Genomic DNA, 144,179 nt, shown 5'->3' on the forward strand with positions numbered 1-144,179 from the left:
CCAGACGTTTCAGGAGTGTGTCAGCGATCGAGCAGGGTGTGCAAGATATGGACATTGACGAAGAGAGAAAGATGAAGAGGAGGTCTTCTTCATCTCAAGTATTGCCACAGGAGCGAAGCAGAGCAGGCAACCGACATACACAGTGAACATTGGTGATGTACCAACTCCTGTCTTGATCGACACGGGAGCGTCGGTCTGTGTCCTGGCAGTTGAACACTATGAGGCCCTCCCAGGTCCTCCCAAGTTGGAAGAGTCCAAGGCCCGGATATACTCTTTTGGGGGGGGGTACACGCCGCTGCCAATTCAGGGAGTCTTCTTGGCCCCAGTATCCCACGGCTGAATAAGATCAAGGCCAGGTTTTTTGTGACTCATGTAAGCCCGCATTCCCTGTTGAGTTGAGCTGCCTCCGAGGCCTTGGACATCGTACACTTTACCTTGGCAGTGTACCACACAGACATTGACCGCCTGCTGAATCGGTTCGAAAGCGTCTTTCAGGGTGTGGCCAAGTTGAAAGGTGACCCTATAAGACTTCACATTGATGGGTCCGTGAGGCCGACAGTGTAACTGTTATGCTCATCTGGCTCCCACAGGGGCATCAATCCGAACTGGACAGCTGTGGTCTCCACCCATGTGACGTGTAGTGCCGAGATGACAGACTGGACTGGCCCACCCAGCTTGGTTTGCTTGGCCCGTAGGAGTATTCTTCTGTAAATGGAGAAAGGAAATTAACCACCCGTGGAGTTGAGAGTTAACCCCCACCTCCCCCTGCTGTTCTCCCCACTGGTCGCCTCTAATGTCCCTTCTTAAAGTCTCACCTGATGGTTTGGAAGGATGATCTCTCCATCCTGCATCGAGCGCAGGGGCGCGTAGATAACCAGTTGCTTCACTGGTTAGAAGAAATTGGTGAGTTTCAGAACATTGTAGTTCGTAAGAGTTCAAATGTCTGACTTTCACTCTTGTCCGATTCCTTGCAGTTTGCGGCTTGACCCCAGCGAAGAGTTCCTTGTGGTAGCTGACGAAGTTCAGGTAAGGATTTGTCTTATCCAACACAGTTCAATAAAATAAGGCCAGAATGTAACCTGTTGCTTTCTCCCTTATTCAGGTGCGGAGAGAAAAAATGTAGTTCGGGGAATAATGCCTTCGGCGGTAAAATTAGGTAAGTTTATTGTGGTGAGAAGGATTCCCCTTGTTTGTCCCTTTGTCTCACCTTGTTGTCCTTTTGTTCCCCTTAGGGGCCGGGGTACGGCGAGGATGCTATGGGGACTACGCTGACCCGTGAAGAGGAATAGTACCCCCAGCGGTAAATCAGGTAAGCCTATGGGGGTAGTTACTATTGCTTCTGTTTATTCCCTTGGCTCACCTTTGCTGTTCTTGTGTTCCCCTTAGGTGCCGGAGTGCAGCGGGAACGTGCAGAAGGATGCAGTGGATCGAGAGAATGCTGCAAATGCCGTTGAGTTCAGCGCGGCGCTGCAGCAGGCGAGGCGGCGCGTGTGAAATACTTCTTTCTTCCAGCTCGAAGGCGCGGTGGATCCGGAATTCAGGTAAGGATCGAAGATATTGCTCTTGTTCTAACCTTTTCTCCTTCTGTTTCCCCCTTTTTCTAGGAGCTGCAGACTCGAGGCGGGCGTGGCAGAAGACTGGATGCAGGCTTGCAGACACGGTGAGCGTTACGCTGCTGGATGCAGAATAACGCAAAGCATGTGCTGCTCTTCGGGCGTAGTTTAAATAGCCTCCAAAGTAGTCCCAGGTAAGTATTCCTCCCCATCCCCACCCGAGTAAAAAAATAGTCCCAAGGTAAAATAGTCCCTTCCAAGCCTCATTTGGCTTGGAGCTCTTGCAGCATGGTCTGCATCAGGTAGGTTTGCAGCATGGTCTGCATCAGGTAATATCTACTCTATGAGCCTGGCGCCTATGGCGCCAGGACTGACTCTCCATATAAGCCTGGCGCCATAGGCGCTGCACCCAAACAGCCCCTAGCAGGGGTTTTTGGGCTTGCTCAAAATAACTTGATGCCTGCTTCCGGGGTTGCTGGACCTGGTCTGGGCTCCCGGGGGTAGGCATCATGACAGCAGCGCTCACCTGGTATCCACGGGGACGTCACTCAGCCTGTTCTGACCTCTTACGACCTCGAACCCTTCCCTGGAGTCTACTCGGCTGGAGACTGAGCCTGAAACACAGGATTGGTAGAGTTTAACTCCCTATTGTCTCTGTGTGCTTGAACCCCTTCTTCCCCGGGGTCCAACCCTTCCCTTTGATCCACAGCTCACCTTGTGTTCTTGGAAAGCGTGCTCTCTGTCCTGCTTTCAGCGCAGGGGTGCGTTGATTGATGCGGGCTTGTTGCTGCCTAGTTACTTCACTGGCAAGAGTCCGACAGGTAAGTATAATGAGTCTTTTGAACAGTTCTCTAACTTCGTTCCTTTTCTTCCTTAGATGATGGCCGGCATCCGGGGATGGCGACGTGCTGCTGAGATGAGTAGCGCTGAAGGTGAGTGAGAGCGCGATGCGACCCTTTTGTATTTGTATTGAACTGAGTTATTTTTCTGTGTCTTTTAGGTGCCGTGACGTTTTCAGCGTGGATGCCGGTTATGAAGAAGAAATGCGGTGAGTAAGCGCGGTATGCGGCGTCTCTAGATGTTTCCACGCTAACCTGGAGTGTCTTTTCCCTCTTGTAGATGGATGAGAAGTGCAGGAGACAGAGTTCCCTCAGAGCGGCTGGAATTCAGGTAAGCGTTTGAAGCTCGTACAGTCTTTAAAAATAAGCGAAGATTTGCTGAATGCTTACTAATGCCTTTTTTCTGTTCTTTTCCCTTTTCCTTAGGAAGCGGCGTGCCGGGATGAGAATGACACCGCCGAAGATGCCCGCAGAACAGAAGAAGCGATGAATGATGGGCAGAAGCGCTGCAAGGTAAGGCTGTTCCTAACCTTGGGCAATGGTAACACGAGTAGACTGAAACAAGCGGTCATTGAGCTTTCCGCACCTGCGAGGCATTTTGAGAACTGTATTTGGCATTGTCCTACTCTAAATGTGGAGTTTTTATTGCTGCAACCTAAGCCTCTGATGAAAAGCTGTACACAGCTTGAAACACGTGTCAGGCTTCACTTCGCACAAACAATAAAGGCTTTTCTTTGCACAAACAATTAATTATAATTTCTTGGCGCAGTGAGACTGGGAACATCTTTGTTTTTCTGTTCCTAACGGTGTTCTTGTTCTTGCAGGAGCTGAGCTCAGAAGAAAGATGCAGGCCTACTGGAGACCGATCCGAACACGGTGAGTGTCACGCTGCAGGTGCAGAAAACACAAAGCATGTTTCTCAGCCTGGGCGCGGCTTAAATAGTCTCTGGGTATCCCAGGTGTCTCTGGGCTGAACCACACCCAAAAGACTAGACTGCACATGCAGTTCTGGGAACCGAAATATGTGGGGCATCCATCTTGTCCCCATCAATGCACTACAAGTCCAATCCCCAATGTTATCCTATGGGAGTGAGTGAGTCTGGTGCCACAAGCGCCAAGTCTGACTCCAAGTGGGTCTTTGGAGGGATGGAGAGGCCCTTGAGGGCCATGTAGGTGATCGTGGCCTGGCTCCAGCCTGACATCTTGGAGGGCTGGGGACATGAGGGGCAGGAATCATGACAAACAGCTCTCAAGCACCGAAGAATTCCATTCCATCTTAGGGCGCAGGTGAAGAAGGAACTCCAATCACTCATTGACTTGGGCATCATTGAGAGGGTGGAGGGCCCAACACCGTGGGTCTCCCCCATAGTGGTGGCCCCCAAGCCCAAACAACCAGGGGCTGTCTGCTTCTGTGTGGACATGAGAATGCCGAATGCCGCCTTAAAGAGGGAACGTCACCTCACGCCCATGATGGACGATATAGTGGGTGAGCTGCATGGGGCGAAAGTCTTTTACAAACTCGACTTAAGATCTGGGTATCACCAGCTGCAACTCCACCTGGAGTCACGTTACATAACAACATTTACCACCCATGAGGGGTTATATCAATTTAAAAGACTCAGGGCCTCATTACGAATCAGGCGTTAAGGGGTTAACGGCGCCGTAAACGGCGCCGACCCTTAACGCCTGATTACAAGGTCCGTTAGCGCCATGGTGATATTAACGCCTGCTTTTTGCAGGCGTTAAAATCCATGGCGCTAAGGGACCATGGTGCTAATTACGCCACCGTAATTTACGGTGGTGTAATTAGCGCCTTCCCCACTCCCATTATGCCCTATGGGGCAAAAATGGGAATGGGGAAGGGTAAAATGGGAAATGGGGATTTACCGCCCCACTCACCTTGGAATGGGGCGGTAAATCCGCCATCCACCATGGTGTAAACGTAGTTTACACCATGGTGGTAAGGGTACGACCCAGGCGGTAACTTACCGCCTGGGTCGTAATGAGGCCCTCAGTTTTGGTGTCTCGTCAGCAGTGGAAGTTTTCCAGAACATCATCCGTGGAGCCCTGGCGGGACTAAAAGGTGTAATTAATATGTCGGATGACATCCTGGTCTTCGCCCAGTCGGAATCTGAACACTTGAAAAGGCTGGAACAAGCTTTGGAAAGACTCCAGAGTCTAGGGCTGACACTACACCGGAAGAAGTGTGAGTTCCTCAAGGACCATATAGAGTTCTTCGGTTCGTATTCCATGCAGGAGGCATCTCGCCCAACCCAGAGAAGGTGAGAGACATACGCAAGACGGCCGCCCCCCAGAGTCACCGGCTGAGATAAGACGTTTTTTTGGGATGGTCAACTACTGTGGGAGGTTCATTCGCGATCTGGCATCGCTATCAGAACCCTTATGAGCATTGACGAGGAACGACGTTGCAAGGGCATGGACATCCAAGGAACAAAGGGCTTTCGCCGAAATAAAGAACGCACTGTCAGGCCAGGAAACCATGGCATACTTTAGCCCAGACAGGGAGTCAGAGATAGTCGTGGATGCCAGCCCGGTGGGGCTGGGTGCAGTTCTGATGCAAGCAGACTCACATGGACTCATGCGCCCGATAGCGGATGCCTGCAAGGCACTTACGGAAACCGCGAAAAGGTACTCGCAGATTGAGCAGGAGGCCCTGGCCATTCTGTGGGGCTGTAAGCACTTTAGGCTTTGGGCCTCATTACCCGGTAGGCGGTGAGCCATGGCGCTATTAGCGCCATGGCTCATGCCGGTAAAATACCGGCACCGCCTTGGCGGAAAGGGGATTTACCGCCCCATTCCAAGGTTGGAGGGGCGGTAAATCCCCCTACCGCCATTGCCCTTCCCCATTCCCATTTCTGCCCCATAGGGCTCTATGGGAATGGGGAAGGCGCTAATTACGGCACCGCAATTTTGCGGTGCCGTAATTAGCTCTGAGGTCCCTTAGCGGGTCGGATTTTAACGCCTGCAAAAAGCAGGCGTTAAATCCCCCAACCCGCAAAGGGACCTCGTAGTAAGGCGGTAGGGATTTACCGGTATTTTACCGGTTACGGTAAATCCCTACCGCCATCCGTGTATATTTTAGGGAAGCCTGTTGTCATCACCGATCACAAGCCACTCATTCCGATCATGGTGGGCGCCTCCTCCAAACCACCTCCACGGATCGAACAGTGGATGCTGTCGCTGATAGAATATGGCGTCAAATTGCAATATCGCTAGGGCACCCATAGCCCAGCAGACTACCTGTCCAGGCATTCAGGGGCTGGGCACGCCCGAGACACTGCAGAGGTGGTGGATTGCATTGAAATGGTACACAATGTCGTGGAGGCGGCCCTGCCGGTGGCCCTGTCACGCCAGGAAATAGCTGATGCTTCTGAGGAAGACGAGATATTTCTGGTCATCAAGGGTGCAACGGACAACAGGGAGTGGAGAGAAGTCCTCACCAACAATGCCAGGCGAGAGGCCGGCGCTCAAAAGGACCTCCAAGCAATTTGGAAGGTGCGCAATGAGCTCTCTGTGACGGAGGACGGCCTTCTGTTACAAGGCCGTCAGATTGTCATCCCGTGATCCTTAGTGACCAAGGTGCTACATCTGGCGCACAAGGGACATCAAGGAGCCGCCAAGACGAAGGCACGCTTTAGACTGAAAGTCTGGTTCCCTGACCTGGAGCAAAGGGTGGACGAGTTTGTGCGTGCCTGCATTCCTTGCCAGGCAGCCAGTCCGGTGGAGAGAGGACCACCGATCAGAGCCATGGAGAGGAGTGAGCAGCCGTGGGGCATGGTGCACGCCGACATTGGCTCCACGGGTCGAGGCATGTAGTTTCTGGCGGTGGTGGACCAATGGTCGCGGTACCCAGAGGTGGAACTGGTAGAGTCTACGGCCATTGACCACACCATCTTGGCACTGGAGAAGATGTTTGCCACCCACGGCTTCCCCACGGAACTATGCAGCGACAATGGCCCGCCGTTCCAGGGCCAGCAATTCGCCAGATATTTAGAGGAGAGGGATATCAAACACCCCGCTCTGGCCGAGAGCAAACGGAGAAGCTGAGCGGTTCATGAGAACGCTCAACAAGGTCTTCAGAATCTCGTTGGATGGAGGAGGGGAACTGCGTCAGAACCTCTTCGAATTCCTCCGGGAGTATCAGACAACCCCCCATCAGTCCACTGGGGTTGTGCCAGCCGAGGCACTATTCAACCGCTGCCCCAGAGGACTGCTGCCAGAGGTGGAGGGGCGCCGTCCAGGGGTGATCGACAACAACCGCGTCCGCCTCGAGCGAATGATCAAGAACGAGCGGGAAAGTGTACGCCGGAACCTCCAGGACAAGACTATTGGAGTAGGGGACACTGTACTAGTCCAAAACAGGCGTCCGGAAGGAAAGCTATGCCTCACGTATGAGGCCCAACCACTAGGGGTGACCCATGTAAAGGGGTCCATGGTCACGACGGCCAATGAGAGAGGAACAATCACGAGAAATATATTCTACTTCAAGAGGATCGAGGCTGGCCTGCCGGAAGCACCACTGAGGGCGCCAGAAGAGGCGTCGTCCCCAGGACCCGTCCGCAGCACCACCGGAAGATGAAGGGCCCCCAGATGGTCCCGGGACACCGAGACCACCTCGAGAGGAGGGCAGAAGGTACCCGAGCAGGGAGCAGTGCCAACGCCTGTCGAGGTTCCAAGACTTTATTATGGACCCGGTCTCCTAGGAGGACGAGAACTGTTCCTGTGCACTCAGGTTCTGTTTTGTTATAGTTAATGTTTATTTATGTTTGGAAAAAAAGGAGGGATGTTGTGTAGTACGCAAGGTTTGTGAGCATGCGCGAGCCTCGTTCCGGCTCGCGCATGCGCTTTGTTATTAAAGGAGGTCCCAGCAGGGCAGTTGCCGCTGGGACCCTGTACCAGCAACACGCGTCCCGTGTCTCTCTTCGGAGTGTGCGTGTGTAGGCGTGTGGGGGACTGGGGGTCTCACTGGACATCTAACAGCAGCGTCGTCACATTGGTTATGGTGTAGTGGCGGCACATGAGCAGGTAACCAGTCTTAGAGCCCCTGGCCCGTGGTTTTCTGAGGGCAGGACCCCTCTTTCCAGTCAACTGACCTAATGAGTACTACTGCAGAGCTCCACACCTCAAATGGGCCGGGTGCCCTATCTCCCCACAGCCCACCACCGCAGGGAGTCTCCTCGCCGCTTTGTGGGTTTCCGGGCTGGCCCCCCTCCAGTGCCGCAGACGGCCGCCAGGTCACACATGGCTCTGTTTTATCTCCTGCAGCCCGGGACTGCTTCCATGCTGCGGCTGCCGAACTGGACTTTGTTTGTGGGATTCTGTGGTCGTACAGGAGCGGTTGTTGGACACAGGTGGTCAGCAGCTCCTCTGCTCACAAAACCTGTCGTTTATAAGGCTGTATACGTAGATGGGCTTGGCAAGTGTCCAAGCTGCCACCCGCTCCGTACTGAGCTTAGATGAAAGCCGCCTCGTTAGATGGCTGCTAAACAGCACCCCCGAGGATAGCTACTTACTGTCCTACACGCACATTGTGATCCATGGGAAAAGGCCTGTTGGCAGTTCCCCCATCGAGAACCACTACTTGGGGAGATAGATGTTTTTCCTCAGTGGGTCCCCGTGCTTGATCCTCAGTTGCGGCAAATTAACTTTTTAGGCTTTTAGTTGTTTCCTAAAGAGGCTATCTGTTTAGATAATCTTTTCAGCTTTTCTGAAGCAAGCAGTCCGTGTTGATTTCATTTAACTTCCATCTGCGCCTAGATGCAGTCTCCGCTAGGTTCCCCCCTTCGGTAGATGCGCATATCCTAAATGCAATACACTTCCTGGATTCAAGGATTATTTGTTTATATTTGATTTGTACACACTTTTGCTAAATCAAAACAGAAGCACTTACTGTAGACATTTGATTGTTCATTTTTAGTGTGGGGTCAGATATGTATTGGACACAAGGACAGTTTGGTTAATTTTGACGACAAGACAGACAGCTTTATTTTTAGGGTTATCTAACCCCTTTATTTTAATAAAGAGGGCTGATGTTGAAAACATTGCAACGTTGTGTCCATCTCTCATTTCTGACCCCTCACAATCTCTGCACACAAATGTTGTGGGGGGTGTTTGCAGAGTGTTTGGCGCAATAGAGGAATCCCGTTTTGCTGCTGCTGTTCAAGGAAAGTCTCTCTACACGTTCCACTAATCTTGCAAATCTACAAAACCTCCAGTCCGGATGCAGAGCGTCACAGTGTTTGCCGAGTGTTGGCTGCGGGAGAGTCGGGAGCCGAGCATCGTGTTCATGGATCATCAGTTTGAAGCGAGATGTCATCAACGTACAAGATGGCAGGTACGTCTTAACTTGCTGAGTGAAGCGGGGGAAGTGTAAGGAAATCATGGTGGCAACAGCAAAGACAGACGCAAGTGATCACAGTTCAAGGGTGTTTATTGAACTGGAAATGCAGGGTGGAAAAACGCCTGATCTAAATCTAACATGGGAGCAAGCTTCGATCATCAAATGAAAATTAAGGCAGTCCTAGTGGCGTTGTGTCACTATAATAGGCAGATACTAAGAAAAACATATTGCCAATCCTTACTCTGAATACAAAAAGAAGTGTGGGATAATGTTCTCAAGAAAGAAAGAAGTGTTCACAAATAATAAGTCAGGATTCAGGATTTGACGTCTCCCCTCCCCACATTTTCAGCACGGGACAAGGTGGGACTTTGGAGCACAACACACGCTCGAGCTTTCCCAGCACGAGCCAACAGTTCTGTACCAGCTATCAGGTTCTTCGATGGTTAAGTCTCTTTTAACAAAAGTCTCTTGCCTTCGAGGGCCTGATGTTTTCAACAAACAAACACAAAGTTCTATTCCACGTATACTGTGGGTGATGGCTTCACCCCTCGGTCCCTCGCTTCTGGGCTCAGACTACTCATGAGTCGTATTCAACAGATTAAATGAATAGTTCCTTTCTCAGTGAACTTTGGGTGATGACTTTTCACAACTGGATCTCCCTTGGCCGGGCTGGAACCCCAAATGACAAGGAAGACAATTCACTTTGCCTGGTTTTCCAATACTACTTGTATTCACAAATCTTAATATCTTTTTAAACAGTTCTTCAGGCTTTACCCCTTTTTTCGGCTTCCCTCTGCCAGGCTCTCTCTTGCCAACTTTTCTAATACATTGTTCATTTGCTAACTTCACCAAGCAGGATTCATTTCCTTTTGATTCACAATCATCTGTCGGTCAAAGACTTTCGACTGTAAAGAGGATTTTGCAAGACCCCTCCTGTATGACCACTTTGACCAGTTTTTTGCTTTCTTGCAAGGCCTTCTGGTTATCGTAGTTTCAACAATCAGGTAATCGACAGAGATTCCTACGTGAGCACCCTCATGGTGCCAGACGTCTCTGTTGCTGGTATACCCCCTCTAGCTTCAATAGCTCTTTGTTTTCACAGTTCCATTAGCTGCTTGCTACTTTTTCGTTCAACACAGTTCAGTTTCTTATTGACTCGTCCCTTGACTCGCCGGCTGTGCTGAACCGCTTGGCTTTCTTCTCCTTCGAGTCAAGGTTGGTCCCACGGTGACCAGCGTCTCTCCCGGCTTGGTTATCAGCAGAGGATGGTCTCATGTACCGGTGGCATCTGTTGCAACACACGCTGGTTATTGTTGGTGATCTTACGATTCTTTCTGCAGAGGTTTCACGGGTCTTGAACGGAAAGGGCACGGTCGTTTCTCTCCTTGTCATCCTCTCGGTATGTGCCGTCTTTCACCTCCTCTTGAACTGCTGTGAAGAGTTAGCTCTCACGTTGCGCGCTTTGCCTTTCTCGTCTTGTGCTCTTGTCCTCCAACTTTTATTCCTGTGGGGAAGGGAAAAGGCTGTCAGGTGTTATGTTGTTATGTAATTTGGCATTTATATAGTGCTCTATATATCATTGGTAGGACTTTAAATCGCTGGTAGGTTGTATACCCTCGGGGACCGTAGTCCAGGTCAGTTGAGAGAATAAGGTGTTACAGGGTACTTGGGAGCACCAGTTATGTGTGCAGCCGATGTAATTGCCTGATGATAGCTGCATCCTAACATTAGGTGTGGTGGTATTGATATCAGTTGAATGTGTGCAGTCTGGCGGGTGGACACCAAGACTGGGTTCTGGCTGTGTTGGGCCTGTAGGACGCTTATGTGTGCAGCTAGGCCAGTTTGTCATGGGGTATAGCTGCATTTTATAGAATGATGAGGTGTTTATGTGTTAATGTTTGTATGTGAGCAGCTATGCTGAAATTGATCGATGAGTATAGCTGCACTCTAATTGTGTGATGGTGTAGAGAAGAGAGTAAGCGTAGTGATATGGGAGGTTAGAGTGTGGGTTGAGTTATGATCTAAAACATAGGTAGGTAACTTACAGAACTATCTCGGGTGGTATTTTCTAATTGTGAGTCGAGCGGGTGAGAGCAGTTCTAATTGTGCAGCGCATGCAGCTGAGTCATAGTGCTATCAGAGGGGGTACTTTCAAGATGTCAGATAAAGTAGCTTACTAGATGTGAATCAATCTTGCAAGAACGTGTAATCTTGTAAGTGTGTAAATAAATCACAGTATCATAGCATGAACTCTCTAGGTTTGAGTCAATCGTAGTAGGACCAGTTCCAGGAGAACAGCACAGGCAGGTGATGCAGACTAGTAGATTCAAAGTACTATCACAGTGGTCACTTTCTAGGTTTGGTTCAGTGCAATGCTAATAGTTCCTAACAATTTTCTAAGTGTGAGTCAATGTAATGCTAATAATTTCTAGCAATTTTCTGACTGTGAAGAAGACTAGTAAATTTACAGTACTATTACAGGTTTTGAGAATTCTGTATGGGGGAGAGAGGTCCAAGTCCCACAATACACCACGTTTCACCATACAGTAGACAAAGATGTAGGCCATACCTAGACTTGAGTGTCCTGCGAAGCCGTGAAGAGGCCCAGGTTTCATAATACACCATGTTTCACCATATAGCAAAGATGGAGGCTATAGCTAGATATGAGAGTCTTATACAGTGAGAGAAAGGTCTAGGTTCCACACTAGGTGGGTCTCAACACATAACAGCCAGAGACGGAGGTCACACCTAGATTCAAGAGCCCTGAAGAGCGGGAGAGAGGCCCAGGTATCCCAATGCATTACGTTTCACCTTACAGTAGACAAAGGTGAGGCTGTACCTAGATTTGAGAGTCCATGTTTGCTTAACATTCACAATTCTATCTAAGTGCGGAAACTGCCAACACCCACACTGTAATCAAGTATGAGATCTGGCAACATTCAAAATCCTGTCTAGATGCGGCACAGGCTAGTTTCCACAGTTCTATCTGAGTGTTGCTAAGGTTCACATTTCTATCTAGGTGTGGCGCGTGCTAACATTCCCAATTCTATCCAAGTGTGGCATTTACTTAGCATTGACAATTCCATCTAAGTGTGGCATTTACTTAAGATTCATAATTCTATTTAAGTGAGGCAATTGCTAACATTCACAATTCTATCCAAGTGCGGCATTTACTTAACAATCACAATTTCCATCTAAGTGAGTCAATTGCAAACATTCACAATTCTAACCATGTGCGGCACTGCCAACGTTCACAATTCTATCCAAGCGTGGCATCTACTTAACATTCACTCATTTCCATCTAAGTGAGTCAACTGCTAACATTCACAATTCTATCTAAGTGAGGCAATTGCTAACGTTCACAACTCTATCCAAGTGTGGTATTTGCTAACATTCACAATTTCCATCTAAGTGAGGTAATTGCTAACGTTCACAATTCTATCCAAGTGTGGCATTTACTTAACATTCACAATTCTATCTAAGTGAGGTAATTGCTAACGTTCACAATTCTATCCAAGTGTGGCATTTGCTAACATTCACAGTTCTATCCAAGTGTGGTATTTGCTAACATTCACAATTCTATCCAGCGAGCCCAAAAACCAACATCACATTCATCCTGGTATACAGACTACCAACATATGATGCAACATTTGTCGATAACTTCATAGAAGCCATCACCAACTTAGCCATCAACCATGAACACCTAATCATCCTGGGGGACTTCAACATCTGGTTTGAAGACAGCCACACCAACTCCCAAAACTCACTAATTGAACAACTCAGCACCATGAAACTACGACAACTAGTCAAAGGGGCAACGCACTCGGCAGGACACACCCTAGACGCTACGGCACATCCGGTACAAATACTATGGAGTGACCATCTCATCATCCCATTCATGATCACTCTGCTTACCCAAGCCTACATCCAACATCTGAAAATCAAAAACACCACCAAAAGAAACTGGAAACACGTCAAAGAAAGCAACCTATTCGAACAACTGGAATTAACGAAACTCTCAACTACAGAACTGGAGCTAGCTGACCTAGACGGGAAAGCAGAGATACTGCACAAATGGATCGCAGATACAATAGACAAGATCGCCCCAGAAAAACCGTTCACCCCATCAAAAAAAAGAGCAATGGCAAAATAGTTCACCCCACTATTAAAAGACATGAAAAAGGAAAACAAAAAGATGGAATTGGAATGGAGGAAAGAATACAACACTGGGAAAAAAACACTGTATCAGAAACAAATCTGTGCATACAAGAAGGAAATTCAAAAGGCAAAGAGAAGACATTACGACGACAGAATCAACAATGCCACCAACACACAAAAATAAATGTTTAGCATCATTGAAGAAATGAGAAACCCACCAGGCTGCGATAACACCCCAAACCCTTCAGAAAAACTATACAACAACCTGGCAGATCACTTCAAAAAATAAATCAACGACATCCGTCAAACCATACAAAAGCGACCAACCAACCACAACATACAACCCAACGAACCAAACAAGGAACCATTACACAAACTCTGAAGCTTTCCTGAAATAGCAGTGGCATTCGCAACGCTGGTAAAACGAAGCAAGAAAGCGGGATCACCCATGGACCTATGTCCCCCAGACATCTACAAATCAATCCTCACGCAAGGATCGCCAGCAGAACACTATAGAAACCTTCTAAATCTATCACTATCAACAGGGAATGTAACGAAGATCTTCAAATCAGCATACATCAAGGCACTCTTGAAAAACACAAGTGGTGACGTAGATGACCTTTCCAACTACAGACCGATCTCTAACATCCCCTACCCAGCAAAACTTCTAGAAACCTACGTATATAAACTAAGCCAAGAACACGTGGAAAAACACCACCTGCTGGACCAAGCTCAAATCGGTTTCAGATCAGTGAGAGGAACAGAAACAGCACTACTATCATCTGGGATGACCTCAAAACCAACGCAGACCCAAACACTACCTCAGCCCTTACTCTGCACGACCTCTCCACAGCCTTTGATACAGTTAGCCACGACACCCTGACCAAAAGACTAGAAGACATAGGCATAACAGACACAGCACTGCGCTGGACCATCATTCCTAGCAGACAGAACAGAAACGGTATGGATAAAACCTTTTAAATCCACCCCACGAGTTAACGACTGTGGAGTACCACAAGGATCCCCAATATCTCCACTAGATTTCAACATCTATCAGACTCCGGTCATCAGAATCTTCAAAAAATACAACATCACATGTTACAACTACGCAGATGACACTCAGATCATCTACAAAATCAAAGACACCGATGCCGACCATTCAACCCTAACCGACTGTCTTAAAGACGTCTTCAACTGGATGGATGCCAACAACCTGAAAATCAACCCAGGAAAGACAGAAATCATGATCGTATCCAAAGACCAAGAGAACGAAACCACCATCCCATGGCCTACGGAAATGGGAAACGCACCAACACCATCGAAGATAGTAAAAAATCTGGGATTCCTAATGGACAACAACCTAACCCTGGAACCACAAATAAATGCAACAGTGAAGAAATGCTTTTTCCTCCTCCACACGGCAAGAAGAATTCTACCTTTCCTCTCCTTCACGCACAAAACACTCACTATCGTCGCCCTAATCATGTCAAAAATCGACTATGCAAACAGCCTCTACCTCGGAATACCAGAATACCTCCTGAAGAAACTGCAACGGATCCAAACTGCAGTAGCAAGACTACTCCTCAAACTATCCAGAAGAGACCACATCACTCCAGCCCTAAAAACACTACACTGGCTCCCGGTAAAACATCGCATCACCTTCAAAACAATGTGCATAACGCACTGGGCAATCAGCGGACAAGGAGCAGAATTCCTACAAAAGAAAATAACAGTCTACAAACCAACGAGACCCCTCCGATCAAGCAACGAAATCCGCCTGGAACTCAAACCATACATTAAGAAAAAACTTGGAGGCACCTCCGTCTACCACTTAGCTGCAAAAACCTGGAACAACATCCCAAAAGAAATAAGAAACACTGAAGATCACCTAAAATTCAGGCAATCACTAAAAACCTGGCTCTACAACACCACAGACTAAACCTGGAAACCAAAACTGGAAAAAGGATGACTAAACCGGAAAGACAGGGACATCCCCGACCCGAGAGAGTAACTCCCACGGCACCTGGACGGGTGACACCGAATAGACATGGAAGACAGGCGGCACGCACGGAGACTGAGTCAATTACCCCAGACAATCCCACAACACTTTCGCCCGCCCCTTAATTACCGCCAGGTACCACAGTGGTGTGGAATTATCGAGATATTGGCAATCACCCCACTACCTGAGAGGTTGTCATTGGCAGATGTACTGGCCAAAGGAGTCTGAAGGGAGGATAAGGGGAGCTATGAGAGAGCATGTTAGAGGTGGGGGCCAGAGGAGTAAGGAACCTGTATGCCAGTCGGACCCAGATCAGGACAGAACCGCATCAGGGGAGACTACGCAAGCCGAGCGCATCAATTCAGGATAGAGACGCAAACTAACCAACTCTACTAACAATTTCCCTTTCTGCATACACCTCTCAAACTCCAAACCAAACACAACCAAAACCTACAGCACAACAAACCGCACAAACTTCACTACATCGCAACAACAAAACAAAAACACACATAGCCTTGCACAACAGTACACGACGACTACCGGCCGCAAACACCCCAGGCCCAGCCAACAGACCCACCGGGCTGAGGCCACCAACAGCACATCACCGCTCTCTCACACTTTTCCTGCTTCCTCCCACCAACTCAACCTCCCCTCCTCTTTCAGAGCCGCCAGAGCGCCAGGGGACCATTCCGGTGGTGATAGTGCACGGTACAAATGTCCTTTAACATTAACATCTTCCTTTCAAACAATATTGACTGCCACAGGGAGGGTGAAGTTCACGGTGAGGTGCGTTGCTGTTCCTTCTCTTTCCATAACGTCAGCCTGGGTTATATTCTCCAAGAGCCTCTCCTCAGTATTCTTCTCCGCGCCTTGGGCTGCAAAGAATTGGTTGCAGCCTTGGAGATTCTTCCTGGGTGGTAGAAGGCAAGCTATTCACTGGAGATCTAACACTAGAAGAGGGTAAGGGACACATATGAGCGATAACCACCTTTGTTGGACGGTACAGCCAGGCCTTGAGGCAATTGGGTATCCATAAGACCAGGTACACATGACATGAGCGATAACCACCTTTGTTGGACAGTACAGCCACACATTGAGGCAATTGGTGATCACTGAGCCCATGTGCACATGACATGAACGATAACAAATTTTGTTGGATGGCAGAGCCGCGGCATGAGACGATTGGTCATCCATGAGTCCAGATACACATGACATGAGCGATAACCACCTTTGTTGGACAGTACAGCCACGCCCTGGGGCAATTGGTGATCAATGAGTCCGGGTACACATGGCATGAGCGATAACCACCATTCTTGGACGGCAGAGCTAGGCCCAGAGGCAATTGGTGATCCATGAGGCCGGTACCAGACCTGCAGATACCACTGCCACCAGTGACGCCTGATACTAGTTAGCTGTGGTAAATCGGGGGTGCTTCTTCCAAAGGTGGCAATTCCAGCATCAAACATGCACTACTCTCCTCAGGGGGCCTGTTCTCAGCAGCCTGGCCTTTCCTCCTGGCCATGAAACTTTAGGCAATTCATGTAAGAATGAACATGGCAGAGTGTTCTATCGAAAATATAATCGGATTATAAATAAAGCAATAGTAATACACTGCGTTACAGAGTAACCAACCAATGATATCTTCCTGAATTATCTCATGCATGTGAATTATTTAGCCAAAAGTACCATAGCAAAGCTTAATACACTTCCGTTCTTTGCACACCTCTGAGAGGGCTTACATCATTAAACAGGCACAGCAAAGGAGATACAGCATAGTCTCCCCTAAATGGCAGTTTAAGGTCATAGAGGAATCCTCGGACTAGAGCTAGTTTGGGGAAGATAAGTGGTAACATTTCTACATTCTAGACTGGGCACACATCCGAGGTTCACCACTTAACCAAAGTGTTTGCTTTAAAGACAGTGATAATTCTACAGTATTACAATCTAAAGTACAACAGAAATACTGCCAAAAACAGGTGGCAATTCCTCCAAACAGACAGTGCAGGTACCACCACCTTCACAGATGGAGGAAAAAGCATCTAGGTGGGGGAAACTGAATCCACAGGTGCCAACAAAGGGTACCAAAAGGGTATATGAGGCCCACACCTTCCTCAACCACACCTCCAAGCAACATGCATCCACAAGCAGACATGATCTATGGCATCCACGGACGACAGCCACCCCAACCTGCTACTGTTCACTGAGCTCCAGCAGCATGCAGGTGCTGCAGCAGAGAAGGATGCAGGCACCACATAGGGTAGTCTGAGAAGACGTGCTTTTCCAGGGCTACCCACACCTTGTGGCTGTCCTTCCCCTAGTTCCTGACTGATAAGTCACACTGGGCCTCAACACGAGTTGGGTGGTAGCCCTTAAATGCGGCAGTAACACTGTTACCGCCGCATTTAAGGGCTGGCCCGATCACGAGTTGGGTGCTAAATGGGCTGTTTTACCTCCAGCTTTTTGCTGGAGGTGAAAATCCCATTTAGCACCTTGTTTTCAGTGCAATTTCCGCTGGCTGTATTAGCGCGTGGTATTTGTGCCGAAAATGCCCATTGAGTCCAGCGAGAATGGGGATTTACTGTTAACGCCCAACCCGTGATCCAGCGCTAATAACGCCAGACTGGGTGGCACTAACGCAATTACAGTACCGCCCAACTTGTGATGAGGCCCACTGTACCGCTCGAACCACGACACCATCCCAGACTTACTGACCCTCATTGAGGCAGGCCTTCTGAGCGGGATCACCATCAGGACTGCCACCCCACCACTGCTGAACTGGGTCTGTCCTGCACTTCTGTGCGGCAGCCCATTCCAACACTGTTGGAATACTGCACGGCATGTCCCAGACAATCTTCTCAAAAGTGCTGTTCCAAGTGGTGGATGTGCTCATGAGAAATACACACCAGCATTACCTTATTGCCCATTTCCCAGGCCCAGGTGCCTGCAGGAAAGGCACGGTTCTACACCATGCCCAATTCCCCAATGTGATAGTAGCTGTGGACTGTACACTTACGACGTACGTGCCCTCTCACACTGTAGACAGTGGGTCTGTGTAGCGGAACAGTGTCATTTTATGAACATTTAGATGGATTGTGATAATTATAATGATGCCAATCTGACCATCAGCCAGTGTGGTGCCCATTTTCTGGGTTCCACCCATGATGCCATGGTCATAAACTTTGCCTGTATACATTAACATCTGAAGCGAACAGCGTGCCTCGATTTTGGATAAGCAGTCAAACTGCCAAGTTGACGAGAAGCGAAAAAGGTAAACAAATGTGACTGAACTGCAAGTCCCATGGCCTGTTACCTTCCTCTGGGCACAGTGTGACCATAACGAACAACATACTAGGGTTGCCAGCTATGTATGAAAGTAGTGTTCACTTATGAAGATCCCTGTCACATCCTGAAAGCCATTCACAGCCAATGCACCCCACCAAATCACAGTGGAGGCGGTGGCATCATTCTGGTGCCGTGCAGCTTGACATCGGGTAGGGTAGGGCCTTTCCTCTAAGCTTTCTTGCAGTGCTGGCATGTGGGCTGGTTGCTGGGGCTCCGTGTCGGGAGCAGCCGCGCTCTCTGCCCGCCGTTAGGAAAGTCCTCAGCTGCCCCATGGCTTGGCCGGGTGGACGCTGTTTATGAGGTAAGGCACTGGGCTGAAAGCTTGTGTCGCTCGTGCACGCTATGCTTTTCTAGCAAAATTGCGGAAGCCCTGTGTGGCGTCACGTGCCCAGGTAGTTCCGGGTCACGTGACACGTCGGAAATAAAGGTACCACCGGAACTGGCGTTAGAACGCCAGTCCGGGTTAATGCATTCAACCAAGTGTTCGTGTTTTCCTTTGCCTGCGACCACATCGCGCAGTGCGCCTACGCTGGTCTGCCTAGGCCTGCGTATGACGGTCGGTCCCGCACATATCCAGCGGCCCGACTCCACACTGGCGACGAGGCCGTGAAGGATCCACGTGGGGCTGCGCTCCCCTTCTTCAGTGAGCGGAGGCTGACTGCCTCCGGAAAGCCGCACGATCAGACGCGCACCCTGCATTACACGCGGCTGCAGAGCGGAGCGCTCTGTGAGGCCACGTGTCGGCCACAACAGTAACGAGAGCCGCGTATCATACGCGCACCGGAAAGAAAAAAAACTCCATCCCTCGCCGCGTGTCAGCTGCAACTATGCCGGCACTCAAATCACATCTCGAACATTCCAGGAAGCAGCGTGTTGACACACACATCCGTGAGGCCATCACTGTCTTCCCTCAACATTCCAACATTGTCACTGGGATCAACAGGGGTAAAGTCATTTACACGCCCAACGCTTTGCTGCCACCATCTCTGAAAGAGGAGGAGAAGTCACTTTTAAGCCAAAATCTCTCGTGTTCTAGAGTAAACTGGAGCAGCCTGGAAACTCTGTCTCCCACACTACAGGTAAGACCTAAGATATCCCGTGGAAATGCAGGATGCAGGATTAACACCGGTGAGTATACCAAACAACCGCCCTCACTGAAAGCGTCCTTCCGTCATTAACCCCTTAGCAACATGTCCAGCTCTGAAACCAGCCCGCGAGGGCCAGCACGAGCTCGTCCAACAGAAAGAGCCTTACCACTGACCACCCTGACCCAGCGCTGTCCACACTCATGCCGCCGTTTGACCCTTTCACCACGGGAGCAGCCATCAGATGGGAAATCTGGCTGCAACAATTTGAAATGCACCTTGATGCCAGGCCACACCCTGGGCTTTTACCTTGGCCTCCGGCGCTGAAGGCACTTTGCTCCCATGGGTGGAAGAGTTGGTCGTGTTCTGCTCTGTGCTTGATTTTGTGCCTGCTCTGCCTTGTGACAGCGAATTTCCTCCTCCATTGGAGGACTGCAGCCATGGCGCTTGCTGTGCAGGGTTGTGGTGGGAGCAGCCCATTACTGAATACTGGTGCGATCCGACCTTTACCCTTGGATACTAACGTTAAATCTGATATTTTGGAACCAACAGATGTAACTTCTTTGTCAGTTTCGTCCTCACAGTCAGTGTGTACTGCTTATCCGCAATGGCCTATCCTTATGGCCAGTATTGCCAAAGAGCTTGATTTATTTACCAGCCCTTTTGATTTGGGTATACTGGTTGATGCATTTAATGATTGGGTAGCAGCCCTACGTCAATCTGGTATGAATATTGATTCTCAGACGAACATGCATTGCAGTCCTGCCGCCTTGCCACATGTATAACTCCTGTCATGTCTGCTTGAAAAGGGAACTGAGAGACCAAGCGTCACAAACTGTACATCTTATTGAGGAGTCTCCTGTATCCAAGGGGTTAACTTTGGTATCTAATGAGAGGGTGAAAACAACCACTACTGTAATTAAAGATTGAAGACTAGAAAATCCCCTCGCTTTATCGGCTATCCTTTTTGATGACAAAGCAGTTAATCCTCCAACTTTAATGCCAACTTTAAAAGGGTAGCTCTGCGAAGCCTGCATCTAAGGAAATCCTTTCTATTTTAATAAATATGTCAAAAGTTGAGAAAACTACAACTTTGTGTCTGTCTCCCATACCCCTCACAGTACTCTGGAGATGGTGACAGGTGTAGGCAGAGGAAATGATGAGGTGGCAATGTCCTCAATGGCGGTGGGAGCTGCCTCCACATGACTGCCAGCAGTAGTGGTGGTAGTGGTCAGTGCTGCTTCCACATGACTGCCACTAGTAGCAGAGATAGTAGTGATGGTGGGAAATGCAGCCTCCGTGTCCCTGATGCATATGGTGGGGATGGTGGGTGGTCATAATTTCGAAAAAAAAATGTCGACAAAAAAAATGTCGACTTTCGTTTTTTTTAATTATATATTTATTTTAGGGGTTCAGGAGTTAAAAAAAGGGAAAAATTAAAAAAAAAATTAAAAAAGGGGGTTGGGGGGGAACCCCCCCATTTAAAAAAAAAATGCATTGAAAAAAAAAGTCGACATTTTTTTTTTCGACATTTTTTTTTCGATATTTTGACTTTCGACATTTTTGTTGTCGAAATTATCACTATAAACCGGTGGGGATGGTGCAGTGATTGGTGTGGGCACAAGCTCTGTGGTGGCTGATCTAGTGGCCACAAGCAAGAAGGTGCCAGTAGTTGACTTGATTGTTTTTTTTTTTCAAGCTACTGGTGGAACTGCACTATGCATCCCTGGAGGTTTGGGCAGTGTTGGAGGTGGCAGTCATTGATGTGGTGAATGTGCTGGCAACGTCTTCGCCTACTTGTGCTCCTATTGGGAGAGTTTAAAATGCTGTCACTTGTAGTGTTCTTATGTGTCTGATTGTACATTTCAGTCATGCTCATTGTATGCGGCTTGCTGCTCGTGTAAGGAAGAGCCTGGCCAGCCTACATAGGACATCTGGCACTTCCATCACGGCCTGCATGCACCCAATGTAGTCTCTTTCCCTTTCTTGGGCTGCCAGTACTTTGCATGTATTGCGTTTATGGGTAAGTTGCCTTGGGGACATCTCTGCTCGGACGTGTTCATGGTGCGTGATGTTGTGGCCTGTGTGGTGACACTTGTCATGTTGTGCCCACTGTTGATGAGGGATCCATCTTATGCAGGCCTTGTTGCTAGTGTGTATTTATAGCTGGAGCCTGTATGTCTGACAGGAATGTGTTTGTGGCATGAGATGATAACAATTTCCCAGCATAAGGCTAGCAGACACAATTTATTTCAGACTTGAAAGTCAGTATTCTCCATGTTTTAGGCATGTGTGTGGGGGTGACATGCAATGGTGGTACTGTAGGTACCAGGGAACTATCAGATGCTCCAGGGAAATGGCGCTCCTTGTCAATCTCAGGTGACTGATGTTTCATGTATGTTATTTCCTAGTGCAGGTCCTCTTCTCGGGGTGTGACTGCCTTGGGCCCTGATGGATGGAATGACTGCATTGGTTGTCTACATTGGGTATTTGCATCAATTAATTCATTTTTTTATAACATGCTTAATACTGGAGACCAGTATCTAAGCGCAGGACCAGGATTGAAACCTTTTTTGCTATGCATTGTCTTGCTTCCAAAACAAATGCGTTGCCTCTGAGCTATCCTGCAGGCATTTCCTGCCACAGGGTTAGCAGGATTTCATGCAGTGCATGGTTTTCCATTCATATGACATGAGCAATTGCCAAATGGACATTCATCTACTCCCCAGGTCTGTTAGGGTGGCAGCTCCAACCTCAGCCATGTTCAGGATGGTCTGGACAGTCTCCTTCTCTGGGGATAAGCTCTGAGGTAGGGGGTGGGGCGGCGGAGGAGGTTGTGTTGTGCCTCCTCCTGTGGCTGCTGTGTTCTCGTGGTGAATTGCAGAAGTGAGTGGACCTTGTACTTTAGATTATAATAACACTTTCTAAAGTCCTCATTGTTTTGAGGCACTGTCCCAACAGCTGCAACCTTTTCCTGCACAACCTTCCAGATGGCTTTTTTTCTTTGGCCAACAAAACACAAATTTCTCCCAAGAGCTCAGCAGCATGTGCCACGACTTGGTCTGCAGACAGGGATGGTTAGCTAAGTTTATGGGGATTTTGACTTTCTGAGCCTCATTTCTGTTACCACACTTTTTGTTTTGTCCCCAGACATGATTTTTGCCTCCTCACCCAGTGGATGACAACAGGAAATGGGTGATATAAACTGGATTTCAAAGATAGCAGCCACTCAGCTTCCTATTTTGGTTATGATGCTATTTCTGCTTGGCGCTAATACTATTTGGTCGTTACTCCAATTTTTGGGTGGTAACGCTAATGGACGATTTACCGATCAGTGTTTGTTTTTGGTACTAATTCCACTGAACAGAATAATCGTTACCACCGATGGCTGGGATGCACACATGTGCACTCATAATTTGGTGCTAATTCCATCAGATGTCATGGTAACGGTAATCCTGTCCGGCAGAATTAGCACTGTCTTTATTTTCGATCTTGTAATGAGGCATATACTACTGACCATCGTTATTTTGATCACAAAAACGTTATTTGCCTGGCTATTTTCCTGGCCTTCTCATGCCACCAGGGAGCTATAGGTGTGGGGGGAGGGAGAGCAGGTCTTTGAATGGCAGCGTGGGGGAAAATGAAAGAAATCGGGAGAAGCCACTCAGAGCGATATTGTACAATCGGACCGAAAATAAAAGGTCCGACCGTCCAAAAAGACTGAAAAATACTACAACCAAAGGTTTGAACAACAAAAGTTCGAACCTTTGGTGGTAGCATTGTAGGTAAGTATAGAAAATAAAAAAAGACTGCTGGGGATGCGGGGGTGTCCCCCGCAACACCCCGCCCACTATACTGTGTGGTACAATGAGCGGGGTGTTGTGGGGGACATCTGAGAAAAAAAAAAACAGGGGCTGCGAGGGTGTCCCCTGCAACACCCCGCTCACTATACTTTACGGTATAGTGCGCGGGGTTTGCAGGGGAATCGCCTGCAGCCACCGTGAAAAAAAAGAAAATTTAAAAAAAAGAAAAGGACCCTGCGGCACCGGTTCCCGATCACGGAAGTGAAAGGGAACTGGCGCCGCAGGGAGACAGCATGAAGAGAAGGTAAGTAGGGTTTGTTTATGTTGGGGGTGTGGGTGGGGGGGGGGGGGTGTTGAGGGTGTGGGGTGTGTGTCATGGGTGTGTTGTGGGTGGGTTTTGTTTATGTTGGAGGTGTGGGTGGGGGGTGTGTTGAGGGTGTGGGTCTGGGTGGGGGTGTGGGGTTTATGTTGGGGGTGTGGGTGGGGGGGTGTGTTGAGGGTGTGGGTGTGGGTGGGGGTGTGGGGTTTATTTATGTTGGGGGTGTGGGTGGGGGGTGTGTTGAGGGTGTGGGGTGTGTGTCATGGGTGTGTTGTGGGTGGGTTTTGTTTATGTTGGGGGTGTGGGTGGGGGGTGTGTTGAGGGTGTGGGTGTGGGTGGGGGTGTGGGGTTTATGTTGAGGGTGTGGGTGGGGGGGTGTGTTGAGGGTGTGGGTGTGGGTGTGAGGTTTATTTATGTTGGGGGTGTGGGTGGGGGGTGTGTTGAGGGTGTGGGGTGTGTTGAGGGTGTGGGGTGTGTGTCATGGGTGTGTTGTGGGTGGGTTTTGTTTATGTTGGGGGTGTGGGTGGGGGGTGTGTTGAGGGTGTGGGTGGGGGTGTGGGGTTTATTTATGTTGGGGGTGTGGGTGGGGGTGTGTGTTGAGGGTGTGGGTGTGGGTGTGGGGTGTGTGTCATGGGTGTGTTGTGGGTGTGGGTATGTCGGGGTTTTGTATGTGTGTTTGCATGGGAAATGCACAAACCTTTTGTGGTTCGTACATTTCACATGCAAACCTTTCAGCTGCTGTAAAATCAGTCGCAGTCGAATCACGTAGATCCATGAGAGCAGGTGACAGTGCCAGATGTTGATGTTGGGGATGGGGCAAGGGCCTAGAAATAGGTATCGACTGTAAAGGTACCAGTGCTGGTTTTCAGATAGTGGTGCGGGGAGAGGAAGGTGGTGCGTAAGAGAAACAGAAATTGTACTCAGGAACCGTGGACGATGGTAGAATGCAGATAGGCTAGAGCATGAATCTACGCCCAAACACGATTAAGTTCGTCTGGTGCGCTGTATAAATGACTCAAAATTCAAATTCAAATTCATGAATGGAACACTGTGAAGAGCCCGCATCGACAGCACATCTGCACAGTTACCTGTACAAATGGTTCCCAAGTCGCCAGTACTCTCGCCAGTCCTCTCTGCGCCACACTATGCCTCGTTGTTCACTCTCTGTCATGGGAGGCACAGGGGCTGGTCAGAAAGTCAGGTAGCAGGTGACTCTGTATGTCTATGTGGGTCATGGTCACGTAAGGCAACTTCCATTCTCCTTTTGTTTTAAACTTTACCCACAAGTACTTTTTATGGCAGAGGTAGGGCTTGTGGGTCATTCCCGCCCCCCGCCCCCTGATTGGGCAGGCACTGGTGTGAAACGATGGTCGAGCTGAGACAGGGCCATGCATCTTAAACACTTTTGGGGCCTGGGCAGACACACGTTTGGGGAACCACTCCACAGAAACAAAGACATTAAGGGATACAGAATATTGTAAAGCTCAAAATGACCTGCAAAGTACATGCTTACGTTGCTATTTATGTCAATGATATGAGATGATGTGATCAGGATCACGTTATCGTCTGCTGTCAAAGACAGGATACGAGCATGAACGTTTTGGTTTCACAGTCTTGAATTTGTGTACCTAATCACCTCTTAGGGCATACACTTTATTCTCATCATTTGGGGTGGCTTCGTAGGTTTTTATAATCCCCCCCACCCTGAAGGAACCCATTTCTAGACCTTCACCATACTGAGGCTATGTTAGTTTGTATAGCAACCACCATCTGGTGCAAGTTTATTGGTGTACATTTACACCCAGGTTTATCAGCTTCAGGAAAATGCTGAGTGGGCCATGCTGGGATGTTCTCGGCAATGAGTGCTTAACACACTGAGCTATCTGCGGAACCATCACAGCACTCAAAAGTATCAAAATGCATTTATTTAATACATTTTCTCCATTTGTAAAGCGCCCAAGCCCTCCGGCATCAGGGTGCTATTGCAAACCAGTTACACATTTTTTTACAGAGCTTCAAATCAATTTACATTTAGGTATAGCTTCAGAGAAGGTAAACATATTGGTGAAGGGGGTAGTCAGACGTCTTGCAGTGATTAGGCAAAGAGCCAGGTTTTCAGGGCTTTGCGGAATGGCCAGTAGGATTCCAATGTTCTGAGGTCCGTTGGCATGGCATTCCATTGGTGTGCTGCGACTGAGGGGAAGCTTACTCCTCCCCCTTTAGCCCTTTTCACTCTGGGTGTGAGTAATTTGCCAGCGTAGAGGGGTCTGGTAGGCCTGTTTGGCTTTGCTCTCAGTATTTTTTTGTGGCAGGTACTGAGGGGCTGTTTTGCTTAAGCATTTGAGAGTGATTGTCAGGGTTTTGAAAATAATTCCTTGTCTAATAGGTAGCCAGTGTGCTTGTTTTCTAGCCTCTGAGATGTGTTCTCTCTTCAGGATGTTGAGTGCTGCTCTTAAGCCTTTGTTTTGTATTATTTTAACCTTATTTAGGTTCCATGTGGAGGTTCCTACAAAGAGGGCATTGCAGTGGTCTTTGGCTATTTAAACTTTGGCTATTGTACACGATCAATATATTTCTCTCAGAAAGGTAAGCATGCTACAAGAGTTGTGCTGTAGTAAACCGACAAACTATGTATGCCACAGCCAACAACAGCAAAGGAAGCATTACCGTATTATTTGATCAGAACAGGCTGTTCTTGTCAACAACAGACAAGCAATAGAGACTCCTGAGCACGCCATAAAATATCCTGATGTATCCTATGAACAATGGCATTGACTTCTTTAGATCAGAGAGGCATGTGGGCTTCCTCCAAGATGGGGGCCTGGGGCATGTGCCCCTTTTTCCCTGCCATAAAGATGCTTCTGGCTTGAGACCCCATATTGGCTTGGGCCTGCCCAGGCCTCACAAGGCTCACCCAGTTCTACATTATGAATGCAGCCATGGCTTGAGACATAAATTAACAAACAGTGAAAGTATTGAGTTACAAATTGGTGTCACTTATAGCAGAACAGCAACCTGATTGTTAGGGAGATTTATCATTTTTATCCTCCATCCCCTCTCCTAGTGAGACCCCGAGCACTTTTTTCTGGACCTCTGGACTTTTTTCTGAAATCCTGAATGAGGGGAGCCTTTTTCCACTCATTCATTCTTAGGGGCACTGTCTTTTGGAACACTATTCCCTTTGTATTTTACCTATCCTATGGAGTTTATTTTCCCCCATAACTATTAAAGGCATTTGTATTTTACTATTGGAGCACACAGCTCCTTATGGGCAGTTTTGCATAGGGTCCTTCTTTGAGATTAGTTTCTTTATCCTAGTGCAACTACAGTTATTAAGTATAGATAGATACATATAGGGCCCGATTCATGGAATGGGGTGCAGAAATGCGCAAAGTCCGCACACCAAGAAGGAACCTGCACTGGCTGTGGCGCAGAAAAAACATTGCACGCTGCGTCTATTCATGGATTTAAAGACGCATTACTAGTCGTCGTGCAAGTAATAACAAGCTGCGCAAGGAACGCCCACCACATGCCCCCAAGCACAGCAAAGAGCAAACAAAAGGACTAACACGGCGCAAGCCTCCGTGCCATCCCTGGCTCACCATCCATTACCCCTGTGAGGAGGCGCGCCTCACCTCGCAAGCCCATGTTCCACACCCCAGAGAAAACGTGTGCCCTCCCTCGCAAGGCCAGACTGCCCCCAGCAAAATTGCATGCGTCAACTCGCAAGGCCAGCCCGCACCCCAGAGAAAACGCGTGCCCTCCCTCGCAAGCCCAGTCCGCAACCTAGAGAAAATGCGTGCCTTCCCTCGTAAGGCCAGGCTGCATCCCATCGAAATTGCATGCCTTAATAAGGAATCCAAGGCCACAACCCAAGACTGGACATCCCCTCCAAACTGGCCCCCCCAGGCCCTCCACACTAACCCCCCCCCCCCAGGCATCCCACTCCAGACTGGACACCCCCCTGGCAGCCTGGACACCAACCAGGCAGCCTCCTCCAGACTGGACATCCCCCCCAAGCATCCCACTCCAGACTGGACACCCCCTCAAGACTGGACACCCCCCAGGCATCCGACTCCAGACTGCACACCCCCTCCAGGCTGGATACCCCCACAGGCATCCCACTCCAGACTGGACACCCCCTCCAGACTGGACACCCCGCCAGGCATCCCACTCCAGAGTGGACACCCACCCAGGCATCCCACTCCAGACTGGACACCCCCTCCAGCGCGGACACCCCCCATGCATTCCCACTCCCCTGACAGACTTCCACAATACCAGTGCAATGCATGTCTTCATCTTAACTAACGCTCTGTGGTCTACCAGCTACATGAAGTGTAACACCAATATGTCAGCCGCAAACCTGATCAACTGGAAGCACTGTAGATCCATACAGGACTGGAGCATCTGCTAAAACACCCATCAAGACTTTCACCAGACCACCCCATACACATGTGACAAGTGAATGCAATGGCAAGTGACATGTGCATGTTGGCCATGGCACATTGCCAAGGCATCAAAGCACACTAACTGAATGTGTGCCCACGACATAAGTAAACATACTAATAAAAATGAAAAATACACAAACAATGCCATGTGCGTCGGCTCCTGAGCATCAGTGACCTGGGCGGAAGGTGCTTCAAATTACCCGACAGGGAACAATAACATGACAGGGTCATGCATGGGTAATGGGAGGGCAGTCAGAGAGTGCATGAGTCACAGAGACTAGAGAATCGTGCCACCACTCCGAAATAGCAAACATGGCTCTGTACTGCATTCCAGTGTCCGAGGTCGAGCAACACATGAGAGAAGGCAGTGTGTATGCATGACATGGGTTTAACACAGCAATGACAAACAAAAGGGCCATTAACTGGACCATGGAACACCTCCACAGTGAGCCCACCTACCTCCACCCCAACCACATCGATGGCAAACACACAGTGATGCTGCACAGCTAAAAGCAAATTAAAACATACAGTGCAGACACAGCCGTCTGATGGACCCACCCCCACATGTCATGCACATGTGCATCCTTCCAGCTGCAACCATCACTGCATGCCTCAAGACACGTGACTTGCAATGGCAAGATGCACTGGCTGAAAAGTAAAGTATCAAAGTTGCACACACACAAATGAACTGCATGAAGCGTGGAATGTAACAAAATCAAATATGTATGGCATAGAAATATTTATAATAAAAACAGGGAAGGAAGTTGAAAACAGTCCAGTTGAAAAAAATCCGATGTCTAACATTAAAAACTGAGAAGGAAAGTCTGGCAAGTTCTGGGAAAATAATAAATAAAAAAGGAAGCCTACATCTAAATGACTATTTACATAGGAGCGGCTAGTCCTCCTTCCAGATCTTAATCAGTCTATCCCCCAGGGCTGGGTCCCATGCCACATTACCCCTCACCCCCTCAAGCGGGCCTCCGTTCTTGCCTGGAGGGCTTGCAGGTCTTCCAGCATCCATGCCTCTATATCCTCTGCCTCCCTGCCAGTTGCCTCCAGCTTGGCAGCCTGCCTCCTTGCACGACGCAACACAATATCAGAACTGGCTATCACCACTCCAGCTTCCTGTTCCCGATGCCTCTCTGCCACGATCTGCCTGTCATAATGTCTGAACATGGAAGACAATCTGTGCCTGAGGCCCCTGCCTCACTCTTGCCTCCTGCCTCCTCTGGGTGGTCTGCCCTGTGAAAAATGGCCTCCTCCTTATTTCCAGCTGCTGCTCCAGTGCCTGCTATCTTGGTACGCCCTCCGATTTGATGATGGTACTCGGGGGCGTACGGCACCTGCACTGTTCATGGGTGCCTGCTGTCCCTCCATTGCCTATACCCCAGTCGGTGCCTGGGTAGGCACATTGGCCACCTCAGCTGCTGTGCCTTGGACTCCCAATGTGGGCACGAAGTTGCTCTCCACCAGACGGGGCGTTGGGGGTGGGACTCATTTACCAGGGAGCCCTACTGGTACCTGGGCCGGAAGGCACCCTGGAGGATGACTGGCATGCAGAGGAGGACGTTGAGGAGGTAGTTCTTCTGCTTTCGACACGGTCAACCACACCATCCTGCTCAACCGTCTCTGTGATAATCTGGGTATCACTGATCAGGCTCTGGCCTGGCTGACCTCTTTCCTCTGTGATCGACCCTCCCAGGTCCAACTGGGGTCTTTCCTATCATCTATCTTCCTCTCCATCTGTGGGGTTCCCCAGGGGTCTAACCTCTCACCCTGGCTTTTCAACCAATACCTGGCAACTCTCGCTCACTGCATTGCCATTTTCTGCTCAAATTTCCAGTGCTACGCTGATGACACTCAACTCATTTTCCAGCTGCCCTCGGCCACCTCCTCTCCCTCTCTCATCTCCGATTGCTTAACTGCCATTCAAAATTGGTGTGCCGCCAATGATCTTTGGCTGAATGCCAGCAAGACGGAGATCCTCCTCATCGGCACACCATCTCCATCCTTTCCCCTTACTCTCTGGCCGGCCTCCCTTGGCCCTCCTCCTACCCCTACCTGCGAGGCTAAGAACCTTGGCGTCATCTTTGACTCCACACTTTCCTTCTCGGCCCATATCTCTGATGTCTCTAAAAAGTCAAACTTCCGACTGCACCTCCTCAGAGGTATTCTGCCTTTGCTTCCCCCAGAAGCTCATGGTATCCCAAGCTCTGGTTCTCTCTAGCTTGGACTATTGTAACAGCCTCTTTCTAAATCTACCTGCCTCTACTCTCCGCCCTCTACAACTTATCCAGAACAGGACTGCGAGACTTGTCCTTGGCCTCAAGCCCTGGGATCGTATCTATCCAGCTTTGAAATCTCTCCATTGGCTCCCAGTGGATGCAAGGATTCAATTCAAAACCCTCTGCATTGTCCACAAGGCTTTCTGGGGTCTGGGTACAAAATACCTTCAGCTATCCCTCCGCAAATACCTCCCCTCTCGAGGTCTTCGCTCCTCTACCTCTAACTCCCTCAGGGTCAGTCGTTTTTCAAAGAAACGAGCTGGGGGTAGATCTCTATCTTCGGCTGGGGCCTCCCTCTGGAACAACCTCCCTGCCACTCTAAAACTTGAGGAGAACCATCTCCAGTTCCAGGAGCACCTCAAAACCTTCCTCTTTGCTTCTGCCTTCGCTCCCCTTCTCCCCTTCTGATCTGCACTCTTGGCACTGTGCACCTGACCACCCTCTGTCCCCTGGGCCCAGGTACCTGCTCACCCTGCCACCTTCCTGCACTGCCTCCTGGCCACCCCTTGCACTGGGGACTGTATTTGTACCTATACAGCCCCCCCCCATTTTTCTTTTTTTCTGCACTTATTCAGACTTACCCAGTCTGCTGCCTTAAACACAGCACTTGCCACTTACTGGCTGCACTACCACAGTTTGCTTCAAATTTCTATTTATTTTATTTATCTGCGCTCCTCGGCTTCTGCACTTTCCACTCTCCCCCTTCCATGAACTTTTTCCCCTTTCCCATGCACTTGCGCGTTCTCAATGTCACTGGGCCTAGTAAGATCGTTTTTATGTTATGCTGTGTTCTCCCTTGTTCCCTCCCTTGCCTAGTCGCTCTCTGAAACACTTGTGTACAAGCGCGATACAAATAAAATATCATATCATATCATATCATCAGGGAACATCCCACGGAGTACAACAAGGAACAGGTATGTTGCGATCCATGACACGTGGCAGTATAGCTCACCGTAATGATGTGCAAGTAGACTACAAGTAGCCTGCAGATCATCACAAATGACACCTGTCCGCCTCATCAATCTGGCCAGCAGGGGTAGCACATAATCCCAGATGAGCGCATCACATTGGTAATGGGGTGTCCTTCTGGGTGCACACACCAGCCGATAATGGGGGATGGGTCCGGGTGGAGGCATCCCAGCAGGCGCACACTGCTGCATTCAATGACCCAGGGACCGGATTTTACACAAGCACCTCCACAGTGGCCTGCACATCCTCGTTCCCCCGGGCCAGACTGCAGTATGCATGCCCACATCAGCACCCCCCACCTGACCCCATGGGCTGTGCTTTAACGGCCACCTCCTCCACCTCCCCCTTTGCCAACCTGGATGACTCCAGGGCGTCTTTCGCCATGCTGAGGAGTCTAATCCCACCCTCACCTTCTTTGACTTACCTGCAGCAGCCAAGCCTGGTGTCACCGGCGCTGCCCCAGCCACATCACTCCCTCGATTCCAAATCCCCTGCTGTCCTCATCCTCTCTTCTGAATGTGACACAGTGAACCATTCCCTCTTTATAAAAAGGCTCCATGATACCCTTGGTGTCTCAGAGCGGGCACTGGACTGGCTTAGCTCGTTCCTAACCGACCGTTCCTCCAAAACCATCCTGGGCCCTTTCTCCTCCCCTACTTCCTCCTCCACCTGTGGCAGCCCCCAAAGCTGCTTTCTTTCACCCTGCCTCTTTAACATACATTTCCCTGCTGGAACGACTCATTGCTTCCTTCTCCCCCAACTTCCAGTGCTACGCTGACAACACACAACTCTTCTTCAAACTTTCTACTGACGCCCTTGTATCTTCCTTCATCCACGACTGCCTCTCCACCATCCAGGCCTAGTGCACTGCTAATGACCTCTGCCTCAATGCCAGCAAAACAGAGATTCTTCTTATTGGATACCCTGCACCTTACTTCTTCCCTTCACTCTGGCCTTCCTCCATGGGCTCCCCCCTACCCCTCCTCTGAAGCCAGGAATCTTGGAGTCATCTTCGACTCCTCCCTTTCCTTCATCTCGCATAGTCAGGGTGTTGTCAAGAAGTCCCACCTTCTTCTCTTCCTTCTCAAAGTAACTGTACCCATCATCACCTTCCCCCAGAGACTCAATGTTACCCCTGCTCTTGCTCTGGTTCTCTCCAGGCTAGACTACTGCAACAGTCTCCTCCTTAATCTTCCTTCATCCACCCTGCAACCCCTCCAGCTTACCCAGTATAGGGCAGCAAGACTTATCCTTGGTCTCAAGTCCACGGACTGCATCTCTCCTGCCCTACAAAGCCTTCACTGGCTCACAGTCTCAGCACAGATTAAATTAAAATCCCTCTGTATCATCCACAATGCCATCTGGGGCCGGGGACCACTCTATCTTCAACGCTTCCTGACCAAACCCTGCCCTTCTAGATGCCTGCGTTCCTCTGGCACCAACTCCCTGCGTGTGAAGCGGTTTGCTAAATAGAGAGCTGGTGCACAATCAGTTTCCTCGGCGGGCTGCCTTCTGTGTAATAGCCTCCCCCTCTCTTAATTTCCAAAAAAGCCTCAAGATTTTCTCTTTTCCTTCTCGTCCTCTCTTCCCTGCTAGTCATACAGTAGCATGACTGATGTGCAGGGCCCTTATGTATCCCCGGGGCCCTGATCCCCCACATCTCTCATCCAAGCCGATGTCTATATACTACACTTGCTCAGGCTCACCACGGGAGGTTGCACTTACGTTTTTCTTTTTTTTTTCTTAGCTTTTCACCCAGAGCACTTCTCCATGAGCACCTTTTTTGCTACTCCCCTCCCCTCTGCACTTGCATGTTCTGAACACTCACAAGGCATAGTAGGTTTGTCTCCCCTCCCAGTTATTGTCATGATTTGTTTGTACTATTCATTCAATTATTTATCTCTGTTGTAATTCATTGTCTGCCTTCTCCTGTCCCCACCCTGTTGCCCTGTGGGCGCTTTGAAACAGTTTTGCTAATTGTATAAGCGCCTAACAAGTGACCAATAAATAAATGAATAAATAAATGTGCTCCCATGACTGTGCTCAATGCACTGTCCAAATACTACGCAGGTGATGGCATGCCTTGTCATGTCATTTGTAGTCTTCCAGGGGTGTCCCGCTTTTTTGTGGGCTCAATTATCTGCATATTTGATGTCTTCTCATTTTCATGCAGCTTGTTGACTGGTGCGTGCGTTGTGTATGTGTCATGGTCTAGTGAATGGGGATATGTGACATGCATATTTGCTGCATGTCATTGAGGGGGACAGGCAGTGTGGGGGATGTTTGTCAGTATGTGTGTTTTGTGCATTTAATTTGCATGCAGTGTGCAGGTGTTGCTGCATGTGTGCTGGGACACATGTTGATGGTTGACTTGTGAGTGGTTGTTTGCATGTGTTGTTTGTCACTGAGGGGTGCCCATGGGTCTTGTGTTTTTGGGTGCACGGATGTGTTAGCTGCACTCTGTTTCATTTTGTTTATTTTGCAGATCCTTCCATCAGGGAATCATGGCTATTTCATGGGATGAAATTTGACTGTCGACTGCATGCCAAGGAGACGGGTAAGATGTGCATTTATCATGAACCTTATGGAATGGCTACCTTAGTTGCTGCATGTCTGGATGTGGTAATTCTGGTGGGTCGCCCTCTTTGTCAAAATTGACTAGTACCTCTTTTTAATAGTTATTTTGGGGATGGGGTTTATTGTGGTCATGTTGCCATGTTGAGTAACATGTGGGCCGATACTGCACTACTTTTGTACACCCCAAAAGAGGGACATTTGTGTGCACATCATGCACATTCTAGAACATGTGTGCAGCTATATGCCATTGTGCTTGTTGTATTTTGTGTCCATGTAAATTGTTGAGGCCATGTATGGCTTGCAGCTCAGACATGATGTTTCAGGTTTTATCACTGCTTAGACATTTGACAGGTATGTTAGTTAGTCAGATCCGCCAGAGCGCCAGAGGACCACTACGGTTGGGCTAGTGCGCAGTATAAATATCCTTTAACGTTATATATGGGATGTTTTGGTGCCAAAGAGTTGCCTCAATGCCTACGGGTTGTATGCGCGCTTTATAATTGAAAAAATAAATAAAAATACATTTAATTAAATGGTTGGCATGGTTGTTCCCTCTCAATTTGTTTCTTTTGGAGACACAAAATGAAATGTCTTTTAGTTCTAAGGGTTGCACACACATTTTCACTTCAAAGGTCACTTTCTCAGTGTGGTTTTGTGGGCACAGTGGATTGGCCCATTGTCATCATTAAATAGCACGTGGGAATTTTACGGGATTGTGTGCACTCCACAGGGGAGGGATTTTAGGTGAAATAAGATTGCACAAGCTGGGTACGTGCAGCCTCTCCACGTGCCCTTTGCCCAGCCACACGCAAGCGGTGTGCCTGTGGGTGTGGATGGGTTGCTACTACCATGTCCACCGGGATGCCACGCTGTGTTGCAACATTGTGTCAGACACATGCTGCTACAATGATCCTGCAGACTACCAATGGTGCATATAGCAACACACCACCATAGTGGTCAATGGAGTAGAAACGGTGACTTTAGCACTCCGAATGTGCGCTCCACTATGCCCCGAGTTACAATATGGGCAGTGTTGTACCTTACCTCGGCAGGTTTGTTGGGGTTGCGTATGGGCGTCATCATGTATGTGCTCAGAGGGTAGGCACTGTACCCTGTAGAGGTGAGAATGGTTGTCATTGTTATTTGTTGACAGTGTTTATTGATCTGTGTGCAACATGCATGCATGTGCATGGCCATTCTTACTCACCAAGGAGTCATGTGTTGCCAGGCTTCCCAGCTTCCAGGGCCCGGTGTAGCAGGGACATTCTGAAGATGTAACTATCATGTGTGCTGCCATTATAGTTGGCAAACGCTTCGGTAATGATGCCCTTGGCATCACACACAACCTGAACATTGATGGAGTGCCAATGTTTCCGGTTGCGGTAGATGTGCTCTGTTGCTTGAGGTGGACATAGAGCAACATGTGTGCAATCAATGGCGCCTAGCACTTTTGGGAAGTGTGCCACCCCATAAAAATCATGGACCACTGCTTGCCTTTCTGCCGGTGTTCTGGGCATATAGATATGCCGGAGGACAGAAGGATGTGCAGTTATGATTGCCAACACCTGGTGTAAGCAGCGTGACTGTGTGGCCTGGGAGATGCCACCTACTATGGCGGTGGTACGCTGGAATGAGCCAGTGGCCAAAAAATTCAGAACAGTGAGGGGCTCAGTGCTTGGGAGCGTGGTGGGTGATGTGAGGTCATCTTCCCACTCTGTGACCAGGTCGAGGATTATATGGGGGGGAACCTATACCTGCCATAGACCTGGTTGTCGGGCATTCCAAAAAAGCTGATCCTTGGGTGGAAGATCCTGGCCATCCTCTTCCTACTGCAGCGTCCCAGGATCACTGCTGCAACAAATGGTGCATTTGTCGTGGCTGTATCTGTGCGTTTGTTGACCGTGCATGCTTTTTATGCATTTGTTAGTGTGCACATTGACGTTTACGCCTGCTAACGCGTGGCGTAGGTGTTTCTGGATTTGCGTGTGTTTTCTTGTGCACTGGCGTTCACTGTTCAATTCCACTAATACATTTGTTTTGCGCGCGTATGTGTGGTGTGATTGTTTGACGGTGCAATGCCCCTCGTAACGCCCACATTTTCGCTTAGTCTTCTTCATTCCATGTGTTCCGCCCCCTTTTTAGGTGACTGCGCAGGCCCAGCCGGCCCTTCTCTTGGAGACTTGTGCAAGGCGTTCGTCGGCTCGCAGTGATGTGGTGGACCAGCGTGGATTCCTCGCAAGTTCCTGGTAAGTCCCACGCATTGTGTTACATGAATCGACGAATGGGGACTTGCGCGCAATTTCGCATGCAAGTCCTGTTTCTTCCACACAGATTATTCCATAAATCGGGCCCTTAGTATATCTCATTAAAAAATGTATAGTCTGAGAGATTGGCACACACCACCCGATGTGCCAAAGGGATACCTAGGAACCCCCTTCTCTCTGCTCCTGTGTCTTTTTAGTCACATAGACAATCTCCTAGTTATGGCGTGTGGCAGTGGACGTGTCCTACCTACTATTGTGTGATTTTCCTGCTGCAGGCTATGTCCATAGCCACGGTAGTGCACAATAGGGGCACCCAAGTACTAACTTGGGGCATTCCTTCTTTTTTCACCATTACTAGCATGGCTGTTCTTTGTCAGCCCTTCTTCTACCATGCTGGGAGGTGGAGGCCTGTAATGTGTTTTGCCTTTAGCAGAAACCCTTGGGTGTCCCCGCCTAGGCTCCAGAGTCTCTGGGCAGGCAGGAAGTGGGGGAGGAGTTTTACACCCCCCCTGTCCTTTGCCTGCCAGAGTGCCAGGAGCACAATCCAACTTATCCAGACCCCATCATCAGAGTGTGGGACTGCAGGAACCAAAGACGATTGACCAGGTGTATCGCGTCCTCTGTTTGTGCTGCAGAAAAGGCGCCAAAATTGCACAGTCACCAGAGAAGTTGATGAAAGCAGTGCCAGAGATCATCCCTCGAGACTGCTGCTAAGAGATCCCGTCCATTGCACTTGCGTAATGGGGGTCTCCGCAGCCCCTGCGGTGTGGGGGGTCCATGCTACCCATGCCCAGCGTCATTTGCATATCGGTCTTTGTCCCGCCCACAAGTGCAGTCCAGCACCGAAATGCCAGGCAAACCTCCTTTGAACAAGAGTACCAACAGCAACCCCAGACACTTGTTTCAGCCTTGTTGGGCCTCATCAGTGAGGTGGGGCTGTGCCTATCTGAGCACAGTGAGCAAGGGGTCAGCGTCTGGGTTCGCCCAGGTAACTTAGCGTGACCAACCACAAGTTCCTTGCAAACATATTTTTTAAAAATCAGATGCCCCTCTCTAGAAAGAACATGGCATGATAACCTGTTCTGTGGTTTTTTCCCACTTTGAGAGTCCGCAGCCATTGCTTTTTGCTCACTGTACGTACTTTTTACAAAGGAGGAATATTAATTTGCATATCAGTCTTTGTTCCGCCTACAAGGGCAGTCCACCACCAAAATGCCAGACAAACCTCCTTTGAACAAGAGTACCAACAGCAACCCCAGACACGTGTTTCAGCCTTGTTGGGCCTCATCAGTGAGGTGGATCTGTGCCTCTCTGAAATTACAGAAAAAAACACAGAAATGTACTAGTCTCCCAGAAACTCAGTTTTGCCAGTGCCCAACTCAGCGTTTGTGTGCAGTGAAACTAAATCCCTCGGCTTCAGACCAACTCAGAAAAAAATGCCACCCTCTCGTCTGGTCTCTTCTAGAAGGCCCGTTGCCAAGTGGCTCGGGCTGGACTGCCCCTTTTAGGGTGGGAACGGTGGTCTGGTAGGTTGCCAAGAGCTGTGCCAGAGAGTTTAAGATGAATTCTAAAACTTCCAGCCATCACCGCTTTTGTTTTACTGCCTTCACTAGACAAGAACGGGTTTTATTTTCTGCTGTATCATGCAGCCATACCAGCTCGTGCATAGACAACGTGACTCTTAATAAGTAGCACTTCACATTCTTATCTTTAACATAATAGCATATTTTAACCTAGCCTGAAATAACATATATAGAAGCGTTTATTATTGTAAACGACTGCATTAAAGTAAATTACATTTCGAAATACTTATCGACAGGCTTTGAGCAACAAGAATAGAGGACTTGCCAGCACGAGGCGGTGGCATAGTGCCATTATGGACATTAGAGGTGGAGCACCTTGAACACGAAGAGTTCAGTGCATTGGTTAATTGGAGATTTCCTAGATTTGTAATTGCTGCTAAAAATAAACAAGGTAAGCAGAGTGCACAGTAGAACTTTCCATTGTGTGCCATAGTATATTGCTAGAGGTCACATGGGTAAAGGGCACTGTGCGGGGGTCAATAGGGCTTCTCTTTCCAATAAAACTCATAGCAGCTGACACCAATAAAGTGCACAGTGCAAAACGTCAAGTTGCCTTCCCTTTATTCTAAACAATATTGGTTGCAACCACAAGGGTGAAGTAAACTGGCGTTCCTTCTGTTTCCATAACTTCACCCCAGGATACATTGTCCAAGTGCCTCTCCTCAGCATTCTTTCACTCACTGGGGAACTAGGTGCAGCCTTGGGTCCGTGCCCTGAGGTGATTGGCCATCCATGAGTCTGTTGCCAGACCCGCGGGGTCTACTGCCTCCAGTGGCTCCTTGTTCCCTGGCAATGAGAGACTGCACTGATTAGTGTAACATGAAGCCTTTAGCACCATATAGCATATATACAAGAAGAGACAGTTCTCTTCACTGCCTTCTAATATGAAGTCTCTAAAGGCAGCTTGGGCCTCAGCCAGTTCATATCTGTTAATCCTGAACTGGCGGAGCGCCACACATGAGACTGCTCACTGCTCGGTGAGCTCCTCTCTCCCTTTCTCTCCTTTCTCGGCCCGCTCGTGCCACCTGAAGTCTTGCGAGACTAGCCCTTCACATACCTCCTTTTCTCGACAGACAAGATGTCCTTATTCCATCACATAATGCTCATACCTCAACGGCGTCCTTCTCCCCTGCTGTGGACGGCCACCCTGACTCACTTCAGCGGGTGTGCGTTCTTCGTCGCCCCTTTCACTGCCTTCTGTGTGTATCATGTTACTAGGCTCCACCTAATCTTCCCTGAGACCCCTCACTTCAACTTCTATATCCATCAGTTCAGCACCCAGTTTTGGTTCACATCTCTCACTGCTCTCTTCTTTTGTCTGGTTGGGTGCGAGGCAGTGCACTGCTTATTCCCACAGTAACTTTTGCAAACAATGCCACTCTCTCTAAATTCCACCTTTTGCCATCTTGTGTGCACATATGATTTTGTGCCCCTCGTCATAAGCTTGATGGGTTTGCTTTACCAGGACCCTGCAACCTTATCCTTGTGAGGTAGTCTGATCTTTACCACATCTCCTTCTTTTACCCCTGTTCTTTGAACCCCCCTGCAGTTGGCATGCCACTTCTTCAAGTGGTCCTTACTTTTCTTAATCCTCCACACCGCTTCTCCCATGTTTAGGATGTCATCCTATCTTACTCTGGACAGCCATTGGGGCACTAACATAGATGCAGCTCTCCTGCCTCTCAAACGTGGAAGGATGACACCATGGTGGTACCATTGGCAGTGAGCCTGTGAGCATCCGCTGCTTCTTTCACTGTTTTATGCAGGTCCATACCTGATGCCATGGCTAACTGCATTGCTCTCTCCATGAAACAATGTGCTCTTTCCACCAGCCCATTGGCTTGAGGGTGATATAGGGCTGCCTTCATCTGCCATATGTTTTTGTTGCGCATGAATTTGGCCATCTCATTCTGTGTGAATTGAACTCCATTATAGGTCACTATCTGTTTGGGTAGCCCTTCTGTTTGAAACAGTGACTTGAGGACATTAATCACTGTCCTTGTGGTGATATCAAGTACAAATTCCGTCTTCTACTTTGATAGACTACGATTACTATTCCGTACCTGTGCTCGGCCTTCATGGCGTCCAAAGGTCCTATGAAGTCCAACCCAAACTACTACCACACTCATTGCAGGATTTAAGTGGGGAAAAGAAGTTGCTTGTGATCAGTGACCAGATAAAACTTGGTTCCCCACACATAAGTCTGGAAATACTCCACTGCCTACGCATACGTGAGCATCTCTTTCTCTATAATTGAATCGTTTTTTCAGCCTCAACTTGCTCAACATCCCCTCTTCTGTGTGAGAGTGACTCCCAGCCCATAGGCACTCTCATGGTAGTGATGTATGTCTTCCACATCAGGTTGAAAGATCGAAGGCATGGGCTTCCACTATCATTTGTTGTACATCTTCAAATGCACCTTCTGCTCCGTTCCCCACGAGAACTCCACCCCATTCCTCAGCAGTTCCCTCACAGGCGTGGTCATTTCAGAGAATCTTTGTACGCATTTTGCATAGTATTCCGCCAGACTTAAGAACAACCTCAACTTGAAGCTGATTTTTCTTGTGGCTAATGCTCTCACGTGCTATCTTGTACCCCAGATAGTCTGCCTCCTTCACCTTAATCATGCACTTCCGATACTGCAACTTCACTCTGACATCCTACAGTTTAGTTTATTCAACACATTCCTCAGTACTGCATCATGGGTCTTTTCATCTTCCGCATAAATGATGATGTCATTCTGGAAGTATGGCACATTTCCTATATTACGTAGTAAAGAGTCCATCGTCCTCTGAAACACTGAAGCGGCCGATGATATGCCGAATGGCATTCTGATATAGTGGTACTTGCCAAATTGAGTGATAAACGCTGTAAGTGACCTCAACTCTTTATGCAGACTTATTTGATTATATGCATCACAAATGTCCAATTTAAAAAATACTTTGCCCCCATCACCAATATCAATTCATTGATGCTCGGCAATAGGTAGCTGTCTGTGATTATCTCCAAATTGAGGCTGCACAGTTCTATGCAGATCCTGATGTCATTGGATTGCTGTTTTTGTATCAGAACAACATGATGCCGTCATTCTGATGATCCTACCTCTTAAATCGTATCCTCTTGAGGAGCTGACTCTGTAATGCCACCCTCGCAGTATTTGGGACTGGTCTAACTTGACATTCAATTTCATCTGGTCATCCCACCCAAGCACTGCCGGTCCCTCCTCCGAGAAATATACTCATGTTAATGTCTGTCTGCCTTTAAACTTTATGTTTCCTTTTATCTACTCCAGCAGGCATTCTTTGGCACCTTCAAACACTTTGGGTCGGTGTTTGGTCTTACTAACTCCTACTTCTTGTTTTCCCACCATTTCTTTTTAGGTGCAAATGGGCATTATGACCGAATCCACCATAACTCTGGTTTCATTTTCATTAACTTTGATCCGGCAGCAAGGTTTTTTTTCCCTTCTGGCTTTTGTGCTGTTCATCATGATAATTTTGGGTTGATCATCTTCAGATAACTCTTCTTCCACCATCTCTTCCTGTGCTTCTACCAAGGTTACTTGGCCGTCGACACACCTTAAATTGGCAAGCGCCCCATTTTCTTGCAGTTGGTGCATCCTTTGCCCCTGGCCAGACATGCCGTATCATTCGTGAGACGGCGAGTGATTGCACACCTGTGGCATCTCAGAGGTTCTCTCGGTTTGTCTCTTCCATCACTGACATCATTCACAAGCCTTCCTCCTTACTCTCGATACTGAAGGACCTGCACCTCCGTACTCTGCAAGCTTCCTGCCATTTCTTTGCATCTGAGTGTAGTCTCTTCCGCAGCTCTGGTGTCTGAATGGCTTTGTCCAACTGTAGTTCTTTTTCTAGTATTTACTTGTCTTGCACCTTCCTGCTGTTGGTGTGCACCACCAGCATATCTTATATCATATTCTCTTTGCGTCCCCAAACTCACAAAATGCCACCATTTCTTGCACTCTTGTGACATAGGCATCTACAGGTTCCACATTCTCCTGCTTCCTGGTGTAAAATCATATTCTGTTTAGCACAGTGTTCTCCTTGTTGGAGAATCTCTTGACTATCCTCCTGATGGCTGCCTTATATACATCATCTTCCTCATCCTCGACTGGCTCAGGCTTCAGTCTGGCAAATATTCTCTGCCCTTCCACCCCCATAGCATTCAGCAGCATAGCCTTCTTCCTTCTTGGGGCGTAATCTGCCCATTCAAGGCATCAACATACGTAATGAATAGTGGTTCCCACTGGAGCCATGAAATCACTGTCATACCTGGTGTCTGCAAGAATGCTGCTGATGGTATTGCTCCTTGAATGGTCCTTCAGCAGCTATCAGTGTGGAGACTGGACGTATTCCATCCTCATCACCAAATATGGTGTGCACTGAGATTGAAAGACTGCACCGAGTACTGTAGTATGAAGCCTTTAATACCATACAACTTATATACTGCTGTAGTTTGAACCACCTACGGCAATCTTTTTAAAGAAAATATAGTAATAAAGGTTTGAGTTTGGATATGCAATTACTTTGGGTGGAGTTTTTAAAAGGTCACGGTTTTAACTTAATTTATTATATTGTAAAACTTTGTGATGTGGTTTTTGATATCTTGAAGGATTTACATGATATGTGATGTGCTTTTGATACCTGAAAGATTTACATTATGTTTTATTTCAGTTAGATGTTGTTGATTTCTTTGAAATGTGTATAAGGCCTTTTATAAGGCTATAGGCATACTGAAATTAAAATAAATTACAATAACATATATACAAGTAGAGGGAGCTATCTTCACTGCCTTGTAATATAAAAGGCCTCATTACCATCCTGGCTGAATGGGTTTAACGGCACCGGTAAACCCATTCCGCCCTATTATGAGGTCCCCTAGCGGGACCCGCTCTAGACGTCTGGTTTTACCAGACGTTCTTTGCGGGTCCCTCGAGGGGTCGAGCATGCTAACAACGGGCCTGTCATTAATGGGCCCGTTGTTAGCATGCCCCCCATTCCCATTGAGCCCTATGGCGGCTCAAATGGGAATGGGGATGGTCCGGGTTCCCTGAATGGGGAAATACCGGGCCCTCGAAGTCAGAATGGCCCGGTATTTCCCCATTCATGGACCACGGACCCGGACCCGAGTTTGGTGGCAGCCATGCCCTTATTAAGTGCCTCTCCTTCTCATGCCACCTGAAGTCTTGCAAGTTTACGGCCGGAGCTGCTCTCGCAAGATCAACACTCCACACTACTCTCCTAACTCAGTCAGTCGTGGTAGAGGGCACCCACATCCAAAGGTGGTCTTTCCAGCACCAAGAAGGCATGACTCTCCTCAGGGGCTCCCCATTATCCTGCTGACCCGGAAGCTTTAGGCGACTTACCAAAGAATGAACACGGTGGTGTTCTATAAAAATATAATATATATTATGAATTAAGCAATATTTACATACAGAAAAAAGTTACTAACTGACGATGCCTTCCTGAATAACTTCACCCACACGAGTTTGAAATCCCAAAATAAAATAGCAAAGCTTAATAGATCCCAGTCCTTTTTAGCCCTCAGAGAGGGCTTACATCACTAAGCAAGCAAAGCACAGCAGCTGGAGAATATTCTGATCTAAAGGCCAGTGGAGTGACAGAGAGGAACACGGGCACCATTGGCCACACCTCTCCCCTTTCCCCACTACCGACTAATTCCTGATCCCACTTAACCTTCCAGGCTAATTATGCCGCAGACCAAGTATGGCACATTATGACCCCACCCACCTCTAAGTTTATGAGATTACGCAACCAAGCTTAATCAAGAATTGAGAAGCAGAACCTCTATTATTTATTAAGAAGTGTCATCTTAAGTATCTGGGCAAAAGTTAATGCAATTAAAATGATGCTGCTTCCTAAGGTTTTGTATCTCTTACAATCCATTCCTCTACAGTTCACGAAGAAAGTACTAGGGTGTATTGATAAAGTTTTTCAAGAATTTTTGTGGGGTGTTGGAAAAAGTGCTAGGATCCCACGTTATATTATGGCTCGAAAGGTTTGTGATGGTGTGTTTGGTTATCCTGTTTTGAGGAACTATTGTAAAGGCTTCTTACTTAAAAGATTGCTTATTTTCTCGACTGGTGATTAAGACTCGGCGCCTTGGTGGGTGAGAATTGAGACAGAAATGTTAAAACCGTACAATGCGAGGAGTCTATATTCACTTGGGAACTTACCTCGAAAGGCTATGAATCTGAAATCAATTGCTGTTACTAAGGATACATTGGTCTCGTTGATAACAGATAATGGTCAGGGGTTACATATGTATAAAGAAGCTTCTTTATGGTGTAATCCTGGATTGCAGGTTAAAAATAAAATGTTGCATTGGAAGAGTTGGAGTAATAGAGGTGTTCTAGAAATTGGAGATGTTTGGAATGAAGATGATGGAATGGTTTCCGTTGATGAGCTGAGTATTAAGTATGGACTAAGTAGGCGGGAACTAGGAAGGTATATAATTCTGAAGGATTTGCTTTCTGAACGGCGACAGAAGTTGGACTCTAGATTTATGGAGAAGCCAGAGATATGTGGGTTGTTTACTGTGATACAGCAGAAAGTGTCAGATATCATGACCTTTACACCTTTAGAGAGTGCTTGGTTGGCCTCGTGGGAGAAGCTAAGAATAAAATGGTCTGAAGAGTTGGGCAATGACATTTCGGTAGAGGAGTGGGAGCAAATCTGGAAGGTCCCGGTTAAAACGAAAATTGACTTAAACTTGCGTTATATTCATCAAAGAGTGTGGGGTAAAATTTATTGGACTCTGCTTCGTATGTATGAACTTGGATTGATGGATAATGATGTTTGCTGGGGGTGTCGGAAGGAGAAAGGTTCTCTGTTGCACATGTTGTGGTACTGTAATAGAGTGATGGACTATTGGAAAGATGTGTTGAACAGGATTGATGCAATTTGGACCATCAATTTCCTGCAGAGCCCCTTATCTGTACATCTGCTATCGCCAAGATGCGGGCGCAATATTGCTTATCTGATTAGAATTTGGATTAATAAATGCTTACTAGTAGCTATTAAACAGGTGTTAAAGGTGTGGAAAATGAGGAAGAAACCTCTTATGGAGGGATTGATAAGCGATATGAAGATTCTTTCAAGGTATGAGAAATGCTTATTATGTAGACAGCAAAAAAACAGTATATGAGGAACTTTGGGGACCTTTCAATTAATTTTATGGAAGTGAATGATTGTACATCAAGGTGTGAGTTTTTTAGACTTTGGGGGGTTGGGATGTGGGAGTGTGTTTTATGTATTGTCCTTTGTCTTGATTTGTCTTGTTGTATTGTTGCTCTGTGGTGTTTCATGATACTTTAAAGAATCTGAGTTGGTATTTAGATTTAGTAATGATTGGGTGATTCTTTGCTTTTATTTGCTATTGCATGTATTTTATTTTTTCTTTATATTCTTTTACTGTAACCATTTATTTTTCGGAATCAATGCTTGGTTGTACTATATATTATATGAAAATAATAAATAAAGTGTTTAAAAAAAAGTATTGAGAAGCAGCCATTTTGAAGGTGATACTATCTAATCACTTAACTTTCATTAAGTATTTCTAATGACAGAAATGTATCATTTCCAAGTCCCTTTGTGTAGATTATAAGTGTGGCAAAAAATTCATGAAGTACATGAAATTGATGAACTTTACGCTCCTGAAGAAGGGCTTTGAATCCCGAAACGCGTCAAGCACAATTTTTATTTTATTTTCTAAAAATCATTATGTACGATGTATGGATTTAATACCTCATATGTATAGCACAAACATTAAATTGTATTTGTTTTTTTCAAAGGGTTATCATAAATCTGAACGAATGAACTGTGATCTATGATCTGTTCCAAAAACTTGGAACACTAAGAGTAATTCAATTAATGTATTCTTTGACCTGTCTATATAGAAATTATACCTGAATGATATATATTAGTATATACAGTGTGCAGGGGACACAAATGTCCACTAGTCTAGGACACTTATTTTTCATGTTATGACCCTCCACAACCACCCTTGGAAGCTGTTCCTGCAGGGTAGGAGGCTAACGTTAGTGCAACCCAGCTTTAAGATGAAGGTGAATAGAATGGGCCTCATTACAAGTTTGCCGGTATCCCACAAACTGACCTACCCGTTTCCACTGCCTGATATCCCAGAATTTCTGGAATATTACAGGTTGCGGAAAGGGCGGTCTTTGACTCCATGGAGGGGAATGGCAGTATTGCCGGTGGGGGCCTGATTTACCTCCAGCTCTTGGCTGGAGAAAAATCTGGTAACCCCCAACGGCAAGCCTCTAGTTTGGTGGTGCGGTAAAAGTGTAGGCAATGGATTTACCAGCATTTTTACCAGCACTTTTACCGCACCACCAAAGTTGTAATGAGGCCCGTACAGTTCTAAGAAAGAACTAGAGTGCTAACATTGTGTACCTGATTACATCACATAGTAAGGGGCCATGCTGGTGGAATAGAAGCTATAGAATACCCAGCAATTCCTAAGAATTAGTTTGTGCAAAATGTGTGTTTACTATTCAGAGCTTTTCGATAATGTCGACTTTTATATAAATTAAGAGTCCAAGTGTGTTTTTTGGGTCAATGGTAGCTTTATATAATTATAAAGGCAACAAAATAGAACTAATAGTGAAAAACAGACCTAGGCTCAATAGCCTTCGGTGTGGGTTGCACACCGTAACTACCACTCAAGTGGTTTACTTAAGCTTCAATACATAAGTTGATCATTAGTTACTAATCAATTGTGGTCATCAGTAATGCTTGGTGAGTAAAATAAGAGTAGTTCTTTTTGTTATAGGTTCAAAAAAAGAATTGATAATTTATTTGTAGATGCTGAGAAACTGCCAATGCATTTCGGTCCTTCATCAGGGCCTTACTGTTTCATTTGATCAACACATATAGTCAAACTACAATCACCATTCAGTATGCCAATATGGGGTGAGCTTACCACATCAATAGAACAATCCTATAGATGTTAAAGTGAAAAACATGCAAATCAATTGAAACAAAAAATATTCCAAACAAAGAATATTTCGGCATAAAGTGCATACAGGCCACATGACAATGACGCAGGACAGTAGACCAACATTGAAGAAAACATTCAAGAAAAGAGAAGAAACAAAAACTAAAACAGCGATTTAAAAAAAGACGATTTAGAAGGACCGCTCTGTAACCGCACAGAGTGTTTTTTCTAAAACGAACTGTCAGCCCCTGCAATGGCACATGAGTTCGCGCAGGGGCTGACAGGCACGCCCGGACCCAGAAGCAGCCTCGACATAGAACGGGTACGTTTATGTATACATGTGTGTTTGTGTGTGTGTTGGGTGTTCGTGTTTCTGCGTGTGTTAGCAGAGTTCTGTGGAGGGGAGGGAGGCGGCAGGGGCTGAGGGTGGGGTAGTTTGGTGGGTGAAACTCCCCGATTTCGAGTAAATGCCGTAAGAGAGGGTGGGGGGTTGGGGCTGAGGGGTGAAGACATTTCCTTTTTCAGATTTATGTAGGCCAAAAAATCGGTCTTTTTACATAGAACACATCTCACGTGCATCTCTTCACTTGTGCCAAGAAATGTGGCAACCAAAGTTACAAGGGACATCTGAATGAGCATGCTGGATGAGATGCGGTTGTGCTCGGAGACTGTGATATAGGGGCTGGGCAGCACATCCTGACATGCTCAGATCTCCTTTCTGAATAAGGTGCCCTGAGTATTTCTGAAAGTAGTACAAATGAAAGGAGAACATTTTCTGCACTCCTTTCATTTCCGCTACTTTATGAGAATCTGGCCTTACTCGCCATAGATTTCAATCGGCTGACCCACTCATGAACACACTATTACCAGTCAAAAGAGTATTAATTTCCAGAGATGCCAATGGGAATATCCACCACAGACATCAGACTTCGCCTGCCTTAGAGGTTGATAGACACGCGATGTTAATATGCTTTTCTATTGCACCAAAGCACAAATGATGAACTGAATCCATTGAAGTAATGTCGATAGCACTTTAAAAATCAAACTCTTCAGTTTATAGTGATTCTGAGATCACAACAACAACTGCAAAATCAGATATTTCTTTTAATTCAGCAAAAACAGCCTGCAAATATGGGTGTCAAATACAAAAAACCTTGAACAAATAGAGGGGGATGATCAAGGACTGAGTGATGGAGCACAATATTCGAGATGGAGATCTAATATATTCTAGAATCCTACTAAACGATTTAGAACATTTGGCCATCCTCCAGAAGGGGGTCCTGGACAAATTACAAACAGGTTTTAAAAAAGGAGTGGGAACAGCGAAAAATAGTTTTATTCTACAACTTTCAATTTCCCAGGCCAGAGCACAGAATAAACTTCTCTTCCTTGATTTTTTAGACTTATCTCAGGCATCTGAATGTGTTAATAGAACGAAACTTTGGGCTAATCTGAAATAAAAAAAACACCCTCTTTGTTTGCTGACTATTTTAATCGCCCTTCATAGTGAGACAAGGATCTGTATTAGACTTAATAACAAAGGCTTATTCAGTGACTGGATTGAGACAAATTGTGGTCAGAGAAAGGGATGTGTATAGGCCCTTTTGTTTTTAATTTTTATGTTCATGATCTACAGGTAGCTTTTAAAAATCTTAGTTTGTACCCTCCCCGACAAGGACTATTTCCTATACAATGTGCTTCATTATAAGTATGCCGGTCTGGAAACAATGGTGCCGGTAAACTTAACGGCACTGCTGTTTCCGGACCGGCATACTATAGGTCTGCCTGCCGGAGCCGCTGTGCCCGACAGGTCTGACCCTGCCGGGCACAGCGGCAACGATATGCAAACCGTCACAGAAGCACCGGCACCGTTAAAAACGGTGCCGGTGCTTCCGTGTTCCCCATTCCCATAGAATCCTGTGGGACTCTATGGCAATGGGGAATTACAATTTACCTGCGCCTGACTTTCCGGGCCGCCGGGGTTGTAATCTCCCGATGGCACTGGGAAGTCAGGCACCAGTAAATTCTTCAGAGGCCAGCGGCAACCTACCGGTAGTACCGGCATGGTTACTGCCGGACTCGGAATGAGGCCCAATATCTTATTTATGCAGACAATATAGTCATTTTTGATCAAACAGGCATAGGTCTTCAAAGAAGCCTAGTGGCAGGTAATTCATATTTGAAGGACCTGGATTTAACATTCAATTCTGTGAAAACGAAAGTTCTGCAGAATGTCCGGTGTGGGAGTGGCTACAGCGTTTTCCTTGGCTTTACCTTGGATACTTGGAAACCTTTATTTTGGATACCTTTGAACAGTTGAACTTTTGAAAATGTTGCTTGTGAAGGGCGAACGTGAAGAGAACGAGTCTCTTTCTGCTTTCCACCAGGAAAACGCTCTGCCTCTGTCTACGCTCGTGTACAAGGTCTGCCCCCCCCTTGCAAAACATAGCGGATTGCCTGCAGGGTGTCCGGTGTGGTGGGAGTGGCTACAGCGTTTTCCCTGGCTTTACCTTGGATACTTGGAAACCTTTATTTTGGATACCTTTGAACATTTGAACTTTTGAAACTTTTGCTCGTGAAGGGCAAACGTGAAGAGAATGAGTCTCTTTTCGCTTTCCACCAGGAAAACGCTCCGCCTCTGTCTACGCTTGCATACAAGATCTGCCCCCCTAGCGAAGCGTAGCAGAGTACTTGCAGAGTGTCCGGAGTCAGGTGGAAGGTGGACTGTGGACGGGGGTCAGACTCAGGATCCGCCCCCCCCCTAATAAAGATGGGAAGCGGGAGGTGGGGAACACTGATCACAGCCACAAAGGGACATGATGTCGAACTCTTCCAGCCCTATGAAAAGCCAAACCCACGAGACAGACCAGACGGAGAAACCTCTTCCATCCGAATTTCATGATAATTAATGTCGGCTGCCTGTTCAGTATTGAAGTCCAGATTGGGGCTAGCACGGCTCAGTACATTGACAACCTGTACGCCCGTAAAATCAGCGAGCTAAGTGTTGTGGAGGCCACCTCGAAGGAGGTAGAGCTTCCGGGGAGAAGCAGAAACAAACCATTGTGTGGCCCACAACACCCCGAAAGAGATAACATATTGGAAGAAGGGATCTATGGCACTGAGAACAAATCTCTCAAAGAGGTGGAGAAGGAGGAGAGACCGGCACCTCGGCTACAACTGCAATTAGAGAGCAGTTAGACAAACCGGGTTCACTGTGATCCGGAGAAAAACTCCCATGAGATCAATTTCCCGGGGTGGAATATGAGGTCGCCCAAATTAGAAATGATGAAGACTGGAATAATTACTAAAAGAAATAATTCATTGATGTTGAAGTTGGCATCAAGGTTAGTGCGCCCACCGCCCTGGAACAGGTGGTAAACACTGCAGCTGCGGATCCAACTAATCCACAGAAAGGTCATAATGAAAAAAGAATTAAGTTGAGTAATGAAGCTGATGTAATAGATGTTACAGGCAAAAGATTGGGGGAGGAGGAGCTACCAAGCTAAAACGGAACACGTATAGCTATCCAATACAAGAAAAGAAACACGTGGAAGCCCTCAAGACTAACGCTGGTGGGAGACATGAAGGGGAGAAGGTTCTTTTTCAATTAGGGGTGAATTTGCAAATTATGAGCCTCAATTCCAAGGTCAGAATATAACGGCCAACGTGGTTGGGCTAGAAATATCTGACCAGATTTTACTGGAAAGCTCAATAAGTATAGAAAGAGCAAACCAGGATCACAACGAAGATAATTTGAATAACCTCGAAAACCACCTTCAACCAAAGAGAAATAATTCAAGTGAAACAAAAAGAAGTCAAGCTACACAAACTATGACTGAAAGAGATGAAAGTAAAGATGATAGTTGGAGGCCCAAGTTAGGAAACTTCAACAACGACCATAGCGATCCGAGATGGAGCAGAGCTTGTATTGAAAGTACTGCATGAACAGCCCCAATCTAGTGAAAATTACTTTCTTTTGGTATCAACCTTGACAACAATATTAGCACCCTTCATGAAATTACACAAGGCCATGGACGAGACATTAAAAGACTACACTACTATGATAGCGATGGTTCATACAAAAATGGTCTTCGTGGAAGGCTTTATCACTGCCATTCAGGACAACATGGAAAACAGCTCAGCAAGGGTTGCGCAATTACTTCCCAATATATTGGTGCCCATCATCAAAGAAAAAAGGAATAGGAGAACATTGCGAAGGTCGGAAGGGTTGGGCGTTATGCCCTTAGAAACAGGTGGGAACACGGACTGCTTCAAAACAATTGAGGCAACGAACAGTTTCAATGGAACAGAAAACTGGGTGACACTGCAGTTAAATGCGAGGACGCAAGGGGGTAATCCACAAACACAAGAAGAAAAATCAATTTTAATTGACAAAATGTATAAACCACTGAATCCTAGAAAGGAAAATGAACAACGACCCCAGCATCCACCGGCAATAAACATGGAACAGCGGTCACAAGAAATACCACAAACAAAAGATGAAGGGGCTGAAAAGAACAATGGTATTGAACAAGAACATCGAATAGAAAACAAAACAGCTGACAAAGATAAATCTGACTGAAAAATATGTCAAATTTTCACCAAAAAGAAGAAAGTATGAACTTGGCGGGGGCAACATTAACCTCAGAAAAATCGGAGGCAAACCAAGCCAGAAAAGCAACAATTAAGAACACAGCTGCTAAAAAACTGAAGAACCAAGCAAGTCTTCCAAAACAGAAATCCAACAGCAGCCATACCTGCATCAAAAACCTGACTCTTTCACAGTCAAGAGTAAGTGTTAGAGAAAGGGTAAAGAAACCAGATCTAGAGAAAAACTGACGAAAACTGGGTAAAGAGAAGGAAATTAAAGAACCAGAGATCCGTGAACTGAGAGAAGAGGAGTCGATAGAAATCGACTTAATGGACTTATCCACCTATACACCTAAACCACTACAGGTGATGAAAATGCTATCAACGCCCAGTTTGTTATACTATCCCATTTGGGGAGCTCAATTTGGATAATGTCTCTGCTTCTAATCATAGAGAGCCTAGTGATGTTCGACCACATGTGTAGTAGCAAAGAGTGATTAATAAAGGGGCTATTTTCCATAGGATACAATTCTTCTAACTTCACCAGGTTCCCTAAATTTCGCATCTCGGAAGAGGCATTGGGCATTGGACAATCAAGAGGGAACCTCTCTCCTGGCCATAAGGAAGAGAAATTAGCCCGGGCAGCAGTATTACCCCCCATTCCCACTATTAGGACAGTAAAAATTGGCCATTGAAGGGTCAGAGGCTTCATGCTTCAGAGCTTCTCTAAGGCATTTGACAGGCAGGGGGTTCGAATCGGTTATTTACAGGTCTAGATATACCGTGATTTTTAAGCTGGGCACCACACCAATGGCTGGACACAGCCTGTTTTGGCCCAGCCTTAAGGGATACCGACTCCGGAGGAAGAAACACCTTAGGGCTGGGATGGGTCCACTTGTGCATTGGGCCTCGTAAAGTTACCTGCCTCATAGAGACGTCTCCATGTGTCTTAGTTACTATTCTTTGGTGTGGAGTGGTGGACTCTCCGCTCCCAGTGCAACGGTTAACCAATGGGGCAGTGGGATGGGTTGAAAAAGAGACCTTCTTAGATGTTTTAAGAGAGGCCTGAGTAACCACAACATGTTGGTCATTGATTTTGTCTAACAAGGGCAGGCTTTTCATTATGGAGAGTTCATTGCACAATGATATGATATTTGATATGATATTTTATTTAAATCGCGCTCATACACAAGTGTTTCAGAGCGCGACAAGGTAAGGGAGGGGACAATGCTTCCAGAGTGTCATCTTCATTGCAGGTGGTTATATTTACATAGTCTTGTATTATTAGGGATGAGCATGAGGAAGTCGAGCTCTCCACCTGTTGATCCAGTATCACCATGTGGCGGTCCGTCTGTGTTTTGCTTCTTAATAAGTTTAGAGGTATACTGGCCGGGTCTGTATTGGGCCCCTCAGGTAGCTTTTCCCCCTATCATATCTCCATTCACATGAGTAATAGACTCAGGGTGGATAGACAAGAGAGTATCAACCACTTTAGCTATGCTTGACTTTAAATGGTATTGCACGGCAGCCATGTCCAGACAAAGGGCAAATAATACTTCAATCTTAGCTAGTATATTATTGATCTCTGAGTTCAAAGGTGTTATAGTAGGTCCTAGGTAATTTCTCGGTGAATTAGTCAGCGCCTCTTCACAGTAGCTTTCATCTGCCGATGATTCTGAGCTAGAAGCCAGCTCTTCCAGATAAGGGCTGCTAGACAAGTTACCCCTTATAATGTTGTCATAGCACACAGTATGAGGACCGAGAGAATTACGTTTTAAATTAGTGCACATATTTAATAATGAAATATTGTTATCTATTGACAGTTTGGGGGCCAAGTATGTTTTTATTAAAATCTTCAGCGAGAGCCACTGGGTCATCATGAATAGGGTTTATGTACTGTAAGTCCTCAGACCTCGCGGCCGGATCTGGGACGGAGCCCAGTAAATCAGCTCTGCCTTGATCTGCCGGCAGCGAAACAGGCGATGTTGAAGCCAGCTTTGTACCAATGGTGGAAAAATAGCCTGTGATCGTGGACTGGGTAGTTGCAAAGAGGTTAGCTTCCGATGCACTCAGTTTTTTGTCTTTTTTATCCTTCTTTGTGTAGGGGGCATTGACAGTGGAGTTGGGGCAGTTTATGGGACTCTGCTGGCGTTTCCCCGCACTTACCGTGGCGCTGTGTAAACCAGGCCTACTTGGGTTTGTATTTCGTATGTTATCAGCACAGAATTGCAATGAGTAACAGATATGGCAATTATGATATGATATGATAGGTTATTTATAACACGCTTAATACCCAGAGGTTTTTAAGTGCGGACCCGAGGATCGAACCTGTGTTGCTCCACGTAGTCTTGCTTCCAAGGCGAGCACATTGCCGCTGAGCTATCCTCCCAATACTTATGTGGCCAGGCCACTGGGCTGGCTGCGTCAAGTACAGAGAGACACTTATCGCGTGTCCCAGCTAGAAAGATAATATCAATTTGCAACCCCCCTCCACCCCACCCCCCCTGTGGCACTGTCGCACTATTTAGGGGAAAAAACAAAATAAACCAATATCATAATATTGACTGATTTGATTCTAGCTGTAGCGCTGCTTAGTGAATTCACAGGAAGTAGGGGGTAATTCAGAGCGTCTATATCTGTCGAGGGAGCTAAAAGACTGTGGGCCACAGTCGCTCCTTCGCAAGCGAGAAGATAATAGAGTCAGAGAGGCAAGATAATCAAGTAATTTGAAGTTCGGGTACCATGTCTGATCCCAGTCGTTCGTCTCAGCTTCCCAGCATTCCACAGAACACGTTGCCCAAAACACTTCACGCAAGCGCTTCACGCTGGGCACCAGGATATGTAGCAATGCCCCCAGAGTTTGTTAAACGAGCCGGGTACTGTATTCTCAGAGGAAGAGTGCCTGTAGCTGATTGCTCGCTCAAAGATATTTCTGAGATTTTGTGGCTAATTTTCACCGTATTTGGGTTCCATCAAACTTTTAAGGCATTCAAGTAAATGGGTTCGGGCATGTAGATTCACATGGCATCTTCAGCAGTCACTGGGAATCTTCGAGGGAGGGAGGTGGGTGGTGTGGACTGGTGTCTGTTGCTGTTTGAGAGCTGGAGCATTTTCCTTTCTTTTCTCTGTAGGACCTTTTGGGCTTTTAATGGATTTACAAGAAAAGACACAAAGAAGGAACATTTAAAAAGAGGGAAAGCGGAATCTACCCACGATCCAGAGACAAAGCCAAAGCCAAAGCCAAGTTACTATCTCAATGCCTCCTAGCGGGTAGAATAGTGGTCGCCCGCACATGGAAATCCGTGGATGGCCCTTTTATGTCCCTTTGGTGGGTAACAATATGGGACGTGCTGATAGCAGAGAGAGTAACGACGGCCAGAGCGGGTCTGCTCCACCGCTTCCGGAACATTTGGGGACCAATAATTGACTATGACCAGGAATTTCCGGCCTTGACCTACAAACCACAACTGGCCAGGAGGATCCTTGAGGACGGACTTACATCCTATGCGCTAGAGGAATGAACGGAGACTTTCGACACCTACCTGGGATAAACAACTGGGGGGAGAGGGGACAGAGGGAAAATGAGATGCAATTTCATTATGATGTATAACATGCCTTGATTTGAATATGTATTGTTACCACCCTGCCTTGTTCTAAAAATAAACATATTTAAAAAAAAAAAGAGGGAAAGCTTTTGTCTGTTGCTGTTTAATAATCCCCTTAAGTGCTCCGGGCGTGTATGTTCGTCCTGAATTCCCAAAAGGAACCATTGCAGGCTCCGCCCACTCTCGTAGTTGAGTGGTTAAGAGCTGAAGCCTTTTACTTTCATTTTTAGGAAGGGCTTTTTGAACTTTAAAACAAAACATCATTGGATGTTTTGTGTTTAATACTATAGGAGAGACTTTTGGTAGAGTGATTTTAGGCAGTGCTCAACATACTATCATGTTAATGTTTTATCATTTAAAAGCAATTTACAGTTCACAGAAAGGCATGCTAGCCTTTAGGATTTTTTTGATAGATTTTACTTTCTCTGCCTGGCACCTTTACGATTTACCTATCCACTGGGTATGCTTGATTGGGAATGGGCTCACACACACGCAGTTACATTACATTTATTTTCCACAACTTGGGGGAACAGAAAGAAATACATAGCTCTCAACTCACACGCTTTTGGCCGGTGTCACCCGCCTTGTACAGAGCTGACTCACCCGCCAAGCCTCCTACACGCCCCCATTCATTTCAATGGGCTCTCACCCGCCAAAAACAAAATCGGTTGTTTTCACCTGCCTTTGCGACAGAAATGGTTGAGAGCTATGGAAATGTGGGGGTACTACAAAGTAGTTGTGGTTAATGCAGAGATGTAAGCTCAATCTATCTCTCAACTCTTCCTGTTTTTGTCCACATTCTTTATTGGAGCTTGTAGCTAGTCAAAGCGAACAAACTTGTCTGTCTGTATCCCTTTTTTGGACGGACTACGTGTGACCGCTTGTAATCACTTGACACAAATCGGTATCACTTTTGGCAAATTAATCGAATCTCCTAATGTGTACATCCTATTAAAAATGAAGACTAGAGATATGGTGAATAACATTGCAGCACTCTCTGGGAAAAAGATGTACCAGAGCTACAGCTCCCAGAGTTTCAGGCAAACGACCCTGAGCTCTTATCTCACAAAGTTGTGCTCTTTACAAACCCGTATAGTCATTATTTATCTACGTTTTCACATCTTACCTACGCGTGAGCACACAGGAAGATGGATTGGTCTCCAATACAAAGACAGGACTTGTGGTCTTTGTAATTCAACTGTGGAAGCGACTCGTCGTGTCTTAACAGCTTGTACACAATTGAGAAACCGATATGTAGAAGGTTATTTGCACCTGGCAGTCAATGCACGATTTATTGAATCTGACCAATTCTGGAGCAGTATTTATAGCGCTGAATCCCTAGTCATCACTACTGCCACTCTTCAAGTTTGGAAGGAGACCTTAGCCCTCCTTCACCACTTTAAAAACTTGTGAGCTCCACCTGGTTCCTCATTCTATCATTGCACGCGCCTCTTTAGTCTACCACTTTTATTTATATGCATGTTAGGATTTGGTACACTCTTTGATAAAGACTTAATTAACATGAATCATCTTACATTTTTGTATGTTGTTTTAATGTCTTATCTTTACACTATGTCCATGCGTTGATGAATTGTTAAATCAATCATTTATTATATTTTATTCTTGATGGAAAAGTGTTTTCACATTGTATTAAATAATTGTATGTAGTTGATAATTGTTATTAAATTGGTGCTTAAGGTTTATTTTTAACCAAATGCACAATACAAAATAAATAAATAAATAAAAATAGTTTGAGGTGGTGATCACAGGCAGTGGGCATTAGTTGCAGGTCGGTTGGCTGTGTGATGCAACACACAACCTGATTGAGCACTGAGAAGTATAGGACGGAAGAGATATCTGCCGTGGGCCAGCTTGCTTGAACTGGCAGAACCCCGCCACACAACATAAGCCGCTGAATTATTTTTGGGGAACAGAACAATATTTAGGGAGCTGGAAAACAATTGTTGAAGGTGGTGATGACCACAGACAATGGACATTTGTGGCAGGTTAATTGGCTGTGTGATGCAACATATCACCTGCCTCAGCATACTTAGCAGCAGTATGGAGGAGGAATTTGCGCTAGATCAGGTCGTTTGAACAGGTGCACTCACAGACAAAACAGGTAGTTTGATTGTTTGAGCGAACAATTGTTTGGGGGTGCTGGAAACAAGGCATTGAGCATTTGTGACAGGTTGATTGGCATTGTGATGCAAGCAGTAAGATTCAAGAGAAACTTGATATCACTGGTGTAACCAATCCAGCTACTTTCTGTAGTTCGGTTGTTGCCAGATGGAAGAGCATGCAACACTACCTCCTTTTGAAATGGGGCTGCCAGTGTATGTGGTGTCTGAGGCAGAAAAGCAACTCCAATTATGATTAGGGCTCTCTGGTTTCCATTTTTACAGATTGTTACTCATAAATACGGATCTATGTGATCACTGCGCTGCGAGGCAGTGTGTTGAGGTACCAGATGAAGAGCCTGCCCCATAATCTGCAGCAGAAGGATATGTTCTTGAGGTCGGGATGGATTTGCAGATCTCTGCAGGTGGTCAGCGGCAGCAGAGCAATGCCCAAGTGTCAATGATAGATGAGGAGACTGTTTCCCCTGACCACTCCTTTGGCCTCTGATTTTGATGATGGCAATGGTAATGGTAGTGATGATGATGGCCAGGTTTTTCTTATGGTCACGAGTACTGACACTGAGTCCAACCCCAGCAGTGGTCAATAGAGAGCGTCGGAGGAACAAACACAGCCTGGAAGGGCACATACTACCAGTGCATCCCCCATAGGGGTTCAGAATGAAGAAATGCCACCACAAAGCAATAATTGTGTACACTCTTAGCAACACCTCAGGGACCGGAGGTGGCAGTGGTGTACCTCAATCACTGACAGAAGCTACCAGACATCACAGCAACCATTACCAACCATCATGTTCCCGCTTCTGCCTCTGCTCAGCAGCCTATGACAGTGCATGTCTATATTATGGAATTTCTCTGTGCAGGTTCTAGAGAAGCATCTTGCTACCTGCACCAGTAAAGCAACATTGTGTCCTGTGGGAAGGCAGGGACAAATCTGGGCAGGCCATCATTGCTGGGCCATATGAAGTGACATCATGTACAACATATTCACAGCATATCCCAAGGAGCCAGCAAATGCTCAGTAGCATGCTGGCACTGTCCCATGCTGTGAACACAGAACTGGGCAGTGTGTCAGTCGCTTAGAAAGTAGTGTGTCTGCCAGTGCCATGAGCATCACCCAAAAGCAAAGTAGGGAACAATGTCTATGTGCCAGCCGAGCCTTAGTGAGTCATTTGAGCGTAGCCCAAAAATACAATTGTGACAACCCAAAAGTACAGCTGCTCAATGCTAAATTAGAAATAATTCTGGCAGAAGACCTTCTGCCATATGGATTTGTTAAAAACAAACATTTCAGAGAGCTGATGCTAAATGCTGATGTCCGCTGGCAATTTCCCAGCTAAACGTACTCTTCATGCCAGGGGTGTTGCTAGGTGGGTCTAAGGGGGCTATAGCCCCTGATCCTTTGGTTGTAGCCCCGGATAGAATCTCAGGAGCTACAGCCAAAAGACTAGCTAGCCCACAGTCCCAACAGTTCCGACATCAGCTTAGCCTGGGGTCTTTTCCAGACCTAGCAACTCCCCTGCTTCATGCAATCTGTACCTGAATTGTAGGATGCATTCGTTCTTGCAGTTAGAAAGGACTTGGACAGGTAAGAGGGTGGAAAAGTCCAGTTCACTATGGTTATGTTGGCAAGTGGGCAAAGTGCTGATTACATGGCTATAACAGTAGATTGAGGCACATTATCCCATACTAGCAAGCAACGGAAGTCATCAGAGCAGATGCATGCTATCAGCAAATATGCCGCTTTGTGGATGCAAGACTCTAATGGTAGGAGCCACACAGGAGAGACATCTGGGATGAAGTGAAGCAGATGGCGGTAGAGTGGCTAACTCCCTTTCAACTAGCATTGCACTTTGTGGCAGCAGACAATGGCTCTAAAGTCATTGTTGCTTGAAGGCTGGGAAACAATGCAATTACCAGTCTTTGCACATGTTCTCTTCAATGTGGTAGCATATTTTTACAGCCTTTGTTCTGCTCTCTGTGATGCTTGCAGTGGCAAATATGATCTGCTTTTATGTTAGCCAGTCATAGGTTGACAGTCATGCATTGCAGGTGCAGCACAAGCTCCCACACCACCAGTTAAAATGCCTGGGTGTACCCGCTATAATTCACCATTGCATATGCAGAACTGGCTTTAAAAGCAAAGCAATGCCGTAAGTGACTACAGTTACAGTCACAATCAAACATTGTATAGGGCCCTCTTCACCCTGGCTCATTGGCAGCTCATGTGCAATGTCTGCTGTTTGCTACATCCCTTTGAGGAAGTCACACAGTGTGTGAGCCAAAGCTCTATGTCACCGAAAGAGCAATGGGACATGATAACATGGGAAAGTCAGATATTGCACAGCTGATGAGAGCAATGCTTGCAATCCTTTAGAAGGACGCAAGTATAGAATGCATGAAAGAAAACATTGAGTATCTTTGGCGTCATTTGTTGACCCCCATTTGAAGGTTAAAGGGGCTCCTTTCTACATTGTCTGCAGTAGGATGATACATAGTTGGAATGTGCAAGACTGCACTCAGGAGTTGGTTGCAAGATCACTTGCTTGAAGAGCAGAGGCTTGAAGTACAGTCAACAATAAACACTGAGCATCCCCAACAGCCAGTAAGATGTTTGTCTTCGTCTGGCAGAGAATCCTTTCCACTGCAACTATGTTACGTACATTGCCAGCTTATAATGGGTATGCAACCCTGTGTGACTCGCTTCAAGATCCTACACTCTTGGATGGATGTCTTTACTTCTTCTGCATTCACTTCAACATACATTAATTTTGTCACATTTACCTCTTCATTTCGTTGCTTCATATAACATTCACTTTGTCATTACAGGGGGAGACTCCCTGTAATTCCCCCTCTTTTCTCACCCATGTTATTCCCCTTAACCCCACTTTGTCCACAACTCTAACCTTACAGCTAACCTTACCAAATCCATTGCCACTGTGACAATCTGGAAATGTAGATTAAGTAAAGGTAAGAAGTAATTGCATGAAGAAGTAAATGTCTGACGAAGTGAATGTAGAAGAAGTGTAGAAGATGTTTTTTTATGCCAGTAAAAAAGGATACTGCACTCTTAAATGTTTCTGGGCATGGAAGAACCAGATTTAGTGTTAGGGATACACAGATGCATATTTGAGTGACCCCTGTGAGTTTGCCAATGACAATGATTCCCTGCAGTATTGGTTTTCCAAGCTGTCTGTGTGTCCAGCAGCACTTGGCCATGTAGTCAGTGACATCCTAAGCTGCTAGTTAGTCAGATAACATTTTTCATGTTTCCGGTGCAATTACCTCTCACCTTAGGGGCAGCCTTCATGCAAAACGTCTTGGAGCAACTCGACTGAGAATGAACACAATGAAATAACCTGTTTTATGGATAGGTTCCCACTCAGGAGGATCTTCAACCACGTTTTAGCTCACTGTACCTTTCACAGAGGAGAAATATAACTATTTGCATATCAGTCTGGTCCCACTCTTCTGGGTAGCCAATTACTGAAATGCTAGGCAAGTCTCCCCTGAACAAGAGTATGAACAGCAATCCCAGACATGTGTTCTGGTCTTCAGTGAGCGTGGTGGTAAACCCTCCTGAGTGAGAAACTAATCATGTAACTGGTTATTTGGCCATGTTTGTTCTCGGTACAGGGACTACCAGACCTTTTGTATATCTGTTTAGGGACTTGTCGTTTCATCCTAAATTACCCAGGGTAATCCAGAAGTAGACCCCTTGCTCACTGTGCTAAGAGTTTGGACACTGGAAGTCTGTGTGCCCAAACCTATCTGTTAAGCAATCAGAGCAACAGACACAATTCCATCCTTCCTTTTCTCAACACTTTCCGCCACCTAATATGTGCAACGTAATAGGACAGCCACAGGTCTGTAAGGTTATTGCCCTGTTGAGGCCGTTGGATTTATTTCCCCCATGTTAACTATGCCATCAGCCGTAAAAATGTTTCATGTGTGGATGACACTGGAGATTTACGCTCCACCTTTAGAGCCTCTGAGTTTCCACATGCCCCCTATTGATTAATGCTACAGGTATTGGAGGTAGGCCCATACCACATCCTGTTAATCACCCAATTGCTGTCATTTTGGGTCCTATCTCTGAGGGCCACGCTTACTAATTGAGCCCATCTATAGCAGTGAACGCATTGGGTATGGATTTGTTGTGTAAAATGCGCTGCACCATTTATTGTTCCCCTGATGGTATTTTTCTGAATTTTCCTGTGCACAGAGAATTTGAGTTTTTGGCTGTGCTACAAGAAACCCTAAATTCGAAAGAGAAACCATTGAGTGACACTCCCTCATTGTAACAGGGACTAAAAGACAGTTTCACCAGAATGATGGTGAACACATGCAAATGATGTGGGACGCATGCTGAGTTTTGAACCTGTACATATTTCATGAAACCCAAAAAAACCACTTCCATATGTCCCTCAGTACACCATTTCAAAACTAGCTGAGGCAGGCATTAGCTCTGTTATTCAATTAATACTTAAGTAAGGAATTAGTTTACCTACTCACAGTCCTTGCAATACCCCTATTTTACATATGAAGAAACCCAGTAAAGATACCTATCATTTTGTGCAAGTTCTTAACCACACTAGCATTTTGTCTTGTATTCCCGCATCTGCTCCTCATTTTACTCTGGTAGATTTGTGCTCTCATTTCTTTTCTATATCTATGCACCCTGATAGTCAATATTGATTCTCGTTTTCATATAAAAGCTGACAATGTTCCTTTACAGGGCTGCCCCAAGGGTTTGTGGAAAGCCCAACTATGTTCTCCCAAATTCTGAAAAGAGATCTTGATTTGCTGGTGTTCAAGGGGAGTCTGTCTTGGTCCAGTACGTGGAGGAAATCTTATTGGCATCTCCCTCATTTAGAGCTTGTGAGCAAGATTCTCACAATCTACTGACAGCTCTTGCTCATACAGGAAACATATGAAAAGCTTTGGTTGTCTGAGACCAGAGTCCATTATCTAGGTTATGATATCTCTGTGGGGGAGAAACACCTGTCTAAAAACCGTATTGATGTGATTTTTCAAGCACGGAGACCCAAAGCCTGAAAGCAAATGAGGTGATTTATTGGGGGTGGCTGGCTACCACCAGTGGGTCTTGGGATATAATTCAATTGTTAAAGGAATGGTTCGCCCAAAAATGTTTATTTCAAAAATAGATAGGCAACATAAAAAAAAAACGATCAGCGTTTTTTTTTCTTCGAAGTCCCTATGTAAAATTTTGAGCAATTCAAGCTCAAAGATAGCACATGGGGGCATCCATTTTGTGAAATGGATGCCCGCCGCTGTGCTCGCTTTGGCTTTTGCAGCACTAATGAAGGAAAAGCAAGCCAGCTGTAGTAAATAAAAGCTACCACTGGGTGGCTTTTCCTTCATTGGTGCTGTACGCGGAGGACGGCGACCGGAGACTACAGGCAGAAAAGCTGCAGCTGGCTCTCGGTAAGTGCTATTTTTTTAATAAAAATAAACACTAGCTGCGTTTTTTTTTATAAGTTTTCGGGGCTGGAGGAGCCCGGAAATCTTAGAAATAAAACGGCAGCTTTAAAAACGTTGTATTTATGTTAGCGGTAGCTTTTGAAGCGACCGCAAACATAAATACAACGTTATTGTGTTTGAAAACGCTGCGGTTTTTCTTTCTAAGTTTATCAGGCTCCTCCGGCTCGGCAGAGCCTGAGAAACTCAGAAAGAAAAACCGCAGCGTTTTCAAACACAACCGCGTTGTGTTTCTGCCTGCCGTGGCTATCACTTTGGGTCTCCGGTGCTCCCGCCATGGGAGCACCGGAGACCCAAAGTGAAAGCAAAGGCAGGCAGAAACACAACACGGTTGTGTTTACATGCCGCAGTGTTTCTGCCTACAGCTGATTTCCCATTTGGGGCTCTCGGGCTCCCCACGGGGGGCCCGAGAGCCCCAAATGGGAAATGCTAAATGCTGCAGTGTTTCTGCCTAAATCTGCTTTCCAATTTGGGGCTTTAGGGCTCCACGTGGGGAGCTTCAAAAGCGACCGCAAACATAAATACGTTTTTAAAGCTGCGGTTTTATTTCTAAGTTTTCCGGGCTCCTACAGCCCGGAAAACTTAGAAAAAAAAACGCAGCTAGTGCTTATTTTAAAAAAAAAAAAAAATAACACTTACCGAGATGCAGCTGCAGCTTTTCTGCCTGTAGTCTCCGGTCCGCGTCCTCCAAGTCCCGGCACCAATGAAGGAAAAGCCACCCAGTGGTAGCTTTTGTTTACTACAGCTGGCTTGCTTTTCCTTCATTAGTGCCACAAAAGCCAGCACAGGCGGGCAGCCATTTCACAAAATGGATGCGCTCACGTGCTTGCTTTTTCAATTTTTGAGCTTGAATTGCTCAAAATTTTACATAGGGACTTCGAAAAAAAAACCGCCAATCGTTTTTTTTATGTTGCCTATCTATTTTTGAAATAAATTTGTTTTTTGGGCGAACCATTTATTTAAGCCTCTTCACAATATTACCTTGATTTGGTTTGTGAACACTTGCCCTGGTACACTGAGTTGAGGTGGACCTGGTTAGAATTAGCCAGGAATGGTCAAAGTTTCAGCACTGAAAACTTTTTTTTTTGCCCGATTATCAGAAAACGTTTACCTTGTTTTTTGATTAACAAAATGGGTGGCGCAAGGTGTGCTAACTCAAATGCATGGTGATAAATATTGTCAAATTGCACATTACAGCGTAGAAATACATTCAGCGGCTGCAGGTACTACATTATAAGGTGCAGAAGCTGATGCTTTGGTTCAGGGCCACCCAGTCCATGTCACAGTGGCACATCCTATATTGGCTTTACTTTTGAGGGGCAAAACCCAACACATCTCAAACCCGAGATTGACTAAGTAGGAGACGTTGATTATTTTGGCTGCTTATGTTACCCAATGAAGATATTCTGTTTTAATCCTGTCATCTGTTCCAACTCTCTCAATCAAGGAACCCCATGATAGCCTAGCAGTGATAGAGAATTTCATGACTCCTACAGCTAACCTGAGAGATGCTCCTCTGCATAACCGTGAGATGATTCGGTTAATTGGCAGTTCTTGCCTATCTGGTAATAAATGGGGCATAGTTTACGTAGGTTATGCTGTATGTACACTGCACAAGGTTCTGAAAGCCTATCAATAGCCGTGGTGGCTGAGCTAATTGCGCTCACCTGTGCTTGTGTCGTGATAAGCTTCTAGGCGCTTGCAGTAACCTACTGAGCTATCTTGTGTATATTAGAGCTTATTCAAAGCGTGGAGGAAAATGCTGAAATCAGCCAGGCCTCTCGAACTGGGTGAGCCCACATGCTTGTAAGAGGTTAACTGCGAAGGCCCTTCATGAAGACATAAACATCTAGCCTTTGCAAGAGGCGCTACGCAGCCCTTGGGAGCCAGGCACAGCTTTGCACAGCTCTGCTCGTCTTCGTTCTGTGAGTCAGGTGCACTGATAACACAAGAATGCTAGGCCTTCCCCAAAACAACGTGTACGAAGCCTGGGAGCTGAGACTGGCTGTTTCCAGTCTTGTAACTTTCCAGGCGAAAACATGTTTAATGCCTGGAAGGATGAGCCCAGAAGCTTCTCGAAGAGCTGGTACGTCATAGTGATTGGCGTGCAGCCCCTAATAAGAGAACTATACCTGGGCCAGTGAGGGAGGGACTCATCCTGGGCTGTTGGTGAGACGCGTGGACGAAGAGGAACAGTACCTGGACGACCAGCTGTGCTCTATCTGGGCCGAGACTCCTAACATCACATCCCCGCTCTGGTGTAGGACTGTGGGGGGCTTGGCCAGTCCTCCCCTCCTCTCTCGAGGAGTGCCGGGCACCTGTGGCGGGGAGGGTCCCGGGTGTAATCTGATCGTATCGTCATCTACATTTTATAGGAGCGTAAGATAATAATTGCATATTCATCAATGGCTGACAATTGATATTATCCAGCTTGCACTTTTATTCCCATATTACTGTAAATTGCTGCTTAGTTCTCATTAGACACTATAGAAATAAATGCAAGCATCATGTATTCTGTGTGATTGGCTTTCTTCCAGACTGAGTTCATTGTGCTTCGTATAACCTTACTTGTGTGGGAAGGTGATTAGGAGTGATTTATTTGCACTAAGGGCCGGTCCCAGGGGGATGCGGGTTCTCCTTTTTCACTACATTTGGCGTAGCCGATTGCAGGATTTACGAGCACGATGCCTTTCTGGAAAAAACAAGCAAAAGATGAATGCATTGTGGGAGATAGTGCACTCTGTCACATTCCAGGATGGCCGGCATCAAATGCTTAGTCGGGTGTGGCAGACATTTTGCATCGGTCCTCGGCACCGAGGGCATGGGACATGCTTGAAAATGATGTTTTCCCAGCGGTAATTAGTGAGTGCTTGGAGAGTTTGCCGCTTGGGAAATGCAGACGGGAGCTAAAAGCAGCAGAAAACATAGGCTGGTAATTCCTGCAGGCGCTCAGGAAGTTGCATGAGAATGAATTGCTTAAAGATGCGCAGATTCGCAAATTAACTGATTAGATTTCCCTGCTCCAGGAGCAACAAATAATTATGAGAGAGACCCTTGAATTGTCCGTTAAGCGGGCTGATCAGATGGAGGACAGATGTGCCTCCTTAGCTGTGCGTGTAGCTACGCACAAGCGCAGACAGCGGAGGGGCAATCCGTGAAAGATAAGGATTCGGCACTAATTAGGAAAGATAATTGGGACCCAAATTTATGGTCGGGTGAAGTTAGTGACAGCGAAACTGAACAAACATGTGGCTGGGATGAATCTGTTGAAGTCAGGCTTGCAGAATTAGACTGCTCTGATGAAGAGGAGCTGGAATGTGTGCCAAAGAAATGTGTTTATCCAGCGCGGCCGTTAATCACTAACAAGTCAAAAGGCCAAGCTGGCGGTGGAAACATTCAGAATACTAGAATTGTTCGTGATTATACACAGACTGAACTTTTAGAGGTTGCCAAATTGTTCAGACAGAAGGTAGGTGAAGCACTTCTAAAGTGGTATCTTCGTTTGTGGGATACGGGTGCCGATGCGATCTTCTTAACCCCAGAAGAACTGTTAAAGATGGGTTCACTCACTACTAATGTAATGCTGGGGCAGATAGTGCGCATTGCGCTCGGGCAGCAAGGCTCGCATTACTTGTTTAATTGGTTTCAGACTGCCCTATTGAATTTGTATGGGAGTCCGATGGATATGGAAGAGAATTGGGGCATTTGGGGATCAATAACAGAAGCAACAGATCAGCTTAGAGAGATGGGTTTGCAGTGTGCACTGTACAGTGCAAATTTTGCAGGTCCTGACAGGGAGTTATTTACAGCTGGAATGCGCGCTTGCTTGCTGCGAAACGCTCCGAGCCATATGAAGGGAGCATTGCTTTCATTGCTGGGACCAGCGCAAGGCAAACCCATTGGTGAAGTGGCACTTCTGTTAGGGCAATTAGAAGAGCTGGATGTGCGCAAAGCGGCACGCCCAGTGGCTGCGAGTAATGACTCAGAGAAAAAGCGTGGCAAAAATGTAAAGTCCAAAGAGAAAACTGATACCATCAAGGTCACACGCATACAAATGTGGGTGGACCTGCTAAAAGCGGGAATTACAAGGGAAGAGATAGACGGTAAACCCACACCTGTGCTGCTTGAGAAATGGAAGAAATTGAGAAAACAGGGATCAGGAAAAACTAAGCCCTCGGCACCCCCTGAAGAAGATGTGTTGAAGCCCAAAGTGCGACCAAAATGTTACCCTGATTTAGCAAAGGACAAGTGGGAGGTCCCAGACCCCATTTTTGATTGAAGGGCTGGCTCTGTCTTTGAGGTACGGTTAATAAAGAGAACCAGTCCCAGAGACAGACGCCCTTTTATGCCACTTACATTGCATTTGGATGAGAAAGTAAAACACGTCTTGGCTCTATTAGACACAGGAGCTGAGGGAACCATTTTGAATGGCAATCCCAGTAAAGGATCTGGTCCCAGAGTCCTAGTCAATGGGTATGGGGGAGCAGAAACTGTTGCAAAAGCTTTTAATGTAAAAATGTCAATTGGCAAGGGATTGCCTTTCACAGCAAATGTCTTGATTGCAGATATACCGGAATATATCCTTGGCATGGATGTGTTGTTGGGCAAAAGTGTGACTACAGATTTAGGTGAGTTTGTTTTTGGCAATCAGAAGGTCCATGTGAGAGTTGTTAACCCCGTGGTGGTTGGGCATGCCAAATGGTCCCCCTTGCATTTACCTGCTCCTGCTGAGCCAGTGTGCGTGAAACAGTACAGGTTGCCAGGAGGACATAAAGAGATCGGTGAAACTATTGAATCATTGGTAAAAGCTGGCATAATGAGGCCGGCAGTCAGTCCATTCAACTCGCCTATCTGGCCTGTCCGCCGCTCCCAGAAAGGGCGTGGCGTCTGACAATTGATTACCGCATTTTGAATAAGAAGGTGCCGCCCTTAGCTGCGGCGGTGCCAGACATCATTACTCTGATTGAAAACCTTAGGAAAGAAGTGGGTGAATGGCATGTGGTCCTTGACCTGGCCAATGCATTTTTCTCCATTGATATTGACACTGAATCACAAGACCAATTTGCTTTCACTTGGGGAGACAGACATTTTACCTTTACTAAATTGCCCCAGGGGTATTTGCAGAGTCCCACTCTGTGTCATGCATTGATTGCCCGAGACTTAAAGATGGTGCGGTTGGATGATGTGTATTTTGCTCATTACATTGATGACATCATGCTGACCAGTGCTGAGAAAGAACATGTAGACAAAGCTGCTGAAAAGTTGATCACACACATGCAAGACCGGGGGTGGGCCATAAATCCCAAAAAGGTACAGGGGCCTGCTCAAGAGATGAAATATTTAGGTGCAATCTGGTCTGGGTCAGTAAAGAAAATTCCCGACCCTGTAATTGACATGGTTCAGCAGATGGCTCCACCAGCAGATAAAAAAGAGGCACAAAGATTTATTGGGTTAATGGGTTTTCGGAGAAATCACATACCTCACTTAAGCCTGATACTGAAACCCATCTACAAAGTCACCAGAAAGAAACATGATTTTACATGGGGCCTAGAGCAACAGTCTGTCTTTCAGCAGGCTAAGGACGCTTTGCAGAATTACATCACGCTGGGCCCCATGACAAAAACTGATCCTTTTGAACTGGATATTCTTGTCTACAATGATGTTGCTGTGTGGAGCTTGTGGCAAAAGCAAGGACAGAAAAGAGTGCCGCAAGGGTTCTGGTCAAGAAAGCTCACAGATCCTATGACAAGATACACTCTGCTTGAGAAACCAGTTGCTGCAGTGTACTGGGCTCTAGTCGAGACTGAAAGAATCACAGGCAAGCAACCAGTGACAATTTGCACAGAAATTCCGATCATGGGCTGGGTGCGCGACACTGCTGCAAGTGGGAAAAGTGGCAGAGCGCAAGACGCCACTCATGTCAAATGGAAATGGTATTTACAGCAATGTGCGAAAGCTGGCCGCACAGGGGTCTCCAGACTGCAGGAACAAATGCTGGAGGCAGTGAACTTGGATGCGATGCCTGAACCAAGCACCCCCGTGACATTGCCAGAATCTCCCTTCAAAGTCGCACCCGCCTATGATACATTGACAGAGGAAGAACAAAAATATGCATGGTTCACGGACGGCACCGCAAAATATGATAAAGGGCAAAGACACTGGCAAGCTGTTGCATTCCAGCCCCACTGAGAAACACTGCTGATGAGAGAAGGTGTGGGAGGATCCAGTCAATATGCTGAACTGCAGGCGGTGGCCTCCGTGATTGAACAGGTGAAAGAGACAGAGACTGCATACATATACACGGACAGTTGGGCCACGTATCAAGGCCTGACGTATTGGGCACCGGCATGGAGAAGAGATGGCTGGCAGATCAAGAACACTCCAATCTAGGGAGGGTCGGACATCTGGGAAGAGATGTGGTGCAAAGGTGAGAGGTGCAAAATCTGCATTGGGCATGTCAATGCACACATGCCCCCTGACACCTCACTGGCTGCCCTGTTCAACAACGAAGTGGATCAAATGGCAAAGATTCGACCAGTGACAACACCTGAAGAAGCTGAGGTATTGCAAGAAATGGCGGGCTGGGCACACGAAGCCTCTGGGCATCTAGGGCAAACAGGAACATATCAATGGGCTAAAAAGAGACAATTGCCCATTACCATTGATCAAGCCAGACAAGCTGCCTCCCAATGTTCCGTGTGCTGCGAAGTGAAGCACTACCCTCTGGAGAGGAAGCCTCAAGGCCCTTTGAGAAGAGGTGAAAGAGCTGCTAGCGTATGGCAAGTAGACTACATTGGCCCTTTACCGCCCAAGAATGGAAAGCACTATGTGTTGACCATGGTAGACACATACTCTGGACTGCTGTTAGCTTATCCAGTCGCCCATGCAGATCAACGGGCTACCTTGCAAGGAATGGAATACTTCATCAGGCACCATGGCATCCCGGATGAAATCCAATCAGACCAAGGCAGCCATTTTGCTGGACACAATGTGCAAGACTGGGCGTTAGAACAAGGCATCAAATGGACACTGCACATCAGCCGGTACCCAGAATCCTCTGCTCTGGTGGAAGCAGCAATGGGCTGCTCAAGCAACAAATAAAGAAGCTGACTAAGACTCACACTCTCAAGGGGTGGTCCAAACACCTGGCACAAGCACTGTTTGAACTGAACAATCGTCCGCTGGGAAACCGCCAGACACCCTTTGTGAGACTAACAAGTGAGAAGGTAGAATCCACTGCAGGCAGCATTGGGCTTGATCTATCTATCTGTGAGGATGATGTTATACCAACGGGGCAAACCAAATCCATCTCGTTGGGTATTGGCATCAAATTGCCGGCTGGCACTTATAGACGCATTGCTGCACGATCCAGCCTGCCGAAAAAAGGCATTGACATTTTGGGAGGTGTGATTGATCCTGACTATAGAGGGACTGTTTTGGTACTCTTACATAACGCTGGTGCATCTGCAGTACCATTAACCAAATATGACCGAATTGCACAATTGATTTGCAAGCAAGCAGTTGTTCCCCTAGTGGTTGAAAGTAAGCAAGCCCCAGACACTACACTGAGGGGGTAAGGAGGCTTCGGTAGCACGGGAAAAAAGGTGTGGGTTCACCATCCAAACAAAAAACCTGAGGCTAGGGAAGTGTTAAGTAAAGGTGTTGGAAGTACTTATGTTGTACTTTTGCAAAATTCTGACATGCCTGTTTATATTCCCGCTACTAGGCTCACACCACGAACGTAGAGCAGTATGAAGGGGATGGGATTTACCTTTCTGTGGGTGCACCTGGCCTGCCAAGCAAACGCTTTCTCTGTAAAGAATGGGTTGATGCAAGACGCTACATGGACTCTGAGAATCGCATGCACTACACCTGATGCTCCAGTCCTGCGTGATAACTACAACCGCACCGTAACCTGTGAGAAAAGCGCTACAAATGAGTATCCACATGGAACTGCAAAAGTGATAACTTGGCATATTGTCGGACACCTTTTGTCACTGACTCATATGACTGGTGCTTATGAAATCTTAGGCCCAAACGTTTCAGTGAATGGATCCAATAATTTGTTTGATGTTTCATGTTTCTTCTGTCCCAAGAACTGCAGCGAGTGTACTCGCCAAGATTTTTTGGACTATAACTTGACTAAATGCATTTCATACAATTGTACATTGAAACAGCCACTGCAGGATGGTAGTATGGTGTTTGTATCTAAAACTGATATTGTATATGGCAGGCATCCCACTTGGAGAATGGTTTTCTTCAAGTCACACAAAGTAGAAACTGTAAACATGCTAGATTTTCCAGTAGTTAGACAACACGTGATGCACGCGTCTATCATTACAGAGGTGCACTTAGACATAGATTTATCTCGAGGCAATGTTTCCTTAGTACTACCAAGCTGCTACAAATGGAGTCAATTTCTATGGCCCATCGCCAAATTGCGCGTAGCTAGGGGGTATATTCATTGATTGCGGCGGAAGCAGGGGTGGGGACGGGAGCTTTAAATGCTTTCGACATAGAAACTGTGCGCATTAAGTTAGCCACTATGGGTTCTGATGCCAGCGCCGCTATAAAACTCCTGGCCTTGTGGGGCCCATTGATAAGCCCTGCCCTACCCTGCGCAACACTGCTACAAGTATTGGTAACCAATGAAAATGGCAGACTTTTAGCTATGAAGAAATTCTTTCTGCCATAGGGCAGGTCAACAAGACTGCTAAAGACACACGATGCATTTTATGGCAAACTTTGTTAAATCAGCAGGTGTTGGCTTTCTGCTCCGAATGGGGGCGACTATCCTCAACCCACTGGCACACAGAGCTACAGTTACCAGCAAACATATGGATTAAACCGCTTGCTTTTGATTGCATGAATAACACATGCCATGCTTTAATGCAAGTTAGTAGAACCGCTTATGCTTTAGAAATATGGTGTCCTTTTATAGTATTGCCTATAAAAATCAATGGTTCTTGGTGGGTGCCGCAAATACGAGGGGAATGGTTACATAGCCAAAACTACACCATCCACAGTCACACCTGCATGCCCTGGGATCAGGGGTGGGTGTGTCCCCAAACGGGGAGGATTCCTGACGCTTGCATGCATCCCGTAACAGGAGAGTGCACCTGGATGCAATACCACATTAATGGGACTGACATTTTCCAAATAGATAGCATAAAGCTTGCATAGTTACTAATCATTCCTTGCTTATTAACAATTACAGCTTATTAGGGAATCCTCAAGTATTTTGCGTAGATCAGGTTGTGACTATCTTAGACATTGTTACTCACACCTTATATTTATTAACCCAGTGGTCTCACACTACTTTGCATACCAAGCTCACGCATTTGCTTAACTGGACTCTACCCTATGGGGTGATTACTGCCCGGCTTCAAGCTATTAGACAATTTGCCCAAACAGCTTGGAAAGATTTCCAGACGCTAGCTACCTCAGTTATTTCTGCAGAGTGCAAGCTGATGATAGACAGGAACCAATTAATCAAAACTGCTGACCATCTGCAATCAGTTACTACTCACCACTGGTGGAATGTATTCACTGGATGGTCTCCCTCCTCCACTAAGCTGCTTAATTTAATGCTGCATCCATTGCTGTGGCTGCTGATTTCCCTAATATTCATTCTTATCGTTTTCATTGGGCTCTCGCGCAGAATGTCTTTCCTTTATACTAGAATGACTGCGCTAGAAAAACACTTAATCGGCCTACAGCACACCGTACATGCTTCTAAATCATGGAACTGAGTCAGCATTTCCAGGCCTCACTTTGAAAGGGGTGGAATGTCGTGATAAGCTTCTAGGCGCTTGCAGTAACCTGCACTTGCACTAACCTACTGAGCTATCTTGTGTATATTAGAGCTTATTCGAAGCGTGGAGGAAAATGCTGAAATCAGCCAGGCCTCTCGAACTGGATGAGCCCACATGCTTGTAAGGGGTTAACTGTGAAGGCCCTTCATGAAGACATAAACATCTAGCCTTTGCAAGAGGCTCTACGCAGCCCTTGGGAGCCAGGCACAGCTTTGCACAGCTCTGCTCGTCTTCGCTCTGTGAGTCAGGTGCACTGATAACACAAGAATGCCAGGCCTTCCCCAAAACAACGTGCACGAAGTATGGGAGCCGAGACTGACTGTTTCCAGTCTTGTAACTTTCCAGGCGAAAACATGTTTACTGCCCGGAAGGATGAGCCCAGAAGCTTCTCGAAGAGCTGGTACGTCATAGTGATTGACGTGCAGCCCCTAATAAGAGAACTATACCTGGGCCAGTGAGGGAGGGACTCATCCTCGGCTGTTGGTGAGACGCGTGGACGAAGAGGAACAGTGCCTGGACGACGAGCTGTGCACTATCTGGGCCGAGACTCCTAGCATCACACCCCCGCTCTGGTGTAGGATTGTGGGGGGCTTGGCCAGTCCTCCCCTCCTCTCTCGAGGAGTGCCGGGCACCTGTAGCGGCAAGGGTCCCGGGTGTGATCTGATCATATCGTCATCTACATTTTATAGGAGCGTAAGATAATAATTGCATATTCATCTATGACTGACAATTGATATTATCCAGCTTGCACTTTTATTCCCATATTACTGTAAATTGCTGCTTAGTTCTCATTAGACACTATAGAAATAAATGCAAGCATCATGTATTCTGTGTGATTGGCTTTCTTCCAGACTGAGTTCATTGTGCTTCGTATAACCTTACTTGTGTGGGAAGGTGATTAGGAGTGATTTATTTGCACTAAGGGCCGGTCCCAGGGGGGTGTGGGTTCTCCTTTTTCACTACAGCTTGAATCTTTGTTGAGAATTGAACTGCCACTACCTATAATGACTCTAGATAAACCTATGGGGTAGTGCACAATTTTGGTATCCTTTCAAGGCAGAGGGGCTATATGATCTCTGCTAGTACCCTTGTTCTAAATGGGATATTTGTTTCTGCTTGTTACAAGCGGTTTTGCTTCCCTTTGCATTGGCAATTGTCAAGTGCCAGGGAAATGACATATAACAAACCCTTACTGCCATGTGTACTGACCTTCCTGACAAATCATCTCAAAATGCAGCTCTAAACATCCCCCTTGTTCCTAACAATGTCCTGATCTGTTTTTAAGTTGCACAGTCACTGATTGCAGTTCTTTCTAGTCTGGCTGTGCTGCAAGATCAAGCACCAGAGTCTGAAAAGGAGCTATGGTCCAAGAGAATTTGTGAATTGCATCCAGACACCCTTTGGTGCTCACTCGATGACCACCTGGTAGCACCTGTATTGATTCTAACTTATCATACAAGACTAGAACATTCTGTGGCTCATTCCAGGAAGGGAGCAATGTTCGATTTTGTGAACCGAGAATGGTTTGCTCCCTACTTCCCCAATGTGGCATAGACTTATTGTAGCAATTATTTTCTGCACCTAGTACAATAGATGGGAAGAGTGGTAAAAACGGTGTCATCGGCACATCCGGTCTAAATGTGTAGATAAATAGCTACTTGAGTGTCAGGAATATGTATATTGTTTGGTTGTCGTAGATGTATTCACTGGTTGACTGGAAGCCTATCATTGCGAAAGGCTGATTTTGCCACTGTAGCCAAGCGCCTCCTCATTGACTTTATACCCAGGTCTGGCTTTGCTCTCATTATTGATAGCAATAGGAGGCACCCATTTTACTGGGCAAATAATCATGGATGTTTGTAAAACTCTCCATATTTTCCAGCAGCTTCACTGTGCTTATCACCCACAGTCTGGCCAGACAGTGGAACGCATGAACAGATATATTAAACTCTGTCTTTCAATGGTGTGTCAGGAGACCGGTCTCAGATGGCCTGAGCCCCTGCCCTTACTACTATATAATATGCGCAATAACCCTGATAGCAGGCATGTTCTATCACCCCATGAAACTTTGACTTGGTGCCCAATACGCATGGGTAAATCATGGGTGAATCACCTCCTGTGGCTGCACACAGTTTGAATATTGAGTTGGAGGATGAGAAGGTACTTACCTACTGCAAATCCCTTGTGATGGCCATTCGATTTCCCCATTCACAGGTGAAGGAGGCATTGCCAGACCAGCTACTGGACCCTGCACTAACTGTAGCCTGGCGAATTTGTCTACCTGAAAGTCCAATACCAGAAATCCACCATACATCTCTGTTGGCGTGGGCCGCATCAAGTGCTACTCATCACCCAGACAGCTATGAAGTATCTGGTAATTCCATCCTGGACACATGTGTTCCAGTGCAGAAGGGTCTGGTCCCCACCAGAAGCCTCAGCAACAACCCCTAATTCTTCCATGCCCAATTCTTCAATTGATACTGCAACATGGACGCCAGCCTCGTCCACATATTCCTCTATACCTCCATGCAAACACTAAGAGGCGTGACCTCAGGCTGCCCCATCTCTTCAAAATTGTGGAGCTACTCCAGAAGAGGCTCTTCAGCCAGCTTTAATGAGCTGCAGAAACCCACCCCCCCCAGTAGATGCAGATATCAGTCTTGCTGAAGAACCATTGCTGTCTGCTTCTGCAAGTTTGAAACTCTACAGCCGCAGAAGATGCAATCTTCAACCCACAGAGGATGATACTGGAAGTGACCCAAAGGATTTAAAGGACAATTGACTGCTGGGCTTGCCAGACAGTAGTGAGGAGACTGGAAGGGACCCCCAGAGGGACTGGAAAAACATTGTTTGCTTGAAATCATTTTGGTTTTCCTTTTACAGTGGTGCTGCTGCATTGTTTCTATTGATAAGCAGTCTGATCATCCTAATGAGCATGTATGGTCACTTGTAGCCATTCCAGGCTCAACTCTTATCCCTACGTTCATATCTGCTACTTTGAACTCCCTTCTCCAACTTCAATCTGATCTCCTTCAGTTCTTCATTTCTAGTTGGTGGACCACTGAGTATCTTTCAAATTTCATGGATCTGCATTTGAAAAGAGATGCAAAGAACTATCCACTTAAATACCATACTTGCACTCGAGCAGACTACTAAATCATGATGATATTTTTATATTTTTTTATTCTGTCTTTCCTTTCACCATTACTATCACTACATTTAACACGTCGTGCCAGGAATCACAAGGTCCTGATGTGTACCATTGAGTAGAACGTATAAACACCTTCCTACATGCAACCTGGCAGCATGCCTGAATTTGGAATGTTACTTATTGCTGGGTCTGTGCTCATCTCACCCATTATCTGGCTTCAGGGTTCCCTGTTGCTCCTCTTCCTTTTAATTGAGGGGGTGGCTGTAGTGATCTTAGATTGGTCTCTGAAACCTGAAGTCCTAAATCTTATATTGATTACTATTCCAAAATGGCATTTTCAGGCCCTCCAAATGTTCTCGCCCCAGATCTGCTTCCAAGGAAGCCTGCTTCAATACACCTCCCCCCCCCTGCTATAGGTCTTCTTTGTTATACAAAGAAAGGATCTGTGTTTATTGTAATACGCCGATTCAGATACTAGCTACCCACCAGTACTATAGTGACCATCAAAATGGGATCTTTTCTTTTGACAAAGGATTCACCTTTGTTGATGCCGGTATGTAAGCAATTGTGAAATATACTACATCTGTGGGGTCAATGCTTACTTCTGTTTGCCCCTTTATTGGAGTGGGAGTTATGTGGGATATATCAGACACGCTTCAAAGTTCGCCTCAGCCCCAAGCAAAAAAAGGGAATCTGGTTGGGAGATTTTCATTGATAGCATGGGATACATAATGCCTGGGGCTGGTGTGAAACTGAATTGAAATAAACTCACCAAGCTGTCCTTATTGCTGGAGAGAGGAGCTAACGACACCACCATGTCCCTTCTACCGATTACTCATGAGCTGGTGGCTATTTGTACAATAGTGCTGCAAAATCGAATGGTGTAAGACACCATCTTGGCCTCCAAAGAGGGTGTTGCCGCTCTCGTTGGATCAGATGCTGTATGTTTATTCCCCATTATAGTGATAACATGACCAATATCATCAGTCAAATCCAGAACATTGTAGCAATATTACACCAATATAACACTTCGGCTGAATGGTCCCTGTGGTCTTGGTTAATAGGCTCAATTGGCTCACGTCTATATTGCACGGGATACTGCTAGTATTTGTAGCCATGCTAGAAATATACTGCTTGTATCCGTTAGCCAAATGCTTATTTACATGTGTGGGAAAGAAAACTGAGCATGCCCTAAAAGTACCTGAAAGATTGCTTTTGATGAAGACCTCTGATGGTCTTTGCCAAATGAGACCAGGCTGGTCCCACAAGAAAAAAAGAATACAGCACTTTCCCAAATGTGGAGCAGAATGTAATGAATCCAAATCCCTGACTGAGTCCCAAGGACAGGAGGGGCCTCTGCAGCCTAGGAAAACCAAAATAAAAGGTTTAGAATGATTCTTAAACTTTGCCATTACTCTGGGCAACCCTCCAGACCATCATTCATCTCCTGCCAAGTCATTACAAAAGGGTAAAGACCATATGTAAATCAGGCTTGGTTCCACCACATAAGGGGCAGTTTAGACCGCACTGCATGGTCAGATCCCTTCTGCACAACGCCACAAGCATACCCAGACATGTTTCAGATTCTTGTGGAGTAGCTTGGGTCTGGGCATACCCGTTCCACTCAGAATTGCTATAGCAAAACAAAAGGGGTGATGGCTGGAAGGTTTAGAAGAATCTTAACCTCAGGCATTGCTCTGGACAACCCTCCAGAGCATCGTTCTTCGCCTGCCAAGTCATTACAAAAAGGGAAGGACCATATACAAATCAGGCTTGGTCCCACCCCAAAAGGGCAGTCCAGCCCAAACTGCTTGATCACATCCCTTCTGCACGAGACCACGAGCATCCCCAGACATGTTTTGGCCTCATCAGTAAGAAGTAGCTTGGATCTCTAGGCCCAGCAGGCATGGGACCCACATCTGTGCATACCCGTCTCACTTGTCAAAACCTTTCACCCATCACATATTTGGTTATGGCTTGTCTCCCTGTGTGAGAGAGGGTATGCCCAGATGTTATGTACCTGGCTCACTGTGATGCTGGAAATGCATTGGAGGGACAGGGCCTCCCTGTCCTTGTCCTTTAGTCCTTTTTCATTTGTGTTCTTTATTGTTTTCTCCCCAGGAGTCCGTGTGGGGCAGTGCAGCTCTTCCTGTTTTTGGTTTGGTGTACAGACCCATGGGATACCCTTAGGGCACCCATGGGTCGGGGTACAACTCTGTGCCCCTAGTGTATGTTTTTGGGCACCTGTGGGTGGCCCACAGTGCAGGGTATGGGCATGGGCATGGGCTCCATGCTGAATTTGACAGGTGCGCTGAGTATCCTCCATTTTGGGATACACTGGCCCTGCCATTGGAATCAGTTGATTCCTGATGGAAAACAAGATGGCCCCTGTGGCCTCTTGCTTTCTATTGCCTGTTACCTTGTTTTCCCAAAGTCCTGGGAAGCCCTGACTCTGTCCCTTCCCCCTGACTGTCTGTTGGGTGGAAGTTCCATATATGGTGTTGTTGTGAAGTTCAGTCCAGACTGGCTGAAGCCTTCCCAGTGACTGTATGTTGTGGGTACACCCTGTGGGTGGGACCTGGGTGAATGGAGTGTGTGACCAATATGCACTTCTTGTTGTGGCTGTCTGGTTTCTGGTATGAGAGACAAAGACTGAGACAGCCCTGCCCGAAGCTGGCCTGAATGCATTGTGTAGTGTTGAATGGCTGGGTACTTGTCCCAATCCACATTCCTTGTTGTGAGTGTCTGAGAGGGAGGAAGATGGCCTGAAGGCACCGTGTGCCTGATTGGCTGACTGGCTGCATGAATGCCCTTCTGTATGTTTGGCTGCTGAGTGTGAGCCAGCACTGTGGATGAGAGACAGGATAGTATATCTGGGGACCTCTCACCTCTGGAAATTGTTCAGAAGCTGTGTCTACACTTGAAGAGTAACTGGAACTGCTGATCCTCGATGCCCAGCTGGAAGAAGACGACTGTTGCATTTGCTTCAACCTGATCTGAAAGCTGCCGAATCCGTCGAAGACTGATCCGAGAGAGGACCTGGTAAGGCGCCCTCTTCCCGTGCTCCGAGAGACAATTGAGCACTGCTAACCTTCGCCGAAGCTCCCTGGAAGTCAGACCCTCGAAAGGCTGCCGACCCGAGACAGGACCGCTGAGGAGAACGAAGTGAAGCACCAGGACTTCGCCGCTGTCGAAGTCCATTGCCGTCGACCAGGGTTCACAGGTTTGTGTAACCGCTGGAGACCCGTCGAAGTCGTGTTACCCCAGAAGAGGGGACCGCTTGACGCCGTGCCGCCGACGACCGGAGCCGCCCGCTCCTTTGCCTAAGTACTGAATCGAAGGACTCCCTTGTCCACACCGACGACCACTTTACCCTGCCGGAGAGAGTCGAGGCCGCTGACGTGCCAAGGAGAATCCGCCGGTGGGTTTCCCGCCACCTGAAGGCCACAAAGACTTTGACGACTCGACGCCCTTGCTGGGCCACAGTTCTTCTGAAACTCTTTGCGGTCCAGAACTATCAAACGCTGAGGTGCCACGCAGATCTCATCCTCGCAGGACGTCGCCGACGAGCACCGCCTGGATCGACGCCGTGGTCTCGGCACCCTCGAACTTCTCATCGACGCCAAGTTCACTTTCTTCTACGCCTCTCGACGATTCGTGACTCCTGCTTGAAAGAGGGTCACTCAAAAAGGATCCGTTGACGCTTCTTCGAAGAACTCTACTCCACCAGGTACATTGGGGGGTAAAACATTATAGGAGAGAATATGAGAATTGAGCAATATATGGACTGGGCTTGTGCTATATATCTTTATTCTACAGGTTGCGCAAGTGGGGGATCTCCACACAGAACTGTGTTTAGGTAACTGACTCAGTAGTCTGCCTATTGCTTCAACCATCTTGCTTTCCCTCCTCTCTCTATTGCTGGTTTTCCTTTTTATGGATCATGTGACATTTTAACAGTATAGTTGATGCACTTTAAAGAGGTCTGATAATATTAGTGGTACCACTTTGAATTGTATATATTTGCCATTGTTGACTTCTGAGTACAAAGTGAGTTATTGTGATAGTGTACATACCTTTGAATATTAATTATATAAAGACAGTGTTTTCAGTAGTACAGTGTGTGGACATTCCTTTGTGGGGGCTTGGGGACTACATTGTACTTAAGAACCAGCCTTCATCACCTCCTGAGAAGCTAGGCCTTGATTGCTTGACCACGTACCAATAATAGAGAATCTTGGCTGGGGTCCTCTGTGCCTCTCCTCTACCATATAGAGAGCAGAAGTACAGACACCCCCCTCCAGTCTTTACACTAGCTGTGCCATACTGAGCCAAACTGCATCTCGCTGATGAGGCCCAGCAATGCTGAAACATGTTTGGGGTTGCTTGTGTTTCTGTGCAGAGGGGACCTGGCCTGGCAGTTCAGGCTAGGATGCTCCCATTGGTGGCAGTACCTGACTGATTTGCATATGGCTGAACCACTTTTGTAATGGTGCAAACCGGCTAATAAACGGGGGTATGGAAGGGTACCCAGAGTAGTGCCAGTGGTTCAGATTTATTACAAACCTTCCACCCATCACTTTATTGGTTACAGATTGTCACCCAGGAAAGCCAGCCAATGAGGGCAGCATCCCCAAAGCCATGAGCTACCTTCTGGAGGTCCAGGATATGATTCTTGGCCTTTCTCTGATGTGAGTGATGTGGTATCAGTGCTGAGAGACTCTGGTTGTGAGGTGAAACCGAAACCTGCTTGCCAACACCATATCTCCAATTCCTACTTGTAGTTAGGGGAAAGAGGTACCGACTCTGCTAAGACCATGACTGGAGGCAACACTTGAGTTACAGGATCGTTGAGGATGACCCAAAATCTCGGGGTTTATTTTGTGCATGACCCTATGGATTCTGGAAGACTTACACCAAGATTATCTACTGTTGAGGAATGTTGCACCCGAAAAAAGATACCAGAGGTTCCGCTATGAACAAAGGGCATCCCTGGGATGACATGGGAGACCGAAACACAGCGGCATGGCGTGAGTAGCCCTACATTTAAGGGCTGTCAGGCACTTTTACTCTCTTAAGAATAGGCAAAATACTCCCAAAAAGTAAAAATAGGGAGAAGCAATACTCGCAGCAAACAATACAAAAACAGATACACAGGAGCTTGTCCCTTGCTTTTGCTGCACAGCTCTGTGGATATGTATGCGCCAGCGCAGCATAAGTAGTGCCACAGGAAGAAACATCTGTTATTACTGCTTGATTCAAAGAGGTAAAATGTATCGTTCAGTGTGAATTAATAACTAGGGCCAAATAAATAATTATTACAATAACATTTCTGTTTCACAGTTAAAACATGTTTCGCTTGCTTATAAAATACTCTGGGGACTTTTTTAATTCCTAAAAATGTTTACTCTCAACTTAAAATAAATAAGGAGTAACATACTCCCTCTTCAAAACCTTATCTAGAGCACTGAGCATGAGGCCAGGTAACAGTGGCAGGACTTCTGATTGAATTTAATTTGGTGGGAGGACCTTATCTTTGCTCAGTAAGCCATGGGACAGTAGCAGCTGGGGCACACAATTCCATATGGCAATTCAACCATTCTAAGAACCAGACACAATATGGGCTAGATCTAATCCAATCAGAGACAGCATTAGATTGAAAATATGAAGGCATGGCCTGTACAAGGACAGAGGGAGGTAAATCAGGGGCATAAACAGTTCTCCAGAAGCCAGCAGAGCGAGTGAGAGAAAGATACAAGGAACAGAGTAGAAGAGACAGAGGACTGGGCACTGAGGAAGTACAGAGTCTTGAAAGTACAAAGCCAACTGTGCAGTTCCATGTGATAATGTCGCTGGAAAAGGTCGCCAGGTAGGTGACTTTTTTTCCTGACCCTTAAAATACGTTCCCCAAATAAATATTCTACGAGGGGTATAATTTTATATTATAAACTCCAATCCTAGAATATTTGGGGAAAGTGTTTATTTTACGGAGGATGCATTTTTGGGGAAATGTCAGCCCCTGGCGATGTTATGACTGGACACCAATTGTCCAGGCTGGCCAAGCTGCTGATGCTGAGAAAGGTGACAGGTTCTAGTAGCTGAACCCCCTGAGAATCCTAAAGGGACTAACTAAGACTGCTTGCCAGTTAGAAGGTCGCTATATCCCTTATTAGTGAGAAGTGCATGATATCACCTAGTGGTGAGACGGACAAGATATTCCTAATTAGTTAGAAGGGCACTATATCATATTGGTGAGAAGGGAACTATACCACTGATTTATGAGAAAGCACTATTGCCCTTATTGGTGAGAAGGGCATGGTATTCCTTTGTAGTGTGATATATCTATTCACAGTCACAAGGCAAGCACATGATATCCCTTAGGAGTGAAAGTGGCATTTTAAACCTTTTGAGCAAACTGGGACTCTACAACCCCAGAAGAGGAAGTAGTGGGACTGGCACAACATTCTGGACTAGATTATAAATAGTGAGCAGCGCGCTACAGCTCTGTGAAGGTGAATTGTGGCAAAGAAACTGCTAGGCCCTGCATCCTTGGACTGTGAACCGAGTGAAGTGGTGGCTGGGCACTATATCCCTGTGATAGTGAATTAAGCCAAGAGGTAGCTGGGTTCTATATATCTGTGACTTTAACAATGAGAAAGAACCGTGTGGGTGCTTCGCCCTTGAGATTACGTTGAGAACAGCTAATTTAAGGGAGAAATGTATGCCTAATCGAGACCAGGATACCTTTTTGCTTGGAGCAATCCAAATAGGAATATTATGTGCATTCACCCTATAGGTCCAATTGGCATGCGTCCATATACCCTTTATCCAGGAGAGAAAACTGGAGGACATTATTCTAGCGGAGTGTGGAAAAACGTCAGTCTGCAGAGGAATTGTATACTCGCCTTACTTGGGGCCCTGACACCTTATAGTTTGATCCATTAGCTCTCTTTTTGCTTAAACGTTCCCCGGGATAAACACAGTGGTTTCTTGTAGATGCTTCCCCTCCTCAATGCCTATAGTAGTTTATCCTAACCACCTCCTGCTTACTAATAAACTAAGGTTAAAACTGTGCTTCTGTTGTCATGTGTTTTGTTGGTCCACCAAGGGCCTGAAGTGGAGAAGAGCCAGGTAAGAAGAAGACAACTGCCAACTCCAGACCAGGCACACTCTTTAGAGCTTCACCGCCAAGGCTCTCTACCCTTGGGTAGGGAGAGGGCCCAACAAAGATGCAGTTTAGTCAGATTCAGTGCTTTTTATCTGAGATTCAAGCATGGTGCCTTCCAAGGGGAATGCAGCCTCAAATCAGGTGAGTTCTGACCTCCTGGTGGCATCTGAACTGTGCTAAAACCACAAAGGACCTTAAAGAATAAGAACTACATGACATACTGCAGAAAGACAATAGTGTTGACAGGCCCATAGTAATGATAGTAATGAAATGTGAATCCTCAGTTCCACAGAGTTACTCTGAAAACATTGCTTCACTCCTTATGTGTTGTATTGGATTAATCCTCAGGAAGAGGGAACAGATTTCTGGAGACGCCACTGTCCATTACGATTGGTTCTGATTGCATCCTTTGCTGTACATCACATTCTTTAAAGAATGCAAGAGTGCATAGATTTGCAGGTTTCTCCTTTTCGACAATTAGTATCTCGTTCTATATTTCTTAAATTATACAATCATGTACTTAGTGTTATACTCTTCAGGGGTCAAGTCCTAAAAAAAGAAGTGGGGGGACTCATTAACATACGCAATGCGTTGTGGCGTCACCAGAAATGTGCATATCAAGGTGAAATATGCTACGCTAGTTGGCTTTGCCTAATCATACAACTTGCACAAGACGAATGGCATTTGCCTTTCATAAAATCAACACTCACAAAAAACCCAGAGAGGATATTTTCTTCTAATAGTGTTTGAACATGCTAAAAGGTGTCTATGTTTTAAACATTTCACCATTAGGTGTTCGCTATTTTTCATCAGGTTAGCACATGGCACGGCCTGGAGTGGGCTTCAGGCACCAAGGCATAACAGGGCAGAGGGGCCGAGCTCCCCCCCCACCCTGCCTGCTGCCTCAGTAAGGGTGCCTATATCTAGTACCTGCTCAGGGAGAGCAGCCTCTTTGCACATGGCATCAATTGCATCATCACATCACCACATCATCAATTACATCATAATTACATACTACAGTGTGGGGGGAGTGTCCATGGCCATCGCCCCCCATGCCCTGGGACAGGCCTGAGGCAAATATGTGATCCCCTAAACACACCAGACACCGAGACCTGTTCTCCCCTTGTCGAACCTTGTCGGATCGGTCAGGACCGTTCTAAGAGCCCCTGTCTGACACCTCACCGTTCCGCGCCGGACCGAGGACCCTAACAAAAATCAGCAGTAAATCTTCCTTCCAGTGACCCAAAAGGTTGAGCCCCTTGCTCAAGTCAATGTGCTCCAACCTACCGCCACAGGACCACTGGCCTACTGGCCAGGAACACTCCCCACACATACCAGAACAGAACTAATGCACGTCACTTGAGACCGAATATGGCCTGATGCCCTGACCTCCAACCCATTTCACCCTGGACACCATCCAGACCACATTATCCCTTCCCTGATGCGCCCCCTCCTATGGGACGCCTCCACCCCCCCCCCCCGGCACGGCAACCCTTTCCCAGGTATGCGGCCCATCGATCGTGCATACATATTCCCAATGACTTTCACCCCTTCTACAGGCACCCGTGGCGGAAGCCACCCAGGAATTCTTGGATGTTCCTTTCAGATTGGGCCGACCCCTGAAGTCCTCTTCACCCTGCTGTGTGGCCTGGAGATGTTACCCCCACCCACCACGATACCCTGGTTTGTACTGCTAGTAATTCATTGGCCAGAAAGACTGGACTCAGTTGCCTCGTCGTAGGGTGCAAAGGGAGGTCGGGGGGAGTGAGAACTAAGTATGCTGTAGAATAAACTGTAGAAGCACAGCGACGCTCCCAGCTACCCAAAAACAGTGATTTTCAATGTGATTCTCCCTCAGCTGGAGGCTCAGAGAGGTTGGGGGAGTGAGACCTAAGTCTGAGACCTTCTTCCCTCACATCTCTGACGTCTCTAAGAAGTCACACTACCAGCTGCACCTCCTCAGAGGTATTCTTCCTTTCCTCTCCTTCCCCCAGAAGCTCACTGTCTCCAGAGCTCTGGTTCTCTCTAGGCTGGTCTATTGCAAGAGCCTCTTTCTAAATCTGCCTGCTTCTACTCTCCGCCCTCTGCAACTTATCCAGAACAGGACTGCGAGACTTGTCCTTGGCCTCAAGCCCAGCGATTGTATCTCTCCAGGACTGAAATCTCTGCACTGGCTCCCAGTGACTGCGAGCATTAAGTTCAAAACCCTCTGCATCGTCCACAAGGCCTTCTGGGGCCTGAGGCCTCAATACCTTCAACTCTCTCTCCCTAAATATCTTCCTTCTCGAGCTCTCCGCTCATCCGCTTCCAACTCCCTCAGGGTCAGTCACTTCTCCAAGCAACGAGTTGGTGGTAGATCTCTTTCTTCGGCTGGTGCCTCCCTCTGGAACAGCCTCCGTCCCACCTCAAAACCTTTCTCTTTATTTCTGCTTTTTCTCCTCTTCTCCTCAGCTGACCTCCTGGCTGTAACCGGAACTACACTGGCCACCTGGACACCCTCTGATCTCGGGCCCAGGTCCTCCCACCCGCCAGCGTCTCACACCTGCACTGCCCACCTGGCAACCCCCACACTTGGGGACTGTTTCTGTATCCCTGCAGTCCCCCCTACCAGCCCTTGACACCTGATGTCTGCACTTACCCATGCACTTGCCACTAGCTGGCCGTTACTTACTTATTGTTATCTTTTCCCATGTACTGCACTGTCCCAGCCCCCCTCCCACGCACTTACGCGATCCGAATGACACCTGGCCTAGTAGGATCGTTGTCTGTCCTCCCTTGACTCGTCGCGCCTTGAAACACTTGTGTATAGGCGCGTTATAAATGCCATATCATATCATATCATATCATATGCTAAGTAAAAAGTTGATAATGTGTAAAAAAGAGAGCTGATTGGAGATGAATAAAGAGGTGCACCGCCCATTTGGTTGGCAGCTTGCGGCCTTGGCTGGTTGAAGGCAAGGCTTAACGGCGCTCTCCGGAGCCCAACAGCAGCAGGGGACAATGTCATTTGTCCTGAGTGGGAGGCCCAGGGAGGTTGGCAGAGTGAGACCTAAGTATGCTAAGTAAAGAGTGATAATGAGAAAAAGAGGGCTGACTGGAGATGAATAAACAGGTGCACCCAACGCTTCCAGCCTGGACTGTGGAAAGGAAAGCATAACAGGGCTCTCCGCAGCCCAACAGCAGCAGCTGTCAATGTGATTGACCCTGAGCGAGAGGTTCAGGTAGGTCAGGGGAGTGAGACCTAGGTATGCTGTAGAATAAGCTGTAGAACGCGCCAATAATGGATTTATATAACTTTCTCACCTTCTGCGAGAAGGCACCACGTGTAGCAGAAAGATGGCATGGGGGAATGGCCTCATTCGTAGTGAGAGCAGCAGTATGGGTGAACGTCAGGAGGATTGGAAGGAAGAGGGCCTTGAGTAAGACCGACATTCTTTGGGTTGGTAAGAAAGACATGAGGGAGGATGAACTGGAGAGAACGATGGGGAGATTGATCAAGGAGGAAGCTCCCGCTGACATAGTAATAATTCATCTAGGTCGGAATGATTTGGCCCAACTGCGCAGAAGGCAACTGCTGAATGAAATGCGCTGCATATTGTGGGCATTGAGCAAGGACCTGGGGGCTTGCGAGTTGATTTTGTCCGAGATGATTCCTGGGTTCAATGGAAAGGGGCTAATTCAAACTCCACTGTTGAGAAGTCTAGAAAAAAGCTGAACATGACACATTTTGCATTGGGGCTGGTTTCTCAACAATCAGGCTTGGGCTGATAAACCTAGGAGTGCCTGGGTATTACAAGAAGGACGGGGGTTCACCTGTCGGCCATAGGTTGGTATCTCTTTTTGCTGAACTTGGAGGATGCCCTGAGAGGGCGAGGCTGTGAAATAGTAAGCCCGTTGTTGCACTAGTGGGGCGGCAAAGGGGCAAAAAAACCTTTTCGCTGTGGCGATAACTCAGGCGATGTGCCCAAAGTAACCTGACGGAGGGTAAAAAAGACATGGGCAGGCCCCCTGTTAACCATGCAGATCAGTACTGTCCGTAATGCTACTAGGATTTATTGAAATGTTGCTGGGTTGCAATTTGCATATCTTTGAGTTCAATCGTATTTACATTCATAAAGTGTAACATCTCTACACATGGAGACAAGCTGTGCCCTTGACATTATTTCATACCATGACTTCCCAGTTACACACACCACTTGGAATAGAATCAGACCTGGCATAACAGCCCCATCTTACACACGTGGCTCATTAAAGGAATGCAAGCACATTTCAAGTACTTCTTAGCTTGCCTCTTTAGGGGTGAGCAGGGATGTAGGTATGGATCGGCTATGTAATCCAGATGCACACTTCTCAAGCTGATCACGCGTTTGTGACACAGGCCAAAGTCGGGTCACTGTTTTCACATAAAAGGCACACAAACATGCCAGGTGCAGGGTGTCCCCCAGTATGAAGCAGGCATCCATGACCTCGGCCTGCAGGGGTGACTGGAAGGGTGCATTCCCTTGAGAACACGCTTTCTTTTTGGATCGCTGTCACTGGGGTTCCAGCTCTCCTGCTAGATACCTTTCTTCGTTCCTGTACAAGGAGCCTGGAAGAGTCAATACACCTGTCCCTTGATAATGGTGTTGACGGCGTGGCCCATGGGATGCAGGCTTACCTCGATGAGAAAACGCCCAGTGGGAAATTCACCCAGTGGAATTTGCATGAGAGAACATATTCTCCATTTCAATCTATGCACAACATAGCTGCCTCCCCCAACAGAACTCCTTTACCTATGTTGCACTGAAAACATTCTTCTGAGTTTTTATAATGTATGCATTGAGGGATCTGATGTATAAAACGGGTATACAAAACTGAACCAAATGAAACTGCTTGTGCTTCGAAAATAAAGCATTTATGATTTTTTTTTCTCTGTGAAAGATAGTGAGCTAAAGACTCTGGGTAAGTCCCTCGTAACCAGGACTAATGTCTGGCAGAGGGACTCCCAGGACCCCCCTTGTCAATTTGCATATTTAAGTAACTTTGGGTCTCACCCAAAGTTACTAGGGGAATCCAGACGTGGACCCCTTGCTCACTATTCTTAGAGAGGCACAGCTCCTCCCTACTGATGAGGTCCAACCAGACCGAAACACGTGTCTGGGGATGCTGTTGGTACTCTTGTTCAGAGGAGAATTGCCTAGCATTTCGGTGCTGGACTGCCCCAGGGCAGGACAAAGACTGATATGTTTAGGATATTTTTTCTCTGTGAAAGATAGTGAGCTAAAGACTCTGGGTAAGTCCCTCGTAACCAGGACTAATGTCTGGCAGAGGGACTCCCAGGACCCCCTTGTCAATTTGCATATTTAAGTAACTTTGGGTCTCACCCAAAGTTACTAGGGGAATCCAGACGTGGACCCCTTGCTCACTATTCTTAGAGAGGCACAGCTCCTCCCTACTGATGATGTCCAACCAGACCGAAACACGTGTCTGGGGATGCTGTTGGTACTCTTGTTCAGAGGAGAATTGCCTAGCATTTCGGTGCTGGACTGCCCCAGGGCAGGACAAAGACTGATATGTTTAGGATATTTTTTCTCTGTGAAAGATAGTGAGCTAAAGACTCTGGGTAAATCCCTCGTAACCAGGACTAATGTCTGGCAGAGGGACTCCCAGGACCCCCCTTGTCAATTTGCATATTTAAGTAACTTTGGGTCTCACCCAAAGTTACTAGGGGAATCCAGACGTGGACCCCTTGCTCACTATTCTTAGAGAGGCACAGCTCCTCCCTACTGATGAGGTCCAACCAGACCGAAACACGTGTCTGGGGATGCTGTTGGTACTCTTGTTCAGAGGAGAATTGCCTAGCATTTCGGTGCTGGACTGCCCCAGGGCAGGACAAAGACTGATATGTTTAGGATATTTTTTCTCTGTGAAAGATAGTGAGCTAAAGACTCTGGGTAAGTCCCTCGTAACCAGGACTAATGTCTGGCAGAGGGACTCCCAGGACCCCCCTTGTCAATTTGCAGGCCCCCTGTTAACCATGCAGATCAGTACTGTCCGTAATGCTACTAGGATTTATTGAAATGTTGCTGGGTTGCAATATGCATATCTTTGAGTTCAATCGTATTTACATTCATAAAGTGTAACATCTCTACACATGGAGACAAGCTGTGCCCTTGACATTATTTCATACCATGACTTCCCAGTTACACACACCACTTGGAATAGAATCAGACCTGGCATAACAGCCCCATCTTACACACGTGGCTCATTAAAGGAATGCAAGCACATTTCAAGTACTTCTTAGCTTGCCTCTTTAGGGGTGAGCAGGGATGTAGGTATGGATCGGCTATGTAATCCAGATGCACACTTCTCAAGCTGATCACGCGTTTGTGACACAGGCCAAAGTCGGGTCACTGTTTTCACATAAAAGGCACCCAAACATGCCAGGTGCAGGGTGTCCCCCAGTATGAAGCAGGCATCCATGACCTCGGCCTGCAGGGGTGACTGGAAGGGTGCATTCCCTTGAGAACACGCTTTCTTTTTGGATCGCTGTCACTGGGGTTCCAGCTCTCCTGCTAGATACCTTTCTTCGTTCCTGTACAAGGAGCCTGGAAGAGTCAATACACCTGTCCCTTGATAATGGTGTTGACGGCGTGGCCCATGGGATGCAGGCTTACCTCGATGAGAAAACGCCCAGTGGGAAATTCACCCAGTGGAATTTGCATGAGAGAACATATTCTCCATTTCAATCTATGCACAACATAGCTGCCTCCCCCAACAGAACTCCTTTACCTATGTTGCACTGAAAACATTCTTCTGAGTTTTTATAATGTATGCATTGAGGGATCTGATGTATAAAACGGGTATACAAAACTGAACCAAATGAAACCGCTTGTGCTTTGAAAATAAAGCATTTATGATTTTTCCACCACTAGGTTGCTTTTGAAAACCAAAAAATACACCAGAACAATACATTAACGTTGCTAATACGTGCAGACATGTTTTCGCAGCTGAAGGAAGCAGGGACCCCAAACATCATTTTAAAATGGGTCCACACATGATAAAACAACCCAACAATATGTACGTACATCATTCTAGAAACGGGTTGATGAAAAAGAGTATTCAGGTAATTTTGTTTTGAATCCTAAATTGCACGGAGGGGACAAGTTATGTTTGCACTTCTTTGCAAAAGGACCTCTACAGGCAATTTGAACGATTACAGTTTTCTGCATGGAGCAAAAAGCAAGCTTTTCAGCTAATGTGCATTCCCATGATGCATTGCTGTATGGTTTTGATCTGTAGGTGAACTTCCAGTGATGGCCACTAGGTGGTACTGAGCTGTGTGTGTCCTGTTAGCTGAAATGGTCTATTCTACTCTCAGCAGGTTCTAGGGCAGTGCTACCCACTGCGCAGTTGGGCATCAAAACACTCTTGGCACCCTTATAGTTGAGCATCAACACACTCTTGGCACCCTTGAAGCAAGGTGCTTGATACACAACCACAGAGTGAGTGAGTGAGTGAGTGAGTGAGTGAGTGAGTGAGTGAGTGAGTGAGTGAGTGAGTGAGTCAATACAAATGCCTATGATTTCAGCCAACATGCCTTTCACAAAAATAAAATGAGTGGCTTTAGAAAACGGACTCATGCAATGTCGTGGGACTTGATGATGCATAGGAAAGAGGGAGAGGGTTTAGGAAAAACGACGTGGGTACTGGCATAAGGGCTCCAAAAACATGCTGGTCCTGGAATGAGACCAATAAGGGAAAGTTACGTTTCCATAGGCCAAATAGGACATTTGGAATTTGGGACACAATGAGACAAAGGCAGTGGGATGGTGACCATGGAGAAAATAGGGAAATGAGAATAGGGCTTGGGACAAGCATTCAATGAAGTCTTCCATTAGGGGTCCAATTCCATCAACTCTTTTTCCCTATCACACCGTCAAAGACTAGCGGATTTAACAGAGCGACGTGGGCAACCGTGAAACATCCGGCCCAAGGGCTCCCAGCCTGCCATTAGTTAATAAAGTGACTGCATTCAACTCCTGTGCAGCCCTTTCTTAGTGACCCCTGGGAAGTCCTCTGGGTCACCTCTTCAGTTGACAAAGCATCTACCCCGGCTCTCTCAAGCTTCCATCGCGTACTCCCAACAAGCAGCAATCCCTCCAGGCAATCTGTCAATCACGTGTCAATTCCCAATTCAATCACAGCACCGAAATGTATGTAGTGCAAACTGACCAATCCCTTCACAGGCCAAAGCACCTGAATGGAAGCATACTCCTTTACTCCTTTTAGGCCCGCCTCCATGGTGGCCGTGCTGGTGTTAATCGGGCTCTGCCTGAGTTAATAATCCGGAAAGCAGTGAGTGCATTTAAGGAGGGCAGCAGGCCCTTACGATCCCTGTATTGCCCACCAGGGAAGGCAATATTGCCATTAATTACCATTTTCTTCAGGAAAAAAAGGTTGCTTGGGATGCATGGCCCTTCCATTCCTACACAGAAAAACTACAGGTAAGATGTGTGCCATGAAAGTGGCAGATGGGCCTTTCACGGCCAAGGAAGACCAAAGAAGTGGGCTGCAAGTGTGGCGTGGGAGCAGAGGCAGGTAAGCTTTGGGGATGCACTGCGGTGTGTACCCCAGGAGGCAGAGGCTGAGGAGAGATGGGACCGCCAACAAGCTGCCTGGGGCACAGGTGTGCACCAGCAGGTACATCCTGCGATCCTGGCAAATTGATTCCCAGTGACCTAAGCCCTGGGTTCTAATTTAGGTGTGTGACATGGGCACGCCACGTCGTGTGCAATGTTGGTGTGAGTGGAGAGTGTGAGTTCTGGGGGACTATTAGTGCGAGAGTAGAGTGTCAGTGGGCATACACTCTCGTTCCTTGCACCACTTCTCTTCATTTGCTCATCAAATGGCTAACCGAGTAGTATTAACCTTAATCCTGCCCTCTACCCTTCCACATCTATACCCCCAATCCGAACCCATGACTGCAAAAACGTGACTAACGTAGTATCCTTAGTATTGTTTACGCTGTAATTATGTCATTACTATTTTTACCTCTGTAAATTCTGTTTCTTATATCATCTGTATGCCTGTAACCCCTGCAACCGTCGAAGGAGCCCAGATACCCCCGGGTTAAGATGCGCTATAGAAATAAATAAAACAAACAAACAAACCAAAAGAGGCGAAGAATGACGTCTAATTTCTTTCATGAATTTGCAGCTGCTTTGAACCTCTTTGGCCCACAAATCACAATGCGCCTTTCCACCTGACACTACACGGCATCCTTTCACCTACCAAGGAAACACTGCCCTTTCTGACCCGCACTAGCACGTGCTAGTGTCGCAGTGCGCCTAACTTCTTGAACACCATATTATGGAAGTTTCTAAGGTAAAGTTTCACTTCATGTCGCACGGCTCTTGCCACTGGGGTTTCCTCGTGTAAGCCAGCTGCCCACTTCCCAAAACACTTTCTCCTTTATCTGGTAGAAGAAAACAACAGTGCTTATCTTTCTAACCCAGCAGATTCCTGCTGTTGCTTAGTAGCTCTGCTAGCTCCAGCGGGGCTCTCCTCTTCCTCCTCCAGTGATCCCCTGGGCCTCTTAACGCAGCAGGCGCGCCATTTCCACAGACCGTCCATCACACTCGCTATCTATACTGGGCATGCGCCTTATCTCTGACTGCAATGTGAGCGGTCTCGTGAGGGGTGGGCCGGTACTGGGCCATGGAAAGTGTCGACGAAGTCACCTGTATAAGGAAATGGCAGGGGGGTAGGAGGGTTGCCTACACTGCTTGGGCAGCCTGAGAGCACGTGCCTGCTCAGCAGACTCTGATCTCGCGCCTCAGTCTGCATACTTAGCTGACTGCTTGGAGTTTGCCATTAGCAAGATTTAGCCAGCCATATACTGTTTCAACTTACATAAATCCCCACTCCAGGTTGCCTAGCCCGGACTCCTTTCTATGCATGGCACACACATGTTGTCCTCGGTGTGGGGGTGCTGCTTTTCACCCCAGTGTCGGGTTTCGGCCTTGCTTTGCCGACGTCAGGCTTCTGCAGTCTGCCAGAGTGCAGAATGGCAATCAGACACTGTTGTCCGCGCGCGCACACCGTGACAGTGCACGCAGCTCTCAAGCGTCCCTTGCCGTGCGTGAGAAAGCATCCACTCCTGTTTTTAAAAAAAAATATATATATTTGGCATTCTGTCAGGAGTAACTTTCCTAAAATTACATTTGATAGAAAAAACGAAAGTCCCAGAATTCCCGGGGAAAAAAACAAGGCTGGGTGGACTTCTCCCACATGAGAAACTGGAATTGAGAGCTTTACTGCACACGTTCTTTTGGATTAACACTGTCCCAACCATTTCAGCCATACACGTCTCACTTAAAAAAGCACGGCAGGGAAATGTGTACTATTCCACTCCCCTAGCTCACACCAGCCTCAATGTGTATTGCATTCTGATGATATGCCTGCATTCCACTTTAGCACCACTGTGACGAAATGACTGCTGCTCTGCAGGAGTACAGGGGTGAGTAGAGGCTAACTTACCCGCTCACCCTCCCGCTACTACAAACCAACAGTGATCCCAACCAGGCACAGTCAAAAGACATACCTTCCACGCCTCTTGTGGTAATGCGGGCAGAGGGCAGTCTATACTCTCAGGAGGGGTTTGAAGTGATAACAGTCGCAATCCAAACAGCAATAGTATGAAGACTCCAAAATGAAAATGTCCAATCAAGGTTCGATAGAAAAGTATAGATACTTTAATTAAACAGTCAAAAATGCAGATAGCAAACTAGGAAGCAGATGCAAAACCCCACCCCTGCTAGAGAGCACAAACTATGCAGAGCCTGTAGACACTAGCACACTGGGCACTTGAGCAGGGGTGATCAGGCAAGCAATTGCCACAATGTCACTTCAAAGTATATGGGCCTCATTACAAGTCCGGCGGTAGCCTTGCCAGTAAAACCGGCAGGCTGCCTCTGAACTTGTGAATTTTTCCGGTGCCTGGCAATGGGGAAATACAGGGCCATTACAGTCCTGGCGGGCCCTGTATTTCCCCATTGGCAGGCACTGGAATGCATTACTTCCCATTCCCATTTGAGCCCTTTAGGGCTCAATGGGAATGGGGAAGCTGGATGCACCGGCACCATCCGTGAATGGTGCCGGTGCATCAGACAGGGTCTGCTCGCGGGTGCCGTTCCGCCCGCCAGGTCAGACCTGGCGGCAGGGCCATCTTAAGAATTTTTGGGGCCCTGGGCATGGACATCTTTGGGGCCCCCTCCACCAAATGAAAGGAATTAAGTGATCAAGAATATCTGGTGGTACCCCCCTCTCTCTCCCCAACCATGAGCATAACCCATAGGTTGATATGCCGCCTTGCAGCATTAAAAATAAGCATATTTACTCCATTTAAGTCCCCTTATCCTCTTCAGTCTTGCTCTAATTAGAATGATAAACAAGTAGCATTTGAAGGCCTACATTAGCAATCTACGAAGAGGTTACTTCTCGTCCAGTATAGAAACAGGATACTTTTTATCAATATCATCCGGGAAGGTATGCAGCCTGAAGTATTAATGCAGGATTGAATGTAAAAGGTACATGTAACCCAGAATAGGCAGAGAACTCACATTAGCTGCCTCAGAAAATGCAGAAGTGCTCAAGCATGGATAGAGTAGACCGTAAGGAAGGAGAAAGCTGCACATAGCCTAGCATAGATAGTGAATGCAGATTAGAAGCTACCAGGAAGGTGTCTCTATCCAGACAGACTGAGATTAGAAGTGGGACATGGTTTTCAAATAGAGTTGTCATTAACGATCAAGGGAACATGTGCATGTGGTGTGCAGTATATCAATGCTCACTCTTATAGTGGAAGCAACCCTATAGCCAGTGAAACCATGAGTGAGGCTTTTATGAAGATCATATCCAAAGAAGGAAATTGCCCTGAAGGGCTGACAATTTTTAAAAGTTTAGGGACTGGCAATTCTGAGAGGTTAGGCAAGACAAGATTAAATGAGATGCCCAGGATCACACATTGCTTAAGGGGTGAAGCTGGGATTTGTGCCAACTCTGCAATTTCTGCATTTGAACACTTTCTTTTCCAGCTTTTACCACTGACTTGCAAAGTACACAAATCACTTTTCCAGAACTGACCATTTTTAAAACCAAGATATTACAGAAGGGTGTTACGCAAAATGGGAAGGATTTACCAATCAATGTGATTTAACAGATTTAATCTAGGTATGTCTTTTGTACTTTTAAGCTTGAAATACTTCCAAAACAATGGCTTGTGAAATTGCCATTCATAAACGTGCAAAAAAACCTTTGACTTTTATACAAAAAGCAAAATGTTTTTTGTGTCAAACGAGCAGACCTTAAAATATGCTTGCCCAAGGCCTACAACATCTGGTCTGCTCTCTCCTGTCTACCACCCCTTCCACTCAAATGACCTATAAAAGAAGAAAGATCAAATAATGAGCTAAACGATGCCACCAGCATGCAAGAAGGAAACTTCACAGAAGACAGCACAGTAATGCAAGAGATATATGATTTGACCAGGATCACTGTATCGTCTGCTGGCAAAGCCAGGATACAAGCATGAACACTTTGGTCCCACAGTCTTTTATTCACCTCTTGGACTAATAGTTTATGCTAATCTTTGGAGGGGATTGCCTAGCTTTTAGAACGCCCCATCTGAACAAACCAATTTCTAGCCCTTCACCATATGAATGGCATATTCGTTTTTATAGCATGATGCAGGAACATTGCTGATAATAGCACCTCTTGTGCTGCAAAACCAAGTAGCTATGCAGGTAGGTTTATAAACTTCAGACATCCTAAAGCTTCAGCCAGCCTTGCTGGAGTGCTCGTCTAATCTTTCATATGAACGCATATCTCTGCAATGAGTGCTTAACACACTGTGCTAACTTCTGAACCATTGAGGCACTCAATGTATCAATATGGATTTCAACTTTGGCTATTGCACATGATCAACATAATTCCCACAAGAATGAAAGAATGCCACAGAAGTTGTGCCAAATGGAACACACAAACTATGTATTCCACAGTGAACACAGAAAGCATTACATGATTAATTGATCAAGGCAGAATGTACTTGTCAAAACAGACAGGTAATAGGTTTAGCACTTCAGCAGCATGCCATAAAATCTCCTGGCGTGTGCTATTTAAGTCTGGTAAACAATGGAATCTTACTTTAGATCAGGCAGCCTTGTGGGGGCCCCCTCCAAGGTGGGGGCCTTGGGCAAGTGCCCCCTTTGCCCTCCCATAAAGACGTCTCTGCCTGGCGGGTGAAAAGGAACCCGCAAGCAGACCTCGTAGTTTGCCGGTCTGGTAACAATGGTACCGGCAAGCTTACCGGTACCGTTGTTACCAGACCGGCAAACTTATAATGAGGCCCAATGTCTTTTCAAGACAAGGTGCCAAAGGAGGGCTTCAAAGTCACTATGGTCCCAGAAAGTGGACCAGGGCCTCTTCACACCACATTATGTTTGTCTTTCAGAGTTCAACGGGATTGTACCAGGCTTCTAGGGACTTCCTGAGGTGGTGAGTCAGCGTTGGGTTGGTGAGATGATCGAATGATGAGGTCCAAGTAGCAACGGCCTGTGGTATTAATAAGCTTGGGACAATCAGGACAGTGTCCAGATCGATGTACTGGGTCGATGTAGCTCATAAGCAAATCAATGCGGGAATCAGGGCCCAGAGTAGTTCATTGACTTCTGGGTTTCTGGGAGGCCTAATCCAGGGTCTCTAGGGACACAGTGAGTCCGTTTTACTCTGTTCTTCCAAATGCAGGGGTTCCTTGACCTCCAGTGAGGAGCCTGATTCCAGAGCTGCCACCAGGGTGGCAGGCTGTAGCCAACAGCAGGTCACCCCCAATGTTCCCTGGGGATGGTTAGGGGACCCAGCTATGATCTGCCTTCGCTACACCCAGACTCGGCTCCAGCAGCGGGGGGGGGTCAGTGGGGTTGGGCCCCCCCCCAGGGCCAACCTCTGCCCCCACCCTCTATAAAGACGGCCTTGTCAGTGGTGGGTTGTATACTTCCTTTTTTCTTTTTTTTGCAAAAGGTTGAATGTATTTTAACCATACACAATCAACATAAATGTTACCACCACTGGGACTCAGTGGTGGGGAAACTAGGGGGGGTTGCAAGCAGGTGGGATTTAGCGATTAGCATTCTGAGGGGCTGAACTCCAGGAGGCATGGTCAGTATTTGTTTGCTTACCTTGGACAATGATTTATGCCCACAGCCACGAAAGCAGAAATGACCAGGGAGATGGAGGGCTATCCACACCTATAAGTAAGGTAGCACACTTGCTCAAGTAGGCTGACTACAACTATCTAGCAAGATCCTGTGCTTTTCTAACTGCACTGTTCATCTTACTTACATTTACCTCTTATTTACAAGGTAGCCATTTTTTCAAACTTATCCAGTTGATTTCACTAATTTAAAGTAGGTTTTTATGTGTGGGAGTATAACTGTTGTTCCCGTCATGCTTAATAAGATGGTTAACTGTAGCAAACAATCAACGGCAGGTGATGATGCTTGCATGCAGATTTCTGCACCAGGTCCATAAACGGGTGAGGACCCCGACAAATTCCATTCACTGGAACACAAGCCACCGCAAGCATTTTTAGGCCTTGTGGTCTAGCAGTTTGGGGAGGGATGCTCACATTAGTGGCAGGGAGACCAATGCTGATTTGCCAACAGTATGGAAGCCTGACCAAAGCAATGCCAGTGGTTATGATTGATTCAGAGACTAACATCCATCACACTGACGGCCCTTCCAAATTACATTCAAAGTATATATTCTGCTGCATGAACTACTTGAGTATAAGTGAAACAATACAGTTGGTAGTTCTGGAGGGGAGAGTGTAGTAAAATCAAAGTGATTTGATGTAAGGCTTTGATTTAATTTATTAGGTGTAAGCCAGACTGATTGTATTGGACTGCAGATAGGATGGAGAAAGGATTTTAGGCGGGGCACACATTCTATGGACGCGTTTGGTTGTTTACCCATCCATATCCATGATAATCCCTATGGTATGCCCACCAACTACCGGCCCACTCCCTGCTGAAACATACCCTGGTGGGTACTCTTTGAGCTAGCTCTGTTGCAAAGTAACCTCAAACATTGTGCTGTATCGGGCCTGTTAGTGTTACATCTAAGCAGGGGTGCACAACTGATTTTGACAGAGGGCCGAAAGTACCTTACATGAGGGCTATAGTGGGCCGAAAAGTAAATGTGGGCGGGGCGGTAGGCGGGGCGTGGCAGGAGGCTTTTTAAACCCCCAATTTCTACTAAACACATGGAAAAAGAATGTTTTTGAGAGGTAACGATTTTTATTTGCATTTCAAACTTACATTTTGTACTACACATTTTCCATTGTTATAATTTATTTCTATTTAGTTATTTTATCTCGCATGTTTAGTTAACTTATATATATTTTATTGACCCTAGATTGGACATGCCGTTATTTTGGACTGCTACAGTTTGCTATTTGGGTTGCCCAAGAGGAGTATGGCCTTCATTGAGTCAGGTTTCCTCAAAAAGCCAAAGATAAACATCTCCCAACTGTGCCTGTTTTAGCTTTATTATTGGGTTCACTCTTGGAGTGCAACACTATGCCCCATGTCCCTCACCCCCAACCAAACACTATGCCCCATGGCCCCCTCACCCCCAACCAAACATTATGCCCCATGTCCCTCACCCCCAACCATACACTATGCCCCTTGACCCCCTCACCCCCAACCAAACACTATGGCCCTTGCCCCCCTCACCCCCAACCAAACATTATGCCCCTTGCCCCCCTCACCCCCAACCAAACATTATGCCCCATGGCCCCCTCACCCCCAACCAAACACTATGCCCCATGTCCCTCACCCCCAACCAAACACTATGCCCCATGTCCCTCACCCCCAACCAAACACTATGCCCCATGGCCCTCACCCCCAACCAAACACTATGCCCCATGGCCCCCTCACCCCCAACCAAACATTATGCCCCATGTCCCTCACCCCCAACCAAACACTATGCCCCATTGCCCCCTCACTCCCAACCAAACACTATGCCCCTTGCCCCCTCACCCCACACACACACAAGCACCCAACCAGACCCGAACCCCCCCCAACTCAGCACACTCTCAAACATGCACCCATAAAGACCCGAACCCCCCACCCCTCCCAACTCCAAACCCCCACCCCCCAAATCAGCACGCACACACAAGCACCCAACCAGACCCGAACCCCCACCCCCCAACTCAGCACACTCTCAAACATGCAAACATACAGACCCAAACCCCCACCCCCCAACTCAGCACACACACAAACATGCACCCATACAGACCCGACCCCCCACCCCAAATCAGCACACACACAGACCCGAACCCCCCACCCCCAACTCAGCACACACACAAACATGCACCCATACAGACCCGAACCCCCCCAACTCCAAACCCCCACCCCCCAAATCAGCACACACATGTACAAGCACCCAACCAGACCCGAACCCCCCACCCCCAACTCAGCACACACACAAACATGCACCCATACAGACCCGAACCCCCCACCCCCCAACTCCAAACCCCCACCCCCCAAATCAGCACACACACAAACATGAACCCATACAGACCCGACCCCCCACCCCAAATCAGCACACACAGACCCGAACCCCCCACCCCCAACTCAGCACACACACAAGCATGCACCCATACAGACCCGAACCCCCACCCCCAACTCCAAACCCCCACACCCCAAATCAGCACGCACAAGCACCCAACCAGACCCGAACCCCCACCCCCCAACTCAGCACACACACACAAACATGCACCCATACAGACCCGAACCCCTCACGCCCCCCAACTCCAAACCCCCACCCCCCAAATCAGCACACACACACAAGCACCCAACCAGACCCGAACCCCCACCCCCCAACTCAGCACACTCTCAAACATGCAAACATACAGACCCAAACCCCCACCCCCCAACTCAGCACACACACAGACCCGAACCCCCCACCCCCAACTCAGCACACACACAAACATGCACCCATACAGACCCGAACCCCCCACCCTCCCAACTCCAAACCCCCACCCCCCAAATAGGAACACACACACAAGCACCCAACCAGACCCGAACCCCCACCCCCCAACTCAGCACACTCTCAAACATGCAAACATACAGACCCAAACCCCCACCCCCCACACACATCCAACACCCTCCCACCCCCGCATCTCAACATACACACAAAATACATTCAAATCCAAACATCCGACACACATCCAACAGCCCCCCACCCCCACATCTCAACATACACACAAAATACATTCAGATCCAAACATCCGACACACATCCAACACCCCCCCACCCCAACATACACACAAAAAACATTAAAATCCAAACATCCGACACACATCCAACACCCCCCCACCCCTGCATCTCAACATACACACAAAATACATTCAAATCCAAACATCCGACACACATCCAACACCCCCCCACCCCCACATCTCAACATACACACAAAATACATTCAGATCCAAACATTCATACACATCTGACACACCCCCACCCCCGTATCTCAACATACACACAAAAAATATTACAATCCAAACATTCATACAGATCCGACACACATCCGGCACCCCCCACCCCCGCATCTCAACATATACACAAAATACATTCAAATCCAAACATCTGACACACATCCAACACACCCCCACCCCAACATACACACAAAAAACATTAAAATCCAAACATCCGACACACATCCAACACCCCCCCACCCCCGCATCTCAACATACACACAAAATACATTCAAATCCAAACATCCGACACACATCCGACACCCCCCCCACCCCCGCATCTCAACATACACACAAAAAACATTAAAATCCAAACATCCGACACACATCCGACACACATCCGACACATCCGACACACATCCGACCCCCCCTCGCAACATACACACACAAACAAAGCAAAACAGACCCGACACACAAACACAAACAGACCACTTACCGGAGACGTGCTGGAAGGCAGGCAGGTAAGCGGCAGGTAAGCTGGAACGCTGGACTCGTACTTCGGCTGGCGTGGTCCAAGGCTGAAATGCCTTCCGGCATCAAGCCTTATGGACCACGCCAGCCGTAGTGCTGGCCCTCCATTGGTGCAGCACACACGCATTACGTGGCTCGTAGGAGCGATGTGGTGCGTGTGTGTGCTGAGCCAATGAGGGCCAGTGTTTTGTCCGGCCCGGACAAAAGAGCATGGCGGGCCGCAACTGGCCCGCGGGCCGTATGTTTTGCACCCATGATCTAAGCATTCCTTTGAATGTTTAATGACTTACTTGCCTCAGTAAATGCCTCAGTAAATGAGCTCCTGTTGTAATACACAATGGGCCTCATTACGAGTTTGGAGGTAGCCATGCCGTTTTTAGCGGCATGGCTACCCCCAAACTCGGACTCGAGTCCCGAAAAATGGGAATTACTGGGCCATTCTGACCTTTGCGGGCCCATTAATTCCCATTTGCGGGACTTGGACCCGGTACATCCCCATTCGAGCCCCAAATGATGGGACCATTGTTAGCATCCTGTTCTGCTAGCGGGTGCCGCTCTGCACGTCTGGTCTGACCAGCGCCGTTGTTGCCTTACCGCCAGGGTCGTAATGAGGCCCAATCCCTCAACAATGTGTGTTTTCAGCCAGTAGATTTAAAAGCAACATGGGTGTCCCTGTAGCTGCTCCTTGCACTGGAATCCTAAAACAAGCATTGGCAAAGCCAGATGTTTTGAGATGTGTATAAGTAGTACACATGCATTTGCCAATGACATCCTATGCCGAGGTACCTGCACCATTTTATAGATGTTCCCTCCTTATTGCCAGGTGGTACGATTATGGCAGTGCGAGGCAAATGCCTTTCTCATGTGTATTCAAATGTTCAAACTGTTGGCTTTGCCAATACATGTTAGTTTCAGTTTGTCTCCCTAAGTGAAAGCATATATGCCCAAATGTGGGTGCCTTGTTTGCTGTGCGCCTAGGGAATAAAACTGCACCTCACTGAGTTGGTCCGACAAGAACCTACCTGAACATATCAAGGCTAGGATGACAAGTATGGACCAGCTTCAGATCTTCGTCTCATGCATAATATCCATTGTGGCTCTGACCTAAATAGTACGCATCTTTGCTGTGTGGAAACCTAGCTTGCCTGGCCCGAACGTATCATGAAATGAAAAGATGAGTACTGCCTTGATAGCATCATACTGTTGGAGTAACAATTAACAATGTTTGTATGCAAACAGAATACCTCATGTGTATTGTGGGTCTTGTCTGAATAGTATGATATAACTGCTGGGTGTTTCATCAGTGCCGGAAATTGAAGTTATTTAAAGCGGGATGCACCAGTGACAAGGGGAGGGCGGCTGGAGGATTGCTCCCCTCCCCAATAAACATTTGCCTCTTAGAAGATTGATCATGAAACCTTGAAAAAACACAAGAAAATAGCATTTCCAATTATATTTCTGGCAAAGTATAAACGGTGCACATCTGTTAAACCCAAAAAAGGGTATTGAAATATTTCCTGCAGAATACAATCCAAGATGGATTTAACAGTCAGACAATGGACAAATGCCCCATGGTGCACCCTGGCGCTGCCTTTCTCCTCTCAAATTCAGCCAGGGCTGCACAGGCCACCCCAGTGAGGCCTTATCTTTTTAACATTTCTTGGTGCATATTATTTAAAACAGGTTGTGATTAGTGATGGGAAAAGGTACTTTTTCTTTAAATTATATAAGCTTTTAATAAGCTATTTAAGTGTGATTGTTGAGTGATTAGAAATTATGTGGGTACAGAACAAGCTGTGTCAAACAATTACTTTGTTATACGTTTCGTGTCTGTATGAGTTCTCATTAATTTGCATTCTGGAGCTTGTAGGCTTCCATTCAGGATAGGGGAAATAAAGCTACCATCAAATCATTTTACCACCACTTTTTCCACTCCCTAGGACTTGGAAAATGAACACCTATGATTGCAGCTTTATTGGTAAAAGCAACTAGATTTGAAATAGTTAATTGTGGGAGAAATGTACACTTTTCCAGACATGTAGTATAAAAGTGAAGAGAAAAGGCGATTTTGCATATGTTTTGCTATTTACTTTTCCAGTACTTTGTACAGGGAAAACTGACGCCTGGGTGGCACTTGAGCCTCTGCCCTTTATGGTAATCTAAAATGGCTAACAGGCCTATGTTTGGAGTGAGAATGCTGTACCTCCACTGAAAGGGGAGGAAGTCCAAGGAGGTGCACTTTGTCTTCCCTCAGGAGACTGCCCACCCGCTACTTTGGGTCTCAGATTCAGGGAGGCCTATAGTGAGCTGGTATAGTGCCAGCTGACTCAGGATTCCTATAAACGTCTTCTCGCCTGAGTTTATCAGAATCCAGCACACAGGCAACCTGACTCTGGGGGTTACACTGGCAAGGGGTTCAGGCTTAATGTAGGCAAAAACGAACAAAGTCGCTGTTCTTTATAGGAATTTCAATAGTCACTGAATCTGACTGAGGAGACTTTGACAGATGTCCAGGGAGATAGCGACCTGCGGCTTCCAGCACAGTGCACGACCATCCAACGCATACAGCACATAACATACATGTGTCCATTCACATGCTCCCCTCAACCAGTTGGGCCTTCACAAGTGTCTGATGCCAACTCCTAGAGTATCCACAGGCTGTAGATAACACATGGATTGTAAAATTGTGCAAGGATATAATGCCCATGCAAAAACTTGACAGGCAATCCAACACCACCCAGAAAATTGAAAAAGGTTTGGCACATGTTTCTGGTGTTCATTCTCACACAGCCCATGCTTCCAGTGACTTTGCCGGGAGAAGTCAGTGAAAATCTGACCCCATTCCTGGCAGACAAGGCCGGTGTTGGAGTGTAACTTGGATTGCTCACCAATGAGCCTGAGGAAGGGGTTATAAGTGAGTTTTCTAGCTAAGTCTCACCCTAGCCAGCATCAGAGTCTTGAAATCTGTATTGTCTCACCTCACAGCCTCTGTGAGGGAGCCATTAGAGCAATGAACTGCACATTGTCTCACCCGAGAGCCTGCGTGTGGAGATGTTGGATGATGGGGTACACCTAAATGTATGTTTCATCCTTTATCCTGGCTAAAGAACTGTGTAATGACCAGTGCAGAGTTGGGGCTCGTCATAGATTGCATGTGAGGAGGGATTGAGTATGTTCCAAAATATACGGGAGATAGGTTGGGAAATATCATGTCCAAGAAGTATCAGGGCTTGGTCCTGAGTTACAAAGATTTGGGGAAAATCCCAGAGAAGGAGTGAATTTTCAATTCCACAAGATGTTCTGAACTTGATGCCTCTTTACTGCCTTGTAAGCGTGCGAGACAGACAGGTTCATGATAATTAGTACCCGGCGCGCCGAAATAGCAATGAAACAAACGCACTGATTGGTGCGTTTTGCGACCCTTACATGCTGGTAATCCTGCTTGCGTTCCTGCGTTTCCTACGCGCCAGTCCCCATACTCCAGCATTCTTTTTTTTCAACTCACTGAAGCCGCCATGGAAAAAGAAAAGGGACTAGGTCTAGTCCCTTCTCCCTGTTCCATGGCAGCCATTTTCTTTGTTTATTTTTTTCCCCTTTGTTTTCAATGGCCGCCATGGAAAGGGACAAGGGACTACGTTTAGTCCCTTCTCCCGTTTCATTGTGGCCATTTCCTTTGTTTAACATGGCCGCCACAGAAAGGGGAAACAGACTACATTTCCCAGTTTGTGACATCCGAATAGTTTTACTTTTTTTCGGTTCGGAAACGTGACGCATCTCGCAACAAAAAAAGACCATTAGTAACCCAGTCTAACGGGCCAGGGTACTAATGGCAATATGACCCTAGCAAGGGGGCATTACCAGTCGGGTAATGCCCCCGGGGCTGCGTTAATGCCCTTGCTTCGCTCAGGCTTCTATCTATGGCCTATTGGTAATTCTAACTGATTGGTAATGCGCCCCCTCCTCTGGTCATATAGCCTAAATAGACGCATGAAACAGACATATAAAGCAATACAAATAAAAGTAAATAATTGGTGGTTTGTGTTGACTTTTCTGGGAACTATATACAACCAGTATGCTGGGTTCGTTTACATGAACATATTGAAAAGCCAAGAAATCTCATGCAGTGTGAAAAGCAAACATTGCCAGCAGGTATGATCGTACTCTTGGAATAAGTCATGTGTAGTGCTATGGCTTGTTAACTTGTTCTTGTCCTGCCCTACTCTGGCTACTTTTGAAATGATAGTTAAAGGTCAATGCGGTGAAACCCGAATCCATTATGTTTTCTTTAAATGTTGGTATACACAAGTTTAATGACATGGCTATATGTTTGTGAGCTGAGTGGCCCTCAGAAACACCAGCAGGTTGAGACATTGGTAGTTTGTGTCCCCTAAAGAACTAGTGGTTTGGCTCTGCTGGGAACTGGAATTTCGACTGCAGGACCTGGATGCAACTAGGGAACGGCAGGGTCGGACTGGGGCATAAAATTGTCTCGGGCACCAATGAAATAGTGGCCCACAGTTGCAAATGGCAATTCATTCCTTTTTTGACAGACTGTGAATAGTGCCCAAGGGACAGTTTTTTTTACGTAAAACGTGATTCAAATTGTGCATTTTAAAGAATATTCATTTGGCAAAACTGGTCAAAACTACTAGCTATAGGGAAGTAACTCATCAAACCGACCCACATTGGCCCAGAAAGTGGGCCACTTTGGCCAAAGAAACTGGCCCACACCAGCATTTTGTGTTTTTGGTGCGGACGTTGCCCTAACGTTGCTCTTCCACTTTTCCCTTCCCACCTTAGCACTTGTTTTTGCACAGACTGGCACTGCCTAACCCCAGTCCGAGCCTGGGGAGAGGTGCAATGTTGGCCAAGCAGCACGCTTCATGGCGTTGCTCATCAACAGTCTGATACTCTTTGGGCTTTTACTTGACATTTATGAGTCTTTGCCGGTTAGACAACATTTACCATCTTCCTAAAGATTGCCTCCTGTGTAAGATGTACCACTTTGAACCACTGCTTCCCATAGGACAGGGTCTCCATGCACCCTGGGTTGTGGTCGCTGGTAGCAGCAAGCTCTTTCAGCCCACCAAGTAGAGACCCTCACCCAGTCACCGTATTTGCCTTGAAAGAGTAGAAGTGTAGCTGTACACTATTTTGGGATTAATCGGACATTCATTTTTGGCTTGTCTGCTCCCGAAGACATGATGCCATTCCTGCGACTGTCTGACATTTTACTGACCACATAATGTGAGGATGTGACTTAGAAATGCCTAAACATATGGAAAAATAAGAGACAGAAACTGCAGGAACTCCAGGCTTTCTTAGTATAGCCCCAGACTTATTTGTGCCCCGGCCCACCGGCGTTGGCCATTGCTACTAGGGCAGGGTGGGGACAAGCCCCACAACACAGACAAGCTGCAACAAGAGGGGTGATAGTAACCACAAACTAATTGTTAAACCTTCCTATGCAACAGGAGATGGGTTACCTCATCTGCTGAAATAGGACACCGGACACGATTTTTAGTCCTAACGGGTACTCCTTTTTTTATTAATCATAAACAAACAACATTATCTTAAATAAAAACATCACCCCTTTGATAAATTTATTTTTCCCCATACCCCGGCGAGATTCCCCTCAGGGATCTGTCCAACAGCTCACCTTCCTTGGATGGATTCATGGAGGCATGCTTAGGGTGAACTGTCAGAAAAGACCCTCTCTACCTTTCTAATACCACCCAACCAACCCCTATGTAGCCTCTGGCAGGCTGCCACCTCTACCTACCCTATCACACCAGGGTACATGTCTCGGGAGGATAGCTTAAGGGTAATGTGCTCGCCTTGGAAGCAAGACGACACCGAGCACCACAGGTTCGATCCCCGGGTCCACGCTTAGAAACCTCTGGGTATTAAGTGCGTTATAAATAACCTATCACATATCACATACATATACCTTTCCCCCTTACGTAAATATCCCCCATATTCTATACAACCTCCATAAATATATCTATATAAATAACTATATACATACGACTGAATACAATATACATACAAGTAAATGAAAAACTATATAGATTTGTCTTATGTATATATTAAGTAGGTTCCTAACTGTTACCTTATTGTGGTGGCCCCATGCCCAAAGTGGGGTGCAGAAATCACCACCACGCAGCCTCGTTGGTCCTCAAGCTGCCCCCCTGTGGCTGAGGGCCCACACTACCTGCCGGCTCATCTGTTCATCTTCGTGGCGGTCTCATGCCTGTGGGGCTTGCCTGTTCACTGCTGTGCCCTCAGCGCACACCTTTCTACTCCCATCAGTGATCTTGGGGACAGTGCCTGCCCAATCAGTCATTGTGCCTGTGCGGTGCAGGTGGGAGGCACGCCCCAGAGTTTCCTATGCTCTGGCGCTGATGGCAGATGTGTCGGAGCTCTTCACCCGGGCTGTTGGACCCTTGTGACATGGGATTTGGGATTCTTCACCGTCCCACCCACCAGACCCTGGATGGTGCAGACTTCCTCACAATGTTTCAACTGACTCCCAGGTCCATCCCGACATACATGGCCTGGGAGCAGTGATCTTAACGGCCTGTCCCAGGGGTAGTGGGTATGCAGGCGATGCATGGTACCAGGCCACCCTGCTAACGTGACTCATCGCTGGCCGCCCCCGATCTTCGCCTGTGCCGCAGCACACCAGTGGCTCAGTTCTTGTCTTTTTCTGGGCTTGCTCATTGTTCCTCTCTTCAATCAATATAAAGAAACACAAAAGGTAAGTTACACTTAAATACAATACTCCCACAACTGGTGTCTGCATCCTTTATTTAGGGGACAAGCAATGCAGTCAGGCCTTGATTTGGCCAGGTGCTACATTAGTCTGCCCATGCCCCCTGCTCGTTTGCTGATTCAAGGGTGTCACAGCCTTAAACAAAAATACATTGCTACTTGTTTCATCAGCTGCAAAGCTGGTTTGTGGATACAAAGTAAACACAAGAATTGGCAAAGCCAATAGTTTTGTCTTTTGTGTAGGCAAGGGATAGGCATTTGCCGGTCACACCATAACGGTACTACCTGGTAATAGGATGACAACAGCTGGAAAACGGTGTTAGTTAATAGGCATATTATGACAGGTCTTGCCAAATGCCTATCTAATACCTAAATACAAGTCAACATTTTGGTTTTGCCAGTGTTTGTTTTCAACAGGAATTCAGTGCAGAGATCAGATATAAATGAAACGACTAAAGGTACATTTAGCTAAGATATTTCTATTACACCAGTGCCACCTTTACATCTGCAGTTAAGCAATGAACTCTCAGAATACTTAGAAATAACACTGGCAGGCCAAAGCTTCATGTTACTTCTTGATAGAGGTAGCTCAAACAAATCCCTGGGGCGTTTGTTTTAGACAAAGAGGGGAATATAGTGTGTGTGAAAGTCCACAGGGATTAGCAATGCCACGGGCAGTCAACAGGTAGGTAAATAACCAAACAACAGCCACATTTAGTGTATACCTTGACATAAAGTAATAGAAAAGTTCAAAAGACATGGGCTTATTTCACAAGCCGCAATGCAGTAGCAGTAAAATTAGTGTCTACACTTATGTCACCACTCACTGCACACAGCACATTTTCATGCAGGTGTAAAACAAATGGATTCCTATTAAATGTGCCTGCACTTAGCATCGGCTAAAAGCAGGTGAATGCCATAGGAATGCATTGAGAATGCCTTCTGCAAAGCGTAATACATTTACAGAACAGAGAATAAAATGAGACGAAAGGGATTTCGCCTGTTTACCCTTTTTCATTTTTCACTCCTTTTTTGCAAACGTTGGTGTACCCCTGCATGCAATCACTTATTTTAAAAAAAATGTATGCATTATCGTTGTATAATAGTTCAGAAACGGAACTTTTACAATAACATTTACAAACAAATTTACAGATACTTAGCACTATTTAACACATACATCATCTTCCAATTTCATAAATAATAAAACATTTACCAAGACCCAAAAAGAAAACATGTGTTTCACTTAAAATACTAAAACATCACATTAAAAGAAGGAAGATCAAGTCCTTTTCAAATCGTCCCACATCTCACTTAAAGGCCCTGCTAGATACATTTGCCAACCCTAGACTCCTGCCATAGTTATCACAGTCATACTCTGTGCTTATGGCAGTCTACACCAGCAACATCACTACAGATATCCAGACCGTACAAAGGGCCAACAAAGTGGTTACTGATGTAGAATTAAAACATCACACTTAAAAATCCTCGCTTTTATTAGTGCCTAAATTGTGAATTAGATGGCGCAATGCCATCATATACAAAGAGCCAAAACTATGGCATTCCGTCAGGGTTCATAGGGTTATGACAGATCGTACAGAATCTAGCCTCACGGGGGGTCATTTTCCGTACACCACAGATGGCCAGTACCGGAAGATGATTCACGCGAAGCCGAAGATAAAAACCTCTGGCCGGCGGATCAGGGCACATAATTCTAAGTAACTCTCAGGCTTCAAATGTTGATGAATCTCTGGCACCCCACTTGAGTAGCTTTTTAGGGTACTAAGCTGAGCATAATTTTGTATCCAGTCATGTTTCTGGACCCTTCAATTGAGGGCACCTTTTAAGCCTTCAAAGTTGGAACAGCGGTCATAATCTGGGAACCATCCCACTTCTTCACATAGCACGTCAAATAACCGAACATGACGACAACACTTGCTTCCCGCCAGTACTGACTCATAGCTAGAGCCCGGTATACTTATTAAAGGACAGGAGGGAGAGCTTTCAACATCAAACAACCTCTTCGTATTATAAACTGGGATCTAAGGGAAACAAGTCTCAGTTCCAGACAAACATATTATACGTAGGTTGCCCTGGGTAGGTTGCCCTGGGCAGGTTGCCCTGGGCAGCTCTCCAAAATCTAGCTTCCACTCCATTTAGCCATTTCAGGTCTTTCATAGCTATGGCCTGAAGCCCATATAATACCTTTGAGCATAACCATTGTGTGTGTATAGCATTATCACACCTGATAGTGTGAAACCAGAGTGGTCCCTTACAAACATTCCACAAACCCCTGTGATCAGTCTTCCCTTAACAACCTTGGTATCTATAATGTCAGCATACCCTTGGGCTCTGGACATCTCCAGCCTTAGATACTTGTAGCTGTCCACATACTCAATTGTCCGCATAGAGGACCCCAGTTTCACCTTACAGATTTTCCTGGAGGACACCAGCATCCCCTTGATCTTACCAAGGTTAACCGATAGTTTAAACTCATTTGCATATGTAGCCAATTCCTCCAGCATCGCCTTCAGACCTGTCACCAAATGATCAAAAATGATCAGATCCTCAGCATGTAACATGCCTCCGTTCCTAATGTTACCAATCTTCAGTGGACAACCCACACTTGCTAACAATCTGGCCAATAAATCTGCCACATAGATGTTAAAAAATAGAGGGGCCAGCATACCCCCTTGCTTGACCCCCTTATTAATAGGTATGTTATCTGATAGGGTTCCCTGATCATTCAATCTAACCCAATCAGTGGTGCCCTCATGCAATGCCCTGATGACCTTCAAGAGCCAACTAGGGCAACCCAGCTGGCGCAATTTACCCCACAATATATACTGATCAACCTGGTCAACTGCTGATCGGAAATCGACAAATGCGATATACAAAGAGGGGCCAGCCGCGGTACAAGCCTGAGAGATAAACATATCCAGAACTGGAAGATTGTGAACCGTACTTGAACCAGGTCTAAATTCTGTCTGGCATAGGTGCAAAATCTCAGACATGTCAACCCAGGCCTGCAGAGGCCCCAGTACATAGGTCGCAAAAAACTCCCCGGTTACAACGAGTAGCGACAACAACCTGAAATTATCGGGGCACAGACAATCCCCTGCCGTGAAAACCGGGACCAGAATGGTCTCTTTCCAAGAGTCTGGAATACTTTTACTCCTGCACACTTTTGTGTACAATGGATGCAAGGCTTCAGCCCGAACTAAAGGTTCACTCTTCAGTACCGCTGAAGAGAGGCCATTCGGCCCCGGAGCCCTGGAATTTATTAGGGCACATAAATGGTGGCTGATGTTATGTCTGGTAAAATGAATGGGCCGGCTAGACTCAGAATGCTCAACACGCAAGTTAGGCTCCATATCTATGAACGTTTTACTTTTCACATAGGCAATCCAAGACCTCTCTGCAATGGGGTTCAAGATCTGGTATGTGGAGGGAGTCCAGGCCGCCGTCAGAATCCTCCAAATGGCTCCGACCTTACAGGTCGTCAATGTCTGAATCAGATGTTCCCAGTTCCCCTGCTTCGCCTCCCAGGATCTTCTTCATACCCAATTGCGAAATCTGGTCTTCAATCAATCTGTTTCATACATTACTATACCAGGAGAAACTGTCACGCCCTCATCAACATGCATATCACGACACGATACCTGTACCCCGGTCCCCTCCCAGCAGCAACAACATGTCCCAGAGAATCCTCGCCACTGCCATCAGTCTGTAAGAAGATCACTGTGTCCCTGGGCATGGCGGCTGTGGTCACAATGGCGTTGGCGGTTGCCATGGATCTCGAGGGGCGTCCGCATCAGGCCGCGATACATCCTCGCTCCTCGTTCCCGTTCACGTGATTCCACGCAGCTCCACTCATGTGATCCCGTGAGGGCTCGCTCACGTGATTAATCAGGAAATACTCTGCAAAAAAGAACGCCGGCCACCATAAACAGCGCTTCTCAGCTGTTTTCTTTTGCGGCGAGTGGCGTTTGGAATCCTGGCCTTCTGTCTACTGGTATTTTGACCCCCCCAGGTCACCTCAACAATCAACACCTTCCCCTCGTTCTCCACCGGGGCAATTTGCCTAGATACCAATGCATTGTTAACCCCAATCAACAAAACACCATAGGGGCGCCCCACAGGACCCTTCCCAGCCTCCATATGATATATCTGAAACCCGTCAAGTAAAAATGTATCAATCAGCTAGGTTTCCTGGAGCATAAACACATTGGGCCTCATTACGCGGTAGGAGGTAGCTATGGTGCTATTAGCACCATGGCTACCCCCTTACCGCATTCCGGGTCCGGGTTCCCAAAATAGGGATTTACCGGGTCATTCCAACCTTGGAGGACCCGATAAGTCCCCATTCCGGGAACTATTCCCCATTCCCATTCGATCCCCCATAGGGCTCAATGGGAATGGGGACGGAGCTAATAACGGTACTGCAATTTGCTCTGAAGTCCCTTAACGGGTCCCGTCCCTAACACCTGGTCAGACCAGGTGTTAAGGAAGGGACTCCCTAAGGGACCTCGGAATAGGGTGGTAAGGGATTACCGGCACCGGTGCCCTTACTGGTGCCGGTAATCCCTTACCACCTACCGCGTAATGAGGCCCATTGTGTTGTTCCAATACCTTTAAGGAAGGGCCTGTTTGCAAGAAATGGGAATGACCCCTGGTATTTCACACCACCGTGGCCAGAGATCATTGGGCTTGGTTTTCGCTCCCCGCAAACATGGCTTTCAGCCATCGCTACCCCTGTACATTATCAAACTTCACCCCCTCAAGCTCCATTCAGATCCATTTTACACCTACACCCAGGTACAATACTTCCCAGGATTAGAGGTTTGTGTAAGGTGTAACCTAAAAATGTCAAGGAGTCTGCCTGTTCACGTAGTAGTGCTGCAGTTACGGAAGGCCACTGTGAATTGACGCATCACCATATAGCCCCCCTCCTAATGGCAACATCGAAATCGGTGGAACTAAATCTGCAAGGCCGGTATTTTGATGCAGATTGTAAGTAGCTCGCTTCTGTTGATGTGTCGCTTCTGGGAGCCCTTGCTTCTCACAATAGTAACTTTGCGTAATCGAGAGGCTCGGGCTTGGTGGTGGGAGACCTTGATGGGACCAACTCAGACTCGGTCGATCTCAGCTGAGGCGCCCTCCCTTTCCCAGATTGAACATGTGCTCTCCTATCACATGGGGAACTAGGAGTCAAAGGCTCTTCGTTGACACACACACACACTATCTTGATGCCCTTGGGTGGGCACTGATTGCGAGAGCAATTTTACTTCCGCCTATTCCTTAAGGAGACATCTTGACAGCGCTCCATCGCCCAGTGACGCGCGCTTCATCTGGCAGGCTCCTGCTTCATATTACCGTAGAGCTTGATAATAAGTCAGCTTCAGACAGCTCACTTGCCATTACTTCCTTGTTCCTGGGAATTTTGTTATTCTTTTTCTGCTTTTTCTTATTCAATACTCGTTGCTGCTTATGTGTAAGATAATTCGCAGGGGATTGAATAAAAGACTCCAAGCATTCTTTGTCTTGATCCAAACTTTGTGAGGGAATCGATATGGGGTCATCATTTTACAGTATACCATTATACTCCTCTTGGGGACCCGGCTGTCTTGCTTCATCCATCTGCTGCATGGCCCCCATACATTTTGCAACTCCCTCATGTAGCAATGAAATTTGCTCCGCTTGTTTCAAAATGTCATTATGGGTACTTCCACATAGTTGAAGCAGAATATTGACAGCAAAATTCAACACATCCCATGACACACCAACTTCAAGTTGAGTTAACTGCGCTCCGAGGTTCCCACTCCTGTTTCCAATTACCCTCTCGTCAGTGGAAGCTTAGCCCACACCTCCGGCCACTTCCGCAGATTCCAGAGAGTTAGGATTTGAAATGGGGAACAATATTGGAGTGGTAGAAAGCCTATCACCCCTGCCTTTATCAGACTCTTCAACCTGTACTAGTAAAGGAGAGGTGTTACTCCTGGGTTGAAAGTTGAGCTCAATAGGCAAAACCAGGGGATTAGGGGGAACGGGGGCGGAGGTGAGATGAGATGGTCAACTGATCTCCATCAGCAGTGGAGTGCAACACAGCCCTTGGTCCAGCTTCCGCTGAGCCACCAATCACCCCCCTGGAGCACATCTGATAGCATAACTGTAATAGGGAGTTATTATCTATATCCCCAAAAGTAGAGTCAATGGAAGCTCCAGGGAAACCAAATCCTGTAGATTTGTTTAATCTAGTTTCCTCCTGCAAAGGATCTGCCGGAATTCTGGTAGTTTTGGCACTTTTAGATGGGAAATACTTAGTGATCGGGCCCCTTGCAGTCAAAGGAGTTGTCAACGCCTCTCACCTAGTGCCCCATTTTCATGTTGACTGTCCACCGTTGTTAGTGAACTCATCATTGCAGTTCTTTTATTCTAGTACGGTTTATTAGTTGGTTTATTCTTGGATGTGTGCAAGTTGTAGACGCGCTGTTTATAAGAGGCCTTTCCAGGCATCACAGCTCCCTGAAACACACCGTGTGCTACTTGTACTATCCCTGCTCCAACACCCACTGATCAGGAGTCAATCCCAAGGCTCAAAAAGATGCTCCTTCACGCAACCTCTCTCCGCTTCCCCCACCATGGCTAAAAGTCTGCAGGAACTCAAGTTCGCTCGTGGCTGGGAGGACACAGTTCACAGTCCAACAAGGGGAGCAGGGGAGGGTTGCAGGTCACAACGTGTTGCAAGGCACTAAATGGCCAGTGTTTAAAAATAGAATGAAACGCTGATAGGGATCACTAAACCCCCCCCCCACAGCACTACCTTGTAGTCAGTCAGGGTGAAGTCCAGGTCGATTCTTTAAAGATAGCGCTCCAGCTGCAGACTCCGGCAGCAAATGTTTCTGCCACTGCTTTTGCTAACAGGTTCAATCACCAGTTCACAATTCAGTCCGCAGGCTCAATGGGATACGTCCCCCAATAGTCACAAATGGGGATTTGCGATCTTCGTCAGTCGCTCAAAATTTTACTTCCAAGCCGTTCGCCCTTTCGATTGTCAGGGCGTCTCTTGCACGCTGATCTATACCGCCGGCTCAAAGAGGAATATCCCCCACAGTCGACACACTGCTTCACTATCCAGTATGGAAATACCACCTGTCTCAAACCACCGGCAAAATGCAACACACTGGTTTCACAGAGCAAACTAAAAGTATCAGCAGTGGGCACTTACTTGTGTTCTGGTGGCTGATAGCAGAGTTCACTCCACCACACTTTTTTGAAGCTCCAAGGAAGGACCAACCAGCTCCAGCTCCACGAAACACAAAACACTCTGCTCACTTTTTGTAAGAGTACTAGTAGGGAGAGGGGGAGTTTGCCCTCTGCAATGTCACGGAACCAAATACACATTTTGAAACAAAAAAGGCACATATTTGGATCCAATATCAGTTTTTACAAAAAATAAAAATGTGTTTATTTTCAAAGGTTACATATTTTCAAGTTAAATTGTTCTTTATATTACTTCCTTTTTACATATGCCCTGGTTCATTTTCCAGACATACTACAGTAACTCACCACCCGCTGTGAAACAGGCATGCTATCAAGAGATGACACAGACTACAATGGTTTAAGTTTTAAACAGTAAACCTCTTTATTTAAGGTCAGAATGGTGTAAGGCCTAGCTTGCCCTATCTCTGATTTGGGATTTCCCTCAACTGATGCAACTAGGAAAGTCTAAGGCCGTAAGTCCAAAACAAAAGTCTTTCTGTGACAAAACCTATGCTTGCCCTACTCATCTAACTAAACACAGTGTAAGGATTTTCCTGCTTAACAAAAATAGTGTTCAAAAGTAAAATGCAAAAACAGAGTTCTGCTGGAGTTCTTCTATGGTTCCCTTCTCCAAGTTCAAAGCATATTAGTTCACAAAGTTCACCAAGGTTTCTCAGGGTTCCTTTCCCCAAGCTTTAAGTACTTTAAGTCACACAGTTCAACAACTGTTCTCAGTATTCAACCTCTGGACTCTCCTTCTCAAAGTTCAAAGTTTCTTGTGACAGTATTTAGCGGTCTAACTCTACTTGACTGGAACTCTGGATTCCCTTTCCCAAAGCACCTTGGACAGTTCACAATATTCAACATCAGATTTGTTGGTCTCCTCGATTACTTTCATTGTTAGTCAGGGCCCTCTGGTCTAGGTGCAGTTGATAGATGACACGGCCCACCCCTTACAGGTCATGCAACCATATGCCCTTAGCTTCCCACGCTCTCTTCATTGTGTTTTGCTCAAATGTTCACCTTTCTTCAGCGTGCATTGCGTTTTTCTATTTTGCTCACAGTTCATTTTGCTCCCCTTTTCTGATGCACATTATTCATCCTTGATACTTGCAAGGGTTTGCCAATTGTTCAGAGACCTTCCAACATGTGTCTTTCCTTGTACACAATCACTCTGATACAAAGTTTCACTCACTTTCGCTTTCAGATCATTGTCATACTCGATTATCCTCTTGTTAAGGTCTCTCGCCTTCGTTCAGAGACTTTTGACAATGTGCCGACTGCACGCGGCCACTCTGCTACACTGTATTCATTTGCTTAATTCATTTGGGCACCAGGTTTCTTAATACATGAAACTCAACGGCTGCTCTGTGGGATCTTGCTGCTTCTTCGCTCACACGGTTTGTGCCCTTAGGCACTTCTGGGTCGCTTTTCCACCCAGGGGACTGACTGAGGAGAGCATGCACTTGGACACCACAAGAAGATGCATATTATTTGATCTGAGCAATTTCAGTGCCGGTTTCCAGGCTATTTTGTCCACAAGATATGAAGGGTTAAGACCATTTCAACATTTAAATGTGATTATCAGAAGTGTAAACTCTATTCTCGCTTCTATTGGTAACAGTGAAGCTTTTGTCTTGCCTTGGCGATGTTCAAAAATGTATTGAGTCCAAGCACTGCACTCACTGTGCTATTTTGAATCGTTTGGAGCCCCACTCAGTCACCTTTCGTGATCCCCACTAAAGAATTGCTACAGCAGTCAATTTTGGAACCTACAATAGCCCTTGCCACTGTCTCACATCTTTTGGTTGTGAGAAAGGCCATATTAGCTAGCAGTCTAATATAATAAGCTGCCGATGATACTAAATTGTTGACATGATTTTGCATTCCTAGGTTCTGGTCAAGATATATTCCCAGTGTTTTTACTTTCTTTTTGGTCGCGATTTTGCAACCTGCTATCTGGAAATGCTTGTATTTTGATCCTAAATGATTTACTCTGGTATTGGTACCCATTAACATGAGATCAATTTTTTCACTATTAAGTGACAAACACTTTCGATCATCCAGTCCTCAATCAGACAGTAGACATCATTCACAGATCGACTATCTTCTTCATGCTCACCAGATAAAGGGATGACACATTGTGTGTCGTCAGCATAATTAGTGAAACAAATGCCTTTTTCCTCAAGCAACTGAAACAATGGGACAGCGTATATATTATATAGGGATGGACACAAACATGCCCCCTGAGGTACACCATATTGCAATTCCATTGGATTCGCCTCTGCCGTATCACTGCAAAGCCTAATAGACCTAGTTTCTAAAAGGGATTTAACCCAGATTGCTGCATTGACACTGAAGTTAGCTACACTCTTGAGTCTTTTAATGAGCAGAGCATGGGCAACCAGGTAAAAAAGAGCAGAGATATCCAATAACATGAGCAAGGAGACTTGATCCCCTGTCCATGTACTTGATGTCATTTCAGAGGGTAAGACAGGATAGTAATGGCAATATCCTATAAAGACTGAGGGAAAGTAGGGTAAATCAGTGTTGTAAAGGGGGAATACCATGTCTCGCCCTCAGGCACCCTCTCTCTAATCCCAAGGACCTTCCACTCAGGCGATCATCCCTCGCTTGTCTACCCCCAGAATTGGGATCCAAAAGTGATGGCCCTTCCCTGGCCACTTGAGTAGAAGATCCCTGGGGATTAGGTAGGAGAGTGCATGTAGGTTTCTCAAACCAACCAGTGAGTCACTCCCTCCCCGCAGGTGCAGGTGATGCTCCCCTCTGTGGGTCTGTCCCCTCATCTAGCACACCCTTTCCTGTGCAGATAAAGTGAAAACAGGGATCATGCATGCAAGAGGGACACATGAGGAAGTCAAACATTAACACTTACTTCCACAAATGAGACTTGAGAAGATATTGGGGCAAGTACCTACATTGCAGACTGGTCTGAAATCTCAATTTCACCACTTACCTAAGGCAAGCCATTTTATCTTACTTTGTCTTATCAACATGATATGATTGGTTATTTATACAGGAGTTATTTAACAGGAGTTATTTTTTAAATTCCATTTTTATTGACATTTTTCAACAATATCAATTAACTGATAAATAAGTATGTATTAACCATATATAAATAGAAATAATAATTGCATGTAGACATTTAACTAATAAAATATAACGCCTATGAAAACAAGACAACCACGAGACAGAGACAGGAGGAGGGAATAAATCATAATACATATAGTAACATTATGAAATATTTCAAGGTGGTTTAGCGACATTAGAAATATGATCATAATGTTGAATCCTTTAATGGGATGGTTACTATTAAGAAATTCAATAAAGGGGGCTCATTTAATATGAAATTTGTGAATTTGAATATTGTGTTTTGCTATATAAGTTTCAACTCTGACTGGACCATAACATATTTGTATTTATTGTATTTATATAGCGCCTTAATCCAAGGCTCTTTACAGTTTAACAACAAGAATAGATCAAACATGGAACAGTAGAAGCAAACAATATACATGGGTCAAACCAAAAAACAGTATGAAGAACAATTTGCAAATGAGTAGAAGGAGGAGAGGAGGGGGATGGGGAAGGAAGGATGAGGGAGAGAGAGTAGGGAGTAAAGTGAGTCGTAGGAAGGGAGGTCATAGGAAAGAAGGAGGAAGATGAATAGAACTAAGATAGGGGTACTAGAGGGAGAGAGAGAGAGAAAGGGTAAAAAAAGGGGGAATATTCCACCATCCATTGCTGTTCAAATGATGTCAATCTTTCCAATGTTTTAAAATCATATGTAAAGATAGGAAAATAAATAGACTAAATAAAAGTGGTGAATGTATGTGTATTAGATCTGACATGCCCAAATAATTGAGAAATACACTTTAGATAGTGATAGAGAGGCATGACATTTAAAAATTAATTTGTAAAATTGATCAAATATGCACCCTGAATGAATGAATGAACAAATGTATAAATCATATGCTTAAAGGGTGCTCCAGTAACTCATCATGACCTGCAGATGTCTGCAATTTGGGAAGAAAATCTAGAAATACATTGAGTGGTGTGCGTTATAAAGTACATGGATTGAGTGATACGCTCAACCATATATATATTAAAAATCCTGCACCAAATGTTTCCCCAATATTCATTAGCTACATTAAAAACACCATCAGGTTCCTATGCCAATCCAGTTTTGAATTTGTCAAAGGGAATTTTGTTTTGAATTATCAATTGTAAATATCTGAAGCTTTTAACAGAGTGGATTTTAAAATTCTCCAAATATGATCCAGAATTTCTTTGGTAACATGATTCAATATCTCATTGGGAATTGCACTTATTAGGTTGTGAACGTATTATTATCAGTGCCCCCAAGGTGATATCTAGATTGTAAGGATGTCAAAGGAATAAGAGTACCCCCTTGAAATAATTAATCAGTAAATACAACACCTTTGCAAACTCATGAGAGCCAAAATATTGATTTATTATCAATTGTAACCTCTCTCTTATACCAAATTGGAGTAATGGATTGAGGCTTATGATCACTGATAAAATCAAGACAGGTGTACCACGCACGTTTTAAACAGGTGAGCATCTAAAAAAAATTAATAAGAGGCTCATCGTTGAATTTGACAAAGAATGGGGTAAATCAATATCCTTAGGATAGATAATGTCTAAAACGTGTAAGAACACAGGATGTCTTATTTATACGAAAATCAGGAAAAGCAACATCTCCTTGTGATTTGGGTAATCTAAGTTTATTCATAGCGATATGAGGTGGTTTGTCGTTCCATAGAAATGTTAAGAGGATTCAGTCAATTACGGGAGTTCTAACTAGTTGGGTACTGTTTTTGCATTGCATATAGCATGATGTAATAATCAAACAGAAAATAAACTATCAAAACAGGAACATTTGTTTACCAGATGGACATACATTTAAGATACTGATAACGAGTTAGAATCGCTTGATTTATTTATGTCAGATTCTTCAATTCTTAAAAATTTTGCAAACCTTAACTCACACCAACACTTCACAAGATAGTATAATCCTGATGTTAACTACCTTATGTTTCACGTAAGTGTTGTGAAGTAGTAGTGTGCAGGAGAGGGTAGGCACATTTTAGACTGGAGGAAAGTATATTTTTCTGGACCACGGTGCAGTGGTATTTGCCCACAATGAGGCGGCCGCAACTTCCAGAACAATTAAACTCAAGACCAATCTTTCCATTATCCACACATTCTCACGTCTATATGGTAGACATTATTGACATTATTTTTCTTTTATTTTATGTAACATCTCTTTTAGTTATGTTTGTGGTTTTCTAGAGACCTGGGCCCCATTGAACCTCTCTCACATACCAAAAATAGCAAAATGATTTCACCAAAATAATATAATTTGGTGTCATGGGGTTTGAGCCTAGGTTTCTTTGTGTCCCAATTTGTAATTTGGCAGCAGGATACATCTCCTCCGATCCCATATTTATTTTTTATATAATTTTATTGTTTAAAGCACAGACCTAGCTCGAGAAGTGGAACGCTGTTCAGTGTGTGGGTAGCCGGCAATTGGACTAGCATCTTTTAACAGTAGCGCAGTACTGTGAGGTCTGTGTATGGGTATGTGCATCCATTGGAATTCGTCCTTGGCAAGGTGTTGAAAAAGTCATGTTTTGAGAGATTTGCAAAATTGAAGAATTATGGGGGCATTCCCAGCGGACAACGGGATCGAGTTCCAGATGGCGGGTGGATGACAAGAGAAGGATTGTTTGCGGGTCCTCTCTTTACGGAAGAGTTGTGTTTCAAGACGGTTGGTCAAATTGTTGCGCGAGAAGCGTGTGCCACCAGACATGTGGAGCTTAGTCGCCAGGTACACTGGTGTGCTACTCGTGACTGCTTTGTGGATGATATATGCAGTCTTGAACAGTGTCCTGGCTTGGAGTAGAAGTCATGTAGTTCGTGTAGGATGGGGGTGATTTGGTCAAATTTTCATGCTCATGTTATAAGACGTGCTGCAGCTCAGTGGACTGCTTTTAGGGGAGCCAAGTGAGGAGCTGGGAGCCCTGTCAGGACAGCATTTTCCCCATCGATGTGTGAGACCACAAGGGCCTTCACTATGGTCCGGAAGTCCTGCGGCAGGAAGAAGGGTCTGATTTTTCAAAGCGTATAGATTCTGAGCCAGGCTATTTGGGTCTTCTTGGCTATATGTTTCTGGAAGGGAAGATTGCTGTCAGTGGTGAAGCCTAAGGATTTTGCTGAGTCAGCGAGTTCCCATTCCACCCCAGCTTTAGTTTTAGACCAATTTGAAGAGGTGGGGAAGCTAGACGATTTATTGGTAGAGCCATAGCTGAACCTGGCTGTCTGGCTTCACTCTAAGTGCTAAACATCTGCTGCCAAGGCAAAATACCCATACCTGGCATTCTGCCTCTCCAGCCCACAAACAGAAATCATACCTGGCACACTGTCTATCGACCTCTCCTTAGCCCCCACAAGAGAAGGCCCTCACTTTGCATCCTGTCTCCCCATCAGTATGCATTATATTAATGGTTAGTATTAGAATTATTTATGGCGTAACAATATAGATTATAAACCCCTATGATTGAGACGTTCCATACAGATAGTTAAGGAAAATAGGGAACTATGATTAAAAAATGATTTGCTCAGGATCGCATAATGTGTGAAGTGTGGTGGAAGGCAGGTATTTGAGCCATAGCTAGCACAGTTCCCAATTCAAACAGCAGGAGATAGTTGTTATTCAAGGCCTCTACAGGTACACCGTTCAACAAATCAGACTTTCAAAGCACTAAGTCATATGATAAAGCAACCTGACTAAATATAAGCAAGTCCTTAACTGAAACACTTGCTTGCAGATCAAATATACGTCACTTCATCAGAAAAAAAGGAAGGGATCGAGCCAGTCCCGCAATCGGGTGCAGTGGCATGCAGGTCAGGCACAGTTCTCAGCAACAGTCATTCAATCTGCTTATCTACCTTTCTAGATGTGTACTTCAGTTACATTTAGCCTATTTTCCTCACCTACAATGCTCCGGTTTCCTTGCCTTGCATTACAACTTAGATTCCTCTTCACCCCCCTTTTCTTACAATTATCTTTCAGACCTCTGTTCCGCTTTTTGCTCCATCCCGTAAGCCAATTCCCTTCCATTACCTTGCACACACACCCTTCCCTTGCCTCCACTGCTCAATCACCCACTCCTTGCCACTCTCCCCCTTTCATTGCCCTAGCTCACATTTAGACAGTAGACTACCTTGATTTGCCAGTCAGCCTCTGCCAGGCATGACAAAAAGCTGTGGTCGGGGGGTCTTGCTGGCAATTGTGGGATGCACACAGACGATGAGGAGCGAGTGACACAGAGGGGACTTGGCTTTTATTGTGCCTCCAAGTTGCACTTTCTTGGAAAGTCGGCTGTACATTGCAGTCCATGGAAGCAGGTGGGACTGGGAGGGAATTCTGTCTGGGCTATAGTGATGGCAATGGAGTAAGTGTGACTTATTATGTTTATTTGTGTTTTCAAGGAAGGAGTGTGTGTCTGTGTTTATGTTGTGATTTGTGTGACTGTGGTGATGTGTTTTAGTGTATTTGTGATTGTGTTACTTATATGTGGAAGGATGTATCTGTGTTCATATGACTATGTATCAATATATGTGAATATGTTGTTTACTCGTATTGTATCTTTTGTTGTTCCAGACAAGAAAATTAAAAATTATCGCATGCTTAGTGGTTCATTTAGAGGAGGGTGGTTACAGTTAAGTCAGCGGTATTTGGCGAAATGTGCTGATTTTTCTGTCCACCCAATTCAGGTGTTTATGAAATACCAGGTCAGTATTCAACAAGAAAACTGACAGCAGTATTTTAAAGGATAGTTCCGGGACTTTTTTTTTATTGTCCCTACGGTTCGGCCATGTGTTTTTAAGCATAACTCGGTAGATCGTAGAAAACTTTCCTATGGACCTTACCCGACTTTTCGTCCATTAACGCACTCGAAATCAGCTGCCATTTTCTGATAATCCTATAATTTCCCCCCATCGCCCTGGCTCACCTGCTTTTGCGGCACTAAAACAAATCCCCCGCCCCTGAAACAGACTTTATCAAAACATTCGTATTCCCCGCCTCTATCCGTGACGTGACTGAGCTGCGTAGGCAAACGCGCCCAGGCGTATTCTACGCGACTCCACACAGAACCCGGAAATCAACACAGATGAGCTCACACAACACAGCGCGCCACAATTGGGAATATGAAACTGTATTTTTAAATTAAACCGCAAGATTGTAAATTTGGTAAAGTACATTTATTTGACATCAAATGTTTTGAGAATATTCAGCGATTTGCATTTTTATTTGCTCTCGATCCAAAATAGTTTGTCTTGAGGCAAGCGATGTTCGTGTGCAGTACGCAGGGTGTTGGTTTACGATAAAATAAGCTCTTCGGTCGCACTGATAATCGCATGGCTGTTCCAACAACGAGGCACTAGGCCACCACAACGGTCTGTATGTTGCATCTAGCCGTTAGTACCGCGTAAGGGCATACTTGTACTTGGCGATCGTCCCATAAAATGGTCAGGGTGGTAACGTTGTTCACGCGGAGAAGCAACTGGCGGTTAAAAAACCCATCCGCCGGTGTCTGGTACTCGTGACACATGCAATAATGAATGATGTACCTGTTTGAAAAACATAAAAAATGAAATTAGTCTCACCATCAGATCTTTATTAAAATTATTCATTTTATATATTAGGTCGGGAAATTATTTCATAGCTAGGACAGTGCAACTGGGTATTATACGCCAAGGGGGGGCTGTAGGATACTGAGACAGTCCCCCAGTGCAGGGGTTGACAGGGAGGCAGTGCAGGTGGAGAGTGGAAGGGCCCAGGACCGAGGTCGCAGACAGTGGACCAGTTGTAGCAGGGGAGAGGGAGAGAGAAAGCAGAAGCAAAGAGGAAGGTTTTGAGGTGCTTCCGTAAAAGGAGATGGTTCTCCTCAAGATAGTGCGCGGTACAAAACAATATGCCACATAGAACGAACAAGTACAACTTAACCCGTCTTTAAAGCTACTGTATAGTAATTAAATTGCGGTATAAACTCATCTAAAGAGTTACTTACATTATATTTGCATTTTCCATTGTGTCTGTGCATAGGGCAGCTGAGAAATACCACTCCTTCTATGCCGACGTTATTTCTTCTAATGAACGAACATTAAATGGCTTTCGTTTCTGAAATTATATTCATTATCGTTTACGTTATTGCACCACACCCCCAAAAAGAAGTCTTTCGGGATGGTCCCGGCCTGTCAAGGTCAAATAACAATAGAACCTTATACTGAGTCGTGGGCCATTCCGGCACCCGAGCAAAAAATCAAAGCAGCTGACCTTCACTTTGAACGAGCACACATTCCTAGTTAGCTACATTCAGTGTAAGGCCATCTCACAGGACTTGAAATTTACACTCCATCTTTGCATTTTGTCTGCGTGCATTTGCAGCCCCAGAGAACCATAAATACGGAGACATTCTATATTTTTTGAAAAATGATTTATATTACTGTTTGGTTTAATTTAATGCGCAAATGAACAAGGTTGGATAGACACATTGCATGTACACTGAGCAATCAATTTTATTTACACAATACATAGCTACACATATTCAATGGGCCTGCGACATGAGGAGACTCCAGAGCAAAGTCACAGGTGACACCCGGGTGGTTCGCACAACTGCACGGTGAAGGGAGGGGCAACGGTGGAGAGACACATTGCATGTATACTGAGCAATCACTTTTATTTACACATTACATAGATACACATATTCAATGGGCCTACAACATGAGGAGACTCGAGAGAACAGACAATCAAATTACAATCATTTAAACCGTGATGTGTATTTCTCAATGAGCTCTTCTTTAGGTGGACATGGAACACAGGCAATGTTGGGTGGCAATGCAGTTGTCCCCTGCACAGGTTCGTTCACAACTCCATTTATGTGCCTATCTAGGACGTCAACAATAAGTCTTTCAATAAACTCATATTGCATATCCTCAAACACTGGTTTGATCACCCATTGTTTACTTCTTTTAGTGAAGGCCTTATTGTAGCGAAGCGTCCCTAAAGTTCCGGTCGTCCTACTTTGTTGATGGCCAACATTATGGTTATGTGCCAAGACCGCTAGAAGAGTCCGATTTATCATGCCCTCCATGCCAAAATGCAATCGTTTTGGCCTGTACTTTAGGCACATATTGTGGAACACCTCCAAATCTCCTGTGTGGCAGAATTCCGTGAGTCCCCTCAAATCTCTTGTTATAGTTTTATCAAATACAATCTTTTCAATGGCTTTGTGAGTGGGTGATGAAGGAATCAACCACTTCTTCTTCCGTGCCTCCTCTGTGGACAAATGGCCATGTTCACAATTGTGGAAATGTTGGTTTGTGTTCCAACGGTGAACGTTGGTACAGTGTAGCATTACTGACCGCCATTTTTCCAGTAGAATTTCCAACGACCCTCCACATGTTTTTGAGCTCCACCAAAGATGGTTGCTGATTGACTTGGACCACTGTGAAATACCTTGCATATCTTTTTTTTTACCTGCAGCCGACATTTTTTTATTGATTGTTTTTGCAAGATGCCAAACGTCAAATTGGTGATTTATATTTTTGTACTCTTCTCTCATTGTCTTGGCAATTGAAACGTGTCTGTCCGTGGCTATCAGGTCGATCACCATTCCCCGCGATTGTAGTTCTTGCAATGATGCTACAAAGCCAACTTTCTCCATGGCCACTGAGGATGTACTTTGTGACACCTGCACGACCACCGAACTCACAATTTTCTTACTTTCCATGTCCTGAAAGTGGTAGGTGCAGTACTTGGCTGAAAATCCTGGGCTGTCGCACTGTCCATCACCGGCTAGCCTGAACCGTTTGCCCGCGAATGTACTATCAATAGAATTTTTTTCCATTCTCCAAGCTTCGCTAATGGCTGGAAATAGATAATCGGTTTGGTATTTGTAGAACTGAGTTTTCACAATGAAATGGATTCCCACAAACTGAAAGAAAGACTCTAACTTTTTAAAACTTGAACCACTAAAAAGTGCAGCCGCTGCACAAAGTAGATTGCCTGCTGGCAGTTGCCCCAGCATGGGTTGTGCAGACCATGAGAAAGGATGATATTTTGTACAGGTGGCATGTATTTTAAGGTTAGTGCCTCGAATTGCACGAGTCACATTAATCAATGGCTCCCCACATACTTCCCCACCAAACGAATGCCCACATTTCATCCGAATAATAATATCAATCAAACAACTATCGAATACAATGAATTTGGCCTCTTTCCTTATACTGTCACTCTGCATCCCAGCTGGTTCGGCCTGTAACGTTGAGGACATGTCACTCACATGAAAGGTAGAATCTCTGATATCGTCTTCCGCTATGTTCAGTGATATTGATGGTGTTTCATTGTCGTCCACTTCATTCTCTTCCATTGCAACATCTGTTCCTTCTCCGGCGATAGCAAAACACGAATGAACGCTTTGTGTAGAACATTCAAACGACAATTATTCACGCATTGTTAATCTAGTTAGAAGGAACTGTCAAGATCCATACCTCGGGCTCCTCATAGACTTCCATTGATGATATTATTGAAGATGATGTTTCAGTAACTCCCTGAAACACAGTAATTTCATTAGTATGGTTTTCTATTTTGTTAAAAAGAACATAAACTTTGTGCAGGCGTCAACGGCTCATCTAAATAGACCTGCACAAATGATCAGTTGTCTAAAATAAATAATGGATATGTAAATATGATTCGATTTGCTCGATCGTTGGAAGTGTCACCACCCAGAGATCTGCATCAACTACTAGGGGTGATGTTCTTGTAGAAGAAGCTCTGTCATCTCCCTGAAACATAGTACTTGCGTTAATAAAGAAGGAAGTATAGCGGATGTAATCACGTCATATGATTTCGCTTGATCGAACTGTCAGTATCCATACCTCGAAATGCATAAGAACATCAAGGGACGATGTAACTGCGGTGCACACTTCTGCAAGCTGTTGCGCCGACCCGTAACTGCATGCTCCCCCTTCTTCTTGGGCTAATGCTCCATCGACTCCCTGAAACATAGGACTTTCATTAGTAATGAACACAATATTGAAAAAAGAAGACACATAGGAGGGCGACGACAGAAGGACATATCAATGGCTAAAAACGAAAGAAACATTGTGTGTAACAATCACGCTACAAGAATGCAAGATCTGATGATCTCCATCGATGGAACTGTCCGGAAACGTACCTCGAGCATCTGAGTGACATCAACGGTAGTCGTCAATACGTTGGACTCCTCAGCATCTCCCTGAAAGACAGTACTTGCATTATTTTGGAAAACAATAATTATAACTGAAAACAAAGACTAGAGGACGAGTACAAGGGTGTACCATTAGGTAAAATAATTACACGATAAATTAAAACTATTGATTTACATGCCTAAAACAAGTCAGTGGCAGAATAGCCAAGTAAGATTACCCGATAGGCGCTTGAAGTGGCTGATGACTGCAATAACGACACGGATGGAGAATCTTCCGCCTTCATATTGAGTGGATACATAAATGGGGAAATTATTGTTAGCTAATGCTACACACTACCGCAAGGCCGAGAGATAAATACGTAAACTTGACTCACCAGTGGAGGGATGTGGACGAATAGAGTGGGAATAGCGGTTGAGAGCAATTTTCGCCTCACTCGCGGTGTGTTCTTCTTTATTAGCAATTATGTGGAGTACATGTCAGAGGTAAAGTGCCTGCTGCAGATGCGGTATCGATCACCCCTCTTGTCCGCAAAAACTTCTAGGACTCTACTGTCAAGCTCAGACGGTGGATATCCGCAATATCGGACCCATTCTCTTATCTGATCTATTGTCTTAGGGAAAACATGCATTATAGTACCTTTCGATTTATTATGGGTCTTCGAAGGGCAACCGCCAATGGACCAGGCAGGCATTGTGGAAAGTTCTGAAAAGTAAAGATCAACAATTCTCTATGAATACCAATGTAAACTCAGAACATGTGACTAGTTCCTTGCATGTACTGTCTTGAACGAAAAGAAATTGGACGCAAAATGATTATGGTACATGGCCTTACCTTGACGAACAAACAGTTAGATGCAGGGATCAGAGTAGTTTCTTGTCGTAGAACAGGGAGCAGTTCACAGGTTGCAAACTGAGGAGTTTCCTCGAAGTGGTCACGGAAGTTCACAGAGACGAAGAGCAGATAACCAGCACCTTCACGGGTTGACTAGCAAAGCGCAAAGAAGTGCTCATTAGAAATATGAAGTGGGTTATAAAGAATTCGAAACAGGGGTGTGTTTGTGAATGAATGACGTGTATATGTCGTGGCATTATGCGGTTTGCAGGGGGCCGTCCAGCGTGAGGGGGGATGCTTGGCAGGAGACACGGGGTCTGGAGGTAGACATGGGAACAATAACCCATGCTCTATAGACCACTTTGAAGTGTACATGGTCTTTGGCACCTCTTGGCCTTTATCGCTCCCTGACAGCTCCAGTTGCCAGCACAAGTACCCCGGTGCAAACTGCCTTTGATAGGGCGGGGGGTGGATTGGGGCGGTGGTCGTGCAGACAAGACACAGGAAGACTCGTGAATGGAGACACACTTATGTGGATTGCAGGGGGCCGTCTAGCGTGAGGGGGGATGCTTGGCAGGAGGCACGGGGTCTGGAGGTAGACACGGGAACAACAACCCATGCTCTATAGAACACTTTGAAGTGTACATGGTCTTTGGCACCTCTTGGCCTTTATCGCTCCCTGACAGCTCCAGTTGCCAGCACAAGTACCCCGGTGCGAACTGCCTTTGATAGGGTGGGGGGTGGATTGGGGCGGTGGTCGTGCAGACAAGACACAGGAAGACTCGTGAATGGAGACACACTTATGTGGATTGGAGGGGGCCGTCCAGCGTGAGGGGGGATGCTTGGCAGGAGACACGGGGTCTGGAGGTAGACATGGGAACAACAACCCATGCTCTATAGACCACTTTGAAGTGTACATGGTCTTTGGCACCTAGGCAGTTAGTCAGCAGCAGACTGGCCTGTGGTGGCAAGGCGGCACGGGCCAGAGGGGGTCATCTCTGTACCCGGTGCCCAAAAGGATGATTTATTATGATCAACCATATTGATTATTTACCTATAACCATGTTTTGTATCAATAAAATCCAACAGCGTTCCTTTTATTGCCAACGCTTGAACAAAATGGTGTGGTAAGTATTTTTGGGGGAGGAGGCAAGGCCGGGAGGCTTGATGCCAACCCGCAAAATAACATATGTATGTCTGCTGCATATGGGTTCAACGGTTATGTGGATTGAAGGTGGGCGGCCAGCGTGAGGGAGGATGCTGGCCGGAGACATGTGGTGTGACAAGAAAAGGCACAGGAAGACTATTCAATGGAGACACACTAGATTCATTTAAAAAATCAAAACAACCATTGTTAAAATATATGTTGGGTTTTATTTTAGATCTTAATTTCAATTGAACATAAATAATAAACATTACACATTGTAAAGTTCCGGTTGCAGCACATCCAGGGAAAATCCGCGGTATTGTCCACTGTCGCTGGGGAAATGTTGTCTAATGGCAAGTACCGCACAGGCAGGTATTACTCTCCGAACGCGGTGTCCGAGCCTCCCCTGAAGCCACCAAGTGAAGCAACGATAGGCCACCAGCCTGTACCACCTGTGAAAACGAAAGATGCAAACTGTATTAAAATGACAAAACTTTCTTATCACTGTCGATTCAGGTAAAAAATGTCATTCTGCTTTGAAAAAAATTCTATCTAGAAAATGCACAATATGGAACCAATTTACATGCATTCGAATGATATGTAGATGTAATTTTATATGTGGGAGACGACCATGACATAGTAGAGGCATCACTGACATCAAAACCAGAGTATACTTACTCGTTACTCGGATTACGCGGACGAACAGTGCCGCGAAGTTCGTGCATAAGCACATCATCATCCTCAACACGGTCCGTGAGAGGCAGGCTTCCCTGAACTCTGGCAGCTCGGTGATGCATTGCGGACTTGGCTCGCCTTCCGAAATGTAGGCCAAGCACCCGGAATTTTCACGGCAGCAGCAGTTCTCCTCCTCAGTTGGCATTAGCTCGCACCGATTGCACGTGCACCAGGTGGAGACGCCGTCCATGCGACATGGTCCAGGCTCTTCATCCGTTGACTGGTCCTCCCAACTGCCGTCCGAATCCCCATCGTTTTCGCGTGCTTGCCTTTCCAGTAGTTCTTCCTCGGTGTACTCGGGCTCGTACATATACGGCATTATTGTAGCCATTGTGTGGTAAAGAAAGTAAAATAATTTACAGAGATGGTACAGGTGTTCACAAGGCCTAGAAGCGGCGAAGGTAGCTGACCAGAGCACAGAAACGAGTCACAGAATACTCAAAGTAACACAGAGAGAGTAATGGAATCGAAAATCTGCTGCTGTGTGTTGTGAAACGGTGTGTTTATACTTATAGAGGAAAGAGGCGTCCTGCCATTTCCATGGCGACACTTCATTAGCTGAGGCGCAGCGATTGTTGACACGAAACGTGCTTTGGCGTTGGGAAATGGGCGGTACGCGTCTGCTGATGTCAGGCTCAGGGGCGGGGGATTTGATTTAGTGCCGCAAAAGCAGGTGAGCCAGGGCGATGGGGGGAAATGATAGGATTATCAGAAAATGGCGGCTGATTTCGAGTGCGTTAATGGACGAAAAGTCGGGTAAGGTCCATAGGAAAGTTTTCTACGATCTACCGAGTTATGTTCAAAAACACATGGCCGAACCGTAGGGACAATAAAAAAAAAGTCCCGGAACTATCCTTTAAGTGGACTTTTCTCCAGAAAATCAGCCTATTTATTCTTGCACCTAAGAGTTGGAGGGAAACAATTACAAATTGGCCCCAATTTTGTTAAGCGCTTTTTTTTTTACTTTATTGAAGGGAAGCAAAGGTGATTTCGTCTGGTTTTACTCTTTGCTTTTGCATTCCGCCTTGCAAATGATAAAATGACATGCAGGAACCCCAACAAATACGAGTACTAACACTGGTCGTCCCCAGCATGCAATTTACACTTGCAATAAAATGACTCCCATAGTAAAGGGTACATTGTGAAGTGGATGAGGCTGTGTTGTGCCTTATATATTTTGGCTAATGTTACTCATTTTTAGATAGGCAGCTAAAACTTGGACTTGCCTCACAAAAGACATATGCAATACAAAGGATCACCAAAAATTCAGAAAACTATTTAAAACTTGGCGCTTCACCTCAGAATCAGACGGCAATGACTAGGAAGAGTCCACTGGAAACAGAGCACACCTCCACAAGCATACATGGAAGGAACAAGCCAGGGGAGAGAGACCGAGAAAGAACCACTACCTACAATACCCTAACCTATTCACTGCTCTAGGGACATGAAACTCAGCTGCAGACGGGGTGGGCATTAACTGATAAATGGCACCCTGAAAGGCCTTAGTGCGCCTGACCCTTGGAGGTTGGGGATCCCACACAAGAAACCCATGGAGGAAAACAAATCCCCCAACCTTAGCCATCTCCAGCCCAGGGATGGGGGAGGGCCCTCACAACCTCTTGCACACAAACCGCTACACAATTACAGAGGAAAGCCACTACCATACACAATAGTCAGAGGATAAACTGCTACAAAACGCACAGCACGGACAGAAACGAAGCAACAAAGTAAGAAAAGGCCCACTTACCCAACCATAAAACCTCAAGTTCTGCATACACCTCACAAACACAACCATCTATCTGCACAGCAATATGCATGCACTTCACCACACTGCAGTGACAGAACAAACCACGCATAGCCCTGCACAACAGCACATGGGAATCTACTGAGCCGTAAATCACACCCAAGCTCAGCGAACGGTGCAAACCAAACTGATGCTGTCAACAGGACATCACAACTCTCGCTATACCTTTTCTCGCTATACCTTACTAACTCACCCCCCAACCCCCCACACTCTTAACTTTTAGATCCACAAGAGCACTATGGGACCACTCCGGTGGTGATATTGCACGGTACAAATGATCTTTAACATTAACATAAGCATTTCCTTTTTGTAATTATAAAATTTTGAGAAATCAGCTTGGAAAAATCCAGCTCTAATATGTAAATCCCCATTCTAAAGAAGGGAATATTTTCACTTTTTACAACTTCTTAGAACTTTTGCACCTGGGCATGGATCCTCGTCAAATCTGGCATGCTCAATATAGCTGAATTGATTGATTTCCAAATTTGAAGATCTATTCATGAGTTCAAATATTATAGGGGAAAGTGTTTTTCAATTTTTAACAAAGAGCATGCAATGAATCCTTAATGGAGTGCTGCATCCTCTATGAATTATCTGGGTAAGATTGTGGAGGCATGCTGTCTTTCTTTCACCATCCACCTGTTAATCTGGCCCCTTAATTATAATGCCATTCCCCGTCGTTCTATGGGGAATTCAACAGTTCTCAAAGCAAACATTCTTCTCGGAGTGTCAGCAATACTTCATCCGGACTCCGATGAAAACTCACACTCAATGTTCCAAAGAAAAGTAGAGCATCTTCCTCCAGAATAAACTGATGGCCGTGGCTCAAAGTCTCTGGGACTCCCTCGACCGTTGATGGTCTCATATTGTTGTTATTATTATTATTGTTTTTTATACTTAGGGGTCTCAAAGCCTGTTAATCTTGTTTAAGTTAGGAGCATTCAGTCCCACCCATGGAACACAGGCCCCAGTCTGCTGGAAGGAACTGACTGAAAAAAGTGGGGTATAAGAGACAATAGAGTGTGTTGTGGCTGGAATTGTGTGTGTATAAAACAGGGTAACTGTGTAAGCGATTGCTCAAAGTATGGTGTTGAGGTGCAGTGAGTACATGTAAAGTTTGGGTCTGTGAGGGGCTAAGGATGTGTTCAAAGTATGTTGTTGGCAAGGTTTGAGAAGGTCATGATAGATTGGCTGCCCAAAGATCTGAGATACCAATCCCGAATGTATGTGTTGATTGTAAGAAGAAAATTGAATTAGGTAGAAGGGAGCGAGCGGAAGCCAATCCGTGACCCTCCAGTCTTCTTGGTCTACATACAGCTACGTCACCCTCAGCCAAGCATAGTCTATGCCACGGTGAGAGATCATGCGATTTGCAGGCCAAAATATCCAGAGGGTTACAGTTTGGCAAACCCCGGCCTAGAGTGAGAGTTTCACTGTTAGAATTCCACTTGGACCAGGCTTGGACTAAAGACCTGTAGTCGCATGGATTCAGTGGTGGTAGGGTATTGACTGACTGTAATGGGTGTATCTGATTTTGGAGGACTGGCGGATGGGCGGGTCTTGTTCTGTTTGTGTGGACCAAGGTTCTAAAAGCGTGGTCTGCTAATTTGGTAGGGAACAACACATTAAACTGCGTGTAAGCAAGAGTGTTTGGTACTTGGATCTGTGCTGCATCTTTTCGGCCACTTTTGGTGACTGATGTGACCTCCCAAATTCTATCACAGTCCCTGCGGTTCTAGTGAGTGTCTTGAAAACAATGAGTGACTTGCAGCACCCTGATTAAAGGGTCAGTAGTAGTCTTACATGCAGGGACATGATTTGTTATGCAAATATGTGTGCTTGTAAAGGGCAAGTAATTGGTCTATTTAAAGGTCCATTGTTGTTTATGGGCTGCATGTGACTGTCCCCTGCTCGATCCTTTGAATTAAGTAAGGTCGACTAGGGAATTGTCCCCATAATTCTCCTCTGCCCATCACCCACTAACGTGGTAAGGCCCCAGCATCCTTAGTCACCCCACTAGATTAGAAATTCCCAGTGAGAGGCAGGGCACTTTGTCATACTACATTAGAGCGCCGCTCTGAGGTTTTATTGTACTTCTTCACACAGAGTACGATCAGTTAGAAGATAACAGCTGGGCTAGTTCTTATGTGTGTATTTATTCCCCCAGAAACCCTTGCGCTAATTAATTTGTTTCTTTTGTCCTAAAAGAAAGCAACTGGAACAATGTCTATTATTTAGTGTGCATATTAATAGGTTCTGTGATTTGGCGCCTGCCTGTTAATAAATAAACTATTTTTGAGGTATTGGGGTTTTCTAATGAATGAGTTGCCTATATGCATGGATTGTTATAATTGGGGCTCCTACCTCATATGTACATTTGGAGGCATCACTTATATAGCATGCCATTCAGATTGTAATTTTACTGCTTCATCGCATCAGCTCACTATAGGGGCTCATTATAAATTTGCCAGTATCCTGGCAGTAAATCTGCCAGGATACCGGCAAACAGTATTACTGTTACTGGCACTCTGTCGGGTGGAATGTCCACTGGATTACGAGTGCTGTATGACGGTGTAATTCCACATTCCATGGAGTCCCATAGGACCCGATAGGGGAGTTTGCCGGTATTACTGGCGCCTGTAATACCAAAGATTCATGCCAGTAAGGTGCCGGAATGACCTGCCACCTCACCGGCCAACTTGTAGTTGGCCGGAGCACAACTGTGCCGGTGTATGTTAATACCAGGATGTTCATTCCTCACGGGCCAACTCATAATGAGCCCCAAATTATATCTTTTGTTCTGATCAATTTTGAATCTCATTTATTGTTCTGTGTCCCGCTTCTGTGAACCAGAAGGGTTCACGCCGAAATGTCCTTCATGATCACTTGGGCACTTACGTCAACTTCTGTTTAACAAGAGGCAAAATGGGTCATATAAGTCTTGCAGGCTTTGGGACATAGACTTTCCTGATATCCTGGAATGGGAGTTTCCTCACAGAAAACATCAGACATCAGTAGTGTGACCAACAAAAAGTTACATATCTTAAATAAGCCATGTCTGCTACAGTCATTTAACACACATTGCATGCATCATGCATGTGGAAGGTTCAGAGGCACTGCAAAAACATTAAGAAATGGCCTATGTTAGCAAAATAAATGGCAAATTGCGTACAGTCATTCTCATTACTCCTAGTTTCCCTGTCTCGTCACTCACTAGTAACTGGTCTCCCACCAAGCAATCAGAAACCCAGTAGCAACCTTGCCCAATCTTGCTTAACTACCAAGCGCAAAACAAGCAAAGTCTGGTAGTATTCAGGATGGCATTTCCATACTAAGATATTCGGCTGATAGACAATGAGTCACCACTGTGACTAATTGGATTCAATGAGGAGTAGGGGCATAAATGCCAAATCAGCCCTTGCACGTCTACAAACCAAGAATCAACACAATTCTAAAGATGCAACAGGCACAGTTAAGAGATATACCACCTTCGCTTTGTGTGGTAACATGCGCAGATAGAAGGCTAAGGGGTCTGAATGTGATCCAGTAGTGACCCAGTGATACAGCACAAATAAAAGGGAATGTCCAATCAAGATTCCATAAAAACCTGTATACTTTAATCAAACACACCATCTGAAATAGAACTACTAGAAAACACTGTAGAAATCCCACCCCTGTGGAAGCAATAGAGAAGATGCAACAGATAGAAGAATGTAGCACTCTGAGTATGAATACAGAGTTGATAGGCAGATTAATAACCACAAAAAGGCTATGTCGTTGTATAAAAAAAAAAAGCGCAAACATGATCTAACCAATCTCTAGGGCCCAAATGGACCAACGGGGCAGTTATTGGTCAACAGTGCCTCGTTTCGGTTCTTAAGTGGTTCCACAGCCCCGCACATTGGCTTCGAGCAATGGTGCAAATAAATCAAACTCAGTTTGGTTATGGTGGATCGTAAGTGTCCAAAGCGGCAAGTGGCCATTGATCAGGTTCAAATGCGTTAGCTCTGTGCATCTCGAAGATGGCTTTTAGTGGTGACTCTCCAGCAGTTCATGTCGGGTCCTGGCTTTGAGCGGTTGATTTGAGCCTTGTAGGTGATGGGCTCATCGAGAGCATGATGCAGCATCTCGTGGCTCAATATGCAAGCAGTTGTTTGACGATTCAGAGAAGTGTCAGAGATTCAGAGAAGTATCAGAAGTTCCCATCGGCGGGATCCTTCAACATCAATGGCGTTGCGCTCAGCCTCAGTGGTGTAGAGTTTGGCTTTGACGGCAGTCAGAGCAGTTTCAAGGTGGTGGAAGAGGGAGCTGTAGCAGATATGGTCCTCCAGATGCTGTTGGGCCCAATTCAGGGGCTCAAGGACAGGGCGAATCCTTTCAGGGTCTGCTCTCCCAGTCCTGGGATAATCTGGGGCAGAATGGCAGGTCCTGGTCCACAGCAAATGTCACCCTTAATGTGCCCTCTTCGGCAGAGGCAAAACTCTCCTCTGCCCTGGTCTGCTCCTTCTTCACCTCAGTGATTAACTCTCCCAAAAGAGATCCAATGCCTCCTTCTCAGGTATTGTTCCAGAGTGAGTCAAAGAAGTGGTGGGGGAGCCCTTCTTTCAAAGGTAAATGTCCACATGTGACTAGACCAAAGTTAGCCTGCCTTAGTGGTCCAATCCCTGTTCTTGAAAGAGCTGCCCTTTTTACATCACACCCAAAATACTTTGCTCCTTAGGAAGTGGAAGGGGCAGGAAGGAGAGAGGGGGGCAGAGAGAAACAAGATGATCTTCTTCCACTGTACAGAGCCCTCCTAGGTACTCTAACCCCACCCATTCCTTTCTCACAAGGATCAAATGTCTTTAAAAATGCAGTATCCTGGTGTGAGACTACTTCCTTTGAATGGGTGTGCTTCTTTGATGCCTGGGTTCAGAACAGCTTCCTGGTGGCTGGCTGTCTCTGACAGAGGGCACTACCAACCCTCACAAAGAGAAAATGTATGGCCATTCAGATTCCTTTTCTGTTATTTGACAAGCTGAGCCTGTCAGACCAGAATACACATCCCCTTTAATAGCTGGAGCTTGCCCACGGGAGGTGAAATGTGTGATATCAAATTCAATGTGGCTGCAATGATTATAAGTAGTGCCACACACCATGCCTTAACTCAGGCTTAGCTTTATTTTAGAGATGAACCTGCCACTTACATGGTCTACATCATAGTTTTGGTAAAGGGGGGTATCTTAAATTCAGCCCCTGCGGTGCAGAGACCTGGCTGGCACTGTAGCTGTCAAATGGGCAACTGTGACCTCTGAACCTTATCTGTGCCACTGGTAGAGCAGATTCTGCAAATCAGGCTACTGATGCAGCAGGACCCAGATACACCCTCTGCGTTTGGCATGGAGTACATGAAAGGGGAAGCTGATCAGCAGATTACCCTTTCAGAGATGGAATTACCTGCATCATATTATTATTTCATTAAAATAAAAAAGCCAGGCCTTTGACACCCTTGCCAGATGGCAAATCATCACAACCGCAGACATGCCAAATGCTCCATTCCAATTGGGAGATGCTAGTCCAGTCACAGTTTTAACTTTGGGTTTTGGGACTTTTACAATGGGTATTTTCATTATAAACCCAGGACTTCATGTCCCAGAAGGCACAGTTAAAACCAGGTCTTGACTTTTATCTTCCGAGTGGAATGTGGCATGATGGCATACATGTTACCAAAGGTTTGCTAATAGATGTGGCAGCAGGTTTGAGGGAAATCTGCAGCAAGAAATACAGAAACCACTTCTCTTCAGTGCCTGAAGGGTTATTACTAGTGCTGAACGTTTTCCTACAAGCAGAGAAACAGCCTATTATGCTGTAAGCATAATTAGCTGTAACCACATTGTTAGACCCTCGCGGAACCCTGGAGGCTGGGGATTATCCTTCAAATACATAACTTGATTTCCCTGATAATTGGGCATAACATGTAAGGATCCATAAGAACCACTCTTCCCCTGATGTGGGAATGCATTGTTTATGAATAATTGTATATATTGAATCTCTAACCGACCCCATGGCCAGGCTACAATGTCCAGGGTGTAATAGATAAAAGAGTTCACAGTGAAACTCTACCTCTAGATCAAACAGCCAGCTCTGTTTGTCTGCAGGCAATGCCCAGGCAGCCACAGTGATTGAGGTTATGCCTTCGTATTGTAACAGACCCTCAGCTACCTGGGAATTAGAGGGGTGCGGCCACTATAGTGGTCATGCTGCCACGACCCAAAGCAAATCTGTCTGAATAATGGACTGCCACTTACGCTCAAGCACTTGGCCTGGTATCGCAAAAGTGAAACTGCTTGCAGGAAGTACCCCTGTATCTCCTTCTTTTCCAAGACAGGACCATAAACAGGTACTCTCATGATACATGATTAAAATTTTTCTCTGTATCAATAAAGTGGCAAAAGTGTGTGTCCAGGAATTAAGTTGGGAAAGGATGCAGAAGAGAAGGCTGAATCTGAGACCAGTAGAAGACCTTCCTGGAATAAACCCGACTGGTCAGCAAATCCCATGAAGGCATATATTTAAATAGCTTGTCTGCTAGAACCTTGGCCAAGTGTTCACATATGTGTTGATTAATGGCAAGGGCCTACATGAACCATCAACTAATGGGTCTGTGTGTGGCTTTAGCAATTATGTAATGAGGGCTTTGCACTAAGAAACTGTCGATCTCATTGATTGACCTATAAAAAAGTACTGCCACAGGGTAAATCTCATTTATTCAGTGAAATTAGTGATACTCATTCAATATGGTAGATCTGTCAACAATGTATTGTGAAATTTAATCAGCTCAAGAGAAGACACAAAATGTAGTACACTCAGGCCCTATGTGATGTTTTCATTTTGTTTGTGCAGCAGTAGTTAGGGTTTATGACTCTCACGTATGTATTTCAGTTAAGCTGCCTAAAGGCTTTTTGGCCATTTTGAGGAAGTAATTGGAAGGGTTAGAGCCCTAAAACCATTTTAATCTTTGTTGGATCCCTTTTCAGAAGAATTGCCGAAAGATCACATTTTAGCAATATTAAACAATGCCTCCAAATGGAGAGGGCACGTTCTGGGCCATCTCAATAAGGTGGTAGATGTGCCTCGTTTGAAAATAAAGGCCACTAAGGAACCTATGATTCCGGCTAACTTCAGACCTATTTTAAAAACCCCTTCATAGGAAAGATACTAGAAAAGGAGGTAACAGCTGCATTGTCTAATCTCCTGTCCGTTTGTCAGTCAGGCTTTCTCACATCTACAAGCATTGGGACAACAACCTTGTTGACGAGGGAGAGGTTGGTAGACCTGAGGGACAGAGTTAGAGGGACTGCTTTGATATTATTAGATATTATTAGATCAACGAGCAGTGTCTGCCACCGTGAACCATGGCATTTTTTTCCACCTTCTACATTACTATATGGGGATAAAGGAGTCTCTATTGGCTCCTTCCTTGGGGGAGAAGCCAGTGTGCAGCATGGTGAGATGATATTTGCCAGCTGCACACTGAATCATGGAGTTCCGCAGGGTTCATCTCTTTCTCCTCCCCTTTTAAAAGTGTGTACGTAGCCATTAGCCCTGGTGGTATAGAGCTTTAGTCATCGGTGTCATATAAATGCTGATGACGCCCATAGCCTGGATAATCTCTACAGTGGGTCTGGTGATGCTTTGAAGGTGGGTGATCACCTTGGGGTAGTGCAGCTGTGGATGTAGGACAACTGAATGGTGATAAAATGGAGGTCCTGCTTCTGGGGTGCAGTCCACGGGCACACTGCCTTTCCAATGGCCTACCCATTCTGGTCCACAACCAGCTCCTTTTGATTTGGTCTGGAATCTTGGGCCATATTTGGCAGCTGGTTTTCCTTCTCACCTCAGGTCAACACAGTAAGAAACTCTCGTCACTATTGCCGGTTTAACATCAGTAGGGATGGTAACCCACTTACTGAAATCATTGCAAGTTGCTTGTGCAAGCAGTAGTAATGCCAAGGCTGCAGTACTGTAGGACCTCATATCTAGGCATTGATAAAACAAATCTTTAGGCACACTTCAAGTAGCACAAATCAAGCTGTTTGTCATCTTCTTGTTGAAAAAAGTTGAAAACGTGACTGAAACCCAATGTACTGTGAGCTGGATTGCTATAAAAGGTCAGATCCAAGTTCGGGGCATGGCCACATTTGGAACATTCTCAAGTGTTTTGTTCAAACACATCAGCAATGCTGTCAGTGTATACATTTCAGTTTGTTTGTTTGTTTGTTTATTAATTTATAAGGCGCACCGAACCCAGAGGTAGCTGGGCGCAACGAGTACAGGAATACTTTAAGCTTAGGTTACACAGTTAAGACAGTTAGGCAACAGATTTGTACATAAAGAGTGCAGATACATTATACAATAGGCGACACAGAACAGGTAAGTAAAGCATAATCAAGACAGTAGGTAAAGAAGAAATCAAATGTCATTGGATTACAGCCAGTTCAAGGTGTTATGTCTAAAGCTGAAGAAGGATTGATCCTTTCTGAGGGACAGCGGTAGTGCGTTCCGGGATTGAGCGGCTTTAACTGGGAAGCTATTACCGCCTGATTTATTGTGCTTGAATCTGGGTATGTTCAGGCAAAAAGAGTTGGCTGCTTTGGAGGGGCGGGTGGAGGATTTTCTAACTATTCTCTCTGTTAGGTATGGGGGGGCTGCATTGTTAAGGCACTTCAAAGTAAGGGAGACTGTTTTGAGCAGGATTCTGTCATTTATCTTCAGCCAATGGTGTTCTCTTTTACGTTCTGATACATGTTCTCTATTAGGTATATTTAGAGCAGTTCTGAGCACATTGTTCTGTAAGATTTGGTTTTTGACAAGGATATATTTATTGGTGCCTAAGTATAGTGTGTTACAATAATCCAATTTAGAAAGTATCAGGGCATTAGCAAGGATAATACAACTGGTTTTGGATAGAAATGGCCTACAGGCCTTGATTAGCTTGCATGTATAGCCGGATGCTGATGCCATGGAGTTTACCTGTTAACTTAAGGTTAGGGTGGAGTTGAGGTAGAAACCTAGACTTTTCACTTCTTTGACTACCTTAATTGTGTTTCCGTCGATGTTAAAGGCTAAGTAGTTGGGGTTCAGTTTTTTTAAGTTGGCAGCTGTTCCCAGGATTAGGATCTCTGTTTTGTCGTCATTCAGGCATAGGCCATCGGCTGCCATCCATGCCTGAATGAGAAGGTAGATTTTATTTACCAAAGCCGTGTCTTCACAATAATCGCCCGTAAGGGATATGAGGATCTGGGTGTCATCTGCATAGTTAGTGTAGGTGACACCCAGCCTGTCCAATTTGTCAAACAAAGGTGTTGTAACTATATTATACATAGTTTGAGATACACAAGATCCTTGTGGAACTACGCACGTTGTCTGGATAGGGTCTGCTGATGCTGAAAACACTTTCATGGTTCCGTTGCTTAAGAACGATTGGACCCATGCTATTGCGTCCTTCGAGAAGTGGGCGGCCGGGGCCAGGTGTTTGGACAGAATTTAGTGATCAACCAAGTCAAAGGCGGCTGACAGGACAAGGAGGAGTAGCATGGCAGATTTCCCTTTGTCCTTGAGCTCGTCAATTTGAGTTTTTAAATCGATAAGTGCCGTTTCCGTACCGTGTTGTGGCCCGAAACCAGATTGGCAAGATCCTAGCAGGTGGTTAGTTTCAAGATATTTCTGAATTTGCAGGTACGCTACTTTATCGATTATCTTAAGAAGGAAGGGCACCGTTGTGAAGGGCCTGTAGTTAGTTGGGATGGAGAGGTCCAGAGTCTGTTTTTTTAGCAAGGGTAGGACCGAAGACTCTTTTAAGTTACTTGGGACAGTGTTAGTTGCGAAAGAAGCATTGATAAGTTTTGAGATGAACGGGGCTAAGTCTCTGGTTGCATCTTTGATTATTTGGGCTGGACATTTGCCGCCCTGACAGTTAGATGGCTTCAAAGAGGAAATTATTTTTTCTGTTTCAAGGATGGATATTTTAGAGAATCTGAATGGATCTAGTGTACTGAGGGGTGCATTAGCACTAGAATGTTCCAACTCGTGATTAGGCAAAGTGGCTTTCTTGTTGGCAATCCTATTTTGGAGTAAAGTTATTTTATTTGCTTAGAAATTCTGAATATGTGTGCACCAAGGTTTGTCCTTGGGCACATTGTCTGTAGACGGAATAGGCATTTCCATTTCTCGTAGAATCACGAACCGTTCCTTGGTGTTGGAGCTGACATTGGTAATTTTTTCCTTATAGAGGTCTTTTTTTGTACAAATTATTTCTTTTTTGTAGTTATTTGCGAAATTGGTTAAGAGCGCCTTATTTTCATCAGAGGGGTATGTCGCCATAAGGTTTCCAACTTTCTTTTTTGTAATCTAAGGGCTTTAAGTTGTGGTGTGAACCAGGCAATGAGATGCGCCCGTTGTTTACTTCTGCGCATTTTGATCGGTCCAATAATGTCTAAGGCATCAGACATTGTATTGTTGTAGGCCTTGACTAGGAGGTTGGAGTCAGAGGCACTTGTAAGTTGGTTTTGTGTTGGTAGTATGTGGGGTAGTAATCTATCCACCGAGATGTTTTTTTTGCTTCTAGTGGGGAGAGGTGGTACCATGACTTTGTCTTTGGTCAGTTGTCAATTTATTACTGTGGTGAAGGCGATCAGGTGGTGGTCGGTCCATGGTTGTGGGGTTATGGAGGTGATAGAGGTTTCGCAATTCAGATCAGCCGCCCAGTCTAAGGTCCGTCCCTTGATATGGGTCGGAGTGGATACTCTTTGGGTCAGACCTTGTTCTGCGAGGATGTTGGTTACTGCCTGAGTGTTTTTGTCCGCAGGATCATTGAATCCAAGGTTGAAGTCACCCAGTTTTAGTACCTGTGAAGAGTCTTTGGTGTTATTTGCTAGGATGCTGGATATATCCTCCTCAAAAGTACCCGTAGTGCCCGGGGGTCTATATAATAAGTAATAAGTGGATAGTTAGAGTGCGACAGTTGGAGATTGGGAGTTTGGTGGTGAGAATTTCGCACAATTTAAAAGAGGGTGAAGGCGCAAGTCTTATAGCAAGGTTGGGTTTAGCGATAATGGCTAAGACGCCTCCTCTGGTGTTCATTCTATCAGCTCTAAGTAATTGGTATTTGTCAGGCACTGCTAAAGAGAAGGCTGGGTCAGCTGCGTCGTGCACAAATTTATTTCATTTATTTATTTATTGCATTTTTAAAGCACTCACACAACCCGCGGGCATCGAGGTGCTGTTACAGGAATGGTTGCTTCATTGTTTTTTTGTCTTAGTTGCGTATTTATAACGCGCTTAAATACCCAGAGGTTTCTAAGCGCGGACCCGGGGATCGGGGATCGAACCTGGGTTGCTTCATGTCGTCTGGCTTCCAAGGCGTACACGTTACCGCTGAGCTATCCTCCAGGGACTACCAATGACTCTGTGATGGCTAAAATGTCAAGGTCATGAATAGAGATCAGGTCAGCAATTTCGGTGGCATGTGCCACTAGAGATCTGGCATTAATTAGTGCTCCAGAAATCGTCCAGTTTTTAGGGTCCTGAGATGCGGTGGGTTCAGGTTTAGGTGGATTCATTTTAGTTTTAATCTTGTGGGGGAGGTTAGTTGCAGAATTCGAGGTTCTGGATGGGCTCGCATTGTCTAGACTGAAGGAGGATTTGAGCCAGGTGGCATTTTTCTTACAGTGTAGGTGAGGGTTCATATTCTTACTACTCCTAGGCTCGTAGAGGCAGGGTAGTCTGGCCCCAAGTCTATTGTTTCTAGCGGGTAGGGGGAAGTGTAAGCACATTGTGTTGGACATTGTAGAGGCTGTAAATTGCAGGATAGTTATAAGTAGGGTAAGCAATAGTATGTACAGCTGGGTGTTCATGGGGGACATAGTTGCACTAGGTAGAGTTGCAATTCTTGGGGGGCTCCTAGGGCAGTTCAGCTAGTAGCAGATTACACCAGTTACGGTGGTAGGTGATAGGTGGAGATGGGCAGTTGTGCTCAGCAAATGGAGGTCAAGTTATACAGTACTAACAATGGTAACAAGATGGCAAAGGTCAGTGCATTAATGGTAACAAAATGGCAGAGGTAAGTGCACAGTACAAGCATAGAATGTAAAGATGAGGTGAGCAGCAATTCTATTATGTGGCAGCTGGGCGGCACTATGTACGGTTGGTGTACAACAGACTATGCCTATGTATAGTAAGGTCATAGATTTAACACTTAATTTCAGGCAATATAGTGTATAGCAGCACATGCTATAGTGGCTGGGCATTTCGAGAATCACCATAGTGATGTAGTTGGACAATAATGCAGAGAGCAGTCAGCTGCAATCGGCAGCCTTGGCAGCACAACAGTGGGGCAGAAAACAGTCGGATGCAATCGGCAACCGTGGCAGCACAACAGTGGGGCAGAAAACAGTCGGATGCAATCGGCAACCGTGGCAGCACAACAGTGGGGCAGAAAACAGTCGGATGCAATCGGCAACCGTGGCAGCACAACAGTGGGGCAGAAAACAGTCGGATGCAATCGGCAACCGTGGCAGCACAACAGTGGGGCAGAAAACAGTCGGATGCAATCGGCAAGCGTGGCAGCACAACAGTGGGGCAGAAAACAGTCGGATGCAATCGGCAACCGTGGCAGCACAACAGTGGGGCAGAAAACAGTCGGATGCAATCGGCAAGCGTGGCAGCACAACAGTGGGGCAGAAAACAGT

General features: G+C 46.1%; 2 long non-coding RNA genes across 4 annotated transcripts; one reads left to right on the forward strand and one right to left on the reverse strand.

Annotated features, from left to right (window-relative positions):
• Positions 1-8,825: 8,825 nt before the first annotated feature.
• On the reverse strand, positions 8,826-92,560 carry LOC138574324 (uncharacterized). The gene is made up of 2 exons (XR_011303935.1): positions 92,449-92,560; positions 8,826-10,257 (listed from the first exon to the last, which is right to left on the reverse strand). It is a non-coding gene; the product is annotated as an uncharacterized lncRNA (long non-coding RNA).
• Positions 23,240-73,059, forward strand: LOC138574303 (uncharacterized). Of its 3 annotated transcripts, none has more exons than XR_011303932.1 (5): positions 23,240-23,444; positions 33,647-33,718; positions 35,881-35,984; positions 66,986-67,048; positions 70,147-73,059. It is a non-coding gene; the product is annotated as an uncharacterized lncRNA (long non-coding RNA). The 3 variants fall into 3 exon arrangements; XR_011303934.1 differs by lacking the exon at positions 23,240-23,444 and adding an exon at positions 25,947-26,045; XR_011303933.1 differs by lacking the exon at positions 66,986-67,048.
• Positions 92,561-144,179: the final 51,619 nt, after the last annotated feature.

Source organism: Ambystoma mexicanum, chromosome 1p (genome assembly GCF_040938575.1).
Source record: "Ambystoma mexicanum isolate Mex_15411 chromosome 1p, UKY_AmexF1_1, whole genome shotgun sequence".
In the NCBI taxonomy this organism is placed as follows: domain Eukaryota; kingdom Metazoa; phylum Chordata; class Amphibia; order Caudata; family Ambystomatidae; genus Ambystoma; species Ambystoma mexicanum.